Genomic DNA, 118,759 nt, shown 5'->3' on the forward strand with positions numbered 1-118,759 from the left:
AGGGCCAAGGCCAAGCTGTTTGACATGCAGTGGGTCAGTGCTCTAGCCCTGACCCAACCGCCATACCTTCTCAAAAAGTAAACTTGAATGCTACTTCTTAGTGAGACATCAAGACTACTTGGTTGCCAATCTGGGTTTAGATGCCAGCTGTTTGAAGAGAGCCAGCTACCTGGCACCTGGAGACCATGGATACTGTGGAAAGTTGTAGCGCCTCCTGTTTGGGAGTGTAAGGCACTGGTCCTACGGTAAACTGAGTTTAGGTGCAGCCCCTCCTCCCAGGAGGAGGGGGAAACCCCAGTTCCAGCTAGCTCCTTTCCTAGGCAACCTAGAGTGAGATCCCAGGATCACTTTTGAATAATTCTGCTCATTGCCACACAGAAGATTAAGAAAAATACTGCACACAGTGTTCAGTATGCTCTGTAATTAAAGTGCTCAGTAAATATTAACTATTGTAATTAGTCCTATTTGACTATTGTTCCTTTTATATAACTCCCTTAGGAACCTCATATGGGAAGAGTATCAGAAGTAATTGACAAGGATGGACTTAGCCTTTTCTGAATCTGTTAGCAAAAAGGAAAAAAATCTAAAAGGAACTCAACCCTCACACTCAACTCTCTATGTGTAAGTTGGACTTAAACTACACATTAAACCAGATGGACTTAACATTTACAGAACCTTTCATCCGAGAGCAGCAGAACACACATTCTTCTCAAACACACATGAATATTCTCAAGGATAGATCATAAGAATTAATATTGTTAAAATATCTATACTACCCAAGGTAATCTACAGATTCAATGCAATCCCTATCAAAATTCTAATGGTATTTTTCACAGAAATAGAACAAATAATCCTAACACTTGTGTGGAATCACAAAAGAACCTAAATATCCAAAGCAATCTTGGAAGAAGAAACTTCCAAGAAGCAGCACACTTCCTGATTTCAAACTATATTACAAAGCCATAATAATCAAAACTGTATGGTACTGGAATAAAAACAGACACATAGATCAATGGAACAAAACAGAGAGCGTAGACATAAACTCATACATATACGGGTAATTAATTTACAATAAAGGAGCCAAAAACATACAATGGCAAAAGGACAGTCTCTTCAATAAATGGTGCTGGGAAAACTGGATAGCCACCTGCAAAAGAATGAAACTAGACCTCTATCTTACACCTCTCACAATAATTAACTGAAAAAGGATTAAAGACTCAAATGTTATGACCTGACCATAAAACTCTTAGAAGAAAACAAAGGGGGAAATAAATGATTTTTGGGGTATGACCCCAAAAGCACAGTAAAAAAAAAATCAACAAAATGAAAAGACAACCTATGAAATATGAGAAAATACTTGCAAAACACATATCTGCTAAGAGGTTAACATCTGAAGTATATAAGGAACTCATACACTCAACAGCAAAAAAAAAAAATCCAATTTATAAATGGGCTGAGGACCTGAATAGACATTTTTCCAAAGAATATATACAAATGGCCAACATGTACATGAAAAGATGCTCAACATCACTAGTCATCAGGGAAATGCAAATTAAAACCACAATGAAATATCACCTCATACCTGTTAGAAGGGCTATTATCAAAAATACAACAAATAACAAGTGTTGGTGACAATATATAGAAAAGGAAACCCTGTGCATTGCTAGTAAGAATGTAAACTGGTATAAACCATTATGAAAAAAAGTATGGACATTCCTCAAAAAATTAAAAATAGAAGTACCATATGATCCAGCAATCCCACTTCTGGGTATATATCCAAAGGAATGAAAACAGAATCTCAAAGAAATATCTGCACCCCCATTTTCATTGCAGTATTATTCATAATAGCCATAATATGGAAACAACCTAAGTGCCAATCAGCAGATGAGTAGATAAAGAAGATGTGGTATATATGATGTGATATATATATATATATGTGGTATATATGATGTTTCATATATATATATATATATACATATAGAATGGAATATTACTCAGCCATGAGAAAGAAGGACATCTTGCCATTTGTGACAACATGGATGGACCTTGAGTGAAATATGCCAGAGAAAAACAAGTACTGTATGATATCACTTATATGTGGAATTAAAAAGAAAAAAACAAGGTAGAAAAATGGTTGACAGGGGCTGGGATTGGAGAAATAGGGAGAGGTTTATAAAAGGTTACAAGGGGAATTCCCTGGCAGTCCACTGGTTATGACTCTGCATTCTCACTGCCATGGACCCAGGTTCCATCCCTGGTTGGGGAACTAAGATCCCACAAGCCATAAGGTCTGAGGATCTAATGTAAAACATGGTGACTGTAGTTGATAACACTGTATTTTATAATTGAAACTTGTTGAGAGTGAAACTTAAATGTTCTCACCTCTCCCCCAAAAAAAGAATAAATATGTGAGGTGATGGTATATTAGTTAACTAGATGGGCAGGGGAGAGGGTGATATCCTTTCACAATGCATACACATATCAAATCACCACAGTGTACACTTTAAATATCCTACAATTTTATATCTCAATAAAAAACTGAAATTTACAAAAGAAAGGCAAAGCAGGGTAAGGGGAAACAATGATGGAAAGTGCTATTTAGAAAGGATGGTCAGGAAGGTCTCTCTGAGTAGGTGATATGTGAGCAGAGACCTGAATGAAGTAAGGGAGTCAGTCTTGTGAAAATTATGGGGAAGAGAATTCCCAGGAAATCGCAAAGGGTATGTTTGACGTGTTCGCCTAACAGCAAGAAAGTCAGTGTGGAGCAAGTGGCAGAATTGTAGGAGATTCTTTCTATGGGAACAGCAGGGGAAAAAGCTAATCATGAGGGGCATTATATTTCACATACTATAATTCTTATTCTGAAAGTGATCATTCAGAATGTAGGATGTTCTATAAAACAAATTGCCTGGACTCTTTAAACAATCAATGCCATGAAAGAAAAAGGTGAGTGATATGTTCTGGTTCCACAATATACAACAGAAATATCATGTAAGCAACAAATTCAAGTCACATATGTATTTTAAGTTTTCCTGTAGTCACATTTTTAAAACTTAAAATGAACAGCTGAAATTAATTTTAATCATTTGTATTTAATTCATATATCTAAAATATTGTCATTCCAACATGTGATCAATATAAAAACTGAGGTATCTTACATTTTTTCTGTACTAAATCAAAACTGGTGTGCATTTTAACTGAAAGCACATCTCAATCACCCTAACCACATTCAGCTCAGTAGCTACATGTGACTAGAGGCTACCGTATTAGAAAGCATAGTTCTAAATTAAAGTAAACTAAAGAAACATAACTATTACAATGTGTGTACCTTAACTGGATTCTGACTGATGGGGGAAAAAAACAGCTATAAAAGACTTTCAAGGATAATGGGGAAATTTGAATGTGGGCTGGATGTTAGATGTATTATTGAATCAATAATTTTCTTGGGTATGAGAATGGTATTGTGACTGTGAAAAAGAATGCCATTATTCTCAGGAAAGCATGCTGAAGTATTTAGGGATAAGTATCATGATATCTTCAACGTATTTTCAAATGGTTCAGAGAGAGACGAAGTAAATATGGCAAAATGTTTTATAAAAGTGGGAAGTGAGTGATGGGAGGCCACTGGAGAATTTTAAGTGACATCACCTGATTTGCATTTTCAAATAATCTGGTTGGCTGCTCTGCAGAGTCCGTCTGGCATCTATCCTGCAGGGAGACCAGTGGCATGACCTAAATGGAGATGGTGAGAAATGTATCCAGGATATATTTTAAATATAGCATTGACAGGACTTGCTGACGTTCTTGAGATTAAAAAAAGGAAGAAGCGTTTCAGGCAAGAGAGTGGTATAAACACAGGTATTTATTTTTCCCATTCCATGATTTGCCTTGAAATGCCCCCAATGAATAGAGAAATAGCATGTGTGTGGTTTATGTAAACATATTGTTGACATAGAGTTGATAGCAGAGCATCACTGAGTTTAACAGGATTGGAGTGAAGGTCAGGAGAAGATACTGGCAATTAAGACCCCTTGCCTAAAGAATAGAACATGATACTCAGCCAGAACTTAGAATAAGGGAACCTAAAGGAGTCAGCAAAGGCAAGAGGAAAGGAACAGTTGGAGACACTGAAAGGCAACCCAGAAAAAAGCATAGCATGGAAACCAAGAATTCATTCCATTCAAAAGTTATCTATCGTGCCCCCCACTGCCACATTTACCAGGCAAGGTTCTAGTGGCCTAGAATATCTCAATAAACAAGGGCCCAAGTTCCTTGTCCTCATGGAGTTTATATTCAAGCAGAGGGACAAGATAATACACATAATAAATAAACATTATAAATAAAATATATATTAGAAGTTATTAAGAGGTACGGAAAAAAGTAGGGTAAGGTAAGAGCAATTGAGAATACCAGGAGGCAGGATACAATGTTAAATAGGGTTAAGTTTCCCCAAAAAAGTAAGGGCTCCTTGGTGTCAAAGTAAGGGCAGGGAGGTAGATGTGGATGTGGCTGAGAAAAGAACATTGGACTTAATTTTTCACTTTCACACTCAGGGAGTTTCTCTTCAGTATGTGTTCTTCTTTTATGCCCATTGACTCTGAAAGCTTTCTCTTACTTTTCACATTTATATGGTTTCTCTCCTATGTGGACTCTTTTGTGTACGTTAAGTGCTGAGTTCTGATGAAAGGTCTTCCCACACTCATTACATCCAAAAGGTTTCTCCTCAGTATGAACTCTTCTGTGGTGCCTAAGGCCCAAGCTATAACTGAAGGCCTTTCCACAGTCTTGACACTCATAAGGCTTCTCCCCATTGTGGATTCTTTTGTGTTCAGTAAGATCTGACGTCCCACAAAAGGTCTTCCCACACTGGTTACAACCACTCGGTTTCTCCCCATTGTTAATTATTTTATGTTTGATAAGGTCAGATCTGCAACCGAAAGCCTTCCCACACTTGGCACACTGATAGGGTTTTTCTCCAGTGCAGATTCTTTTGTGTTTAGTAAGGTCTGAAGTCCCACTGAAGGCCTTCCACATTCTGCACACTCATAGGGCTTCTCTCCAGTGTGGATCCTCTGACGCAGTGCCTAAACTGGAAGGGCTTGCCACAGTCATTCATAAGGCTTCTCCCCGTTGTGGATTTTCTGGTGCATGGTAAGGCAGCTCCTGGTCTTAAAGGTTTTCCCACAGTCACTGCACTCATAGGATTTCCCCTCATTGTGAATCCCTTTATGCTGAGAACAGGCTGACCTGCTACTAAAGGTCTTCCAACATTCTTTACATTCAAAGTGTTTCTCCCCATTATGGATTCAGCAGCATTCAGTTAGGGTCGATCTCTTCCTAAAGGATTTCCCACAGTCCCCACATTCATAGGGTTTTCCTCCAGTGTGAATTCTCTTGTGTTTACTAAGAGCTGAGCTCCCACTGAAGGCTTTGTGACACTGGTTGCACATACACAGTTTCTCCCCACTGTGGTTTCTTTTGTGTAGGGTTAGGGCAGAGCTCCGGCTGAAGGCCTTCTCCCATACTTTCACATCTGTAAGGTTTCTCCCCAGTGTGGATTCTTTTATGTAGAGTGAGGGCTGAAATCACCCTGAAAGCTTTTCCACATTCATCACATTCACAAGGCATCTCTTTGGTATGTTATTTCCTCATGGAGAAAATGACTGCCGATAGATGTTTTTACAACCTGTGCTATATTCAAAGAAACAGTGCCCATTCAAAATTCTCTCATACCTGGTATACTCCAAGCTTATGTGCAAGCCTTCCTCTAAATCCTTATCTTTTGTTCTGAAATGAGGATTTTCTTAGCTTTGTCTTTTACCTTCCTAGAATTTCTATTCTTATCTTTCAATGCTTCTGTGGATTTTCCACACTGATTCTTCTATTTGTCAAGATGACCCAATGTGACTGCTCATTTTCAAAACATAGTTTTTCAGTTGATTCCCTACCTCCAGTCTTGGTCTTAACACTGGACACTAAAGAGAGAGAGAGGGAGAAAAGAAGAAAGGAAGGAAGGGAGGGAGGGAGAAAAAAGAAGAAAATGTCACTTGTTTATTGCACTCATGTGGGGGGAAAAAAATGGATGGTAATTATATGGAAGAAGAAAAATGGGCTATGGTGAGACATTTTCTAAGCCTAAACATTGTTTAAACATTATGGGCAAGACACAAGACAAAATTAAGAAATACTGGGATAGTGCTATCCAAGAAAGACAAAGGAAAAGGAAAAGGAAAATGAGTTGAAGTAGAAAATAAAAGGAAATAAAATATGTGGTAAAATAAAATGGAAAATCTAAGCACGTAAAGATATGGATTTATAACTTCAGAGTGCCCTCCAAACTGAACAAAATGGAACTAAAAGATAGGTTATATCTGCAGTGATCCCACCAAAGAGGCTCAAGAACGAGATGCAACTCAAAGAATCTGTTTAGCCCTGGCCTAATGTCACACACCTCACTTTGAATACATTCTCTTCTGACTGCTAGATTATTTTCAGTATTTTCTTTCAAAATATAACTCTAAACTCCTCTTCTATATATATATATCACTAAACACCCCTCCTGTAGAAAACCTCCCCTGATTAACTTTGATCCAACCCTTGTCAAACAAGGACTGAGTTGTCTTTGAGTTCTCTTAAAAATTACTGTTCACTGTGTACTAATATGTGAGTTGTTACATATGCTATTTTGTTAAATCTTAGCTAATCAGGTCACATATTTATTTTGTCTCCCTAACAAGAATGCAAAGGCTCTTCTGGCATAGATTCTACCTATTCTAGGAATAATCTCTTCACCAAAATCCAAAAGAAAGTTTACAGTAAGTCCCCTACATACAAACCTTCAAGTTGCGAACTTTCAAAGATGCAAACATGCCCAGAGAAAGAACAAAGAGAGTCAAGAGGAAGAAGAAGTAACTGAAAAACCGAAGAGATTCATGAAGCAGGAAATGGCAAGGGGATTTTCTTTATTTGAGAAGGCACTGTTAGTTTTGAGGCACAGGACCCGAACGTAGAACGGTACATGAAGGTTGCAGCAGCCGTTCAGAATGCAATCCAGTGCTACTGTGTCATCTATGATGAGAAAAAAGGAGCTACTACCCAGACATCACTGGATCGTTTTTTCTCAAGAGAGTAGATAGAACTGAATCCAGCAAGGAACCAGAACCTGTGCCATCAACATCAGGCATTAGTGAAATCGCAGCTTGCCCTCCATCTCCTATTGCTGATGATCCTTCAGCTCTACCATCTCCCACCTCCTCTCCCTCCTCCAGTCAGTAACTCTTCTTGCCTGTTCACTAGATGGCAGCCCCTGTATGCCAGCTGTTGGACTGTACTACTGTACTTTTCAAGGTACTATACCGTAATATTAAAAATGTTTTCTTTATTTTTTGTTTGTTTTTTATGTATTATTTGTGTGAAAAGTATTATAAACATATTACAGTACAGTACTATGTAGCCGATTGTGTTAGTTGGGTACCTAGGCTAGCTTTGTTGAACTTAAGAACAAATTGGACTTATGAACGCACTCTCAGAATAGAACTCGTTCGTATGTAGAGGACTTACTGTATCCTCAATATAAACACAGTATAGTTGAACAACAAGGGGGTTAGGGATGCTGACCCTTTGCCCAGTCAAAATCCGCATGTAGGGACTTCCCTGGTGGTCCAGTGGTTAAGACTCCGAGCTCTCAATGCAGGGGGCACAGGTTCGATACCTGGTTGGGGAACTAAGATCCCACATGCTGCACGGCGTGGCCAAAACAAACAAACAAACAAACAAAAACTACAATGAGGTACCACCTCACACCAGTCAGAATGGCCATCATTAAACAGTCTACAAATAACTAATGCTGGAGAGGCTGTGGAGAAAAGGGAATCTTCCTACACTGTTGGTGGAAAGCAGTATGGAGCTTCCTGAGAAAACTAAAAAAAAAACTGAATTACCATGTGATCCAACAATTCCACTCCTGGGCATATATCTGGACAAAACTATAATCAAAAAGATACCTGCATCCCATGTTCATAGCAGCACTATTCACAATAGCCAAGACATGGAAACAACCTAAATGGCCATCAACAGATGAATGGCTAAAGAAGATGTGGTACATATAAACATAAACAGCGGAAAACTACTCAGCCATAAAAAAAAAAAAAAAACTCCACACGTAACTTTACAGTCCGCCCTCCATATTTGCAGTTCTACATCCTCCCGCAGATCATGTACTATGTACCAATTGAAAAAAATCTGCATGTAAGTGGAACCACACATTTCAAACCTGTGTTGTTCAATGGTCAAGTGTATATTATTGCAATGATGCTATCTATAGACTGTAGACAAGCAGCGACACCTAAAATAAGAGACTGGTATACACATGGGTTTTTTCAGTGATCATACAACAGATATTTATTAAACATGAATCATATGTCACTGTGTTCTAGGGATAACTACAGTCCCTCGCTTCAAAAAGCTCACAGTCTAGCACAATGCTTCTCAAACCCTTTTCTCTTCTGTACCCTATACATTTACTCAAACATAAAGCCAAATATTTTATTCCCATTTTACCTCTGACCCTACTCTCACAACACCCTGTACCTGCTTCTATCACGGTATTCATCACACTGGAATGTTATCACAGATGTCCTAGTCTGTTTCCCCAACCAGACTGAAGTACCTTGAGGGCAGGAGCCAAACGGCCTTCAACTTTATATCTCTACTGCCCAGAATAATTATCTGGCACTTAAAATATATTCAACAAATGTTGTATGAATGAATGCATGAATTAAATGAATGAATAAATAAATGAATGAATTGTTCAGCATCTGCTCCAGATGTACAAGGGGCTGACAAGGAAAGCTGGCCTTATAATACTGAGGGCTGGCCTCTCCTCCCATAGATATATGAGGTATAATACAGACCAATGTTCACTTAGGTCTATTTTTTTTAATATTCATATGTATAACAACTAAAAATCAGTTGTTGGTACCATCATTTCAAAGATATGCTCTGGAACTCACCTCATAAGCAGGATGACTGCTAGCTCCCCACCTCTCTTTTGCAGGACCCAAGAAAAAGGAATGACGTTTTCAGGCTGGATGACTATGGGCCAATGTTGAATAACTGGTGAATCGAAAGTTGATGCCAAAATCTTCTCACATGCCAAGCTCTGCCCTTCCTGGGCACTGGATGGAACCTAGATGTAGGAATGTCATCAAAGGGAAAAGAAAAAGGGATTATTTACATGTTAAAATTAAAATCCTAGGAAAGATATGAAAGAAAAATCTCTCTGGACTACAGAGAAAAGGAAAATCCAATTCTCATTCCATTTTAGAAAAAGACAGAGGATACGCACAGTCTTTCCTACAAAAGCATGCAACTTTAAAGGCTATCAATACAGTCAATAACAAAGAGGTTAAGGAAGAAACTCAATTGAGGCACTTAGCCACTATTTTCTTTAGCCCTTAAGAAAACCACATCATTCATTGTTTCTCTTCCCTGGCCAGTAGAAACACTGCCTCCTCTTACCCATTCTTCTCCATCCAGATCTCGCTCTTCATCTCCCATCACTACTATGACCTTCTCTCTGCTAGGTGAATCATGTACCCACATCCTGTTCCGTCTCTCTCCAGGTAGGACTTCCAGGGCCTGCTGCCCAGGACAGGTCTCCTCAAGGGGGCCAAATCCCTGTGAACACTCATCAGAAGTAACTGCCTTCTCCCAGTGACTGACATTTTGAGCCAAGGGGCAGGAGGTGCTCTGCATATTTTTGTCCATTGGCAGTATGGCTTTAGATACCAGTGAAGTTCAGTGGCTCCACTCTGCATTTTAGGTTACTGGCCTGAAAGAAAAGGGCAGGAAAAAAAGAGAGAGGGAGGGAGGGAAAGTCATGAATGGGAGTAGTATCGCATCAACAAAAATCACAAAAGAACCAAGCAGCCGGACGGGGAAAGAAACTGGCAAAGAGGAAGGAAGTTAAAGCTCTGATGAGAGTTTCAGAATTCGTGATGAAAGACTAAGAGCACCATATCGTTTGGGTTTCCTCTCCTCACCTTACCACCTATGCGACTGTGGGTAAGCTTTTAGTATATCTAGGCGTCAAGTTGCCTATCTAAAAATTGGGGTAGTGACAGTACCTACCTCATTGGGTTGAGAATTAAACGAATGAATATCAATATGTATACTACACTTAGGACAAGGCCTGACCCAGAATAAGCGCTATATTCACCAGTTTGCCAAATAAAAAAACTTTAATTGTAATATTAAAGGATGGCCTGAAGAAGGAGGAGAAGGAGAGAAAAACAGTCTAGAAGAGGTAAAGATAAAATATGCTTCAGCAGGCGGGCCCGCCTACATCCCAACCCATCCCATCCCACCTCCGACCGCAGGCCCCGCCCCTCCCCAGAAGGCCAGCGAGGGGCTCCCGCCAGAACCCCAGCGAGGGGCTCCCGCCAGAACCCCGGACAGGGCCTCACAGACCTGCCCCGCGACCTCACCTTCTCCGCCGACCTTGCGGGTCCTGCCTTCCACGCGGTGGGGCCGAAGGAGCGCAAAGGCCTCCTCAGGTGAGGTCCCAAAAACCCCACCCGCACCTCAGAGACGAGGGGCTGAACTCCGAAGTGCAGACAGAACCTTTCCATTCCACGGTCTCCATGGTAACGCGCGGCTCGCCCTTCTAGGACCCCCGGAGGACTCTTCTCTTTGGTCCAGCACTACAAACCCTGAGAAGCTGGACGGTTCCGGTCCCTGCTTGCTGGTTTGGACCTGTTGCCACATGGAGAACACATGAGCTTGAATATGAAATTGATCTTCAGCGTGTGAAGAGGGAAAACAACGAAAGAAAATGGAAGCACGAGTTAATCAGAATTACGTGAACGTAAGCTCCACCACGCAGAGACCTTTAACTGTTTTGTTCATTCCTGTATCCCAAGCTCTTATAACAGTTGCTGAAGAAATTCTTGTTAAATGAATGAATTGAAACGATTCTGAAAAAATATTGCTGCAAAGCATCATTGACTAATATCAGTATTTGCCTCTGATCAGTAGCTTTATTTAAAAGAGAACTATGTGTCACATACATTTAAATATCTTATAATTTGGGGATTATGAAAACCCACAAGCATGCGTTAGAAGTAATGTATGCTGTATTTTCCAAAATATTATATTTCTAAAGTATTATATTTTTCTGTAATATATTTTCAGTATATTTCAGTATAACGATTAGCAGTAGAAACTTGAAGAGAAGTAATTAAGTAATTAAGTTAATTACTTTAATTAAGTTAAGCACAAAAGATATATTTAAAAATTTGAGGAAGTGGCAAATACTTTTTAGATTATTCTTTCTTACACTAGAATATGAACTGGCTAGCATAAAATTATGGGACATAATCTTTTTAGAAGGGGAAACTCCAAGAAAATTATTTCAAAAAGACAGCCAATATAAACAAAATGAAATCCATAAACTCAAAGACAAAAAACAAATACTTGCTAAAGTTCTGAGTTGAACTGAAAAAATAATCAGAATAATGAACAAGACTGTTGGAAGGAAAATGAAAAATACCTGTGACAGATAAGATGAATGAGCTAAGGATAAGAGCTAAGGACTTTTCATTAAGGATATATCTCAAAACCATGAAGTTGAGTATGTACAAAGTACATAATAACCTCTATGAAGCATTCTTGCCAAAAATATTGAACCTAAATCAAATCAAGCCTTTCAAACTTAAATATGTACAGAGTGAAACTATTTGTATAAAATTAGGGAAACGTAAATTATACTATAAAATGTTTATGGCTACCCACATACGTACTAAAAATATATAAACATGCATCGGAATAATAACATCAGTATCAAGATAGTAGTTAACCTGAGAAGGAAGAGGAGAGGAATTGGAGAGGAGTAGACAAGGGGATATAATTATATCTGTAATATTTATATCTTAAGATAGATGTTAAGTGTTTCTTATATTATTGTTTTGTATGCCTGAAATGTTCGCTATTTTTTTTTTAAAAAGCCCCTGGAAATGAATTTGGTAATTTCAACAGACAGCAGAGGGGCCATAGAATTACTTAACACCAATCAGGCTTCTGTTTCTCCATCAAGGATCATGACCTTCAAATTGGGAATGGTAGGACAAACATTAATATGAGGAAATTAAATTTCAGGTCATACAAGGAGATAGTAAAAGAGTAACTACTTGCCTTAAATGAGTGCAAGTCTTTGTACCCAGATAAAATTGCTTGAAGGATCCTGAATTTCAGGCAGATTAGCCACAGGGCCCCTGGAGGCTATTTTTAAGGAGTGAGACTCATGCCTAAGACTGGCAAATATCCAAATTTTCAAAAACTAAAAAAAGATGAACTGTGGAATTAGGCTGAAAAGCTTGACATGGATCCCTGGCAAAATTCCAGCATTAATTATTTTAGGAGATTATTTAGGAGATTTTATGAGATTGGGGTTAACCAAGAATAATGTAAATAAATTATATCTCAATTGGCCTAGATTATTAAAGTCATATACTAAGGATCTGCTGTGGAAGTAAAGTATCTTCATATCAGCAAAGGTTATAGCAAAGTCTCTCATAAATATACCCTGTGAGTATATGTGTACTGGACGTTAGTACTGTTAAGTAGATTGATATCAGGAAGAAAGACTGTACCTACTCAGCCTGAAGAGTGGGTGACCATGCATAGCATCTTTCCTGCAGCCTCTTGCTCAGTGCCTTTGTGCGGTATTCACTGAACTCAGTTTCAGAATTAGGGACTTAGGGATCAGTCTAATCAAAACCCAATTTCCTTTAGAGGAGAAGGATACATTTGTATTAAATTGGAGGATTGAAGGAATTTTTTTAATATAATGATCATTATTTAGCAATTATTATGAGCCAGGCACTTTCATATACCATATATTGTATTTTCACTCTCACAATGAGCTGAGATTAAAGGATTTATTGTTACTGTTTTACAGATGCAGCAATTGAGATGCAAAGGAGTTAAATGACTTGACCAAAATATCAAGCTAGTGAGTGGCAGAGCCAGGAATCAGGTCTTCAGAACATAAGATTGATGAACTTTCCATAATAGCATTTTATAACTAATGTGCCAAGTACTTTCTAACCTCTTTTGTTTTTGAATAAATAAAAGCCCTGATCGGGCTGGAGAGACTGCTTTTTATCAAAATAGCCCAAGTATGAGATCCAAGACTCTGGAGTCATTAGTTTCTCTTCTAATTTTATCCTCCTTTGTAGTTTTAGACAAAATTTTAATCTCTTGGGCCTCAGGTTTCTCAAGTGTGAAATGAATGAATTGTACTTGGTCATCACTGCGGTATCTTTCAGACTTGCAATTCTGTTATTCTAATGATGAAATTTGATGCCAGGTGATGTGTTAAATGATTTCTGTATATTGTCTCATTTAATCCTCATAATGACTCCGAAAATTAGGTATTTACCCTGGACCTATTTTACAGTTGGGGAAACTGGGGCATGATGTATACCTTGCTTTGGTTCTCATGCACACAGATACCAAGTGGTTTAGCCTGGATTCAATCCCATAATTAATTTTATTTCATTTTGATAAGCTTTAAAAGAAGTTATGACCGTTCACAAAGCTATGCAATCACTCTTCCCTCTGAAAGGAACCAAGACTCCTTGGAGAAATGGCTGATTCCAGGTCTGGAGCAGGAAATATACAAAATGAGCCTGAAATATCTTGTACTGCCAGAAGGCAAAAAAAACATCAAAGACTCTTAGAGTTAGATGAAAAGGACACAGGAAACAAAATAAAGGGACTCCCACTGGCCAAAGATGGAATCATTTGAACATCAAGAGGAAAAAGAAAAAAAAAATGCAATTGATTAAGATTCCTTGAATGTTTTTAAAAATTCCATGAGTTAATGATGCTCAAAAAGAGAAAACAACAAAAAATATTAGTTACCAATTGCTGCATAACAAATTACCCCCAAATTTAGAATCAAATATTGAATATTTACTCTCTCACACAGTCTCTACAGGTCAGGAATCTGAGAGCAGTTTAGGGGTTGGTTCTAGTTCTGTCTTAAGGTTGCAGCCAAGATGTTGACCCAGGATGCAGTCAACTGAAGGCTTGACAGGGAGCTGACAGATCCACTTCTAGACTCACTCATATGGCTGTTGGCAGGAGGCTTTAGTTCCTCACCACCTGGGTCTCTCTTTTCAGTCTGGCAGCTGGCTTCCCCTAGAGCGAGTGATCTGAGAGAAAGGGAAAAAAAGAGAGACCAAGATAGAAGCCACAGTTTCTTTTTCTTTTTTTAAAATTGGGGTACAGCTGCTTTACAATGTTGTGTTAATTTCTGCTGTACAGCAAAGCGAATCAGCTGTGTATATACATATATCCCCTCTTTTTTGGATTTCCTTCCCATTTAGGTCACCACAGAGCATTGAGTAGAGTTCCCTGTCCTGTACAGTAGGTTGTCATTAGTTATCTATTTTATACATAGTGTCAATAGTGTAGATATGTCAATCCCAATCTCCCAATTCATCCCACCCCTCCCTTCCCCCCTTGATGTCCATATGTCTGTGTCTCTATTTCTGCTTTGCACATAGGTTCATCTGTACCATTTTTCTAGATACCACATATATGCATTAATATACAATATCTGTTTTTCTGACTTACTTCACTCTGTATGACAGTCTCTAGGTCCATCCATGTCTCTGCAAATGGCACAATTTCGTTCTTTTTTATGGCTGAGTAATATTCCATTGTATATATGTACCACATCTTCTTTATCCATTCTTCTGTTGATGGACATTTCGGTTGCTTCCATGTCCTGGCTATTGTAAACAGTGCTGCAATGAACACTGGGGTGCCACAGTTTCTTTTATTACCTAATATTAGAAGTAACATAACATCATTTCTGCCATACTCAGTTAGTCACACAAACCAACACTGGTAAAATGTAGGAAGGAGCTACACAAGAGTGTGAATACTCTAAGGCAGTGCTCATTGATGGCCATTTTGAAGAATGGCTAACGTATCAGTGGCCGTGGCACCTAGGGCACAACTTTTTACCCTGAAAATTAGCAATTAAATAGAAAAGTAAACATTTATTCTGTCTTTCCTGTTTGAACTGACATTTCAGGATAACCAAATAACCCTGAATTGATAGGTTAATGAGATAAAATTCTTGTTTGAAAAGGAATTCCAACTCATAAATGTGAAAAAAATATTGAATTAGAAAATCCCAGTTCTGCAATAAAATGGTTGATTCAGGCAAAGATCATCAGTGGATGAAACCATCCGATGAAAGGTTGATGAGGAGCTTTACATGGAGGGATCCAACTAGCAAGTGCTGATTCATTGATCAATCTTAGTATCACAAAGAGTGAAATAATCAGACATTATATGCCTCCTGATATAAAGCAAAAAGAAGTACGTAGCACCACGTAAGAATGCTTACCCATAAAGGTAAACCAAACTCTAAACCTTTAGAGCTAACATCTAGTTAACAAATACAAGTCTAGAGAAACAAATTAAATGAGGATGCAAACAGACAAAGCCAGCATGTGGAACATTCAGGACAAATGACCCAATTTACTCAATGCGGGGAAAAGTGAAAGATGGAGGAACTATTCTAGATCTAAATTAAAAGAGGATTAAGAGAAATAACCAAATAAAGTATGTAGACTTTAGATCTTGATTCAAAAAACCAGCGTATTTTATATATTTGGGAGATTTTAATATGGACTCAGTATTAGATGGTACCCAGGAATTATTTTAATTTTGTTAGGTGGGGTAATGACATTGTGGTTCTGTTTTAAGAGATGCATTCTGAAGAACATGAAATAACACGTTTGGAGTCTGCGAAGGCTTTCTAGGGAAATTCCTCGACCAGCGAGTTGAGGTTTCCTAGAAAGTCACCGGAAATGATTATTGAAGGACTAGGAAGTGGAGCTGGAATAGATTTCTCTACTTTCTCATTTTTAGAGGAGAATGTCGGCAGGGTCTTCAGCCAGCGTGGGACGGGACTTTAGCCGAGGGGCTCCCAAGCTGCCATTGGGGTCTCCGAACCCGCCGAGGGGCGGCTGGGTGGATCCTGGCACCACCACCTGGTTCACTTAAATACACCCCCTCCCTGGGGCCCGGGACGGCTGGCGGGGGACGGGGCGGGGCTTTGTAGCCTGGTCCGCCGGGAGCTGGGGTCCGCCGCGGGTTCCTGCCCCACACGGGAGTTTTCCTCCTGCATTCCTAACTCCCTCCCGTTCTTCTTGCTCTCAGCAGCCTCTTACCCTTTTTTTTTTTTTCCGTTTATTTTCCTCCCCAGCATCCATTCGTACATTCATTCATTAAGCCAATTTGTAGCTGAGCGCCTACTGGTGCAGGCACTGTTTTAGAAGTTGGGAATACAGCAGTGAGCAAAATAGACAAAAATCCCTGCCCTCAAAAGCCTGGGAGCCTACATTTTAGTGAAGGGGAAATCTACAATAAACAATAGAAAGAATATAAGTAACTTATGCACCATGTTGGAAAGTGATAAAGTGCTATATAGGAAGGTAAGTCATGTCAGGATTGGAAGGAGGGGGTAGGCTGTAATTTTAAATAGGGGACCTAGAGTAGGTTTCCTTGGGAGGATTACGTACAAGCAAACAGTTGAAGGAAGCAAAATTATTCATCGTGAGGGTAGCTTGAGGTGGAGGGGACAGCCAGTACAAAGGCCCTAAAATGGAAATGTGCCTGAAAAGGAAGAGAAAGGTCTGTGTGACTGAAGAGGGTTGAATGATGGGGAGAATAGTAGGAGAGGTAATAGCACACCCTGTAGTCTTGTATGCCATTGTAAGGACTTCAGCTTTTATTTTGAATGAACAAGAGAGATGTAATGGGCACATTCTTTAGGACCTTTTATGCTACTCTTTATTTTGAGTAAGATGGACCCATTGAGGGGTTTTAAGCAGAGAGATGAAATAATCCAACTTAAGTTTTAAGTGGCCTACTCTGTTGTATTGAGAAGAGGCAGGCGGAAGTCAAGGATAGAAGCAGGAGACCAGCTGGACGGCTAACGTAATTCTGTAGGGCAATGCAGACAATGGTGGCTTGGGACAAGATAGTGGCAGTGGAGGTTGTATTCTGGATATATTATCATTTTCAGTTTGTCTTCCCCTGCTCCCTCATGTCCCATAGATACCTCAGATTCTCAGTGACTCCTTCTTTTTGCTTTGGTCACATTCCTCTCTTTTCTCCTCCCTTCATCGAATATGCAGGAAAACAAGGTATGGGATCACCACTAGCTTAGTACTGCTGATGAACCCCAAATCCAGGGCAGTATTTGACACATCAAGCCAAAAAGCAGCTGCCCTGTGGGTCAGGAGAGGCCCTTTGGCTGGCACCACCAAGGCTTAAATCCCTGAAAGGAGGCTGGTATCCACTGGAGCCACTTCAAAACTGGCTGTCCAGGCAAAGCCATGATTGACTTTGGGAGCTGGATCCAACCAGCAGAGAAGAAACCGGGACAGTGTTAGAAGACTGGAAAAGAAAGCTGGGTAAAAAGATGCAGCAGGTAAAAAGAGGAGTGTCTGCAGTGTATCACAAGGAGGATGAAGTAAGTCCAAGAAAGGAGGAAAGCAGTGGGAGTGTGGTGGGCCTGGATTGACCTTGTGGAAGTTTTCTCCTTCAAAATACTTTTTTTCCTGGATGGCCTGGTGATCATTTTACGTTATAGAACAATTGGATGCCATTTCTGTTTTTCATAAGGTATATCAGGGACTGAGTCCCTGATTTTCTCACCCCTCTTGGTAGTTCTGGGAGTTGATTTCCATGAACAGAACTTCATAGTTGGTTGCAGCTTCCCAGACATTTTCCATCCCTCCATAACCTCTCCAAATGTATTCTTTTCCTTGCAATAGGTGGTGGTATCAGATGAGACTCCAGGACCATCAAACCAGCTTTGTATCCGTGATACCAAGCTCCTGCAGGAAAGAGGTAATGCACACAGGGTATTGTGGCAGCAGTTATGGCAGCTGAAAATGGCGCAGGGACACAGACTAGGTGGGAGATGCTTCCTGGGGCCTGGAAATATGCTCATTATTGAGTATTTATAGGAAATCTGTTATTTCTATACTAGGCTTGGCTCGGTATTGAGAGGAACTAAATTATTAGGTTTCTGCCCTCATCTTAAACCAAATTTGGAAAAAATAAAGATTCATAAAAAAAGATTCTTCAAAGCAATTTATGAAAGATATTGAATGTATTCATTCACTTATTATATGTACAACTTTATGTATGATAAGTAGCTTACATATGTGTACATGAATATTTGCACATATAAAACTTGTGGTATAATACAGTAACTCCTCCCAACCACAATTTTACCAACATGTAAAATTTGAGTGTAGGTAATTTTATTTCTGTACATGTGTTAACCCTGAGATTTTTAAATTATAGTATAGGTATACCTGAGAAATAGAAGATAAAGCCATGGCAAAAGAAAGAGCAAAGGTATTGTCATGAAGCTTTGAGAAGAATAAAGGAAGATGGGGAAATGTGGGGCTGGGCTTTAAAAATGCTCTTTGGTGGCGTATATGAAGAGAAAAGTGGGTAAGATTTGTATAGAAGTGGCTGATGGTATTTAACAATTCTGGAGTCATAAAATCAGACCCTGAAAGGCACAGACTTTTAGAGGACTAGGCCCCTCGGCACCCCAAAACTAGGCTTTTAGTATATATTACCTACAAAGAAAAAAAACGTAAAATGAATTTCTAAGCATATTATTGGAACTTCCAGAAGAGAAATCTTGAAATTTCCACTGTGTAAGTAATCATAAATGAAAATTAATAATATAGAACATATTTATCACAAATTTAGGAGAGGTAGAAAATAATGAATATTGCTTAACTTGGTTGTTCATTTTATTTCATTTTATTAAATATATATAATTTTATGGTTCACATCTGACCTGAGTATCCAAATCCTCTTTTTCTCAAAAGATCTTGAATTCTCTTCCTATAGGTGATTTTCAGGGCCATAAAGTTTACAGTTACTTAACATAAAATGTAAATGAGTTAATCTCACCCTGGATAATATCTATACACTGCTTTAACAAATAGTTTTGTTATGGGCTGAATGTTTGTGTCCCCTCAAAATTCGTATGTTGAAGCCCTAACCCACACCCCGCGGTGTGATGATATTTAGAGGTGAGGCCTTTGGGAAGTAATCATGTTTAGATGATGTCATAAGGGTGGGGCTCCAGTGATGAGATTAGTGTCCTTAGAAAAGGAAGAGACTGGAGCTTTCACTCTCTCCCACATGTGAACTCCCGCCAGGGAATTCCCCCAAGTTCATTTTTAACTTGAGGGCAGAAACTGACCTTTCAAATTCTGAGGCTAAAAAATAAAGTTTAAGAATCACTACAAAAAAAAAAAAAAAGAATCACTACAGTGGGGGAAATTCCCTGGCGGTCCAGTGGTTAGGACCATTGCTGCTGTGGCCAGGATTTGCTTGGGGAACTAAGATCCCACAAGCCTCCGCGAGGCTAGGAAAAAAAAAATCACTGCAGTGGTTACCAGCGGCTTGGGAGAGGGAAAAATAAGGCGTTGTTGTTTAATGGGTATAGAGTTTCAGTTTTGCAAGATGAAAAAGTTCTGGAGATCTATTATGCAACATTGCGAATATTTTTTAACACTATTGAATGGTACACTTAAAAATGGTTAAAATGGTAAATTTCATATCATATGTTTTTTACCACAATTAAAAACAGTTTTTAATGTAATGAGCACTTAGGGGAAAAAAAGCCATGACAAGGTAACAAAACTTTCCTAATTTATGAAGAAGATATGGTAAAAATCCAACTGGGACGTATATGGAGAGTTTGGGTTAAATAGGGTATGCTTTGTCAAAAATTTAAGACTTGTACATTTTACTGTATGTAAATTTTACTTCAAAAGCAAGAATGTAAACAAATATTGAACTCTAGTTAATAATATGTATCATAAAGTGTTAGGGGTGAAGTATGCTGATGTCTTCAACTTACTTTGAAATGCAACAAAATATAAAATGAATTTATGGACAGAGACAGGGATAGTTAGATGGACAGATACGTGATAAAGCAAATATTGCAAAATGTTAATTGTAGAATGTAAGTGGTGAATATATGGATGTTTCCTATACAGTTCTTTCAACTTTTCTGTATATTTGAAAATGTTCATTATAAAATGTTGATTGAAAAAAAACCCAATTTGGAGGTTTAAGTTTATTGATGTTATAAGGAAAAGAACTGTTATGGAACATTTCAGAGCAAAACATGTATCTGCTGTGAGCTCTGTGCCTTCCAGGTGGTTTGGGAACTTTTTGAGACAAAGAGTTATAAAGTAACAGGCTTTCAGAGGAGATAGTTGGAAAACTGTATGGAACCCACAATGATTGAACACAGGCCTGTTCTTGATCAAAAGCTAAGGGTGGCCTAGACCAAAGAAAAGTCTTCTTGGCCTATTTCTGTGGAAAGAAGCCAGTTTACTCCTAAATTGAGGTTTTGGTAAAGTTGAAATGATAGTTTTAGGGTCCTGAGGCCAAGGGGTTATCCTAGAGACTTACCAGTAGATGACTTCAGACCAGAAAGGAATGGTCTTGGACTTGGGAATATGTTGATGACTATCAAGAAAGATAAACCACCATAAACACTGAAGCTACAGAAAGGCTGAGCTGGATTGCAAGGAATAAAACAGGGCCCCATTAATCAGTAATGTGAAACTCTACTTCTTGCCCAATCCATATGAATTATACCTAGTCATGTGTACACTCTGAGAAAGTTTCTTTTGCATTTTAAAAGCTGTGTGTGCTATACTATACTGGGAGAGCAGTTGGGGGGAAGCGGAATCACTTAATACTAGGGAATTAACAGGAAAGAGACTCAGAATCAAAGGGGGAAAGTGATTTTCTCTAAGAAGAACAAGGGAAAAATGTTTTCTAGTAAACTAACTTGAGTTTGACCAGCCATTAAGTTACCTAAAGAAAAAAGCTTTGGACCTATCCCTGGATATTTCTGATCCATACCTCTCCTTCATTCCTTTCCCTCCACCTCCACCCCAAGTCTTTTTGGGCAAGATGACTTCATCGTTCAAACACAGGAAGCCAGGTTATCGTATAAGCTGGGAGTCGGTGATCTGGGCCTTTTGGGGAGGGTGTAAGGTATTCTAGGATGAAGAGAGACCAGAGAAAAAGGTGTAGTAGGTGAGAGAGAAGAAGAACGCACTTACAGTTGGCTTGGCTGCTGGCCAGGGCCTGATACCCCAAACTGGAAACTGAGACTAGGGGAATGATGGAGAAGGAGGATACTGTAATGCAGTAGACTTAATCCCTAGGTTAGAGCTTCAGAAGCTTCTACATTTGGGGAGGAGAGGATGAAAGCGGAAGGTTTCAACACTGTGCTGAATTGACTCTTGGCTTATTTCTCTTCTCTCAGCTCTGCCATCTCCTCATTGTCCTGCCTTTGCCGAAGATGGACGCCAAGGAAACCTGCCAGGAGCAAAAATCACACTGATGAGCCAACTCCAAGTGAGCTAAGGCCCCTTCCTTCCCTCCTGGAAATATATCACTGCCTCCTAAATGTGGCCTTATTTTCACTGCCTTCCCTGGCTATGCACCTCCCAAGTCCAGGTGCTCCCTCTCATAAGGGATACTTTGTTGGGTGACAAACCATTTGTGGGTTGTTTCCTCTTTCGTTATTTTTTGCTACGGAAAGCTGATGCTACCTTTCACCTCATCCCCAAATATACACGAAACAGTAACAGCCTTTCGCTTCCGTAAACCTCCCTACAAATTCCTTTCTTCTGCCTCTGTTTCCTGAGGGAACTTTGGAGTTTTCTCCAGGACAGCAGGGACATATTGTTTCAGGAGGCAGTGACATTTGAGGATGTAGCTGTGAACTTCAGTAATGAGGAGTGGCAGTGTCTGACCCATGCTCAAAGGCACCTCTATAAAGACGTGATGTTGGAAAATTATGGGAACGTGGTATCACTTGGTAAGGACTTTCCCTGCACTTGGCTTAGTACTTTCTCCCTTCCTTTTTCTTTTAATTGCTTTATTTATTGATGTGTATGGGGTCTCATATTGAAAATCAGAGCTCTCATTCCATATCATCAATATCTTCCCCCAAATTAGTTTTGAGTTGCCCCTGTTAATAGCAAGATAATTTTCTGGCTAACCTAGTTGTTGTTTTCTGATTCTTTGCAATGAAACTCTCCCTGGGTAAAAAGGAGACACTTAACCTCTGTTCTCCCTGGATTCTTGCCTCTTCAAGCCTCTCATTTTCCATTAAATGCTCTGTATTCAGCTCCTAGTCATGAACTCCTTCCTAGCGGCTGAAAACAGATTAACCTCCCTCTACAGACTCCCATCCTCCTAAAGAGAACAGGGAAAATACAACCAACTGACTATTTCCCAGAATCTCCTTCTTTGCCCTTCTGAGTATTGACTTTTCTGAGAAATTTCCTAGACCTGTTCATTTACATGTTACCAGACCCCTGAATAAACCCTTTTCTCTACCCAAATGGACATTTCTTTCCTGTTTCCATATGCAAACAGAGGGGTCAAGGTAAGCGTTAGGACAGTTCTCTGTTGCTCTACACACTGTCTTCTTCCTTCTCAACAACCAGGATTTCCATTTCCTAAACCTCCTTTGATCTCCCATCTGGAGCAAGAGGCAGAGCTCTGTGCTCAGGATCGACAGGACAGGGAGTTCCTGAGCTGCTCCTACCCAGGTGAGTGCCAGAGAAGCTGTCAGTCCCCTTCTGTGTTCCATGTGACAAAATGGTTATAGAATGTTCTTAGTGGTGGGTCATCCATCCTGAAGGGCCCAGAAGGATATCTATTTAGGAAATCTTAAGGCAGAGGAAACAAACTGTTTGGATAATTATTCTGTCATTATCTAATTGGCTGTTTTCAACCTATCTAATACAGGCTTTTTGCAATTTAGTCCTCCAAAAAGGCTCAGACAATTCATCTCCTCTCTGTGTATCATTTACTCCAGTGCTCAGAGAGCATTGCCTTTCTGCCTCCAGTTGTTTTTTTTTTTTTTAGGGCCTTCCCCCATTTGGAGACCTGAGCCTTTGACCCTTGCCTTTTCTATTCTCTCTTACTGTGAAGTTAGTTAGTTTCTCTCATGGCTTCAGCTCTTAGCTCTGATGCAGATGCCTGCCACATTGATAATGCTAACCTTTACCTCTTTCCTGGGCAGCAGTCTCATGTTTCTAACTCCTGGTTTTTATTTGAATATCCCATTGTCATCTGGAAAGCAACCTATCTAAAGTCAAATTCATCTCTCCCTCCAAGGCTGTCTCTTCATTAAGCTCTCCCTATTTCTATATCTGGTTCTACCTCTTTCTTACTTTGTCTTTCCATTCCCTGAACCTCTTATCTAGTCAGTCATGAAATATTACCAGCTCTTCATTCAAACTATTTTCTGTATTTGTCATTCAAAACAAAACTTGTCCTTTGTTTATAGGCCAACTCCAGCTGCTGTATCCACAATGCCTACTCTTCCTTCCTCCCTTCTTTCCATCTAAAAAACATTTCTTGAGCAACTATCATATGCCAGGTACTATACAAGGTTCTGGAGATATGCAGTCAGGTAAGATATGGGCGAGCCCTGAGTTACGGGAGCTTATTTTCTAGTGGGGAAGGCAGGTAAGTAAATAAGTAATTATATAGTACAGTATGGTGGGAGTTCTTGGGATATGTAGATAGGGATATGTACCTGGTATATACAAACATAGAGGAGAAGCATCTAAATCTGACCTGGGGGACTAAAAGACTGCAGAAGGAATGACAACTGAATTAAGTTATATAGGATAAGTGAGGTCATTTAGTTGAAGGAAGGGCAGAGGGGAATAACAAGTAGGAAAGTACTGAGGAGTAAAAGAATGTGAACTGTGAATAGTTCAGTGTGACCAGAGCCAAGGACTTGGAGTAGCCAGTGGGGAAAGTACAGGAGCAGTAGTCAGGGACAAGATCATGATTGAATGAGTTTTTGATAAACTACAGACCTTTAACTTTATTCTTATAATAACAGCTAAGATTGATTAGGTACTTATTTTGGTGTTGGAAGTGCTTTGCATACATTGACTCATTTAATTATTGTGGATAGTCTAGATCCCATTTTATAGATAAAGCAACTGAGAGAGGTTACAACATCCTCCCAAATTTGCACAGGTATTAGGTGTCAGAACTAAGATTTGAACCCAGACAGTGAGCTGGGGCTCTTGACTGTACACTTTACTTCCTTTCTGTCTGGTTAACTATGGAGTGCCATTGAAGTGTTTAAAGCTAAAGAGTGATGTGATTAGATTTGATTTTTAGAAGGAATAATCTGGAAGCAGTGTAGAGGATGGATTAGAGGGGAGACAGACTAAAGGACGTTTGAGGGTTATTAAAGTTAGCTGGTGAGAATGCACTGGCAGTAGAAGTGAAGAAGACGGGATAGAGTTAAGAGATAATAAGAGATTGATTTGGACTCTGGTTACCAACTGTAAAAAGTAACTCCGGCTAGCTTAACCAAAAGAAAAATAATTTATTATTCAGGGTGTGTCATGGAACTTAAGGGCAGGTATACATGAGGCTCAAGAAGGGATTGGAATGCCATCAGGCCCCACTCTCCAGCTGTCTTCTCTGCTACTCTGTGGGTCTGCTTCATTCTCCTTTCTTGGCAGATGGATCTTCTCTGCTTCTCAGTCCCGATGGCAGAGCATTCCCTCCCCTACACGACATACCATCCCACCACCACTGGTTCTCAAATTTAAGTGCTAAAGCTCTAGCTATCTTCAGAGCCTGGCCTTATCTGCTTTCACATCATGATTCCAAAGTTCATGAAGAGAGAATCTGGCCTGGTTTGGGTCAGGTCTTGCCCAGATCTAATCTGCCCTACCCAGATGGGTGGAGTTACACCACAGAAATAGGGCTCTCCAGGGCCCACTCTCAGGAGCAAAGCAGACCGATCCCTAAAAAGGGGGCTGCACTGGCACTTCAGCACCCGCTTTGCAGCTCACTTCACAGGTAACATTTATACAATGTTAGTGAGTATATATGAGAAGTTGAGGATGATTTCCGGTTTCCTGTCTTAGGTGACTATGTGTATGAAGTTGTCATTCACTAAACTAGGAGATTCTAGAACATGAGTAGATTTGGAAGGATTTTTGTAAAGTTTACTCAGTCTTAACTATCTTAGTACTTTTCAGTAGTTCATCCTATTTTGACCTTTGCCATAACGTTAGCAATTTTTCAAGCATGGGAAAGTCAGTTACTCTTCCAACAGCTTAACCATTGCTTCACCTCTTCCAGCCCACTTATTTCCTTTCCTCTGAACATCTGACATTTTTATTTTCTTGTTTAAGTATCAGCTGCCAAGACACGGCCGGAGAATGAGAAGGCAAGTTCAGAACAGGAGGTTTTCGAAAATGGAGAAGTCTGCTGGGTGAAATTTAAAAGTCTCCTAAAAGTTGTTTCCCAGGATCCAGAAGTTGGAGAAGTTTGTGTACAAGATGTCAAATTAGAGAATCAATGGGAAATGCCTATGAGGAAGAAACTGAGAGAAGAGAAAGAACGCTGTGAGAAAGTGACCTTCAAGAAAGGAAAGAACCAGAAGGTACTTAGAAGAAACTCAAAATGTATTCCGTATAGAGTTCTTACAGAAAAGAAACTCCATGAATGTGCCAGGTGTGGCAAAAACTTCAGCTGGCATTCTGACCTAATTCTCCATGAGCGAATTCACTCTTGCGAGAAACCCTATGTGTGTAATGAGTGTGGGAAAGCATTCAAGACCAAAAATCAGCTTTCTATGCACCAGATAATCCACACAGGGGAGAAACCCTTTAACTGTAGCCAGTGTGGGAAGGCCTTCAACAGTAGATCAGCTCTTTGCCGACATAAAAAAACGCACAGTGGGGAGAAGCCTTACCAGTGCAGCAACTGTGGGAAGGCCTTCAAGACCAGGAACCGTCTCAGGATGCATCAAATCATCCACACTGGGGAGAAGCCTTATGAGTGCAGTGGCTGTGGGAAGGCCTTTCAGTTTAAGCATTCCCTTATCATCCATGGCAGAAGCCACACTGGGGAGAAACCCTATGAGTGTGAGGAGTGTGGGAAGGCCTTCAGCGGGAGTTCAGACCTCATCAAACACACAAGAATCCACACTGGGGAGCGACCTTATGAGTGCAGTGAGTGTGGGAGGGCCTTCAGCCGGAGCTCAGACCTAAGCAAACACACAAGAATCCACACTCAGGAGAAACACTGTGGGTGCCCTCAGTGTGGAAAAGCCTTCAGCAGCAAGGCAGAGCTCACCAAGCACAGAAGAATCCACACTGAAGAGAAGCCTTACAAGTGTAAGGAGTGTGGGAAAGCCTTTCGTCATAACTGTAAACGCAGGACTCATGAACGAGAACACACAGGGGAGAAGCCCTATCGATGTGGGGATTGTGGGAAAACTTTCCAGGATCGACACTGCCTTACCATCCATCAAAGAATCCACACTGGAGAGAAACCTTATAAATGTTCAGAGTGTGGTAGAGCTTTCAGTGGGAAATCAAACTTGACCAATCATCAAAGAATCCACACTGGAGAGAAGCCTTACAGATGTGAGGTGTGTGGAAAGGCCTTTCATCATAGTTCAGTCCTGAGGCAGCACAAAAGAATCCACACTGGTGAGAAGCCATTTACCTGCAGTGAATGTGGCACATCTTTCCGTCAGAGCTCAGCTCTGATTGGACACAAGCGAGTTCATACTGGGGAGAAACCTTATGAATGTGAGGAGTGTGGAAAAGCTTTCAGAGTGAGCTCAAATCTTACTGGACATAAGAAAAGAAAACATAGAGTGTGGGGAACCCACAAACTTGATGAGAATGGGAAGTCCCTCTCTCCAGTAACCAGTTCTCAGACCTTTTCATTCATCAATATTTTGACCACCAACACTTGAGGGTAGTGATTCTGGTGTTTACACTTTCTCATTTCTCCTTCTACTTCTTATACTGGTCCCTCTTGTCTCCTGTATTGGTTCTTCCTGGTTCCCTGACCCCCTAATTGTGAGACCCCACCAAGCCTTTGTCCTTGACCTTCCTATTCAGTGTCTCTTCAGTGAGCACATTCACTTCCAAGGCTTTGTCTATCAATAATAGTACTGTAATATTAGATACTAGCGCTTGACACATGCCAGGCACTATTCTTTACAATTTTTAATCATTTAATCCATACAACATCCCTATGGGATGAGGAAATTGAGGCATAAAAAGATGAAGAAACCTGATGTGGATCACTTAACTAGTAAATTCTGAACAAATGCCCACTGAATGCTTAGACTTACCTGAGCAATTTCCATAATCCTGCACCACATCTCTTGGATATGAAGCTATACCTCAGTTCAGCACAGAACATTTTTTTAATTGATAAACATTGATCATCTTTAGCAAGTTTTGCTTTAACTTAAAGCCTGAATGGTACTTCAGAATTGCTGAGCTTCAGTGGGAGAAGGATCAGAATTGCTTAAAGGATCAGAATTGCTGAGCTTCAGTGGGGGAAGGGAGGCAGGACAAGGGCAGATTTTAAAATTACAGATAAGTAGAAGTCAGGTATACACTGTTCAAGCAGCAGTGTACGTATGGAAAAAGCATGAAGCCTGACCCACTTTGTTATAAATACACTAAAAGTTCTTCAAGATGTTGATTTCTTTCTTTTTTTTTTTTTTTTTCATTGCCAGTGTGCTTTATTCAGTTTTTCTACTCAAATCATATTGTCCTTTGTGGAAGCTCAGTTTGACAGTTACACAGTTCTCTTATGTATGTTTCAACTTTGATTTCATATTTCTCTTTTTTTTTTTTTCACACACACTGTATTTTATCAAGATGTTGATTTCTTAAATATTTGCTATATCTGTTTGCATGACATATGAAATGCTGTTTCAAATAGATTAGTAAATTTATATCTATCTTTTCAAGTCTTTCAGTGTCTAACATCTATCCTTTCTCTTGCGAATGTTATAGGTCCTTACTGCAGACAGAATTAAATACCCACATGCAATAAGGCTGTTAAAATAGAAATTGAAAATCCTAGAAGAGGATGCAAATGTGTGTCAACTTAATTAACATAATGACCATAATTGAGAATTAAATTTAGTTCTAAGTTCCCTGACTGGTAAAGAGATGAGCAATGGGTTCCCCAGCATTTGTCAAAAGTGTTTTACAAACTAATGTTTTTTAAAAATAAGTTTGAGAAATGCTGGCTGGTTGGAGGTTTTTATTCCCTTAAAGACTTCTCAGTGTTTATACTATGCTAATATCCTTTCTGAAGCTTAAACAAAGGAACTGTAAGAAGCATTGCTTTCCCAAAGTGATGGACGAAAGAATTCTGTTTGGAGGAGCACCTTCATGGACTCTTGTTTCACAGAAAACATCTTGGGAAATGGTTACACATTATCTAATATGGACAAGGAGTCCAAGATACACAATTTTCTAGTAACAAATTCCAAAGGGGATTACATGGCTTATGATACAAAAGACAGATTAAACATTGTTTCTTAAGTTCAGTTTCTACAGGAAATTAGAGCATGTTCTTTATATGGCCATTTCTTATATAGTTTGTTGAAGAAAACCAAGATGAAAACATTTAGGATATAACTCTAAAATTGTTTCTGTGGAGGATGACACGCTGTATATGTGGCTTTTGGATGATATAACGTGACTTAAGGACAGAGTTTAGGCTATGTCTGGAGAATTGGCAGTGCTTTTCCAATCTCTTTTGACTGCAAGGACCCCTAATTTGATGATCAATAAATTTTACCAACACCCTCTCCCCCGTGCATACACACTCTACAAGTAGTTGTACTTTAATGCTTGATGGCAAAATGTTGTCATGTTCTCCTAGAAAATCTGAGGTTTTGTTAATTACAACAGCATGTATATGCTTTTGGAAAATGTATACACATGTTCAGGATGGTTTTTTTACCCACAGGCCATGAGGTTCATTTGGATTTTGGACTCAAAGTCCTTAGCCCATCATGAGAACCCTCCAGTGTATCCTTTCAAGTCACTTCTTCAGTCAGTCTTTTAACAGAATCTGGCAAGGTTTCAATTCCAGTTTAAATTCTGGACAGTCCTGGAGTGTTGATGTTTTGTGTTATTGATCAGAGTCATGTTCTTCAGACACCAGTTAACTGGAGGGGGTGGCAGGCCTGACATCCCACTGTGAAAGTTGAGAAGCCTCTGTACTGAGCCCAAATAGAACACTTTTAGACTTCATCCTCACCAGTCCATCTTCAGCATGACCATTGTCTCCCTAAAATATTCCTATGATCTTGACACCTGCTTTTTTTTTAAAGTTTTATTTATTTTTATTGAAGTATAGTTGATTTACAATATTTTGGTTGTTTTAGGTGTACAGCTGCTTTTAAAACTCCCAACTGACTCTCAGTCCTGCAGTAAGAAATCCCAAATTACTATCTTGAACTCCAGGAATCTTTTGATACTTCCTGGACACTTAAAATGAACATTATGAAAAAAAACACTGAAGGAGTTTCAGATATTTTACCTGTGGAAAAAGTCATTTAGAAGGGATCCTAAGGTGGAATAGACTCTGCTATACAGTTGTATGTTTGGTAGACAGGCATGATGTAGGAGGAATTCAAAGATCAGATGCATTGTTGAATAATCAAACATGTTAGTGTTTCTTGAAACCCTAAGATTCTTGTAGTTCTAATTGTGAAGTTACCAAAACAAGAGTTGTTGATTTAGTTATTTCTTAGAAAAATCACCAGATAAAACTCACTTTTTTAAACCTAATTAATTCTAAATGCGAAGACAGAAAAATTTCACCATGAACATTGATACCATGAGATTGTTTTCACTTTACCTGTACAGAAGAGGTAAAGAATGCCCATTTCACTCAGTTTTTAAAAGGGTGATAAAATACAGATTTCAGAATTAGAACCACAAATGTACAGAAATGTCTTTCTTAGCTCCTACCCATGGACTGTAGTTCTATGCCCTGGGATAATTGCAGAGTAAGATTAACCCATTGCTCACAAGGTAGTCCTTCAAAAATTTCAAGACAAAAGCTTCTCTTTCCACCAGGTAAAATATCTGAAATTTCTTCATTGCCTTTTCACAATGTTCATTTTAAATGTTCAGGAAATATAAGATTCCTGGAGTTCAATTTGGGGTTTCTTCCTATGGGATTGAGAGTTACTTGAGAGTTTTTAAAGCTGGTGTCAGGATCATAGCAATAGGAAGACAATGATCATATTGAAGATGGGTTGGTGAGAGTGGAGTCTAGACATCTTGGCCTTTGTTCCATTGGTCTGTTGTCTAGCCCTACACCAATGCAAAACTGCTTACTTACTATAGCTTTAAAGTATCTTGACATCTGGTAGGGTAAGTCCTACTGCTTTGTTATTATTTTTCAAGACTGACTTGGCTATTTTTGTCTAAGACTATACTTCTTCATGGGTTGGAAGACTCAGTGTTATAAAGATGTCAGTTCTCCCCAAAATTGATCTATACATTCATTGCAACCTAAGTAAAAATCCCAAGGGTGCATTTTTATGGTAATTGACAAATTGATTCTAAAATTTATGTTGAAATGCAATATAATTCTTGGCCAAGGCGGGAAGAATGGGGGAAAGGGATAGTTAGGGAGTTTGGGATTGACATGTACACACTGCTATATTTAAAATGGATAACCAACAAGGACCTACTATGTAGCACAGGGAACTCTGCTCAATATTATGTAACAACCTAAATGGAAAAATGTATAACTGAATCACTTTGCTGTACACCAGAAACCATCACAAGATTGTTCATCAACTATGCTCCAATATAAAATAAAAAGTTTAATTAAAAAAAATATATATATGTAATTCTTGGCCAAGAATAGCCAAGACTATAAAAGGTAAAATTTTGTCTTTTACAAGTAAGTTTTGGAAAATATTTGTATGCCCTCAGCTCAAGAAAAGATTTCTCAAACAAGACACCAAAAAAAGGTTAATTTTAAGGAAAGTAATTAATTTAATTTTCTGATAAATTCAACTAGATTAAAATGAAGAATTATTTTTTCAAAATCACCATAAGGAAAGTGAAAATACAATTTTTTCATGAAATGAAAAAAGATACTTGGAACAAATATACTTGGCAAATTATTATCTAAAATATTTTATGGGCTTCCCTGGTGGCGCAGTGGTTGAGAATCCGCCTGCCAATGCAGGGGACACGGGTTCGTGCCCCGGTCCGGGAGGATCCCACATGCCACGGAGCAACTAGGCCCGTGAGCCACAACTACTGAGCCTGCGCGTCTGGAGCCTGTGCTCCGCAACAAGAGAGGCCTCGATAGTGAGAGGCCCGCGCACCGCGATGAAGAGTGGCCCCCGCTCGCCGCAACTGGAGAAAGCCCTTGCACAGAAACGAAGACCCAACACAGCCAAAAATAAATAAATAAATTTATAAAATATTTTATGTTGAATCCCATGAATGGCCAAAGAGGTTGAATAGTGGCAATTTAACATGTTTCAATTTAATATAAACACTCCTATGAGTCAATAAGCAAAAGACAACCCAAAAATAGGCAAAAAGCATGAAGTATTTCACAGAAAACTGAAAAACAATGATGACCAAACACAGAAGTGTCCAATCTCAGTAATTAAGGAGTTTTGACCATAATGATATGCTGTGAGATACCTACTAGGTTGACAAATTCTCTTAAATCGGGAACTTCATTCAAAGTCCTCACGTAGAGGACTTTTTTTTCTTTTTTTTTTGGTAGAGACTCAACCATATTTGGGCAATAACTTATCTATTACATGAACCCCACTACGCTTTAAGTTCCATGAAGGCAAGGAGCTTGGAGCTGGCAGGAGGGAGAGAGGGAGATCGGGCGGAAACAATTTCCAAGCTAAGTCTTGGAGGATGAGAAAGACACGAGGATCTGCTCAGAGCAAAGAGAGCGCCCACCCCAAGTCTCAGAGGTGTTGGATGCAGCTGAACTCGAAAGCGCCCAGAGGGGCGAAGGCACCTAGCGCTGGTGCGATGTGTCCGGCAGTTGCGGGACGAGGCGCTGGCGCTTTCCAGAGCCTCTTCTCAGGTCTGAATAACTAGGGTTCCAAACACAAAGTGCGCTGCAGAGAGGCTGGAGGGAGAACAGTGATTATTTTGAACATAAATTATTCCTTCGGAGGCACTGGCAGGATATGTATTGAATTACAAGGGCTTTCCCAAGAATCTGACATCTATTCGTTTGTTTGTAATAAAGACTGTATGCATAAAAGCACTTTTTGGTCGTGTTACTTGATTGCTGCATCCGCAGGGCCTAGAATTGTGCCTAGAATATACTGGCCGCTCAAATAGACAGATTATTTGAGCGGTTATTTTCGGTTGAGCATTGTTCTAGGGCAGTTATCTATGGCCCCTGGGTAAGCAGAAGTCAAAAGAGGGGAAGATAGGGACCGACTTTGTAGTATGTTAGAACTGTCCACATTGGGCGTGAATAAAGGACGTCTAATACCAGGAAGTTTTAAGAAAGAAAAAGGTATTTGGCAGCGGTGGGATTCGAACCCACGCCCCCGAAGAGACTGGAGCCTTAATCCAGCGCCTTAGACCGCTCGGCCACGCTACCACTTCCGGCTCACTTTTCTTTCCACGTTTTCCCTTAGAGTGAAAGTCCTCCCCTTTCGACTCCCACACACGTTTCCCACCTGGGACTCTTTTCTGGCGTTCTTCCCACTAATACTACCCTAGAACTTCTGCCTGGTGTTCAGCCACCACCCATCCTGACCCCTGACACCCTGCTTCCCCACAGCTGGGAGTAGGGCGGGAGGAAACCAGGGCATCCGAGACTCCCGCCCCTTTGGGCCGCGGGGCCCGCGTGGGTTTCAGGTCCGCCGTGGATGGGGATGTCCAGCCCGAGCCGCGACACAGCTGAGTGAGTCCGGGAGTGGTTTGGCCTCCTCCCGAGGGGATTCTAGGAAAGAAAGGCAACCCGACGAAAGGAGCAGAGAGCGCAGTCCTCAGGGGGACCACGGTCTCTGCGGAAGTGCCCCCAGGACCAAAGGCGTTGGGCGGTTCATTTTGAAACGCCAAGATTCGAATCATTTAAAAATATAGTTGCGGTCGGGCCGCGAAGGTGGCAAGAAGAAGCCCCTGAAGTAGCCCAAGAAGCAAGCTAAGGAGGTGGACGAGGAAGATAAGGCATTCAAGCAGAAACAAGACGAGGAGCAGAAGAAACTCGAGGAGCTAAAAGCGAAGGCCGCGGGGAAAGGCCCCCTGGCCACGGGTGAAATTAAGAAGTCTGGCAGAAAGTAAGCTGTTCCTTGTGTCTGAGGCTATGATGATCCTTAATTCCATTCCTGTTTAAACATCTGGATTCCCTGCCATAACATCTGTTGCCACCTATAGCTAGAATGAAGCGTTGTCTTGGAACCTACTGTACAGTTAAGAATAAACTTTTGTAAAAAAAAAAAAATCATACAGTGGCTCATCTTGTCTTTAGTTCTTCTCAGCCATTTCTGCCTTAGCTATGAGACCTGCATAAACCCAGCCCAGAATCCTGCCAAAGTGTGTTCTTAAGTCTTTGTTCTATCCTGAATTGTTCCACCTGGAATTAAACCAACTCATTTGAAATGGCAAAATATATATACATAGTTGCTGTCACAATATAATGCAATACATTGATAAAGTTGCTGTCTGCATTCCTCTTCTTAGGGCAGACGGTGGGACGTGGGTCTCCCTGACCTAAAAGTTTTGGTTCAGACAAGAGTCTCATAAAACAAGAACACATTGTGCAGATTATGTCAAAAATAATATCTCGATAGAGAAAGTTAGCTAACGCTGGAGTTTCTGTTTGTTTTGGCATTCATCTCCAAGAAAGTCAATGCTGACAGTGTATTTATCCACTATTCCAATGAAAACTGGGCTTTCTTACAAATTCCTATACTAGAGTTGCTCATATGGAGTTTATTGCATAGTGCATGGGCGTTCATTTCCTGTGCCTACTGTAACAAATTAGCGCAAACTGTGTGACTTGAAACAACAGAAATGTATTCTCTCACAATTCTGGAGGCCAGAAGTCCAATCTGTATCACCTCCCAAATCAAGGTGTCCTCAGAGCCAACCTTCCTCTGGAGACTCTAGGGGAAAATCCGGTTCCTTGACTCTTTCAGCTTCAGGTGGCTGCTGGCATTCCTTGGTTTGTGGCCACATCTCTCTAATCTTCAAAGTAGGCATCTACAAATCTCTCTCTGCTTTGTCTTCAACAGCCTTCTCTTTCTAAGAAAATAAAAAGTAAAAAACTGATTTAGTAGTATCTCATTATCCGTAGCTGCAATACTTTAGCAATTACCAGTGTTATTTCCTAAGGAGATTACCTTAGGAAAATCACTAAGAAAAAGGATTCTCAAGAGAGTAGAAGCAACATAGTTACCCCTACGCTTGCTAAAGCCTCACTTTGCCCAGTTTCTCCATATATCCCAAGCTAGGAGCCTCTTTTTGCACCTGCTGTGTCATTCTGAGCCCTCTCCCTGGTCCTCTCTCTCAGTCCCTCACAACAGCAGTAGTCTCCTCCCCACTATGAGCACCATGCACTCCCACCAGTTCTGGATCTCTGAGGGCAAGATGGACAGACTTTGATGGAAACTGACCACTTTGTGACAACTTTAACCCTCAGAGACACAGAATGGTACCCTCCTGCTAGGCGCTAACTGGTTCAATGCTTCATCAGCGTCATCTTGATCCATCGAAGGCATCAATTCAGAGACCAATTTTCTCTTTCTAGTGCTCACATTCCTACGTGGTAAACTAAGAGGGGGGAAACAGAAAAATGAAGAAATAAATTGAGATAAAGTGACTATATCAAGGAGTGGGCATCAGGAGTCCACTCATTCGTTCAACAAGTATTGACCAAGTGCCTACTGGGTACCTGGGCACTAAGCTGTGCACTGGGTATTCAGCAGAAACACTTGACCATTGCTGTCCTCACCCTCAGAGCTACCAGGGAAGGCAAACATTCATCTAGTTATTACAACTCGGTGCTGTGAATGAAGGAGGGCTGGGTTCACACTTGGTTGAAGGAGCTGACTTAGTGTAGATCTGGAAAGGCCTGCTTGGAGGAATTTACGAATACGCGGAGGAATGCGGTGGGGCTGGGGGCTGGAGTGAGACAAGCCTGGCGAGAAGCGTAACAAGGAAAAGTTTGGGTGGAGGGGGGCCGGGATCGGGATTGCACCTGCAACCCCTTCCCCACCCCACAGGCCCGCTCCCGGAGAGAAGATACAGATTCCTGAAGGAGCCAGGGGTGAAAAGTGGAAGAAAGGAGAAAGAGGAGAAGGAGAATGAAAAGCAGAGGAGAGCTTCTCCCAAAGTCCCCACGGTCCAGTCCGGGGGATGGTGGGGAGGCCCCCGTCAGCTGCCGCTACCTGACCGTTTCCGGATCTATGAGTCTAACATTCCGAGAAATAATGAGCCCAACCGTGCTCCTCAGAAGGCAGTCCCTGCAAGGACTAAAGGCCTACGCCACACAGAACAAAGAATTTAAATGGTATACAAATATATCCCTCTTCCTGGTCCCTGGAGAGGCACTTTCTAGTACCCTCTATCCAACTGCCACCTCAGTGTGTACTCTCTAGGAAGCGGGGAGGACTGCCTCTCTCGCTGGTTCTAGTTCAGTCTTGGGGAACCCACAACTTCAAGCCGACAGTTGGGTACGAGTGAGATTCGGAACCACCCTCACAGGTTCCTGGAAATCGAACAGGGAACTCTGATGATCTTCTCTTTAGAGACTAAATTGATTGTAAAGCATTTAAAATTAGTTCCTCAGGACCGACCGACTTGAGAAAATTTCTGGGAAGCAACTATGCACCTTTCGGAGGTGGATTTGTCAGCAGTTGCCATCGGAACATATACAGAAGTGTAATTCTAGCTTCACTGGGTATGGCCAGAAAGCTTGACATTGAAAACTTATGCCATCCCATCAGTAGCAGAGATTTTCCAAATTTTAGCTCAGAATTCAAAGAGTTCGGATTTCAAAGTCCTGAATGATCCAGGAGCTTTCACAATTCCGCGCTTTGCTTCCCCTGATCCCTTGTCCTGGAATGCCGGTCTCCTTCTCATTCCCTCTCAGAAATCTTGCTCATTCTTCAAAGCCCACTTCAAATAAGTCAGTTCTCCACCCTGCCTCCGAATCTCTCTCCCTCTCTTTCTCTCTCTGTCTGTCTGTCTCTCTCTCTCTCTCACACACACACACACACACACACACCACCGTGATTTTCCACACTTTTTTTTCTTAGCAGATTACTCTTTCTGCCCATTGGAAAACTTGTTCACAATATCTGTCTCCTCCACTCATCCTAAGCACCACAAATGTAATAAAAATAATAATAACAATAAAATCACATGGATTAGGATAATAGTATGGCTGAGTACTTTTTGTGCATTACTCCCCATAGCAAATCTATGCAGTAGATTTTTTATTCCCTTTTTACAGATGGGAAAACTGGGGTTTAGGGATGTTAAGAGATAGGAGCGTGTCTTGCTCACTTTTCATCTTCCGTAGGGACTAGTGTAGTGCAAACCTACCTTGGCCCTTAAGATTGATTTACTGACCCCCAACTGTTGTCCTTTTTCTTATAGTCATTCAAGTTCTCCCTCCTTCCTCTTGTACTTATGTGGATTTTGGTTTTGTTATGTTTTTGCCATTTTCTCTCTGAGTTGACAAGTAATTAGGTAGCAGTCTCATGAGCACAGAACCTACTGTGCTAAAATACAGATTAGAGATTTTTCCCCCCCATGGAGAATAAGTAATAGCTCATAACAGAAGAATAAAAAAAGAAGTCACATCACTTTCAAAGAAGAGTCCTTTGTCTCTAATCCAATTAGGTTTATGTAGGAAAGTTTTAAAATTTAGAAAACCATTAAACACATTCAGGGGTTCTACCCAGACTCCTCCCTAAAAACAGACATATAAAAAAAAATGAAGCAAAGGATTCTTGCTGCATACAGAGGAGACAAAATATGACATCACTAAAAGAGGATGTTGTTCAGGAGTGATTGCCATCAGCCCTATGGGGTTGATTTCCTGTGAAACACTAAGCAGAAAGAAACAGAACAGCTTCAGTATATACAGAAATTTGACAAACTATACTACTTTTATACTTACGGCAAAACAAAATTTCTTAGACAAATTGATCTTACATAGGCGTCAAAGTGTATTAACTCAAGGAGAGTATTGGCAAGATGACAAAGGAGTGTCCCATCTCAAAGAGGTTTTGGAATTTGTGAATTTATATATGGGGGTTGGGGGAGAGCAGGGAATGTGCAATTAGTTAGAAAAAGAGTATTACTGCTTCATTTAACATGATCATAAAAACATCGTGTCCCCATTTGTTGGTAGAGTAAGATCAGGGTCACCATGATCTTTGTTTGGAAGCTTGTGGAGAGTTCATATGTGCATTGAACTTTTATAAGAAATGAGAAGGAAATAGTAAGCAATACTTCTGTGGCTGCTATTTAGACAAACTAAGTAACAAAGATTCGTGACCCAATACTGTCAGACAGGAGCCAATTAGCACAAAGGCATCAAACCTTGTCAAAAGTCAGAAGGATAACAGAATCTGCTTTCTCTCAAGTAGCTGTCAGTAAATTTCTCAGGTGCCCATTCAGAGATGCTGAATACATCGTTTGCCTGTTTCTTAGTTTTTTGACAGCAGTTTTCCTTTAATAATATGGCCTTCCCCTATTTCCTCTCTTAGGAAACCCCAGACAAATTGTAAATTCATAGCGGAAAACAGGTGGAGGCGCTGGGGAGATGAGGCAGTCCGGAGACCGCCTTGATCCAAGATTAAGTTACCGTGTCAGTATTTCTAGGCCGATCCCCCTTCTCCCAGCTGGATCAGTGAAACTAGAAAACCCGCCGGAGAGAGTGCATTTCACAATTCCAGCCGCTCTCGGGAATTCAGAAACTCGCCGACAACCAGCCAAGGCAAACTTCCAGGAAATAACTTCGCGATTTCTTCCCTTTCACCTTCATTCGTAACTCTCTTTACAAAGTGTTATGCTAATCTCAACCAGCTCCTAAAGCTAATCAGTTGCCTCCAAAATTTCCTGCTCACTGAACCATCCAACTGAATAAATTGAAATTTTGAAGCATTCAGGATAGTGGCGAGCTTTTTGGTCAATGTCAGGTAGCATGCTCATCAACAAAACTTTGTAAATAACTGAAATTTACATCATTTGTCATTTTGCGGCTGGAATATCAAAAACGTTGCAGAGTTTCTAGGCAGAAAATGCCTCATATGAAAATTAAAAGTTAACTTGTATACTTGTATACATTTCAACTTTTAGTATACACTTCAACTTCTAGTCTTATTTACAGCTTTCCCCCTTGGTTTCGCGATAGCCGAGGAGGTGAAATAAAAGGGCATTTCCCTGACCGGGAATCGAACCCGGGCCGCGGCGGTGAGAGCGCCGAATCCTAACCACTAGACCACCAGGGAAGACGACAGACTACTCTCAAAATAAACCTACAGAGGTAATGCTCCATACGTACGAATGCGGCACTCCTTTTCTGACTATTCAATGAGGCAATGCAAGATCACATTCATTTTATACATGAACCTCCTGTTCCGCACCAACCAATAAAATCTGGACAAGGGGAAGATGTGGCAAGGCCCAAGAAGGAGTAACCGGGGCCACGTAGCTGCATAGAGTCTCCTTCCCTGCTCCAGACATGTGGATTTACTCAGGAATAAATTGTAGATTTAACTAAGTCGTTACGGCAGTTCTTATGACATTAATTTGTAACTGTCTTCTTATCTTTCTCCTCATAAATTGGTGAGTCATTCGAAGATGAAAACCGTTTTTAAATTTATCTTTGCTTTCCTCAAAGTGTTTATGGTTATGTTTATCAAATTTTTTATGTTTAGTGAATAAAAAGACAGAGGATAAGTCATAAGACATTATTTGAAAACGCCGTGGGCGGAGCCGAAATAGCTCAGTTGGGAGAGCGTTAGACTGAAGATCTAAAGGTCCCTGGTTCGATCCCGGGTTTCGGCATGTCTCTTTTCGGAGCTACATTAAAATACTGAGAGAACAGACTGCAAACAAGAATATACCGAAACACGAGGCAACTTTTTTCTCAAATTCATATAGGAAGACACAAAGGGTTGTGCAATAAAACGATTCTTCCAGTCAGAGTAGCCTAGGGATGGGCTTCTACATCTCACAAAATAAAAGAGGTAGATCCAAACGTGCAGAAGGAAAACCACTTTCCCTTCTTTGTAATATTTAGTGTGTATCTTCTTTCTTGGTTCGGGCTCTGTTCCACTTATGCTATGTTCCTCTTTCTTCAAACCTATCCCTTCTTCATTCCCATGGAATTATTCCAACAACCGTAAGCCAAAGTCAAGAGACCCCAAAGTACTCCTCTTTCTCCTGTTCATTTCTACTTCATGATCTCCCTTTCCCCCTAATCTTATTCTCTGCCAGCTTGTAATGCAAAGGAGACAGGTCATCCAGATAGATATGGAAAGGAGAACTTTAATATGAGGAATACCAACTGCATTTTATTCTCGACGTCATGTTCCTTCAATAAATATTTATTAGGTGGACTCCTATGCAACTCTGAAGAGAAAGAGAGAGGCAAGGCAGGAGAACTGAAGGAAAGGTTCCTGGAAAATGAAGTCATCTGAGTTGAATTGAAGAGGTGGCTCCTGGCTGGAAGGGCGGTGGCGGGGCGGCGTGCGGGGTGCCTGGTAAACTGAGCCTGAGCCTTGAAGGAGAGAAGAGAGTCATGATATTCTTGTAGCTCCTTTTTCCCCTACCTCCTAATTTGGTAGTTCTTCACATATCGCAACCTCTCCCTTTCTACTCAGAGGAAAATTTCCCCTCATTTCCGAGGCTAATAGATATGCCATCTGAGCTTTTGACCCTTCTCCCAATTCCATTCTGCCCTCGTGTCTTTGATCTCTCTCCCTCTTACCTGCCTCTCTTCAAACTACAGAATGCCTGCATGTCCATCTTCAGACAACAAAAAAGAGAACACATGCCCTCCTGTCTGGCCCTCGTGCTTCTTCCCCAGAATCTTTCCTTCCAACCACCACCAAACTTGTTACAGGAACAGTATTTGCCTCCACTTCCTTGCCTCATCAGTTGCTTGTCAGCTGAGGTCTGCCTTCCAAACCCAGGAAACCATTACTATCAACTTCCCAAGTTTCTAATGCTTTGTCTCTTTTTTTGGCCCTAAACTTAATTCTGTGCAGGACACAAACTATTGACAACTCGTCCTTCATGAATCAATCTTCCTTGGACCTTTTCTTCTCTGTACTCTCCAGCTGTTCTGTTTCCATCTTCCCTCTCCCCTAAGAGTCTAAGGACTCTTTAGAAATGGCTGCGTCTCAGTGTCCTGACCTCTGTCTTTTTTTAATTCAATTTTAAACTTATACATAATTGTAGATTCACCTGCAATTATAAGAAATAATATAGAAAGATCTCATGTACGCTTTACTGAGTTGCCCCCAATGGTGACATCTTGCAAAACTATAATGAAATATCAGGAGCAGGGTACTGATATTGATAAAGTCAAGATACAGAACATTTCCATCACGACTAGGATCCTCATGTTGCCCTTTTATAGCCACATCCACTTTCCTCCTGCCCCCCCCCCCAACATCTGGCCACCACTAACCTGTTGTCCATTTCTATAATTTTGTAATTTCAACAATGTTATATAAATGGAAACATATAGTATGTAACCTATTGGGATTGGCTTTTTGCACTCACTGTAATTCTTTGGAAATTCATCCAGGTTGTTGAGTGCTTCAATAGTTCATTCCTTTTTATTACTGAATACTATTCTGTGGTATGAATATGCCACAGTTTGAACATTCCCCATTAAAGGACATTTGGGTTGTTTCCAGCTTTTTACTATTATGAATAAATCTGCTATAAATATTTGAGGATAGGTTTTTGTGTAAACATCAGTCTTCATTTCTCTGGGATAAATGTCCAGGAGTGCAACTTCTGGGTGGCATGGTACTTGCATGTTTAGTTTTTAAAGAAACTGCCAAAGTGTTTCCCAGAGTGGCTGCACCATTTTACATTCCCACCAGCAATGTATATAGCCTCATCAACACTTGGCATTGTTACTAGTTTTAGTTTAGCCATTCTGATAGGTATGCAGTGACATCTCATTGTGGGTGTAATTTGCATTTCCTCAGTGGCTAATGATGTTGAAAACCTTTTCATGTGCTTATTTGCCATCCATATATCTGCTTTGGTGAAATGTCTCTTTAGGTCTTTTGTCCACTCCAGGAAGAACAATTGTGTACAGGTTTTTGAGTGAGAAGTTCCTGAAAAAACTTGGAAGTTCAGACCTGTGGCAAATCTGTCTTGGATTATACAATTGTCATGCAATGCAATATAATGCAGCAGTATTTACAAAATGCAGTGCAGCCTTACTGTTTTGGGAAAGGCTGATTGCAGGGTGGAGAAATCCCCAGGATAATAAGTCACTAAGAAGAGCTTCTTCCAGTGTGGACTGACTACACCACCCTTCCCCTGTGTGCAAAACCTAAAGATAAAGTATACAGTAGTGTTTAAAAAAAAAAAGACAGGCCCCAAATGGAGTTATTTCTGCTAAGCCTCATTGTCACCAAACCTAGATCTAACTACGACCTCTGCCCCCTAGAAATGTAATCTAAAACCATTCAATCAGGAATCACCTGATCAGCACTACTAGTTAGGTTATCCGCCTGATAGACTCCTGCCATCCCCTAAAGGAAAGTAACCTAGCAATAGCCAACCAGCTTTTTTGCCTAGTATAACTTCCTTGTTCCTGCTCCCTTCTGCCTACTAAAGTCTTTCATTTTGTACAGCTCCTCGGAGCTCCTTCCTACCTGCTAGATTGGATGCTGCTCGATTGGAATCGATTTTTGCTCAAGTAAAATCTTAAAAATTTTAATATGCCTCAGTTTATCTTTTAACAGTAGTATGTACGCCGCCCCGTGTACTCCGTGAAGTTAGGTGGTCTGCTGTGTGCAAAAATAATGCTGGGGAAAAACGATTCTTTAAAAAGAGAATCCAGGGAAGATTAAACAAAAGAGACCGGGTCTCGTCGGATGTCCGGGCAGAACTGCAGGCACTGCTCGCAGGCGCGGTCCCACCGCCGCCCAGCACGGGGAGTTTGACCTGCTCCGTGTCCGGCCTGGGCCGGGTCCCCCCGCCTTAGACAACCTGGTACCCCCGAGCTCCCCCGGGAGCCCCATGTTGGTGCCAGGCCCGGTGCGGACGCCCGCTCTACACAGCGCGGTAGTCCCGAACCCCCGGTCACCCACGATCCGCCGACCTCAGCCTCCCGGGAAGCTGGGATTACAGGCGCGCGCCACCGTGCCCGGCGCGGGGAGATGCGGCGCCGCGGGCCTGGAGGCTGCGGCCGGCGGCCCTGCCGTGCTGCGCGGCGCGACCCGCGCGGCGACTCCCCTGTGCCCAGCCCACTACCCACTCTAGATTGCTAGAAGGGGCTGATAGAACCGAGCTCAGGAGACGCAGAAAGCCCTGGCAGAGATGTGAATAAGCTCGGTTTATCGTGTTGTCCTCGGAATCTTTGCAAAAAGGTCTGTTAAACAAATGGCCGTAAATTTAATAAAGGAAAGGGTGAAGGACTGTATTGAGGGTTGTGTTCTTCGCAAACTTCAATGCGCACACAAAATCACGGCGGGGGAGGGGGTGTCTCGCTAAAATGCAGGTTCCAATGCTGTAAATCTGGGGTGAGGTCTGAGAGTCTGCATTTCTAAGAAACTCCCAGGTTAAGCCAATCAGCGGTCCGTGCTGCAAGTGACAAGGCTGTTGACGCTTTGGAACCAGATGTCTACACATTTTCATTTATTTTAACAGTGGCAGCGTTATGATATTAGAACATTAAAGAGAAAAATAAAAAGATACCCACAGTTCTTCCTTCCCAACTGATTATGGGCATTTCCCTTCTTCCTTTTTAGTTCCCGCCCTCATGCATACATAATTTTGTGCATGGTTGAAACCAGGACATTTGTACAATGTCATGTTGGGTGCATTTTCGTTTTGTGGTAAGTAATAAATATATGCAGAGAATTGTTCAATTGCTACTCTGTTAGCCAACATTTACTGAGACCCTTCTTTGTGCCATCTATACTAGGTCCATCTGGGGAACCGGAGAGTACAAACTGCACTCTTCTGAGGAGCTTATGGCCTGATATTTTAAAAATACAGACAAGTAAATCAGTGAGAATTAAGACACACTCGTATTCTTCCATAGATGTAAGGGCAGGATGTTGTGTAGAGAAAATCATCAGTACGGGCACCTAACCTAAGATGGGGATGGTTTACTGAAGGAGATGATAGCTGAAATGTGTCTTAAAGATGAGCTATAATTAGGCAGGTAAGAAAGATGTGATTGATCGTTGTGATTTATAATAAATATTAATTGGTCTTCCTCACACTTCTGGCACACAGTTCCTAAAACCCTTAGACTTTCCTAATTGATGAGAGCCCTAAAGGTGCCTTTTGTAATGTTAATGAGGAGACTTTGGGAAAGCCCCAGAGGTCTCCTAAGGATGGGCACAGGTTGCCAGGGGATCTAACCATGTGATTGGAGGGTTGAAATTTTCAGTCCCACCTCCTACCTCCTGGGAGGGGAGAGGAGCTGGAGATTAAGTTAAATTACCGATGGCCTACGTTTAATGAATTGTGCCTATACAATGAAGCCTCCATAAAAACCAAAAAGGACAGGGTTTGAAGAGTTTCTGGGCTGATGAACACTTGGAGATGTGGCGACAGTGACCAGCTCAGAGAAGGCATGGAAATTCCATCCCCCCTTTACCCATACCTTGCTCTTTGCATCTCTTCCATCTAGCTGTTCCTGAGTGATAGACTCTTACAATAAACCAGTAATCTAGTACATAAAATGTTTCTCTGAGTTCTGAGCTGCTCTAGCAAATTAATTGAACCCAAGGAGGGGAGTCTGTGAAAATTCCCATCTCTAGTCACTCAATCAGATGCACAGCTGACAACCTGGACTCATGTTTGGCAACTGTGGGCAGTCTTGTGGAGCTGAGCCCTTAAGTGGTAAAATCTGATGCTACCTCTGGGTAGGTAGTGTCAGAACTGAGTTGAACTGTAGGACACCCAGCTAGTGTAAAGAATTGCTTGGTGGTGTGGGGGAAATCCCATATGTTGGAATTGTGTCAGTCTTATAGGGCATGGGAAGATTCTCTCCATGAAGCATCAACAGGTGCAAAGCTGAAAAGGTGTGAAAATCCCTAGTTCCTAGTTCCATTAGACCTGAGCAGAGCATCAACGGTGCATGGGCCAAGAGGAATAAGATTAAGATAAAGCTGCAAATGAAAAAAGAGTTACCTTGTGTGGTAGCTAGTCTCCCAAAACTGACCCCAGCATAGCAGGTCTCTCAGTAATCACACCTTTGTGTAGCACATTCCCACAGTGAATCTTGGCTGACCAAGCAGAACTTCATTGAAGTGACACTTTGCCAGTTCCAGGCCTGCCTGAGTCATAAGAACCCTGGCAGCTTCTGACTGGGCTTCTTGGAATGCTCAATCTGGGAAGCTCCCTCTCAGAACCCAGTCACTATACTGTGAGAAGTCCAAGCCACATGGGAAGGTCACAGCTAGGTACTCTGGACAACAGCCTCAACAGAGCTCCTAGCAGGTCACAAACACTAACTGCCACCACCAGTCACGTGAGCAAGCCATCTTGGAGAGCTCAGCCCAATCAAGTCCTCAGAGGTCTGGAGTTCTTGCTGACACCACACGGAGCAAAATTGCCCAGGTGAGCCCAGGGAACCCACAGAATCAAGAGAGATAACAAAATAGTTTTCTATTGCTATCGTAGCAACCTTAGTGGCTTTAAAAAACACAAATTTATTATCTTAGAATTTTTCAGGTCAGAAGTGACGGGTATGGTCTCACCATGCTGAAAGCAAGGTATTCGCAGCCTGCATGCCTTTCTGGAGGCTCTAGGGGAGAATCTGTTTCCCGCTTCACACTGTTTATAGAGTTTGTTTCTTTCTAGTTGTATGACTGAACTCTCTGTTTTCTGCTGGCTTGAGCTAATGGCCACTCCTGGCTTCTAAAGACCGCTACATTCCTTGGTTCTTCAAAGCCATGAATGGTGGGTCAAGTCCTCAAATCACATCCCTTTCCCTACTCTTCTGCTTCTCTGCCACTTTTAAGGACTCTTGTGATTAGGATCATCTCCCCATCTCATGGTCCTCAATCTTAATCACATCTGTGAAGTCCCTTTTACCATGTAAGGTAACAGTCACAGTTTCCAGGGATTAGAGAATCTTTTGGAATGTCCATTATTCTGCGTACCACAAGCCACTGTGTTTTGGAATTCTCTGTTACATATTAGTAGATAATGAGAACACATTGCGAGCTGTATCTTCAATGACTTTGACTTTACCTCAAAGGCTTTGGAAAGACAAAGAAGTGCCCTTCTGAACAGAAAGGACAGTGTAACTGGTATTTTTTGCAAGCTTGTCCTGACTGTACTGCAGAAGTGGGGCCTCAGCTAGCACACAGAATGCCTTTGTGCAAATTATGTAATAACGACTCATATTGGTGGATGAATAACAGAAAGGCAACCCTCGGGGCTGATAAAGTACAAAAAAAGGAAAATGCCACCTCTATCCAAGGGCTCATGGCTTGGCTCTCAGAACTCAGGTCAGACTTCAGCTCCTATTTACCTTCTCCACAAGTGTCTTTTATAGGGCGCCTGTGTATGACAGCCCTGTGCAGACAAACAATGGGAGACAAGCAAGGTTAGAAGCCCAGAAACCAGACTGGAGGCCACTGCAGTAGCAGAGGAAAGACACGGAGGGAGGATGAGGAGAAAGAAAAAGTAAAACAGTGGTAGTAATCTGGTATGGAATAAAGGAGACAGATTCAGGAAGTACCAAGGAGGTAGAATTCACAGGGCTTGGAAGCTGGTAGAATGTGAGTAAAAGAGAGGAAGGGATTAAAAAGGATGCAAATGTGATGATGCTATTCACCTGCTGTTGGAGGAGAAGCAGGTCTTCGCCAAGGTGATACTTTTCTTACGGAGAAGTGGGATTTGAAAACCAGGGAGAAAACAATGAGAATGACAGGCCTTGAGTCTGGTGCCTTAACACAGTTGTTCATGTAGATGAAGAAATGCTATTGCATGCTAAAATATTTTGAAGCCCTCAAGGTCAGCAAGACTGGATGGAGTTGGATGAAACGAAGGCTGCAGAGCTGATGAGGATATTTTAATGAGAATCTTCTCATATTTGAAGAGAATTGACTCAGAATTTAGAGATCTCAGAAACTGAGGAGGATGGGGATAGGAGAATGGGGAGAAAAACAAGAGAAAATGTATCCCCTTCCTCCTCACGTCTTTACTTCCCTCTTTCCACAGCTTAGATTTCATAATTAATTGTCAGCATTACTAGCTTGTATAACCTTCATCTCCTGTGACCCACTCCCCACCCTTGGTCAAATCAAACACACCACCACTTTCTCCAAACCTGAATCTGAATAGCTGAATGGGTAGAGCATACCCCCAACTGTGCTCATCCATTTAACCCACTCTAAACCAAACCTTTATCCCCTCTAACTCCACTGAAACTCCCTTGTCGAGTCTCAGCAACCTCCATCTTGCAAAATCCAATGGTCAATTCTCAGTCTTCAATTTGCTCAGCTTCTCAATAACACTTGGCCCAGCTGATACTCCCTCTTTATGGAAACACATTCACTTGATTTCTGGAACACCACTCTCTCTTGGTTTTTTTGTTTGTCTGTTTGTTTGGGGTTTTGTTTTTTTTTTCCACTTAAATGTAGTTCCTTCTTTATTTCCTCCTCCTCCCAGTCTCTAAATTTTGGAGTTCTCTAGGGTCCTGACCTGAGTCCTCATGTATTCCCTACATACACCCTCTCCCTACCTGAGCTCACCTGATCACCTGACTTTAAATACCATCTATACCCTGAGAAGTCCCAGACTTAAACTTTCAACCCCATCTCTCCATTGAGCAGATCAAAGTACATGACTGACATCTCCACTGAATGTCTAAAAGGCATCGCAAACTTAACATGTTCAAAGATCTCTTGATTTCCTACCCATCCCCCAAACCTGCTCCTTGCCCAGTTCTCATCTTGATAAAAAGCACAGCAGTAATTTAAACTTGTGAAATAAAACTTGGATTCCAAATAAGTTATACTTTCAGCAAATAAGTTAAGAAAGTCCTGTTTAACTTGACTACTTGGCTGTCCCTTTCTGGTATTATTATTATTGTTGTTGTTGTTGTTGTTGTCATTATTTTGTTCTGAAGCAGTCATATTTTCCCCCAAATAAATCATTTTTTTAGTGTATGAGTTTTTGTCCCAATCTACATAACATCAAACAATATTGGAGAAAGAGCATACACATTTCTGTTTTACCATAGTACTTTTCTCCATTCCCATCCTCAGAGTATTTCCAAATTAGATAAGGACATTCTTTTTACCCCACACTTTGAAAATAAAGATTTTACAGCAGACCAATATTTTAAAGTATTTTCTATGGCAGCAACAGTGATAGCCACCTTGTAGGCACATGCCTATAGAGGCTATCTCATTCCATTTCTGTGAAGTAAAAAATCTCAGTAAGTGCTTCTGCACATTTTGAAGAACATAAAAACTGACCATAAACCTCAATAAACCATGAAAGCCTCAATATCATGAGTAAGCAAACTACAATCTTTTAAAGCAATGTGTGTGTACAAGGAGTGCAGGACATTTAGCAGATAAGATCTTTTTATTTTCTTTGGTAAGGCTAAATGGAATTTGCCAAAATTTACATTTGCACTGTTGCCAAATGTGCAGATAGATGAGCACGGCCTAGTTCGTATTTGAACAAAATATCAACAATCTTCTGTTTTATGTATCTAGTGGTTTTATTAAATCTACATACAAATCAAGAAGATGATTTTTCGACACCATGTTTCAAATTAAAGTCGTAGGAGCTAGGGGAAACATTTTTTGGTTGCCTAACTTGACACATCATTTGAAGTCGTTATATTGTAGAGAACAAGGTCATCCGACAGAATGGGCTTCACAGTACAAGAGGCCAATACATGGTATCGAAATTTCCCTTTTTGTTTGCCCTCGGAATGCAACCTTTGAATCAGGAAATAGAGAATGCAAATTCTTTTCAAGTATTATACCCAACACTATTTTTGACTGAGCATTGGTGTCATTTAGAGACGAAGAAAACCCTCTGATTCGAAAGTTCTCCCCCGTCTTAACCCAGACTTTGGAGATTCAGTCGCCCCTTGTACTGTCACACCTCCTTCTTTACTATGCCCAAATCCAAATCCTTTTCTACATATTGTGCAGTACTCTGTTTTGGTAATTTACCTCCCTAATCCAGTTATATGTGTTCTTCCATCTGCCATTTAGACTTTTTCGGTGAGGTCTGGGTCATGCTGGCATTCACATGGTAGTCGTTCGTTCTCATTTTCATTATCTAGACTCAGGAAATATGGTCGAAATATCCACAATGTTAAAAATTAAGCTAACATTATTTCGATAAAAAGCACAACAGTTAATCTACAGGCAGAGCCAAACTGTTAACGCTCACAACTACAAAACACCTGTTTCGCATATGTAAGTTACAGCACTCAGAGGGATGCAACACTGGACTGCCCATTATTGGGAACCAAAAATTCCGGTTGCCCTCATCAGCGGCCAGGGGAAAAACAGAGATTGCAACTACAGAAGTCGAATAATATGTGCCGCCTCCATTTGGCAATAAAATCAGTGTTCCTCTCAGCCCTCCAGGGGCGGAGGGGTCAGCGGAGGTAAAGCTGTCATAGGGTTTTTTTTGGTACTTTGCCCAGCCGTCCGCAACCCATCTCTGAAACCTTGACTTTTCTCACCCCAGGAAGAGGTTTTCCAGGAGGTGGGGCTTTCCCGAGACATTCCCGGGGCAAACCAAGAGTCTGGGTTAACCAAGCTTTTCACCTGTTCCTGTTTCTGTAGCTACAGCTCTCTCATACCAGCAGATTCCCAAGAGTTTGCACCAAGGACACCTTATTCTTTAAAGCATCAAGTCCCATATGTCCAGGAACCCCCTTTGGACTTCTTCGGGACGGAGCAGTGGTCGGGGAAGATTGTAGTCTGTTGAGAAACTGATGGGACTTGGGGAGGTGTTTTCTTAAAATGAGGACAGACCGCTGTATGGGAGATTTGCCTGCGAAGGGGGATAAACGAAACAGAGCGACAACCTGAGACAGAGGCGCCGAGTCAAAGGAAGTGTTTTGCTATTTAAGATAGTAAACACTTTAACGTGTTTAAAGTACTGATGAGAAGAATCGGGTATGGAAGGTGAGAGGGAGAGTGAGAGAGGAATCGGGCCCTTTTCCTTTTCCATAGAGACCACAGGGATGGACGCCGGTGTAGGTTAAGTGCAGGTATCTGGGCAAGAAGTTCAGGAAATTCTCCTTCTGTTGTGAGAGGTGAGGGTCATCAGTTCAGAACGAGGGGAGCAAAGGCAGCGGCATCGACAACGACTTTCCTCATCTGATTCAGGTTGTAGAAGTTGTTGCACTTTTAAGATGTTACAGGAGAGCATTCCATTTTCAGACTTTAAAGTAAAGGGACTATAGAACAGGACCGAAGTTTAAGCAAAGTAAATTCCAGTGTTAAAGACATTTGATGAGGAAGGCCGACCGTCTGCCTCCTTAGCGCAGTAGGCAGCGCGTCAGTCTCATAATCTGAAGGTCCTGAGTTCGAACCTCAGAGGGGGCAGGTCTGTTTTTTTTGCCCTCGCCCTCCGTCAAACGGTTACCGCCTTCGTCTGGCAAAAGTCTACCTCTTGGAGACTGGGCCAGTTGTGTGCTAGTCAAAGAGCTAGAGCTTAAGGCTAAGCTTTCTTCCTCCTGATTGGTGGGTGCAAAAATATAGAAACATGTTGTTTATGTATAATGACTTGTTATCTTCATCTCCTTCCAGTGGACAACCTCTTGTCCAAGTTCTTCTGATTGCTATTTCTTCTTGGAACAGTATCCTATTGGTGCAATCTAATTTATTGGGGAAAAAAAATGAATGGACAGATATATGAAAATCTGACATTCAGTTTTCTCAGTAAGTCTTCTTGTTTCCTCTTCATATATACATGCCATCTCCTTGCCCTGGCCTCCCTATCTAATCTGGTCCTAACTGGTTTCTCATCTGTACTACACTGAATATTGTTCCACAAAAATGTATGCCCACCCAGAACCTCAGAATGCGACCTTATTTGGAAATAGAGTCTTTGCAGATGTAATTAGTTAAATTAACACGAGATCATACTGGATGGGAGTGGGGGTGGGGCTTAAATTCAGTGGCTAGTGTCCTAAGAAGTATGTCTGTTTTATCCACTCCTGTATTTCCAGTGCCTAGCACAGTATCTGACAAACAATAAACACTCGTCAAATAAGTCAATGAATTAATTAGCATATTAAATGTTACTTTGTTTTTGTTTTGGGGTTTATTTGCCATATTCCCTACCACTATATTACTCCAGGCGATCAACATCTCAAATTTGGATTTTTGCAGTAATCCCCACAGGAGTCACACTTACTGAAGTTCATCCTGCAGGCATACTTCTCTGGCCCAGTCCACGCTGGAAAAAGAGAGGGCAATACTTAGGTTGCTCCTGCTAAATATCTGGACCTGTATTTCAGGATAGTTCTTTCAACAGTTCATTCTGGTGCAGAATGAAAAAGGCATATACTAGGGAACATCTTAACAGTGTCTTCTAGACCCTCAGCCTCTGATTCCAGGAGCCTACATCTGCTACAGTTTAAGAGATGCAGTTAAGGATTGTAGAGAGGCCAAAGAGCTGGATTGTCTGGCTGTTCAGGCAGTTCCTTAGAGAATCTTGATTCTTGTTGGAGCCACTATTCTGAATCTGTTCCTCCTCTTTGTAGAATCAGAAACTATTTTTTAATTCACCCAGATTTTTTCAGGCTTACAGGACTGACTCGCAATAACCAAATGTCAGAGACATTCCAAGCCAGAGTATGAACATATTATAGCCATACTGATGGTTGATCAGCATATTCTTTCCCTTGTAAAATAAACTCTATAGTGGAAAGCAAAGAATATTAGAAGATTGCTCTGTGAACCTATAATCAGAGTAAGGAAGTAATAAAATATTAATGACTATGATATTAGGCAATGATGGTCTGGTGCATTCACCACCAAAAAGCCAAGCCAAGCCAAGCTGTGGGTTGGCTGCCCCTGGGAAGAGATGGAATTCTGATCATAGTATATTTCTAAATAAGGTTACATTATCATTGGTTAGGTATTCTTGTTACCTTTATGGAACTTTGATGTCCAGAAAAGCCTCCTCAGCCACTCATTTACCAACTCTTACTTCACTCTTAGGAAATTACTTGGTTCTGGTACAAAGCCATGTACTCTAAGGCTCTCCTTAAATGCTAGCTCCCTTCATCTTTCAGTAAAGGTCCCATCTATTCACCTCGGCGTTTGCCTGAGTCACTTACACATACCGTGTAAAGAGATGCATGCTTTGCAAGGGTAGAGTCACAACTGGATGGTAAAAGTCAAAAGCTACGCCCGCACAGGGACTTGAACCCTGGACCCTCAGATTAAAAGTCTGATGCTCTACCGACTGAGCTACCCGGGCCTCTTTCGTTATGCTCTGTTCCCTGTACATCCTAATGTGAAGAAAAGTACATGGTCAAAGTTCCAATTCTGTTAATGTTCCTTTTCTTTATTCCTAATTCCACTCTTGCCTCTTTGAATATGGCTCACAACTACTTCTGCCCCCAGGTCATAAGAAAAAGATAACGCTCATATTTGAGTAATATAAACAATTACTTCTAAAAGTTGTATGTTACTGGAGATGTAATCACCTGGACCGTCTTGTCCCTCATCTTCACAATTTGTGTTCCAGTCTCCCCCAAGACCTTAAGAATGCCTAGCACAAAAAGCTCTTAACAACTAGGTTTTGAGAACTTATTTTGAGCAAGGAGCTCTGCTTTGCCCCTGGTTTACAGCAGTGGGAAGCCCCCACCTCAGCCTTCATGGAGTTTATTTACCCTTTAGAAGGGAGAGTCAGCCTTTTAAACAATGAATTACACCATAAATGTTTAAACAGCCATTGTGATAAATGCTCTTAGGAAAAAGTACAGGTTACTGAGGTGTGTAGAGAAACAAACAAGTATAATCTCATGACCAGAGTTTCCAAATTAAATGAGATAATACAAGTAAACTTTTGGAATAGTGTCTGGGACATGCTAACAGTTCAATGAAAGTTAGGTGTTATCATCATTATTATTTTTATTATAAAATAGATGAATTAGAACATCATATTTAATTGGTTGGTTGTGCCACCTTAGACAAATTACTTAATCTCTCATCCACTTTCCTCCCTTAAATCCTGCAACAGAAATTTCTTCCTCAAAGGTTGGGTTTACCACAATGGTACATAGTACATTTCTAATTAGGTATTTAGTCATGCCACTATTCAAAATAGATTTGAGGTGGTCTACACAACTTCACTGTAATAAGATAAAATGGAAAATGTTAATAGACTTAAGTAGGGATAAAGGGAGCATAGAGGTAGAAAATTAAGATAAACGTATGCAAGCTATAGGTGTTCCCTACCCCATATCTCCAAGACAGTGGATTATAAAGGGAGGTGACCTCTTCCAGGGGGTAAGAGAAGACTTTTCCCAGGACATGATGTTTAAATTGAGAACCAACAGCTTCATAGTAATAGATTAGACAAAATCTAATGGCTCCAGCATTCTAGGAAGAGCAAAAAAGCAGAATACTTTCAGAGAACTTAAAGAAGGCCTGAGGTGCTTGAGTGCAGATATCTTGGGACAATACTGATGGAGGTGGGGGGCAAGGTAAACAGAAAGGCAGGGACAGACAGGCTCAGAGGTTATGGCTAGGAGTGCAGAGTACGGACTTCATCCTTGCAGCAATATAAAGTCACTGGGGATTTTAAGCAGAGAGGAACAACGTGGTCAGAGATGATTTCAAAAAGATTATGCTGGTTTCATGTAAAGAATGTGTCAGCGTGGGGCAAGAGGTGATAGGAAAACACAAATTAGGTTACTGTGTAGCCATGTAGACTTGGCCTACTGACTATGTGGCAGTGTTGGGGAATGGTGCAGAGACTGGGAACATTTGGAAAGAAGCAGAAGACTTGGGCCCAGACTCTTCCTGGGGACCTAGAGAGGAAGAGGTGTCAAAATAATTCATTTCTCTCAGTAGGGCATTGCCTTAATAAGCCCTTTACTTGGAAAGACAGCAATAAAGCAGAATAGGAAAGGGCACTTTGAATCTTTTGAGAATTCTTTGGAAAGCATGGAGTGTTTGCTCTGTTCTTGATCTGCCTTGTGGATACCTGAGGGTACTGCCGCCTGTTCTAATCAGCAGGCAAGCCGTGAGTGATCAGACAAAAAAGGAGAATCTTGGGAGGAAGTGACCTTCCCCACAATAGTCAACATGAGATAACTGGATATGTGCAGAGGGATTCCAAAAACTTGTTCAGCTGATTGCATTCAGATCTGATCTCCTGAGGTTGCTGTTAAAAATTCAGACTTGCAGTCTGCCAGGTCCCACTCAAACATAGTAAACTCCATGAGATCAGGAGCAATTTCTGTTGTGTACAGTGTGGTATCCCTAGCCCCTACGTATCAGTCAAGTTCTAGTTCAGAAACAACACCAGGTATTTCAACTGAGAACACTGTGGTAACCCAGAGATAATAACTATGGAAAGTAGTTACCACCTTCTAGGGCGGAGGGGAAAAAAGCGTAGGGGTTGGGCCTCTGAGGAAGAGCACAAAGAGAATGATGGTTGGAATCAACTACCATTGTTGGAGCAACCCTGACTGGAATAGCAAAATTCAGAAAACAGTTCCTTTTCTCTCCTCCTGCCTTCCCATCTCCTTCTGGTTCCTCTTATTGACAGAACCTAAGAGAAAGCCAACTGGCAACGTTTTAGATATGTAATTTGCAGATGGCCAGAGCCAACATCAGAGGAGAGGGTGAATTTGAAGCTGAGAGAGAATGGATTAATAGTAAGGGACACAGCTTTGAACAGTGCTTGGCACATAGTAGGTGCTCAACAAATATCTGTTCAATACCTCCCACTCAAAAAGCTGAGATGTTAAGACCTGGATATTAAATATCAATTTGCTTTTTTTAAAATTAATTTTTATTGGAGTATAGTTGCTTTAAAATGTTATGTTAGTTTCTGCTGTACAGCAAGGTGAATCAGCTATACGTATACATATATCCCCATATTTTTGGATTACCTTCCCATTTAGGTCACCACAGAGCACTGAGTAGAGTTCCCTGTGCTATACAGTGGGTTCTCATTAGTTACCTATTTTATACATAGTAGTGTATATATGCCAATCCCAAGCTCCCAGTTCATCCCACCCTCCCTTCCCCACTTGGTATCTATACATTTGTTCTCTGTGTCTTTATTTCTGCTTTGATTCTTGCTTGCTTTTATTTGAGTCAGGTGCTTATCCTGTCTCTCTAAATATCACTTCTTCTTTCTTCGTTTCCTGTTTCTCTTGTTACTCTTTCTTGTATTTTGCAGTTTGGATGACCTAGAGACCCAGTCAAGAACACTGGAAGCAGGAAAAGAAGTCCAGTGCAAAGAGACTGAGGGGGGGAAATGTTTTTTCTTTTTCATGTAGGATGGCGTTTGTGATCTGGTGGTAATTCCAGAAGAATGGCAAAAGATAATCAATAATTAATAGAAATGTTTTGCACATCATACTACACCTTCCACATCCCCAGTATAACCCTCCATCCCCTTCTCCCTCTCAACCAGTAAGTTTCTTGACCTTAATGTTTTTGTAACAAAGACAATTGCCAAGCATATCTGAAAGTCAGCCTAAAAATCTCCTAGCTCTATCTACAATCGGTATAAAGACTTTTGGAGTATTTAATCTTACTGAAAATTACTATTTTGTATCTGAACATTACATGGTTCTGTTAAACAAGAAACTTCCCGTTTAGTTTCATCAAAGCAATTTCCTCCGAATTTTTTTTTTTTTTTAAACACAAACGGAAGAAAAAGCTTTGCATTGCCCCCTCTGAGGTTCGAACTCAGGACCTTCAGATTATGAGACTGACGCGCTGCCTACTGCGCTAAGGAGGCAACTGCCTGTAGCGTTTGCACAACACATCTACCAACTTTATTAAAAGAATCATTTTAGAATTCTCTGAATCACAGTGCTTCAAAGGAAGGCGGAACCATGGTTTAATTCGCGTCTAAAATATTAGAAGTTTGGATGGCAAAGCCACACAGAACAAGGTAAGGGCCAGACTACCGGCCCAGCCCCGTTTCCCCTGCAAACTTTCCTGCGAAGACTTTAGGGGCGGTGAGGTCAACTGAGTGCGGACTTTGCAGTCTGTTCGGTATGACCGGGGACTGTGGAGATGGGCTACCTTCTGAAAGGCAAACAAGACTCAAATGACAAGGACCGCACTCTTTGCCTCCCTCGTGAGGTTCCATGGAGGAGCTTGGTCTCCTGAGATGGATGAAGGAGGGCGAGGAAGGGAGGCGGCCTCAAGATTCTTTCCTCATTTCTCCTTGGCAGCTCCCGGGCTCAAACCAAACGTCCAGACTTGCTCACTCCTGAAGTCCGGGGGCTTACTCCCTGAAATCCAAGTGGATCTGGAGCCCACAGCATCCACTGGAACTCTCAGTCTGCGTGACTCCTTTTTCCTATGCTGATGACAGACGGGGCAGGAGCCTCCTGCGCGCCACCTGCGCCGTCGCCGTTCACGGTGAACCTGGGAGCCATGAGAAAGCAAAGTGTCAGGGGTCAGGGGGTTCTCGGGTTGTGCTGGGAGTGGAGAGGGGAACGCTGGAGGAAGGGCCCGCGGAGACAGCTCAGAGTGGCGGGGGCAGGGGTGGGGTAGGGGGGAGAGAAAAAGGACCTGAAACGGGCGCAGTTTGGGTCAGATGACATGCATGTAAAATCGTAGCCCGCCGGAGGTAGCGTGGCCGAGCGGTCTAAGGCGCTGGATTAAGGCTCCAGTCTCTTCGGGGGCGTGGGTTCGAATCCCACCGCTGCCAACGTGCTTTTTGCACCTCACCCTTGTCTGAGTAGGTACTCTTTCATGTCCAATATACACAGTTCTCACAGGCTCCAAGTTCAGGTAGGTTCCTCTCCTACCGCTGCTGCTTTTCCCAGAGGCCAGAGATAACACCCATATGCACTGTCCCCCAAAACAGTGTTCATCACATGATAGGCCTTCAACTGATTATTTCAATTAACAAAATGTTAATGAGCATCCACTGTGCGTGGTACTTACTCCGTTATTGTAGTTTCATCACCCAATAGTATCGAACGTATAACAGACCTTCATTTAATTCATTCTTTTATGTAAAAAAAAAGGAAAAGAAATCAGCGCCTACTATGTGCTACCTACTAGGTACTTAGGCCCCGTAGATACAGCAGTTCTTACTTACTACCTTATTCAATAAGTGGTGGACCAGTGAGTAGGGGTCAGTCTCCCTGAATCCACTTGCAACTGGAGACAGGTCCTGCCCGGCCGCGGTTCTCAACATCCCCAAAGCCTTCTCATTTCACATTTTGAATCCTAATTATGCTGATCTGAGCTGTGGCCACTCTACGCAAGGCGCCTCGCCTAGCCACTCAACTGCCTGTCAGGTCACACGGTCTAGAGGCGCTTCCCCCCTCACTGCGAGCGTCTCTGCGTCTTCCGTTGGGCGCCCTCAGTCTCTGCTCCAAGCAATTCTCTCTGCCCTCAAAGTTTCTTATCCTCTACACCTCAGCAAGGTAGTTGCTCTCTGCTGGAAGCCTCCCTTGATCTCTCCCTCCAGAATTACAATTAGGCACTGAGGATCTGGAAGGGAACAAAGGAGAGGGTCCCTGCCCTGGTGCAGTGTAGAGAAGACAAGCATTAGACGCATAATGGCCCCAAGATGATACAATTTCTACGGTAAAGAATGCAACTGAACTATGAATGACATTGTAGATATATAGTTACCAAAATAAAGAACAGTACAACAGTACAATGTATGGAAGAACACACTTCAATGTTTCCAGTGATAACAGTGTCAGCGGATAGGGAAGGGGGAGATTATAAATTCTACTTTAGGCACTTTTGTTTGAGTTGTTAGGATGAGTAGATATCTATTTCATAAATCGAGTAAGTGAATTCCCGAGTCCACAAATGAATCGTTTAAAAAAATCCCCGTCTGATAAATACCACGAAAGAGAAATGGAACGTGCTGGGGAGCCTGTAGCAGGCCTCAGCTCAGCCGCCCCTTCTTTGGCAGGCCTTCCTCATTGCTACCTGTCCTTAATTGGGTATTCCTGTTGGTATGCATTGGCCATGCTCTGTTATCACTTGATCCATCACTTATTTTAGCATTTACCATAACTTTTGGAAATTTTTGTGTAATCATCTGCTTTTCCCCATACGTCATAAGCTTTGTCAGATATAGAACCATATTTCTCTCACTTCCCCACATCATGAAAACTAAATAGATATTTGTAGTAAGTATCAGTGAATAAATATATAAATACATGAAAGAATATCTTTCTAATTGTGAAATGAGCAAGGTACACAGAGCTGAGGATCCAGGAAGACCTTGAGGTCTTCAGTTTGAGGTAGGGTCATGTGTTCTGAAGCCCCATTTCTACGGGACACTCCAGCTAAACTTGGTTTTTGACTCTGATTACGCCACACTGACTTGCTCTTTCTGGATTCAGCTCTGCTACCAGGTTACAGCAAATCATTCTTGCGCAGATTGCGAGGGATCAGATTGCTTCTGGATCGTGGGTACCAGTCATCTCTTCCCCCAATCATCCCCCTCAGCAGTCTTTGTTTGCATTCACCTTGCAATATTTATGAACCAAACATGAGCGATTCCAAGGGAAAAGTGTAGTCTTCTGAACTCCAAACTCACAAATAAATAAACCAACCCACGGCCATCTGTACTATCTTCCAGCTCTATATTCCCTACCCTTTCCTGGGATATAAATGTGCTAAGACTGGAAAACACTCATTTATACCCCTTCTGCCTTGCCTATCCTCAGAGAGCAGTTTAAAGCTTATAATTGAATAGTGGGCTTTTGAGGTTCTGGTGTAATTTTAAAACCAATGGACATTTTTCTTTAAGAAATAAGCTTGTGGCTCATGGAATAAAAAGTGTGCCACCTATACTGGGGAAGAAAGACTTGGTCCATTATTCAGCTGTATCTGAGATAACTTAGACTGTCTTTTAAGGCTAGGAGACTCAAGAAGATAGAACGGAGAGTTTATGTGCGTGGAGGGAAGGAATAGACACTTAGGAGAACTCTATAGTGACCTGGCCAAAAGTCTTTGAATTTCACTGCTTCCCTCTCCACCTTCCACAAGATATATTCACTTCAACCCATATTTATTGAGTAGCTATTTGTTGACAGGCACCTTGCTTGGATGGAGTTACAACAAAAGGATGAAAGCCAGAAAATGATTCAGGGATTCCTAAGCAATTCAGCCTTGGGAGACTACCAGAGGCACATGAAGAATGACTGGCCAGTAATTAATATTTAGACTGACTAAAGTAGTAATTTATACCTGAGTATTTCTTCCAGTGATGCTACGTGTATGATCTCTTTATTATATGTTGTTCTTAACAGTTACTAGGTAAATAATCATGCTATGTTAGTAAAGTTAAAGTTTAGAGAAATAAATGACTATACACAGCACTATGACATCCTCTCTTGGCCATCCACACTCGAGGACACATTTGTGTGGCCATGTGAACACTGGAATGTCCATCTGGGAGCTAGGACCTGGAAAGGAACCCCTCACCCCCAAAAAAGCAACAATCATGCCCTTTAGACTTGTCAGATTTAGCCTATGGGGAGAAGGAAAAAGAAACATTCAAAAAAGTCCAGCGCTTGGCTACCTGGTTATTTATTCACTCGTTCGTTCATTCATGCATGCATTCATTCATTCAACCTTTCATCTAGGCGTTCATACAACTAGCCATTGATTAAGCTTCTACTATGTACCAGACCTTAGGGTGTCAAAGAGGAATGAGAACCGGTCCTGCACTTAAGGCATCTCGGAGAGGGAGGACAGATTTTAAAATGGCAAGCCCATGATTACAGCTAAGCAGGAAGCACCAAGAAACTCCAAGTTGCTCTGGAGGCGTCTGCAAGTATCCTAGAATGAATAAGCGAAGCTGTAGAAAAAAGATGTTAATGTTTTTCTCCCTTTTGAACAGCAAGATTAAAATCCAATTTGCCTTTGCGTGGGTCGGAAATGAAGGCAAAATCAAAACCTCCAGAGGTATCCATCTTCTTGGATCAGGATCCTGCCCTGACCCTGACATCAAGGGAAAGAAATCTGGGAAGCAGGCTAAGTGGAAACAATCAGTGAAAGTCCCCTCCCACCCACCTCCCATCCTTGCTTTTGGCTTCTCCATCGCCCTTCGGCTGAAAGAGCAGAGATTTTCCATCCCTCCAAAAAATGCCCCCGTAAATGAAAACAAACAAATCAATTAGGGAGAAGAGGCAGAGCTTTCGGTTAAAGTGGCACGTTTCATTTTAAATTGTTTTCTATACATCTCTCTCATAAAAAAATTTTTTTTAATTAAAAAGCACGAGGATAAAATAATTTTAAATGAAGTACAATCTATAAAAAATTTGAATCACTATGTTGTATACCTGAAGCGAATATAGTATTGTAAATCAACTATACCTCAATTGAAAAAAAAAAAAAAAAAAAAAAATAGAAAGCACAAGGAAAGAGATATCAGATGGACAGTGGAGAAGCCCTTGCACTAAGGAGGTTCCATGGTGTAATGGTTAGCACTCTGGACTCTGAATCCAGCGATCCGAGTTCAAATCTCGGTGGAACCTACCCTACTCTTTTCACATCCCAATTCTGTAACAGAGTGAACCACGCTGCTTTCAATTTCCTCACTTTTAGTTTTTGATGGGTTCGGGCAGTGAGAAAGGGCATGAGACTACGGTCCCAATGGCCCGTGAGCTCAGGACCAGCCTGTAATCACCGAGTCTGTGTACATGTCTTTCTGTTCCCACCAGACTCATTTTTCTCCCAGGACTCCCCAGGGTTAACGAGCGTTTAGTAAAAGCGCCCTTAATGAACAAACCAGAGTGCAGAGCAAAACGTGATCCGTGATAAGTAGCGACCAAAACGGAAAAGAAAGAGTCTTTCTTTTCTTAATTGAGGGTCCGTCGTTAGGGTTGTAACAGGGAAAGTAGAGAGAAGAATGAATGGAAACAAAAAATGGCTGAGAAAGTGGTTGCGATTAGGGCCGGAGGAAAAACAGTCTGTCAGAAGTGGGATTCGAACCCACGCCCCCATTCGGGGACCAGAAACCTCTCTGTGAAGGAAGCTTCTAGACTTACAGCTTGAGTCTGGCGCCTTAGACCACTCGGCCATCCTGACAGCCCGACACCCATTTCCCAAATGAGTAAAATCTGCAATTGTGCTGAAAGTGCACTCACCACGAGCTGTGAAATTCTTTTGCAGTCTAGGGCTTATGCGAAAAAATGGGAATGTAAATCCTTAAAAATTAACTTAACCTTCTTTCTCAGTAGAGCCAGCAACTTTGACTGAACTCGCGAGGCTTTCCTCTCAATCCGGGGTATAATTTGGCATTTCTCTCCTCTCCCTTCTTTCTGCCTTTCCCTGCAAACCCCGGGGCACCGAGGCTCAAGGATCCTAACAACCCGGAACCGACCCCCGACTGGACAAGAGAGAACTCCCTTTATTCATTCCCAGAAAGGACACAGAGCGCGGCCTCTGTTCCCGAGGAGGTGCCTGGCAAACCAACAGAATTGGCGGGAGCTCAGCGGGGAAGAAGTGAGCGAGCCAGTGTAGACCTGGGGAGAAAACCGGCGAGTTAGTATAGACCAGAAAGAGGCATGGTGAGTGGGGTTTAGGGGCCTAGAGCATGAAGACTGGATGTGGATGTGAGTTGCAGAAAGTAGTAACCAAAAAGAAAAAAAAGTTGATGAAATGGAATTCATCAAAACTAAAAACTTCTGTTCATCAAAAAATGCCGTTAAAGCTCTTTCTTCACGACTCCGTCTTCGCGGTAGCGGCAGTGGTGCCCACGGTTCAGTGGGCGACGTGTAGTTCTGTGTCTCCGCCCAAGAGCTACACACCCTCGAGGTGACGGGCCAGGAGACGGTCGCCCAAATCAAGGCTCATGTAGCTTCCCTGGAGGGCATCGCTCAAGTCGTGCTCCTGGCAGGATCATCCTCAGCCTAGAGGGTGAGGCTACCGCGGGTCAGTGTGGGGTGGAGGCTCTGAGCACTCTGGAGGTAGCCAGCCACGTGCTTAGAGGTGAAGTCCATGGTTCCCTGGCCGGTGCTGGGAAAGTAAGAGGTCAGACTCCCAAGGTGGCCAAACAGGAGAAAAAGAAGATGGGCCGGGCCAAGAGGTGTATGCAGTACAACTAGGGCTTTGTAAATATTGAGCTCACCTTTGGCATGAAGAAGGGCCCCAATACCAACCCTCAAGTCCTTTGTAATCCTGGCTTTCTCTAGTGAAGTCACTTAGCCCGATCAAACAACTACAACAACAACAACAAACACCATTAAAAACGTGTACGGGAAAGGCCCTGTGAGAACAGAGAGAAGGTGGCTGTCTGCACGTCAAGGAGAGAGGCTTCAGGAGAAACCACCCCGGCTGACACCTTGACCTTGGACTTCCAGTCTCTAGAAAATATACTGAAAAAATTAATTTGTGTTGTTTGAGCCACACAGCCTGGTGTTTTGTTATGGCAGCCAGAGCAGACTAATACAAACGTCTTCCATGGTGGCTGAGGACTCTTAAGAGTCCAAGGCAGAAGATGTCAGTCCTCTTATAGGCCAGGCCCAGCATCAGTGTAGAATCATTCTGCCATACTCTCTTGGTCAGAGCATTCTAGGCAAGTCCAGATTCAAGGCAAGAATAGGTTGCACCTCTCAATGATGCATGTCACGTGCATATGGAGAGGAAAGAAACTGATGGTGACCATCCTGGAAGTAGCTACCATCCCTGCCCCCACCTAGCCCCAGTGGCCTGTAAACTTCATAAGGGCAGGAAGCAGAGGGTATTTACCAGGCACCCTCCGCTCATATCAAAGTGCTGGTATTCAGCGAAATCCCCCAAACCCTTGTTGTTTGAAAGAATGGGTCAGATTAGCTTTTCCCCCCACTGTTTCCAAAGATTTTATCCTCAGGAAATGGAAGACAGTTCAATGTCGGTAAGCTAATTGCCAATTCAAACAGAAATAATATTCAGGGAATTCCCTGGCAGTCCAGTGGTTAGGACTGGTGCTTTCACTGCTGGTGCCCATTTTGATTCCTGGTCTTGGAATTAAGATCCTGCAAGTCGCACGGTGCAGCCAAGAAAAAAAAATTTTAACGACTAAAGATAATCACATTTTTCAGCAACAGCATTACCTGAGTATGCCTTGAATTCTTCTATCCTGTATCATGTCTTAGATTGTTCTTTAATCTAGGACTCTTTACACTGGTCACTAAAGTAATAACCTACACCAGGGAATGTTGTTATGAGAATTAAATGAACTCAGCAATACTGGTATCTGATTAAAATAAAAAAGTTGTCTAGCAGAGACCTGGGTCAGATAGAGAGGCCACTTACTGTAGTGGTTAGAGCTTAGACTCTGGAGCCAGTCTACCTGGATTCTAGTCTTGGCTCTGTCATTCACTGACTCTGTGACCTTAGACAATTTAGTTAACAATTTCCCCAGCCATAAAATAGAGATCATGATACTAGCACTACCTTGTAGAATCTAGAAGGATTTTGTGCTTTAATGAATAGAGCCCAGTATATACTAGCTTCTAAATAGGTACTTATTAAATGAAACACCCATCTCTCCTTCTCCATCAACCTGAAAGAATAAGAGGAAGAATAGGTGCAAATCAATTATTCTTAAAAGTTTCCTGATTTTTTCCCCCTCCTCTTTATTCTCAGTCCTCCTTTAGATCCATAGTAGTCCATTCTGAGAGTTTGCCCTATGAGTTCTGGTTCAGTGGGGTTGCTGGGAGATGATCAGAAAACTACAAAGCCACACCTGTTCAGAAGGAGCTCTCTTCCCAAAGTGCAAGCAAATTCCTCTCCTTTATCAGACGTCTTACTCTCTCTCTCTGCTTCCTGCTCACTTCATGACTGCACACCTCTTAATTTCTCTGTTTTAAGATGACTCTCTCCTCCTTGCCTGTTTCAGCTTCATTCTCGATAGAAATAGCTGAGAATGGCAATGAGTATCCTGATTCTTTTCCCGCTTACCTGCCCATTCCTGCGTTTCTATTAGCTCTTACCCCACTAATGTCCTCTTGTGTCATTATTGCAATAGCCCCCAAATCGGTCCTCCTGGTTGGTATTGCCTTTACTATGGCTTGCACCATCAATATGCCACTCCTATGCTCACAAAGCTTCAATGGAACCTCCCTCCTATAAGGGTTCAGGACGCAGAGTCTGTCCTCCACAAGCAATTTTATCCCCATTGCTTTGTTTTCATGAATTTATCTAGCCAAATTTATCAGTACTGCCTGTCCAAATTTTCTTCCACATAGTCACTCCTAAACTTATTCCAAAACAGATTCTCTCACAGCTTGTCAATATCCTCCCAATAGTTTAATTATTAATGTTCTTATAGGTGCCACAAAGGATTTGAGGTAGTTGAAAAGAGTATTAACCATACAATAAAGTATTAGAGTTTTAAACTTTGAAAGAAAAAAAATGTCAGAGAGCATATGCCTTGAGTTCTTTGCTTGTAACCCTTTGTAGTCTCTTGCCTAGCTCTCTATAACTACCCCTCCTTTTTTGTAACTTTTAAATTATCTGTACTGTATTTTCTGCTAACAAAATAATATGTGCTTTTAGTAAAAATAAAATATGTATTGCAGAAATGTATAATCTAAAAAGTAGGGAATTCCCTGGTGGTCCATTGGTTAGGACTCCCTAATATTCCACAAGCCGCATGGCACAGCCAAAAAAAAAAAACCTAGACAGTAAAAAAGTCACTCATAATCTATCCTCTCCTCCCAGTCTTTCTAGCACACCACACACTTATTAGTTTTGTTTATATTCCTCTGGTATTGTTTCAGTATTTACATTAGTATATTATAATTTTACAAAAAAATTAATTTATTCTACATAATGTACCGCAACTTGTTTTAACATGACAACATAAGTTGGATATCTTTTCACATCAGTATACACATTTGTTAAAAGGACAAATAATGACAATAACATTGTAGCATGTACCATACTTTTTAAATTAATTTTTTTGACAATTTTTTTCTTTGCTGTTTTCTTTATAACAACTTTGCATCTCACTCCTTGTTTTTCTCACATAGTCTCAACTAGACCAAAACCTAGATTTGAATAGTAAATATATTTTAAAATAGCAAGATAAATGCTGTCTTAGAATGGAAAATTTCAGAGGATGTGGAATGAACAGACCACTATCTCAAAATGAGATACCTCATGCTTTTTTACTGTTAAAAGAAATTTCAGACCTTATTTATAAATGAGCCAATATTCTTCAAAATCAAAAAGTAAATTTCTGAAACAAAAGTCATTCTTCTGATCAAGCAAAACCATTTTAAAAGTTTAAAATTTAAAACAGAATATCCATTTCTCTGTGCAGAAAGAAGTGATTTAAATACTTGAGAATTCATTTGTGTCCTTAGTTTTTAATTTAGTTTGTTTTGCATCATTAAGGCATGCACACGGTATAAACTTCAAAAGGTGGAAAAGATCCACCCACTTTTCACCCCAAAGCAGAAAGGCCTCCATATTACTGGGCGTCCTTTGATCACTTCTCTCCAGGGTTCTTTAATTGTGGATGTAGTGATACCCTCCATTTTGCTTTCTGCATCCCCCTCCCCAGCCATCCATCATCTCCAAGTCAATGAGAGAGCAAAAACAGCAAGACGCTGAAAAGGAAGGGAATATGGTGTTTCCTACTTTGTCTCCTTTCACAAGCCACCATGAAATGCTCTTCCAAGCTGGGATAAAATGAATGACGAAGAGCAGGCTTTTACTTATACTAATGATGAAATAAAATTCATATTTTATGGCAAGACAAGAAAAACTTAAACATAAAACTTTTCTCTGCCTGTTTGGGCCTCCTCCCTCCCCTTTAGTGTATATAGTGCATCTGCATTAACCAGACCTCCTCAGGAGATGACATTCCTTCTTAATCTTGTAAAGGCTCAAGATGACCCTCTACTCGCTTTGTACATGCAGATCTGGATTATGTAAACTGTCAGTATGTCATTTGATGTATAACCCTTTGTCTCAAAAATGTATATAACTGTACTTTGACCTCTAACCGGTGGTCCTCAGAGCTTTCTGAGAGACTCTGGGGTTATAATCTTCAGGTTGGCTCAAATAAAATTTTCTATTTCTTTCTTAGATTGACTATTAATTTTTTGTCAACACTAAGTTTGAGACAGTTCTCATATTTTTATGAAGGTTTTATCATCCTGTGTTCTTGGTATTTGTGTAGTCAGGAATTTGGCATCATCTAAAGAGACGTCTGGCCTTTGTCTTCTTCTGGGAGGTAACCTCTAAACACTAGGAATTTCCCTAGTGATAGGAGTATTATTCCTGGTGGTCCCCTCAGAACACAACTGAGAGTTTAGCTCATGAGATGACTCAGCATGGGGCATACACATACTTCTCAGGTCTGTTTCATAGGGACTTCTGGCTTTTGACTGAGGGAAGATGTTGGAAAATGAAGGAGAGAGGGAAAGGATGAGGGCCAAGGAGGGTTTGGCCCTGGCCATGTTTCACATGATGTCTAGGACAGCATCGTTCCCTCTCACCATATTTGAATCAAAGTGCTGGGCTAGGAGAAACATAGCCCTGACCAAGTGGGACTATTTTTAAGTTACGCTCGTAAATGAAAAGCTATTGTGGAGTAGAAGAATCTTCTGAATAGGACAGCTTTCAAAGACACAGTGATGATTTGCCTTGATTTATCTGGGATACTTCCTATTTCCACCTGCTGTTTTTGTATAATTATTAAGAGCAGCCACTGTCTATCTCAAAGGTGTTCAAGTTTGGACAATGAATTAAATGGCCACCATTTTTAAAAAGAGGGTTCAGTTATTTGGGACAAGTGACATTTTGTCCTTTCTCCATCCTGTCTGGATTATGAAACTCCAGCAGCCATCTTGGACTATGACATGATATTGAGGGTTAGGTACCATGCCCAAGAATGATGGAGCAGAAAAACAGAAAGTGACTAAACCACTAAGGATGACGAATCTGCCATACTAGCCCTGAATTGCCTTCTTCTGGTCTTCTTTTACATGAGGGAGATAAAAACCCTTTCTTGGGCTTTCCTATCATATGCAGGAGAACCTAACTGTAAAGGATATAGGGCCCAAGTGACTAAACAGTCAGAATAGGGGAAGGTGAGGTAGCAGATCTTGTGGATGTTTCACTAGCATCCAGTCTAGTCCACTGCATAGTACCCAGGAGGTCTGCAGAGTTTTGACTTCAAGGATGGGTCTTGGCTGGCATTGACCTGTTGAGTATCATCTTAGCCCCTTTGCCACATTAACTGGTTCAGGGATGGGTAGTAAAAGCCAAATGTAAGCCAAGCAGCACATAGTGTTCCTTTGTCACTGGTGATTAGTCCCTTAAGTGTAAAACACAGGGCTTTGTTTGACTGGAAAAAGACAAGACATGGAAGTTGTGATGTGCAGACAATTTTTAAAACTTTTTATTCTGAGATTATTGTAGATTCACATATAGTTGTAAGAATAATAGAAACCCAGTATACTCTTCACCTAATCTCCTCCAATGTTACTATCTTACATAAGCATAGTACACTATCACAATCAGGAAATTGACATTGATATCATCCACCAACCTTATTCAGATTTCACTTGTTTTTATATGCACTTGTGTGTGTGTGTGTGTGTGTATTTAGTTCTATGAAGTTTCATCATGTGTAGATATCACATGTGATTAACACCACAGTTAAGATACAGAACTGTTCCATCACAAGGATCCCTTTTATAGTCACAGACACCTCCTTTCCCCCTTCTCAATAAACCATACACCACTACTCTGTTCTCTATATCTATCATTTTGTCACTTCAAGAATGCTATGAATGGAATCATACAGAATATAACATTTCGAGACAGACCTTCTTGACTCAGTATAATTCCCTTGAGATCCATCCAAGTTGTGTATTTCAATTGTTCATTCCTTTTCATTGCTGAAAAGTATTCCATGATATGGATGTGCCACAATTTGTTTAACCACTCATTACTGAAGACTGTTTCCAAGTTTGGCTATTATGAATAATGCTTTATGCAAACTTTTGGTGTGAACGTTAAGTTTTCACTTCTCTGGGATAAATGCCCAATGACATATAGATTTGAGACTCAAAACTGCAGCAGCCATTTGGCTACCTCATCAGAGAAACCTCCTCTGACCACCCAATATAAAATAATGCCCCAATCACTCTCCATCCTCCATATCCTGATTAATTTTTCTTCATGGATCTTTCATACTACATATTTATTTCTTGGCTTGTCTATTGTCCATATTTCTCCCTAGAAAGCAAATCCATGAGCCCAGGAACTTTGTTTTGTTCCCTGCTGTATCCTGGAGCCTAAAAGAGAGCCATGGTACACCCTCAACAAACACTTAAATGAATGAATGAATGGATGGATGAATGAATGAATGAATAAATCTCAGACATCTTTCCATATTAGTATATATAGATCTAACTCATTCTTTTTGGTCCCTGCATAATATTCCATTGTATGCCTGAATAGTATTTTCATTAACTTGTCCCCTATTGAAGCATATTTATATTGGTTCCAGCATTTTACAAATGCAAGCAATGCTATAATGACAATCCTTATACAATCAATCATCTTTTTTTTTTATAAATTTATTTATGTATTTTTGGCTGCGTTGGGTCTTTGTTGCTGCACACAGGCTTTCTCTAGTTGCAGCAAATGGGGGCTACTCTTCCTTGCGGTGCGCAGGCTTCTCATTGCAGTGACTTCTCTTGTTGTGGAGCACGGGCTCTAGGCACGCGGGCTTCAGTAGCTGTGGCATGTGGGCTCAGTAGTTGTGGCTCGCGGGCTCTAGAGCACAGGCTCAGTAGTTGTGGCGCACGGGCTTAGTTGCTCTGCGGCATGTGGGATCTTCCCGGACCAGGGCTGGAACCCATGTCCCCTGCGTTGGCAGGCAGATTCTTAACCACTGTGCCACCAGGGAAGTCCAATCAATCATCTTTGTACAGATGGGAGAGAAGAGGAGTAGATGGTTCAAAGAGTATGTGCATTAAAATTGTTTTTTTTAAGCTATTACTAAGTTGCTCTCAACAATGTTCTCCAAATTTACCCTCTCATGGTATACTGGAATGCCTATTTCCTCATGTTCTCACCAATACTGAGTATTGTTGAGCTTTTTAGTCTTTACTCATTTCATAAATTAAAAGCAACATCACATTAATTTATTAATCGTGAGTTAAACTTCTTTCCACATGTTTATTAACAACTTGTTCTTTTCCCCTGTGAAATGAGGCAGGACCTGTGGGGCCCTCCCTGGTACAAACCCTTCCTGTGTCCATAGACTTCATTCAGCCTCCTTGAGCTTCCCTGAGTTCTAAAGAGCAGATTCAAAAAGTTGCTAATCAGGGAAGGGAGGGAATGAAGAAGGAAAAGAAGAGCAGTCACGAAACAATAGTGCACCCTTGGAGCAGGGTCCTGGTTCCTCCTCAAGGAATATACATGACAACATCTTTGAGTTCTTCTGCCAGAACTAAGGTCCTCACCCAGGTGGAGGATGGTAACTTCAAGCTGAACACAAGATTTCTGGAGCACTGCCTGCCCTGTTACCTCGCCACCAACCAATCAGAAGAAAGTCACACACACTGCAGGCCTCACCCCAAATTTTGCCTATTAAAAACTTCTCCTCCAAAACCATTGGGGAGTTTAGGGGTTTTGAGCACGAGCCACCCGTTCTCCTTGCTTGGTCCTGCAATATAAACCTTTCTCTGCTCCAAACTCTGACATTTTGGTTTGTTTAAACTCACTGTTTGTCGGGCACAGGAACTTGGGTTTGAGAACAAGATTTGGGTTTACTTCTCGGTTCCCAGTCTATTCTATTGATCTATCAGCTTATTCTTACTTTAATTATTGTAGCCTTGTGTTTTTCCTATTTTTTATTTTTATATTTCCAGACTAACTTTAGCATCACTTGGTAAAGACAGATAAAAGAGGAGAGAGTGGAAGCAGAAATATCTTAGGCCTTATCAGGTTCTCCTCAGTTTGGTGCCTGGAAGAAGAATGGTCCAAGAAGAAAGGGGTCAACAGTGTCAAATGCCTCAGGAACATTAAGATAAAGGCTGAAGAGTATCCTCTGGAGTTAGCCAATACTAACAGAAATTACTGGCACCCTGAGGGCAGATAGGTTGTGTTGATAGGGAATTTATTTTTAAATAGGTGGGAATTTATTTTAAAATAAAATACTTTATTAATAAAAATTGTATTTATTAGTTAGGTTTAGTTTCCATTGCATATGCAGACAATCCAAATAAGTGGCTTAAACAGGACAGTTGCTTTAGTCTCTCTTACATATATAATTAGATGCAGGCACTCTGCAGTGAATAAGGACCCAGGCGTCTTTACCTTTTACTATATCATCTTAGTGCAGGCTTCCATCCTCAAGATTGTCTCATGGTCCAGGACAGCTGGGCAACCTCCCACCATCATGTGCACATTCCAGGCTGGAAGAATTAGGAAGGGGGAATGTTAAAAGGGTATACTTTCCAGCTGAGTAGTCTTCCTTTAAGAAGCTTTCTCAGAATGACCACCCAAAACCTTCCACATAGATATCACTAGCCACCCACAATCTCAGGGCCATGTTGAAGTGTGAAAGAAGCGCTAGGTGAGTTAGTGTTCCTGAGCACATCCATAACCAGCTGGACAAGATTTCATACAGCAGAGCTGCCTTCATGAATATACCACAGTATTGGCAGTAAAGGCACCTGGGAAGTATCTTTCAGCTGGGCATATTGCTACCTGGAATAAAACTTTAAGGAAGGAGTGGAGATTGGCTATAAAGTAGTCAATGACAGTTCCTACCATGTTGTGTTAAGGTTGAAAAGCACTTATTAAAACAAATAGCTGTACCAGAAGTCCCAAACTGGAGGTGAGGAGGTCAATTTCATCTTGCAGAGATGATTTTTACAATTTTTAGTTAGTTTCCAACACTTGAAAGTCAATCAATTTCACATAAATCTCTAGATTTCTGCCTTCTCTTGAAAATCAAAAATTTGGCAATATGCTGGGCTCACATTCTCCATGAGAAGTAGCTGCCTCATCTGTCCTCCAGTTATTCGCTGTCCCCATCTTTCTCTATTGTGACCCTGGACTGGCCTGCTCATTTAAATTACCTTCTTGTCTCCAGTAGGCATTTGTGTTTGCACCCTTTACAAATGAATAACTGTGATAAAGATAAGAAGTATGCATAAAATGTGACAGTAGAATCATTAAGTTAATTGATTATTAGTCTAATAATTCAACAAGTGTTGAAGTCCTTTCATATGATTAAATCTATGTGCAAGGCGTAATGGAGATCATAGAAGGTCTGGAGAGAAGTCTGTCCTCATGGAGTTACTAAAGTATCTGATCTCAGTTTATTTATGTATACTTTATACTTGACATATAAAGTATGCTGGACTATGTGAGAGCACACATCACTTCCTATTCTAAAAGTGTGCCCTGAATTAGAACCTTGACAGACATGTAAGAGTTATTGAAGTGTTATGTAAATAGGTTAGAGAAAAAGACTAGAAACAGGGAAACTGGTGGAATTGGTCACATTCAACCAGTTACTAACTCATTTAAAACACATTTGCAAACTGACATTGTTGAAATCATTTAGGTCAAGGTATAGTACTGGAAATTAAATTAACACAGGCAAGCCTGCCCAAATTCAATTAAATCTAGAGGAAGGACAATACTGAGAAAATAGCAAAGGAAATTAGGAAACACCAAGGTAGGGATGAGGGAACAACGCAAAATTTTTTTAAGTTTACTGGATAATGAAAAGAGCCTGTGTCACCCACAGGATTACCAATCTCCCTATACTTCAGGAAGGAGCAAGCATGTTTAGGTTCTATTCAACACAGCTCTATGCAGTGGGTACTTTATTATTTTAATGGATAAACATACTTAGGGTTTAAAAAATAAAAGTTGTAAGGAAGTCTCCCTCCTTGTTGGGGTATAATTATTCCCATTTCACCAGAGAGGAAACTGAAGCTCAGAATGGTAAACCACTTTGCTTAGGCACAATAGGAAGCAGCAGAACTGGGCTTGTCTGTTTCTGTCACAGAAATGTTGCCGCCTGATAATTAAGTCTTTCTTTTTCGAAACAGAATTGCGAGCGCCTGTAAATAGGGTTTGTTTGATAAAGCTCCTCACAGGCTGGGTGGGGCTCAGTCTGCAACCCTCATCCCTCCGGCCTCCCGGGGAGGCCAGATATCTCTTCTTACCACACCAACACAAAGCTAGTTTTCTCTCGCCTTTGCTGAGGCCTGGGCACCAGACAGGAAACCCAACAAAAGACCAGGGATCCAGCCCCAGGGCCGCGGAAGCTCGGCGGCGGGCCCGGAGCGTGCAGGCAGGGGATACCCTGTCCCCTCCGCACCCCGCGGACACCGCCTGCTTCTGTGACCGGTATCCAAGGCTCCCGCGCCCGCGCGTTCCGCCCCAGGGCGGGCGGCGAGGCCTCCCCGGCCCTCTGCGGAGGAAATCATCCAGGCCTGAGTCCAGGAAATCTTGCCGTGCGCAGGAGGCCTTGGCCAAGCCCCGCCCCCGAGCCGCCCCTTCCGCTCGCGCCGGGGTGAGGTCTGCTGGGCTGCCGGGATCCGCTCGGACGCGGCCACGTTGTCCTGCGCTTTCTGAGCTCCTGGCTCTGCGAGTCCAACCGGGGGCGCCCGATCAGCTGCCCCCTCGCATAGCCGCTGGGCTAGGTGGGGTCGCAATATCCCCACGTTCCCTCAGCCGGGCGCAGCGGCGCCGGGTTCCAGCGCGCGGGCGCGTCTGGGATCAGGGCCGGGGAGGAGCCGCCCTCCGTCAGCCGGGCTCGCCTCCCGGCGCCGCCCAGAAGCAGCGAACGGGAGGGAGCGCGGTACAGCTGGGCTCCGCGCAGGGCTGGGCGCCGGGGCCCATGCCCGTGCGCTCCCGCGGGCCCGCGCCATGGCCTCCGGGAGCGTGGCCGAGTGCTTACAGCAGGAGACCACCTGCCCCGTGTGCCTGCAGTACTTTGTCGAGCCCATGATGCTCGACTGCGGCCACAACATCTGTTGCGCCTGCCTCGCCCGCTGCTGGGGCGCGGCGGAGACCAATGTGTCGTGCCCCCAGTGCCGGGAGACCTTCCCGCAGCGGCACATGCGGCCCAACCGGCACCTGGCCAACGTGACCCAGCTGGTGAAGCAGTTGCGCACCGAGCGGCCGTCGGGGCCCGGAGGCGAGATGGGCGTGTGCGAGAAACACCGCGAGCCCCTGAAGCTGTACTGCGAGGAGGACCAGATGCCCATCTGCGTGGTGTGCGACCGCTCCCGCGAGCACCGCGGCCACAGCGTGCTGCCGCTCGAGGAGGCGGTGGAGGGCTTCAAGGTGAGGGCCGGGCGTGCGGGGCGGGGAGGGGCCGGAGCGCGAGTCGGACAAAGGGAGGAGAGAGCCAAAGGGGCTTCCTTTTTTCCGCCTAGAAAATGGCTGAGCCGGACGTGTGGTTCACAGCCGTCATTTCCTCTCTGTCCGCTCCAGAGCCTCGGCACTCAGATTTGGGAGGAAAACCTGTAGCTGGTGAGGAAGCCAGAAGTCTCCCCACCCCCACTCTCATTTCCTTATGTGCCTCTATGTTTACCCGCTCACGGGCACATTATACATAAAGACGGCCCATGGAGACCCCTCTTGACGGTATAAAAGATATGCGTAAAACCACGTCCACAACGACAAGCTTCAGAGACGCTCGCACTCCTGTCGGCTGCTAGATGATCTGAAACAAAACACAGTCGGACGTTAACTGGCTGTATACACATCAAGCAGAGGCCCATCACCTCTCCATTCCCCAGCACTTCCCTGTGCTCCGTCCTCTTCTAGAAGCTCACGGAAAAGAACGAGCTCCTTACTACCTAAGTCATTTAACCACCGTGAGACTCATAGGAGATAACACAGTTATGAAGATTGAGTGAAATAAAATGATGTGTGGATCCCTTTGTGAACTCTTGAACCAACAGACTGGCACAGCTAAACAATAACGTGGAAACAAAGTATTAAATATAAAACAGTTGTAAGGCAACATTCAAGGAGTGCATGATCTGTGTGTTTGAGGACTGCAGGAATATGTACACAATTATGTACATGTTTAAATGTGAGTACATTCATGCAAAATTATTCACTTAACATTTATGGTGCTTTCAAAAATATTCTTTTACTCACACTGGTGATAACCCTCTAGTAGGTTGAGAAGGTGGTGTTTGCCCATGTCACACCAGAGGAAAATAAGAGAAGTAAACTCATTTTCTCAGTACGCGTCTGTGAAAGAGCGACAACTTAAAGCCTCCTAGTCCATTCACCTTTCCACTAAGCCATGCAGTATCCTTCCAAGGGCAGGTAGGTGACCCACCATTTAAGATACAAACTACCAAAGGAGAGGTCTGGTGACCCCTGTGCCCTGGTGATGGCAGTGTGGTCCAAGGATAGGCTCTAACCAAAAACTTGGCATCAGGAATGTGGGTTGCACGTGTGATAAGCAGAATAGCCATATTGATGCTATAGTCTGCCTAATCTTGAACTGCCCACCTGTTTTTGCTTTTCTTAGGAGCAAATCCAGAACCAGCTGGACCACCTAAAAAGAGTGAAAGACTTAAAGAAGAGGCGTCGGGCACAGGGGGAACAGGCACGAGCTGAGCTCTTGGTAAGGTTCTTTGGAATTCACAGGTAATATCAGTTCTGCCGGTCACTCTCTTTTTTTTGTAAGGCTGTTAAACTCCCCTTAACCTTGTGCAGTCAGGTCGCCCAGAACTTCTAGGTGTGGGTGGAACAACCTTATATGGCAGTTGGGAATTCACCTGGAGAACCAAGGGATTCCCACATTTTGGGGGAAAGGATGGAATAGCTGAGTTTAGAACCCCTAGAGAGCTGACCTATCAAAAGTGTCATCTGCTAGCTTTGTGCAGATCAAGGTTGATCCCTGACAAAGCTAATGCAGGTGAAATTCTTGGGCACAGTTAGCCTCCTTTTGTACCATTCTGCAGACAGTTGCTGACAGTGGCTTTCTGTAAGCCCGACTGTTGCTTCTTGCTGGAATGTTCCTTTTCTTGACAGTTCAGTTCTGAACTTTTCAGTTTGTTCCCTTCCCCTAGTCTCCCAAAGCCTTAGCAAGTGACTCATGTGCTAATTTGTGATAGGGATATTTGGGGGGGTTTGTTCTGGAAAAAAAAGTAGAGACTTTTATAATATATACTTATATGTCTACCATCTAAGTGTTTAAGCATCTTTTGAACAATAAATAAAATATTACAAATTCCCATCCATTAGAGGTATTTGCATCTGAAAAGCAAACTCTTATTAGACTAGTAGTGCCTAGCACCATCTTGTGAGAAATTCTGTCGGTCCTGGCCAGGGTGTAGTAAAGAACTTTTGGACTGGGAACTTATTCCCGTGATGCCGTAAGATCCCACCACTTGTTCTGCTCACAAAATCCACTGAGACCTCAGCTCCCTTTGCTTGAAAATGGGTCTGATGGAAGGAGAATCTTCTAGTGAACCTGAGTGGACTTAAATCATTTAAGCACACCACTGTGTCCTCTGTGGGGGGATTGTCAAAGGGGGGAAACAGCCCTTCTTTGAGAATCAGGGCACCTGGACATACTTCTGGGCTCTGTCAGTAGCCAATTGAATAGACGGAGAGAGTAATACAACCTCTCTAGGCCTCAGTTTCCTCATCTGTGAAATAGGTAGATTGGACTAGACTTTTGGTTCTTCAGCGAGGTGAGTACTGCCCTCTCCTCCTCTCCAGTGGTGTGTGGGTGTTTGGTTGGAGTGATTGGGGAGGGTTGGGCAAGGATGCTAAATGTCCTGCAATGCAAAGAACAGTCCCATGCAGGCAGAATTGTCCCCCCACCAGGGTGCCAATGGCATTCTCTTTGCAAAGCACTGAATTAGTTGAGCTTTAAGGACTCTTTCATTTCTAAGATTATATTGTATTGTTTATGCATTGAAAGACTTGTCCCGCTCAGGAGAAGTATAAGCTCATGAAAAGGATTTATAAACAAGGTGCGTGTGCATCACTGTTGCACAGTAAATAGTATACCTGAATGAAATGATGAGGTCTTGGGGTGGATAGCCGGGGAAGAAATAGGAAGGGCTCTAGAAGTAGCCTTTCCTCTCTTCACTGCCCTTCCCTGTCATCCACACAGAGCCTGACCCAGATGGAGAGGGAGAAGATCGTTTGGGAGTTTGAGCAGCTGTATCATTCCTTGAAGGAGCATGAGTATCGCCTCCTGGCCCGTCTCGAGGAGCTAGACTTGGCCATCTACAACAGTATCAATGGTGCCATCACTCAGTTCTCTTGCAACATCTCCCACCTCAGCAACCTGATCGCCCAGCTGGAAGAGAAGCAGCAGCAGCCCACCAGGGAGCTCCTGCAGGTAAGGCTTAGCGCGCCCTGCCAAGACAGCTCCTGCTAAAAGGTCTCCCTTCTCTCTTTGCCAAGCAGTATCCAGGACCCCCTACTGCCTTGCCAACTCTGTGGGAGTAGCAGGGGCTTGCCAAGCTCTCTTTTGGGCACGTTGGAGGGGAAATGTACAATAGAGGACCTGGTTGACACAGCTTGCGTCAGTCAGTTGCACTGTCTCATGGAAAGGGCAAAAGGGAGGCCTAATGCCCAGGCCTGTCCTGCACTGATAAATAGTCTGATCACAGGCTCTCAACCTCTCTGGGCCTCAGTGACCTCATCTACTCATTATGTAATGAGGGGTTTGGCCCACATGCCATTTAAAGACCTTCCTCACTCCAGTTATCCTGTAATTTTAACATGTATGTGTGCATTACCACAGCCACAAAACAAAGAAACGCTTGAGCGGGAGTGGTCAGCCCAAGCAGTCTTGTGATTTAGTCTTGGTAGTGCAGGTGATAAAACTGCAATACACCCAACCCAGGAAGACCACTGGAAACGAGCTGATGCCTGACTGTCATTTGTTCATTCAATGCATATGAATTGTCTATTCTGGGTCAGGCACTAGTCTAGGCACCTGAATTAAGTGGTGAATAAGCTCTCCTGAAATTTAAATTCTAATGTTGAGATCATATGATAAAGAAGTGAGCAAACAAGTATCATTGGTGTTGATAAATGCCATTAAAAAGGGGCTGATAGGATAGGGTTAGGGTCAGCAAATTATGGCCCACCACCTGTTTTTGTATGTCCTGCAAGCTAAGTATGCTTTTTACAGTTTTGAATGGTTGGGAAAAAATCAGAAGGATGTTATTTCATGATATGTGAAATTATATAAAATTTGAATTTCATTATCCATACTTTTTATTGGAACATAGCCACGCCCATTCATTTACGTATTGTCTGTTGCAGCAGAGTTGAAAAGTTGTGACAGAGACTGTATGGCCTTTTCCTTAGAAGAAGTTCACTGACTCCTGGCTTTAGATTAAAACGAGAAGTCTTAATCTTGAGCCTTAACTAACACCAATATTTAATTGCCAGGGAGGGAAGGAAGAGCTTGCAAAGGGAACAATTGACCAGAGAATGTGGCCAGGGAGGAAGAATGTTTCAGGAAGGAGGGAGTGGACAACAGAATCTAATGCAGTTGAGGTGAAATAATATAAGGGCTGAGATCCATTTGGTTTAAAAACATGGGCATCATTGATAATCTTGATAATAATCATTATCATCTCAATGATTTTCATCTCAGATAATCATTGATAATCTACCACAGTGGATTAATTTGGTCAGGAGCCGCATGAGGGAGAGTTGTGGTGACAGAGGGTGAATGGAAACTGGAAGAGTAAATGACTATTTCAAGAAGTAAGACTGTGAAGGAGATATTTAAAAAAATACTTGGAGATGAGGTAGGATTGTGGGGCTTTATGGGGAGGGGATGCTTAAAGAAACTAGCTAAACATATTTTAAAAGAAAATGTGGAAAGGAGCACCTATGTTGTAAGGATTCAGGTGAAGAAAATTACTGAAGCTATAAGGATGAACTAATCACTAATGTGCTGTTTCTGAGAAGGCAGAAGGGAAAGATAACTAAAGCATATGTGTGGGACTTAGTTTTGGAAGATCCTCTGTTGTATGGGAAGAAAGGACCGTGGGGGCAGGTAGATGCAGGCAGGTTGTGCACTTTGGTAGCTAAAACCCGTTGGCTTTTTTTAAAAAATAAATTTATTTAATTAATTAATTTATTTATTTTGGCTGCGTTGTGTCTTCATTGCTGCGCCTGGGCTTTCTCTAGTTGCAGCGAGCGGGGGCTACTCTTCGTTGCGGTGCGCGGGCTTCTCGTTGTGGTGACTTCTCTTTGTTGCAGAGCACGGGCTCTAGGTACACGGCTTCAGTAGCTGTGGCTCGCGGGCTGTAGACCGCAGGCTCAGTAGTTGTGGCGCACGGGCTTAGTTGCAGTTGCTCCGCGGCATGTGGGATCTTCCCGGACCAGGGCTTGAACCTGAGTCCCCGCCGTTGGAAGGCAGATTAACCACTGCGCCACCAGGGAAGTCCCCTGTTGGCTCTTATTCTCTTTTGAAGTTAGAAAGCAGGACCATCTGCTCCCATTGAGCAGGCGTTAGAGAAAATATGAGCTTTGAAGAATGTGGAAAAGTTCTGAAATTATTGTTTCAGAGTATGGGAAAGCCATCTGGTTTGTGAGATGTATTAGAATTACTTGGTCAGTGAACGTCAGTTTATACTGGGACTTGTCTGCCCAGTTGTGTGACCTTTTTCTTGTCCCTGCTTTTTCTGACTGTGACTGCTCTGGTGCCAGGCATACGGAGAGCAGGTAGTTGGGCTCATCCAGGATTAGGGCTTTGCAAGATTTGAGGTTTTTGTTTTGTTGTTTTTTGGTTTTTTGTTTTCTGATTGTGATAAAATATACATAACCTAAATTCACCATTTTAATCATTTCAAAGTGTACAACTTAGTACATTTAGTAAACTCAGTGTTGTGCAACCATCACAGCTATGTAATTCCAGAACACTTTCATTACCTCGAAAGGAGACCTCGTACCCATTAAACAGTCACTCTTCATTCCTTTCTACCCAGTGGCAATCACTAATTTGCTATGTATCTTTATGGGTTTGCCCATTTTTTTAAGGTAGAAGGTATTTGTGAGAATATTTTTGAACACATGGACCGTGAAATCAAAACTGGATGATAGGGACTTCCCTGGTGGTGCAGTGGTTAAGAATCCGCCTGCAGGGCACACGGGTTCGAGCCCTGGTCCGGGAAGATCCCACATGCCACGGAGCAACTGCAACTAAACCCGTGTGCCACAACTGCTGAGCCTGTGCTCTAGAGCCCGTGAGCCACAACTACTGAGCCCGCATGCCACAACTGCTGAAGCCTGTGCGCCCAGAGCCTGTGCTCCGCAACAATGAGAAGCCTGCGCACCGCAACAAAGAGTAGACGCCACTTGCCAAAACTAGAGAAAGCCCACGTGCAGCAACGAAAACCCAACACAGCCAAAAATAAATAAATAAATTTATTTATTTAAAAAACAAAACTGGATGATAAGGAAAAGTAGAGAAAAAAGAGGGGTTGTGGACTCTATGGGGAAGAGGGGTCATGGTAGTAGTCATTTGAAAAGTAAGCTGAATCTTACTTAATGGGGGAAAATTAGAGCATTCCCACTGAGGTCAGGAAGAGGGCAAGATGTTCACTATTGTCTACCTATATTTAACATTGTACGTATGTACACACACATACACACGGGAATATTAGGCAACTGTAAAAAAAGAAAAAGGAATATACCTATGAACTGATACAGAGTGGTTTCTATAATATATTGGTAAGTGAAAAAAATCAAAGTGCAAAATATAGAGTGTGCTACTTTTTGTGTAAGAAAGATGAGATAATTGGAAAATACATGTATCTGTTTATTTTTGCAAAGGAAAGACTGGAAGGATAAATCAGAAAATAATGGGAATGGGGAGAATGTGATGAGAGGAGATACGAGAAAGAGTGACAGACACTCTCTGGCCAAATTTCGGATATTTTGAGCACCAATATAAATAAGAACAGTGATGGATTATAACCCATTGAATAAAGTACGAATTGATGGGTCCATACTAATAATAAATAAGGGAAAATTCTTCCTTCCAGTAGAATGTTGACTAAGTAATGTAGAAGGAATTTTTTAAATTTATTTATTTATTTTTGGCTGTGTTGGGTCTTCGTTGTTGCACGTGGGCTCTCTCTAGTTGCTGCGAGCAGGGGCTACTCTTTGTTGCGGTGAGCGGGCTTCTAATTGCAGTGGCTTGTTACGGCACATGGGCTCTAGGCGCGTGGGCTTCGGTAGTTGTGGCAGTAGTTGTGGCGCACGGGCTTAGTTGCTCCGTGGCATGTGGGATCTTGTCAGACCAGGGATCGAACGGTGACCCCTGCATTGGGAAGCGGATTCTTAACCACTGCACCACCAGGGAAGCGTTAGAAGGAATTTTGCAGGTAGAAAATGATCATTTCGCAACTATCATATTAAAAGTTAATTTAGACAATAATTATCGACAGATGCTAAATCTAAGGGGAGGGGGAGTTCGATAGGGACTGGCATATTAACATAATTTCAAAGTATCACTTTTAGATTACTTGTTAATTACAAAAGGAAAAATAGTAGCTATAAAATATCACCAATAAGGGACAAGTGAATATCATGTTTATTTAGAAGCAAACAGCGTACACTAGTCGAAGATGGTACAGCTTGAGGACTTGCTTGGTGGCGCAGAGGTTAAGAATCCGCCTGGCAATGCAGGGGACTACGCGTTTGAGCCCTGGTCTGGGAAGATCCCACATGCCGCGGAGCAACTAAGCCCGTGCGCCACAACTACTGAGCCCGCTCGCCTAGAGCCCGTGCTCCGCAACAGGAGAAGCCACCGCAATGAGAAGCCCGCGCACCACAACAAAGAGTAGCCTCCACTCGCTGCAACTAAAGAAAGCCTGCGCGCAGCAAAGACCCAACACAGCCAAAAATAAATAATAAATAAATAAATGAAGTAAAAAAAAAAAAAAGATAGTGCACTTTAGTTTAATCATGACGGCAATATCTGGGAAACCCAAATGGAGAGATACTCTACAAAATAATTAGCTAGTGTTAAGGCAATGTGTCAACAAAAGGCAAGAGCCACTCCAGATTATAGACACATGTCATCATAAAAATGCAATGAACGATCCTGGATTACCTGAGTGGGGAGGGGAGTAGCTGTAAAGAATATTAATAAGACAGTTAAATTAGGTTATGGACTGTCGATTATACAAATGTATCAATATTCAGCTTCCTGAGTTTGATAACTGTACTATAGTTATAAAAGAAAATGTACTTGCTCTTAGGAGGTGCAGAATCATAAAGGGGTACAGGGATATAATATAAACAATGACCTCTCAAATGATTCTAAAGATAAATATGTCTGGGAAAAAGAGTATACAGGAGCTCTTTGTATTAGCAGCTTTTCTGTGTATTTGAAATGATTTCACAGTAATAAGTCAAAGAAATCAAGCTAGATAGGCAGGCAGTTGTGGTCCAAGCGTGGGATGCTTGAGTCAGTAAATTTGAAATCTTGAGATCCTTGACCAGTGTGCAGGAGGAGAGGTCAGGAAGTGCTAGGATAGCAAATAGTGTGCATCCCAGTTTCCTCTGCCCGGTTTTTAGCTCCTGGACTGTGCGTTGTACTCCTTGTCTCCCTGGTTTCTCCCAAGAGAGCCACCCCATAGTTGGGTTTTCAGCAAACATCTGTGAGAGAAAATGGAAGTTAGGAATGATTTCTCATGCTTATCCTTTTCCTTTCTCTTATAGGACATCGGAGACACGTTGAACAGGTACAGTTTTCTCTCTCCCCCGTGCTAAATCAAGCCTGAAAAGATTTTCCCTCATACTTAGAAATTCTGGAAGGAGCCCAGAGCCTGAGGACATCTTACCAAATTGACACATGTCCTGCCTGTCCCTGAACCAAGTCACTAGTGTGCAAATAACTAGATGAAGTGCAGCTCTTCTCAGTAAAACTCAGGAATTATTGACAAATTATGAGGGTAAGGGGTGGAGTAGGGGGTCCATTTGGGAGGGTGCTGGCGGTTTATGAGGACACTTCTATGGAGAGGGTAGAGACTTACAGGGACTTGGGCAAAGTGCAAGGGTATTTTATAGTTTTTGTTTCCTAAACATTTCAGAATCCTTTCCTTTTTGTTATCTCTTTCTCTCTGTGTCTCTGTTTCTGACTCTCTCTTTTTTCTGTAATGGGGAAAATATGGTCTAAGAAAAGTGAGACCAGCTCAGAGTTATATAATGAGTTATGAGTTACCTGGATTCTGGCTCTTGTTCTCATTATTTCTGTACTGTATCATCAGATGGAAAGTGAGGAAGAGCTACCTGGGAGTTGGGACATGACCGAGCAGGAGAAGCCCAGAATGTGCAAGAAGCCAAGATTAAATTATGTTTTCAGGGTTGGATGGCAAGGACAAATGGGATAGCCCTTGGGGGCATAATGTTTGGTGCCTACTGGGGCGGAGCCTGACTTTGAGGGAACTGAACTTTGAAGCTAATTAAAACCCTGAAGGGTGAAAACCCTCCAGAGGAAATGCAGCTTAATTATGCGGGAGCATTGGAGGAGATACGGGGGCGGGTGGGGGGGGGCGGGTGGGGGTGGCACATAGATGGGGTAGGATGGCTGGGAGGGCTATGTGGACAGAACTGTTGATAGAACTGAGCTTTTTGAGAGCTGCTGAGATGGGATGGTGATGAGCTGGAACTTGTACTAGTCCCTGCCAAATGACCCCAACAAATACTCCCTTCACTTTTACTGCTACTTTTACTTTTTGGTACCAGTCTAGCTCTGAACTAACAGGGAGATAGATCCTTTAGATTCTAGCATTTGGGGACGTTAAGGTTTGGGTTTGGCTCTCTGAGTTAGGAAACCCAAAATTTCATTGGCTTAAGGCTTAAACATAATTTTAAAATTTTGTCACCATTAAAAAATGTGCAAGTAGGTAGCCCAGGGCTGGTTTGGTGGCTCCAGTGATCATCAGACTCTGAGGTTTCTTTCCATCTACCCTTCTGCCATCTGTAAGATACAGTCCTCATTCTTACAGTCCAAGATAGTTCCTAGAATGCTAACCAGTAGGAAGAAGATAAGTCACATCACATACCTTTTTATTTTATTTTATTATTTTAATTTTTTATATAACCAGAAACCTTTTTTAAAAAAAAATAAATTTATTTATTTATTTTTGGCTGCATTGGGTCTTTGTTGCTGCGCGCGGGCTTTCTCTAGTTACGGCGAGCAGGGGCTACTCTTCGTTGAGGTGCACGGGCTTCTCATTGCGGTGGCTTCTCTTGTTGTGGAGCACGGGCTCTAGGCACGCGGGCTTCAGTAGTTGTGGCTCGCGGGCTCTAGAGCGCAGGCTCAGTAGTTGTGGCGCATGGGCTTAGTTGCTCCATGGCATGTGGGATCTTCCCGGACCAGGACTCGAACCCGTGTTCCCTAGCATTGGCAGGCGGATTCTTAACTGCTGAGCCGCCAGGGAAGCCCCACATTCCTTTTTAAGCAGACTTCTCAAATTACCACAAGATACTTCTTACCTCTCATTGGCCAGAACTCAGTCACAAGGTCAAATTTAGACCAGTCAGGCATGAACCCAGTAAAATTTGGAAGATGGGAGAAGGCATATTGGGTGGGCAACTAGCAGCCAGTCTTTGCCATAGACCCCTTGAGGCGGGTGGTGGGTAACTGGGTATTGTCCAGAGAGTACCTGTCTGTCTGAAGATGTCATTCTCGCCATATTTGGGAACCTGAGGATTATGGGTCATTGCCCACCACAAATATCAAGGACTTTATCATGGAATCTAGTGCTTTCTGGCAAGGTCAGGCTTATATTCAGTTTAATTCAGTAAATCTTTGAGGACATGCCATGTGAAAAGCCAGGAGCTAGTACTGTGGGGGAATAAGAAGGTGAATAAGATGTCTCTCCTATTCTGGTCCAGAGGATCATAGTCTAGAAGGAGAATAGGAAAAAGGCTAGAGTGGCTGCTTTTAAAGACTGTCCACCTGTGTTGGCCAGTTTAGCCCAGGTTTGTCCTGGACCCTGAAAGGTGTGGAGGTGTGGAGGTGTGGAGTTGGGGGAGGGATTCACTTGTTTTTTTGTTGTTTTTTTTTTTAAACTTAGGGCTGAAAGAATCAGGATCCCTGAACCCTGGATCACACCTCCAGATCTGCAAGAGAAAATCCACATTTTTGCCCAGAAGTGTCTGTTCTTGACTGAGAGTCTAAAGCAGTTCACAGGTAATGCGAGAAGAGGGATCCATGAGGGTTTATGCTCTCAATAACTATATTGCCTGAGAGGATGTATTTTCCAGCCAGATAATGGGATGCAAGCTAAACATCTTCTTTTCTCCCCTTAGAAAAAATGCAGTCAGATATGGAGAAAATCCAAGGTAAATTTATCTACTTAATGGGCTTTTGACATTGAAGTTTCCTGGGAAGATGAGCATCTGCACTAAAGTGTGGGAAAATGGGAATGCGCAATACCCACTGGCCGGCCTCCCCTGATATTTTACATCTTCCTTTTTGCTTTGTTAATTTTTTCAATTAATAGCCTCTTGTTTCAATTTGAAGCCTTTTAACTATATGCACTCATTTCTTAATCTACATTAACGGAGGAGAAAAATATGCAACCCAATAATTAATCCAGAATTAGTTTGGTTATTTAAAATTATTTTTAATTGAGAAAGAGAATCAACAGAAACTATCCTAGCTACATTTCATTTGAGCTAGTATTTGTAGTTATAATTTATAGAGTTTCTGCTGCGTGTGGGCACTGGTGCTGACCAGGACAGGAGGAATCAAGCAGCACTGATTGAGGCAGCACCTCGAGGGAAATGGTTAGGAACAGGGATTCAGGAGTCCGGCTGCCTGGGTCCTGGGCCCAGCTCTGCCACTTGGTAAGGATTCTACACTATAATTTCCTCATCTGTAAAATGAGGAGGATAGTAGCTCTTACCTCACAAGGTTGTAAGGATTAAGTTAAATTAGTTACCATTTCTAAAGCCTTTTAGAATGGAGCCTGACATGTAATGAACCCTACATTTATGTTTATTAAATAAAATGTTCAAGGTATTTAAGGGATGCTCTTCCTAATACAAAATTTTCTGCTCATGATCACATATGAGCATATAGCACATATGGCTGTATACTAAATGCTAAAATTCTAGGCAGCCTGGTAGAATCTGAAATCCTTATATGTAAGTAATCCCTTTTCTCATTTAGTACAAATTACAAATCCCCATAATTCTGATAATTTCCTGTATTTGCTAAAACTTTATTTGCATTGTATCTTTTCAGATACATACTTTTTTCACATCTAGCAATGTAGACTTAGGGAATGCTCACAAGCAAAACAGGGAGAAACTCCACTTAATACCAGAAGCTCAGGCATGACGTTCCTTGATGTGACTCTCATTTATTTTTCCTACTCTTCTCCTGCCACTTCAAAGGCTCACTGAGAACGTATCTGTGAAAATGCTTTTTCAACTGTAAATGCATTTTACTGCAAATGGTCTTGTTTGCTCCAGCTTGGTAGTGGATGTCACTTGAACCACTCATCCCCTAGAACAGGTTGCTTATGAAAGCCAAGAGTTATGTATGATGCGGACTTAGAACCTCCATCTCCCCCTGCAGAGCCAGCTGGCCCACTGGAGGGTGGAATCCTTAATCTTGGCTCAGTTTGGCCCCATATGCTACCAATCTCGGGCGTGTGGTTATCCTTCTGCCCAAAGTTTCCAATCCCTCTTCCCTTTGAGCTCTAGGCTGGAAGATGGAGTCATACACTGTATGAAGAAATCAGTGCATGACTGACAACAGGGGTTCTGGGGTGTCTAATGGAAACCATTGCTTTATGATGACTCTAACCAAAGCTCCGTCTCTTAGGTATTTCCTGGAAATATTCAGATGACTTCTGTAACTTCTTTTCTCTTTTGTTTTTTAGAATTGAGAGAGGCCCAGTTATACTCAGGTGGGTGATAGGAGACAAAACCATTTGGAAAAAGGAGTAAAAATCCTTATCAACGTAACTACTATTGTGAATGATTTTGGAAAGTGCCTAAATTAGGATCCTTTAGGTTACATGTATGAAAAATGATAATAATCACAAAAATACATCAGTTGTTTCTATGTGTTTATAATATCTTTGCCTCCTAAAATGCCTCAGAGCTGAAACCATGGACCTTTGAATAGGAGGAAATCAAACTCAGATGCTATGAAGGATTATAGAGGTGAAACTACAGTTTCCAAAAAGTAGAGCACTGCCACTGCTGGTACACTGGTATGCTGCTCTACCCACTTAGCCTTGGGCATTGTGTGGTTTACAAAAGGCAGTCATCCTTCCAAAACTACTGAGCTCACCTCTTATTCTGAGTGCTAGGGACAGTCTAAGAGGAATCTGCTGTCATCCCTTCTCTGTGCCTCAGAGCAAGTGTTGAAACTCTCCCTCTCCTTGACCATCACCTTCACCTCAGGTTCAGAGACACTGGGAAAATCTATGACCCCATAGGTACTCAGAACTGAGGTTTGTACTTTCCACAGTCACAGGACCGCCTTCTGTTTCATGAGATTCTCCTCATGAACAGAGGGACTCTACATACAACGGGTCTTCTTTCATTGATATCCCCTGGCTGTAATCCATATTTAATTCTTTCAACAAGTATTAATTGAATACTTTGCTTATGTCTTACATTTCCTAATGTTGCGCAGGATACTGTAGAGGGAACAAAAGAGCATAAGACACTGACCTATCCTTGGAGTTAAATGTCTGGTTGGAGGTATGAGGTATACCCATGACATGAGGGAAAAAATGGACAACTGTTGTGAACAGATATTTGAACCAAAAACCAAGCCTCTGGGGTTCTTGGTCACCTCCACCAGTTGCCTGTCATCAGCCTTTTGTGGGAATCAGTCAACCTAGCTGAGCTTTGGTTCAGAGAGAGAATGTTTGGGAATCTTCCTCCTGAACCAGGTATGAAGAGCAAATGAGAGAATATATGCCAGTGATTTAAAAACAGGAAACCACCACATGATTGTAAGATGCATGTGGGACTAGTGTCTTTATCCGACGTTATGTGAACATTCACATGTTTCACAGCAGATCTGTTGATATTTGGTTGTAGAGTGCTATACCACACCCTGTCTTATCTAAATTCTGTATTCTGTGAAACTTCTGGTCCCCAAGACTTAGATTAAGGGATTGGACATACATGTAAGAAAACCTCAAATTCAGCTTAATAATGGATATTGTGGTTTAAGATGTGAAAAAGCAAATGGAGGTAAAAATTTCAGTACTTTCAATATATCCTAGCTAAAAGAAGTAACTGGCTAATCCAAGCAGTAATTTTTGGAATGTCAATTTCAGGATGTAATTGAGTGTAAGATGAATGTACCTTTGTTGGAGGGCTCTTACTCTCTTCTTAGGGGGTAGGAGAAAAGCTGTGTGTTCAGAGTGGGCTTTCCTGGCGCTCGGCTGACCTTTCTCTGCCCTTCTGTTCCTCTGCAGTGGATGTGACTCTGGATCCAGACACGGCCTACCCCAGCCTGATCCTCTCTGATAACCTGCGGCAAGTGCGGTACAGTTACCTCCAGCAGGACCTGCCTGACAACCCTGAGCGGTTCAATCTGTTTCCCTGTGTCTTGGGCTCTCCATGCTTCATTGCTGGGAGACATTATTGGGAGGTAGAGGTGGGAGATAAAGCCAAGTGGACCATAGGTGTCTGTGAAGACTCAGTGTGCAGAAAAGGCGGAGTAACCTCGGCCCCCCAGAATGGATTCTGGGCAGTGTCCTTGTGGTATGGGAAAGAGTACTGGGCTCTTACCTCCCCAATGACTGCCCTCCCCCTGCGGACCCCTCTCCAACGGGTGGGGATTTTCTTGGACTATGATGCTGGCGAGGTCTCCTTCTACAACGTGACAGAGAGGTGTCACACCTTTACTTTCTCTCATGCTACCTTCTGTGGGCCTGTCCGGCCCTACTTCAGTCTGAGTTACTCGGGGGGGAAGAGCGCAGCTCCTCTGATCATCTGCCCCATGAGTGGGATCGATGGGTTTTCTGGCCATGTTGGGAATCATGGTCATTCCATGGAGACCTCCCCTTGAGGAGGTGAACTCAGGCCAAAAGGGCCATTGACCATACTCCTACCCCAGGCATAAGGCATCCTGTTGCCTTGACACTTCCTGCCCATCACAGCTGGATGTCCTTACCACTTTCCGAGCCCTGCAGTGCAAGACAGGATGTCCATGTTCTCTGCCATCCCCTCCCTTCCCACGAAAATTGTGAGATGTAATGAGAAGTATTAAGATTGCCCAGAAATAAAAACCACATGTCCACCTCCAGTGTTCCACACTTCTTGGTCTTACACCTTACTGGAGGGGATAAAGAATATGGATAATCTTGGGTTCAGAGAGCCATTCAAGATGTTTAACACCTTGGCTCAGCCCCACATAGTGATCATGGGTATTTGCTGTGATTTCTGAACTAGGACTTCTTTCTAAGAACCTAGAGCTGGACTAGAAAGTCCTGTCAGCATGGCTCCCTTTGTCCCAGTTTTTCCTCCTGGGAATAGTACCTCTACCCCTGATTCCCAATTGGCCATAGTTTTATTAACTCCATTAAAGAGGTCTATATGTGTTTTGATTAGTTACTGTTATTTTACAATAATGGTGGGAAATGGTCCCACCTCTGTTATGAGATAATGTTCTAATCAATGTGCTCTTTTCTGTCTTTTTGAGGGCTTTGTCAGCTCCCTTCATTCTAATGAAAAGCGTATCCTGGTGCTGGATGCACGTCATCCAGGATAATTTTCTGCCCAGCACCATCCATTGTTCCTACATCCCTTCCCACTCACATTTGTGGACTGATGGTCAGTCATACACTATCCCTGGAAGGATTCCGGGGCAGTATGCCAGGGATTCATTGACTTTTGTCTCCTTTTCTCCCATCTCCTTTGAGGGATGGGGGGATTTACCTTTCTAATATGTGTACCATCAAGGGGCACTTCCATCCCCATGGCCATTGGATCACGAGGTGTTCTGAGGTCAGAAGACCCAGGCAGATCACTTTGAGAAAGCTCCCACAGTGGCTCTTAGTCCTGCTTCTCTTTGGGTACATGCGTCTCTGTTTGAAAATAAAGTGAGTATGGATGTTGTTTACACTGTTGTTGTCTTCTGGGTCTTGGTAGGACTGGGTTCATATGGGTCCAGAATCCCATTCTGGCCAATATTTTACTTCCAACTGGATGATAAAAACAGTACCATGTTACTACTTTCTAATGGTGCTGGGGAAGTAGTGTTGGACATCCACAGCCTACAGCTTTGTTAATCCTGTCACTTCACTGGGAAAGTGTTCTTTCAAGTCCTTTTTTATAACAGTGGGGTAATGCAGCAATGCTTGGTGTAGATCAGAGAGCCCAGAACTTGCTTCCCAACTCAGAAGCAGCAGCCTAAGCCCTTGGGGGCATGGAGGTCACCACGTGCTAAGGAGGAAAGATAGGCTGAGAGAACAGCTCCTTTCCAGGGTATTTGGATCTTTCCTGCTTCTGGACATGGCCTCAGAAGACAAGATTTTGTGGTCTTACTTAGTCCTGTACCCAGCATTGTGGTTCATGGCTGAAGATCATGAATTGGTGGTATGTCCTAATTCATTCATTTATTCATCAGGTTTTAAGAGAAATAACCAGGAGGTAAAGAGAGGGGCTTCCATGAGGCTAGGTTAGCTTTTGCTGAATGCTCTCAATAGATATAAATACATATGATAACATATATTATGTATGTATATAAAATACGACACAGATACAGAGCAGTGCTTAGCACATAATATGAAGTGCTTTATGCACCAGGGCTTATTTAATGCCCATAACAACCCTGCAAAATGGGTACTATTGCCTTTATTTTACACAAGGAAACTGAAGCACAGGGAGGGTAGTAATTTATCCAAGGTGCACAGCTAGGAAGCAGCAGGGCCAGAATTCATACTGAGGTGGAACACATGACCATATCCATCGCATCCTACCTCACAATATCTATGGATTATGCTTTTCCACATGGGAAGGCAGAGCAGAGACTGAGGGCTTGGAGTGCCAGTCTGTTGTCCTGGGACTTTAACAATAACTCTGTCTACTCTAGACTCAGGACCTGTGACTGGAAAAGTAGGTGAAGAGACCCAGTCAGAATTGCATTCCAGTTTCACTTAATGTAGTACATTGGGGCAGGGAGGAAAAATGGAGCCCACGAAGAGGGCACTTTGCTTGTACCAGTCCAAGAAAATGTGCCCCTAGGATAGACTCCCTGGTCCTTGCTGCTGGACTGACGGAGCTGTCTCCAGGCTAACTTAAAGGGTCTCACATTGGGTCTGCTTTATCTCCAGTAGACCCAGTGCTTTAGGAGCAACATCTTGAATTTTTATGAACAGCAGCACCTGGAGCAGTGATAAGCAGCCTTGTTGGATTCAGCAAAGCTACTTCCAGTCTGAACTGGGATCTACTACAATAGTGAATCTTAACAATGCTGAGTGGAAAAAGAAGTCTTAAAAAACTATACCTTACGATACCCTTTTTATAATATGGATAAAAGGACTGTGGTTACCAATGGGGTGTGTGGGAGGATAGGATAGAGGAGGATGTGTGTGGACGTGTTTCGTACTGTTTATCATCTGATTCTTTTAGGTGGTGGGTTTTGAGTTATTAAAAACAATCTTTTTTTAACCTGCCATTTTGAATGAAGTTAAATGAACCTTGTAAATGATTCTAAATTTACTCATCTGCAGAAAGGTAAGCACTTGAATTCGTTGAGTCACAATATGGACCTCTTTAGGCAAACATGAGCCCAGTAGCATTCTTTGGCTCCTCTCTGGTTCTTTCCTCAGAAAATTTGAAGTTGTTAATTACACATTAGGCCTTCAACACCTCATTCTTTTGTTCTTTTGCGGCCCCGGGAAAACTGTGTTTGTCTTCAGCTGCCCTAGTTTTTTCTCATACTGACCCAGCAGGTACAGAAGAGCATCTTCCCCAGGAGCAGACAAGGCCTAGAAGGGACAGGTTCAGAGAATGAAAGGGAACTGGGCATGGCCCCTGCCATCCAGGATATGCAGTTGAGAAGATGAGAGAATACACATGACAATGAAAGGCAACGCTTAAAAGCACTAAGAAATTAAGAGCAAAGCTAGCATATAGTAAATAGATCCATTTGTTAATACCTTCATTTATGTGTGATCCTGACCGAAGTATGGATGGAAATCACACATCTCTCAGCAAAATAAAAAACAAAACTTGAAAGCTTAGTGTACCAATGGTGGGTGGATTGCTTCTTCACAAATGCAAGACAATGATTCTTTGATTCAAATAAACAATTAACCAGTGCTAATTGTGCCCCGGCTGAACTTGACTATTGAGAATACAAGAGAACATGACCCTGTCCTTGGAAAAGTTAATAAAGTCAATTAAGAGGAGAAAAAATAACATGAAAAATTGGAGATCGACAAAAGACCATTTGCGGATAAGTAAAACATTGTGTGCTTTAGGAGACCTCATTGTGGACCACGGTAGTCAGAAGAAGCTGAACACTTAGGTCTACATTTCTTCTTCAGTGCGCTTTTTTTTTGAGGCTGAGAGGCTGGTACCTAGTAACTTTGTCCTGCAATAACTTTTGACTTGATCATGTAATTAAATCACTACACTCCTGAACCTCCTTTAACCCAGTAATTTCTTTTTTTTTTTTTTTGACAATCCATTTGTTTAATTTTTTTAAACATCTTTATTGGAGTATAACTGCTTTACAATGGTGTGTTAGCTTCTGCTGTATAACAAAGTGAATCAGCTATATGTATACATATATCCGCATATCCCCTCCCTCTTGCGTCTCTCTCCCACCCTGCCTATCCCACCCCTCTAGGTCACAAAGCACCGAGCTGATCTCCCTGTGCTATGTGGCTGCTTCCCACTAGCTATCTATTTTACATTTGGTAGTGTATATATGTCCATGCCACCCTCTCACTTCGTCCCAGCTTACCCTTTCCCCTCCCCATGTCCTCAAGTCCATTCTCTACGTCTGCGTCTTTATTCCTGTCCTGCCCCTAGGTTCTTCAGAACCTTTTTTTTTTTTTTCAGATTCCATATATATGTGTTAGCGTATGGTATTTGTTTTTCTGACTCACTTCACGCTGTATGACAGACTCTAGGTCCATCCACCTCACTACAAATAACTCAATTTCGTTTCTTTTTATGGCTGAGTAATATTCCATTTTATGGCTGAGTAATTTCTATGTGAGGTCTTTGGGAAGAATAATGAGAACGCTCAATCAAACCAGTGTAGATCATTCTAGGGGAACTGACTTTGCTAAGGTATTAATAAAGTAGCTTAGATTTCATATTGTGCAAACAATACATGAAAATGACAGTATTGCCCCAGGTACATTTCCACATAAAACAGTCAAGAGATTCATTTCAAGGTTGGAAATTAAAGGCCGTTTTTTGGGACTTCCCTGGTTGCGCAGTGGTTAAGAATCCGTCTGCTAATACAGCAATACACGGGTTCGAGTCCCAGTTTGGGAAGATCCCACATGCCCACCACAAGTACTGAGCCTGCACTCTAGATAGAGCCCATGAGCTACAATTATTCAGCCTGCATGCTGCGACTACTGAAGCCGGAGTGCTTAGAGCCCGTGCTCCGCAACAAGAAGAAACACCGCAATAAGAAGTCTGCGCACCGCCAAGAAAAGTAGTCCCCCGCACGCAGCAACAACCCAGTGCAGCCAAAAATAAATAAATAAACTTCACCTACCAAAATTTAAAAAATAATTTTTATAAACTGGATAAACTTTGATCTAGTGATTCCACTAATAGAAATAATTATGGATATTTGAAAATATTTATGCAAGGATGTTCTTTAGAGTATGTCTCATCAAAATGAAAAAAAAAATCCTATGTTCAACAATATCCATTCGATATGGGATAATTGCAGTACTTTGCAATTTAAAAAATTACAAATTTTTAAGAAGTTACAGTCGCCTCGTCGGGAATCACTTCTGGGACAATTATAGCTTATGAAAGAAAATAGAGCAAATCCCAAATCTTGAGGGGAGGGAAATTAGGAAACTATTTTCCCCTATAGTTCTCACTCTCCATTTTCTCTATCAAAAATAGCATATGAAACCAAGGGAGTCTAGAAATCTCAGGTTCTACCGAAATTAAAACTATTTCTCTTTATGCAGAAAACAGAACTAACCTTTGCCATACATAAAGAAAAAGGAAAACCTTTGTGTATCAATAAATACAAAAGGTAACCTATCGGGACAAAATCTACTTAAAATTCCCAAATCTATGTTTCTACTGTCTGAACTTCACAGCCCAAACACAGCAGTTGAAACAAGTGAGTCAAATATACTTGTTGAGTTCCTACCATGTATGCCAGGCACGGTCCTGGGCAGGCACTGGGCCTACAAAGGTTATTTTCGCAGTTTCCCTGACCCCTAAGGACTCTCAATCCAGTTGGAGGAATGATTTCTTATTTTTTAGTCTCAGGATTTCATTAAAATATGTGACCTTCCAGACTCAGAGCTCAGATTACTTTGCACAAAGCTGAGACAGCTGGAAAAGTCTGAGTCAGGAGATGTGGCACGTCCCTCATTTTCCCCCCGCTATCCCCCTTAAAAATCGCCATTTTATCCACGACCTGGCAATGGACGCCATGGAGACTTTCACTCCGGAATATCTGTGAGTGACCAGGAAGGTCAGGAAGCAAGCGTGTCGCTCCCAGAGTTTCTCTGGACCTGGGACAGGTCAATCCCTTGGGGCAGAAACTGGCCTTGTCAAGTCTACACCGGCGGGAGCTGTCGCGCCCTACAAGGATTTTCCCGGGCTGTTCCTCGGCTGTCACTTTCGGAGCCCAAAACAAACACTTCTCGAGTGGCAAGGCAGATCTGGGGACGAAAAGGAACCTAATAGAGAAGATAAAATGGTTCATGCCATAGAATCGGGGTCTTTTGCTACGTTTTTGGTGATGTTCCTCACTGTCTTCAAAAGAAAGAAAGCCTAGGGCGAGGCTAACTACGCTCAAGATTTTGGTAAAGATTAGAGGCTGGAAAACCCACCAAGCGACCTGAGCTAAATGACGTTCTTTTTTCCCTTCCCTCCCGAAATATGAGCGGTCTTCCTTTTCAGGCCACAGGTGGCCTTTTATTCTCGGACCGTTACCCGGCGACCCGGACGTAAACCCCTCTCTGGAGTATACGTCACAGAGACGCTGCTCTTTGTGTCTATTTCAAGAGAAAATCTCGCTTTTCTTGCAGGGTGTCAGGATGGCCGAGTGGTCTAAGGCGCCAGACTCAAGCAAAGCTTCCCGAAGTTGGGGATTCTGGTCTCCGTATGGAGGCGTGGGTTCGAATCCCACTTCTGACACACAGTTTTTTCCCTTCCCCTAATTTCCAAAACAAAAGTATTGATAAGCGCAATATGCATAAGCAATTTATCAACTCACTGTGTTAAAAACTGACTTTTAAAAATTTCTCACAGGGACTGTTAACACCAAAAATATTGAAAGCTGAAGCATCGCGATATTTTTTGGAAGCCACGATATTTTGGAGCGAAAACGCTTAATAAAGACAGGAGAGTACTGCAAGTGTTGGATTTTCTGAGGCATCGCGAGATAATCTAGAAACAGCGAGTTTTGGGAACCCAGATAGTTCCGTTCGCTTTGGTGCTGGAGGAGAAAGGGGGCGATGGTCCGGTACCCTGCCTGCTTATCTATCCGGCTCATCCACTTTGTTGCAGACCCAGGCCCTGCCCTGAATACTTCCTGTAGCACTTTCCTACCAACCCCACTCCCCTCTGGCTCATGGCAGTGCTGTCTGCAAAGAAATCTTATATAGATCCTCCGGTCTCTTCTCCATTTTCAAAAGTCATGTACTAGTTCTCAAACATTTCCTTTGTAAATTATGCACATTCACACTCACGTTGGCATCTGGTAATTATTTTGTTTCCACAGTCAAAACTGAGTGCCGTTGTAACTCCTGAATTAAATGTGGAAGTTATACTTTCCTCCTCCAAATCTAACCACCATCAGTATTTTACTATATTTCTTACACTCCTGTTTTCTCTGCATTCGTGTATATATATTCATAAATATTTTGTTCGTTTTTACAGAAATGCAGTCATACGAAACATACCATTCTCTTACACACTATTTCGCTTAATAGATCTTGAGCTCTTTCCATGTGAACACTTAATCTTTTTCCTTACAAAGGAAATGTTGCAAATCATTCCACAGGATAGGTAGATCCTATTTCATTTATCTACTTTTTTTTTCTGAACATTCACTGTATTTATAATTACCATTCTTTCAACAAATATTTAATGAGTGCTTATTATGTACCAGGGGATGCAACCCTGGTGCTGTGGCAGTAGAATAGAATAGGGTAGGATAGGATAGAATTAAATTTAAATATAATTTTAAAAACAGTAAAATAAGTTTATACTCTGTGTTGCTTATATTCCAGTCAAATGACTGATTCTGCCTCAGGAACACGACATTCCAAGATTCCCTTATCTCTCAGGAGAAGACTATACACATCCCGGATCTTGAGACAAAGTATTTAATGCCAGCTATTGAAGATTCATATATACTGACCCTGTATTTCGCTGTCATTATGACCACTCATGACTACTCATTTGATCTTTGCTTTTTATCCTAATAGTCAAAATGCAAGACTAGGCAGGTGAAAAGAAAACCTGGTTTATTTGACAATTAAATTCTCCAGAGACATTCATCAGAGACAGATCCAATTGTTTGATTTGAGAGGTCACATTCTGAGCTCAGATGGCTGGAACCAAATGGTTTCAAGTACTACCAAACATGCTCAGCTCCCTGCAGTTCTTAAATTAACTGTGGTTAACTGAAATATGAAATGAAATATAAAAGCTTACGGAGGGGAAATCGATTCTCACAAGACTTCTATTATTTTTATTAAACACATAACTGTACAGGGCATATTATATCATATACATGTATATCCACTGCCTAATAAAATCATTTTCAGAGGAGCAGACAAGTGTATCTATGAATACTCTGGAAGAATGTGTATTTTCTTTGGAGAACTGGGTGAATTGAAAAAAGTCAGGAAGATAGTTGAAGTGAAGAGATAGCAGCTGTTTCTCTTGGAGAGTTCTAGAAGAAAAAAAGAAGCAAGGATGCTATCATAAATGACTTTTCATATGACTGTGATATTGGATTTTTAAAAGGTTAATTTTAGTTTAAAAAAACCCACACAATTACAGAATTTTAACAAAACTACTTTTTAAGAGGAAATTTCCCGTTTCACTTGCAAGCGCCTCTTGGAATTATTGAGAAGATACTCCACCACTTCATTCATCCTCTTCTTTGCCCTCCCCATGGGAAGAGAAAGCTGAGTAAGAGTCAATAAGGGTTTTTACCTTCTTTGACCCACATTTCTCTTTTGGGTGGCATTAATGTTCAGCTGTCCTTTTGTGGTCTCCCTTAGCCCTTTGCTTTGGTGGTTTCTAGGGGTACCTGTGTCTTCACGAGCTGCCGGGTGAGTGTGTCTACTGGGTTCCAGGTGTAGTTCCAGTGTGTCTACTGGGTTCCAGGTGGGTTCCAAACCATGTTTTTCAATCTACATTTACCCCCCACAAAGTTGATATTTTATTTCTGCCACTAGTGAATATGCCTCAATTGTTTCCGAATTGTTAAATGATACTTTTTTAAAAAAGGTAAAATTATGACTTTCACACTAATAAAAACATATATATGTCAAAGACTACTTAATTCATGAAAAATGTAACAAGCAGTAAGATGTTACAACTGGTTCAAAAGAAAATTCAAAGTACCACATATTTATAGACAGTCTGTAATGTTGGAATAAATTTACAAATGGATTTTTTTAACCTGTCAATTTCAGGGCAATGATCAATTGCATTCCACTAAACACAGTTCACCTGCATTTCTGTGGATGAAAATCATTTGCACTATTATCAGTTTTCTACAACTTAGAGTTGTAAGACACCTCAAATCTATGAAAGTTGTTCTTATGGACTGAATATGTTCCCTCCTCCCTCCCCCCAATTCGTTTGTTGAAACCCTACCCGCTAATGTGATGGCATTTGGACATGGGGTCTTTGGAAAGTAATGAGGATCAGATGAGGTCTACCCTCATGAAAGGGATTAGTGTCCTGAGAGAGCTTACTTCCTCACTCTGCTCTAAGAAGACAGCCTTCTACAACCAGGAAGAGGTTCCTCACTGGAACCCTGACCTCTCGGACCACCCTGATCTCAGACTTTCTACCTTCTAGAACAGTAAGAAAGAAATTTCTGTTATTTAAGCCATCCAGTTTATGATATTTTGTTATAGCAGCCCAATCTGACTAAGACAGTTGCCCTAGACAAAATATTGAGTATAGTTGCCTGTGCTATACAGTAGGTCCTTGTTGGTTATATATTTTATATATGGTAGAACATGCAAGTGCTTTATATGTACGTTTTTCAGGTATTTTTATTTTCATTAACATCAGGGTAGTGATGACAAGAGAGAAAAGGAAAAATAGGAGAGGGGAAAATGACTAAAATTTCTATCTAATTCAATCACTTATGGTTTGAAGTATTAGCCTTTGAACTTTGACCCTTGACCTATTAGTCTCTTCTGTGAAAGCTTCCTCTTTCTTACTTCCTTTCCTCCTTTTCTCATTTTCTCTCCTCCCCTTTTCCTGGTCACCTCTGTATAACTGACCTCCCCCACACCTTGAGTCTTTTATCTTTAGCTGAAGATGGTAGTTAAGCCTGAATTCTAAGCCACCTCTTAGAGTTACTCATTTTCCCTTGGGTATCTCCCATGTATATATACACTTGTTAATAAACTTCTGTTTGTTTTTCTCTTGTTTATCTGACTTTCATTACAGGGGACCCAGTCAAGAACTTAGAAGAATAGAGGGAAAATTATTTTTTCCTCCACTACAAATTTTAAAATTCTACAAGCCTTTTCTGGGAGAGTCTCAACCATTGTTTCATCCATAAAAGAAGTAGGAAAGCAAAGCTAGACTGGGACCTGGTTACAGATTGTGCTGAAGAGGAAAGCAATGAACATTTGTTACAGGTTTTAGAGCCCAAGTTAATCTAGAGAGGTTGTAGGATATGAGTTAAATACAATCAAGTGATGACTTTTCAAAAGCGTCAAACTGTTGAATTCTCCTATAGTAGAAGTTGAGGAAGAAACACAGTGACTGAGTAGAACTGTGAATACTTGTGGCAAAAGGCCAAGTTTGTTTCAAGTTCTTTGGAGCTATGTTCCAAAGAACATATCATGAGACCATCTACTTCATGCTTTAATTCCAGGATTAAATGAGACAATGTGTGCAAAGTGCATAACTCTTTCTAGCACAAAGAAAGGGGTCTGTAAATGCTATGTGTAGTGTTGGCACAGAGGCAAACAGCCAGTTAACTCTGGTGGTGTTGGGGAGTAAGTTTGAAAGTTTTAGCTGCTTCTCTGCTTTCGATGCAGGAAACTGAAGCTGGAGGAACCACTGAGAAGGCGAGACAGCCAACGTCCTAGAGAGGACCGGGAAGTAACCTTGGTTTTTGTAGGCTAGGCTCGCTCTAGGAGTGGCCTCTTTAGGATCAGTTAATTTTTACCATCCCCATCTGGAGCTGCGGGGAGGAGGTCGGATTCACTGGCCGGAAGGGTGGGGTGAGTCAGGGGTGAGGTGGTTCCCGGCTGTGTGGACAGCTTGGAACTGCAGTTGGGGCCCACTTTTCTGCTCTGGCGCTCTCGGACGTTTCAAACTTGGGACTTCTTTGTGGTCCTCCGCGTAGGTCAGACTCGGGTCCAGGGACCACCTGCTTTAAGGCTGGGCTGCACACTTTCTGCAGATCCTCAGCCCCTCTTCCCCTTCTCAGAGGTGGGTGGGTGGGACTGAAAGTGCCAAGCTTCTAATCTCTTGGTCTTTCTGGTGACCAGCCTTATTCTGAGGCTATCTAAGGGCACCACCCTAAGTTACCTCATTAGGATAAGAGCAAGGAAAAGGATAAGCTAAGGATGTGACTGACAAACCACACTCCTATCACTATGAAATCCCAAGAGTTTGAGTAGCTTTGTGCCAGGAACCAGGGACAAAGACCACATATATTTATTATACCACACTCACTTAACATTAGCAAATCCATCAGGGCATGCACAGGCATGAGTTGGCTGGAGCTTGGTTTAGCAGAGATAAAAGTTTTCAGTCATACTCCTTCAGGAAAGAGTCTCAGCCAGTGACCAGTTCCAAGGTCCAGCCTGACTCTTAGGCAAGAATGAAGAATATTTCATTTGAGCCTGTAGATACTTGAAAACTTTGAAACTCAGAAGGTAGGTGAAATATTGGAAGTGTTCATTCACTCTGAGACTTCCCTTGTAAAAATAGTGTTTTGTAATATTCATGATTCCCTGCTTTCTGTCTCAGGAAAAGATGCTCATTATATCCAGAAAGGTTTATAAAACACATGATTGTGTACTAGCTAAAAATTGATTGGAGGGTAATAGGGAATGAGTACCTGACCTGTTTGGCTTTTAAAGTGTGAGTAAATAATGCAGAATCATGCTCGCTTCAACAGCACATACACTAAAGTTGGAAATGATACAGAGATTAGCGTGGCCCTTGCTCAAGGATGACACGCAAATTTGTGAAGCGTTGCATAATTTTAAAAGAAATTAAAAATGAAAATATCAGTAAATGAGAGTTTGACTAAGCTATCCTCAGAATGATAAATTTCATCCTAGCCACTGAGTTCATATGATGCACCTAACCAATACTATCCAGTGTAAAGCATGTCTAAGATTTAAAAGGTGAAGTTAAAATTCAACTAAATTGTGCATAGCTCCAGCTCAAATTAAAAAAGATACTTTAAAAAAATGTGGAATACCCAGCATAGAAATTAGGTTCAGAAGGGGACCAAACTATAACCACTACAACACAGGCCTAATATCTCCACTGATGAGTAGATATACAGTTGTCCCCTGCTATCCATGGAGGATTGGTTCCAGGACCCCAGTGGATACCAAAATCGATTGACACTCAAGTTCCTTATATAAAATGGCATAATTATTTGCTTATAACATATACACATTCTCTTGTATACTTTAAATCATCTCTAGATTACTCATAATACCTAATAGAGAGTAAATGCTATGTAAATAGTTGCTGGTGCATGGCAAATTCAAGTTTTGCTGTTTGGAACTTTCTGGAATTTTTTTCTGAATATTTTTGATATGGAGTTGGTTTAATCCATGGTTGCAGAACCTGCAGATATGGAGGTCTGACTGTAAATGAGATGAGTGTGGTCCACCATCAGAGTGTTCCTAGGAAAGCAATAGTACAAGTCGCCAAATCTGATTTCTCTTTGAAATTTAGTAGAGAATTCAGTTAACTCATCAGCTCTAGTATTCAATTTCTTATAAATTTGTTGTAGAACAGTAGCACTTTATTGAAATGACACATTGAAAATTCCTATTTTAACCCCATTTCATCCATTTTTATTACAGATATCTCCCTTTCATGGAACATGAGGTGAGAAAGAGACTGTACTTCACCACTTAAAATATCATGCCTGTACTTCTCTGGTGGCGCAGTAGTTAAGAATCCTCCTGCCAACGCAGGGGACACAGGTTTGAGCTCTGGTCTGAGAAGATCCCGCATGCCATGGAGCAACTAAGGCATGTAGATCTGGACTATGTATCTTTGGTGAACTTTATGTAACTTGTCATTGTGTCATTTTGATGAATGATCCTTTGTCTTGAAAATGTATATAACTGTATCACAGACCTCTAACAAGCAGAACAGTCCTCAGAGTTTTCTGAAAAACTGTCTCCCAGGTTATAATCCTTATGTTGGCCTGAATAAAATTCTCTTTTTCTTCTTTAGATGGACTGTTGATTAATTTTTCATCTACATTTGTATAAGTGGAATCATACAGTATTTGTCTTTTTGTGACTGGCTGATTTCAGTTAGCATAATGTCCTCAAGGTCTATCCATGTAGTAGCATGTGACAGAATTTCCTTACCTTTTAAGACAATAATATTCCATGGTATATACCATATTTTGTTTATCCATTTATCCTTCTAAGGCTGTTTGGGTTTAATTCCACCTCTTGGCTATTGCGAATAATGCTGCTATGAACATGGGTGCAAATATCTCTTTGAGACTCTGCTTTCGATTCTTTTGGATATAATACCCAGAAGTGGAGTTGCTTGCCGGATCATACCATAGTTCTATTTTTAAATTATTTGAGGAACCTCCCTGCAGTTCAGATCCATTTATGGCATTTGCACTCTTGCTAAAACTAAACCTATCATGGCTACGTAGAAGTTGCTCCAGAGGACAGTTCAATTGGAACAAAAGCCTTTGGTGGCTTCTGCCTTTAGGCTTCTCTCTGAGATTGCTCTTTGGGAAGTAGAGGCCATTATATTTATGGTAGCTAATGAAAATCTGGAGAACACCTATTTCAAACCATTCAGAGCCACAGTAGTAGAGAATCCTAGTAGACACCTTGTTTCCAGAAATTTAACTTACCATTACCCCATTTAATTGATTTTTTTAGTGACACCTTCCCTCCACCCCACCACGAAAAAAGTTCAGTATTTTAACTTTGAAAAGACCAAGTGCCTTCATATTCTCAGCGCGTTAGCACTATTATTCCTTATGCCAGGAATAATAAAACTCTGTTTAAAGGAGCCCCCATCCCTTATTTTTGATCTCAGCCCTTGGCTTATTTCTTTGATAGGACGTGAAACAAATTTTAGTTATTTTGTTTCTGTTTACTTGATTTCATTTGTTGGGTCCGGTAGAAAGTAAGCTCCTTGAGGACACGTGGTATTTCCTCCTTGTTCATTTGTACAGTACTCGTCACACACCAGGCCTCCAATATCTAAATGTTACATAAGAGTTTATTTATTGAACTCACATCATCAACAAGAAGGGAAAGGAAGCAAATCAGATTTTAAATATCTTCCAAGCTTTATCCAACCCGGCAGTGAATGAGACCAGCGAAGGAAAAAAAGAAAGACGACCACGAAGGGACTCGAACCCTCAATCTTCTGATCCGGAATCAGACGCCTTATCCATTAGGCCACGCGGCCAGCTGATAAAAAACCTTTTTCACGTAGCGTACAAAAGGTATGTAAACAGGAGGGGGAAGGGGCTTTTCTACCGCGGATTCTGAAGATCTAGCTAAACAAGACTTCTCAAAAATTCACCAACAGTTAAACTATTTCCAACACTGTCTAAAAGTTGTAAAAACTAATACATAAATGTCAGGAACTGTTAGACGGTTCATCGTTGTGGACCTGTTGAAGTCTTTTGATTAATGACTTCGAGAGGTGGGGTAGAGAGGAAGACTTTGAGTCGAGAGCTGATGTTGCATCCCTTATGGAAAACAGCAAAGAGGAAGGAGTGAGCACAGATGGTGCATTCGGAGGGTGGGAGTCTGAAGGGACTAATGGAGGTGCTGGAGGAAGGGCAGAGATAGCCTGGAAGCTTCATAGAAGGTTCTCCTGTAAGTTCAAGGTTAGCTTAAGCCTAGAAAAGAATAGTTTATTCAGTATATATATATATATATATATACACACACACACACACACACACACACATATACGCTTGTAGGTTTAAAAAGAACGGAGTGAATGGACGCTGTCAAGGAACTTGACATGGTGATTTCCATGCTTGACTTGGATACTTCCCAAATTTGACTTGTTTTTGACAAGAAGATGTCCACTGGTTCCTTTATGGGTTAAGCCACAGAGCAATAGGGTTTTTTGAAAGAACCATGCTCATCAAAAGTGTGGGTGGAATAGGAAAGATGTGAAACGTCCAACCCTAGAAGTAAAGCAGTAACACTCATGTATCCATTTACTCAATGGTTTTGGTTTCTCGAAAATGGCCAGCTATTTGAAACAAAACCAAATCAAAGAGAAATTTCTCCCCTCCTTTATCTTACACTCTTTCACAAAAAGACTTTTCCCCACCAACGTCTCCCATCCTTCCCACTGTTTTCTCCTACAGTATCTTCTCTTGGGGTTAACACAAAACTCAAATTATCGCCTAACCTGTCAATCAAGATTTTTGGAGTGCCTACTGTAGACTTTGACATCTAGCTCAGGGCTGGAATCTAGGGACATTGATGAGGGAGAGACTACTGGGGGTGGGGTGGAGGGTGTCCCAGAATGAGCACGAGATTTGGAGTAATAACAAGTGCGCTTCCCTGTCTTTCCAACATAAGATTATATAAACTGTTGCAGAGCAAAAAAAGTGACAAATATTTGCACTGCTGTAAAAGTAACTTTAGGATTAAAAACCTTAGAATTTACATTTCAGAGAGGAAAAAAAGAAATGAGGGAAGATGTAAAGCTCAACAAACTACAGACCTGCCGTTTTCAGTTCTATTATGGACCATATTGCAGAAATGAAACCATTTGGGCACATAATTTTAAGAAAAGAACATTCTAGAGTTAGTGATTTTATTAATAATCCTTTGGCCAAGAGTGAAAATACAGACTGAAGGAATCTTAATACCCTCTACTAAACAAATTTAGAAAATTGAAGGCGGACTAGGGATACTAGCTGGGAATGAGTTTTGCATAGCAATTAAGTTGCGCTCTTTGGAAACTGGTGGTTACATTCCAGAGGAGAAAACAAACTTTTGAAGTCTAAACTCTTTAGTGGATTCTCTTGGATTTTCATCTTAGCAGCCATACCATTTGCAAATAAAAATTGGTCTCCCCTAACCCGGTTTTGTACTTTTTATTTCTTTTGCCTCTTCTTTGCCTCTTGTTCAAGTCTTTAATCCATTTTTTAATATTAAAAAAATGGAAGTATAGTTGATTTACAATTTAATCTATTTGAGTTAATTTCTGTGTATGGTGTAAAATAGTGCTCCAGTTTCATTCTTTTGCATGTGGCTGTCCAGTTTTCCCAACACCATTTATTGAAGAGACTATCCTTTCCCCCTTATATATTCTTGGCTCCTTTGTGTGGGTTTACTTCTGGGCTTTCTAGTCTGTTCCACTGATCTAGGTGTCTTTTTTTTAATACCATACTGTTTTGGTTACCATAGCTTTGTAATATAGTTTGAAGGCAGGAAATGGATGCATCTAGCTTTGTTCTTCTTTCTCAAGATTGCTTTGGCTATTCACAATCTTTTGTGGTTCCATAAAAATTTTAGGATTGTTTGTTCTTTTTCTGTGAAAAGCACCATTGGAATTTTGATAGGGATTGCTTTGGGTAGTATGGACATTTTAACAATATTCATTCTTCCAAACCGTAAGCATGGCATATCTTTCCATTTATTTGTGTCTTCTTCAATTTCTTTCATCAGGGTCTTATAGCTTTCAGTGTACAGGTCTTTCACCTCCTAGGTTAAATTTATTCTGAGGTATTTTCTTGATTGTTTTTTTAAAGAGTGAGTAAAAGTGAAGGTCCAAAAATAATAATATAACTTCAAATATTTTGCTTTAACTGAAACATCACCAATCTTTTGAAAAGAGAGAGGAGAAATTCCTTATAAGTTTCTTTCATTAGACACACTTAAAATGTGTCTGGTACAGATTCCAGTTTCTATTCATTTCAAGGGAGTGAGAACTTCAAGATATTTTGAATCTCAGTGGAGAATCCTCTTAGATTTTTATATTTCCTCCCTTCTTTGTTCATGGTGATATTGCATTTTATTAATAATTGCTGCCTTTTTATGCAATCTTTGCAGCTTTAAAAATTAAGGTTAAGCTACTAATGGGGTTCAGGACATGCTACTTCAAAATGTGGTACCTTGGTATATTGAATATTTAAGCTGAAGGAGTTTGAGAAAACAGGTTATAAAACTCTCAGGTGGAGGTGCCTTCCCTATACCTGGAGGGAAAGAGCATCCTTACCTCACATCCCCTTCAGATAGAACAGCGATTTCTCTGCTCTTTCTCTGTAATTCTGATCTTTCACCTGTTTGTTCCATTTAATCTAAAATCTCTTTCCCTTTCAAGAGCAGTTACATTTTTATTCTTCCAAATACATGTCTTTTATGTCATTTCTATGGTTCCTTGGAAGGGCAAGAGATAGTACCTAACTGCCAATCTCCTTCCCCTCGCCCATGCCTTCCCTGCTCTCTTTTACTTTTTCTCCATCCTTCTTATCCCCCAGTTTTAATTTCTTCAAAAATTGAAGACATTTTAAGGGGTTATTGTAATAGTTCTTTGGCTGATGAATTCACAAGCAACAATTGTTGGGTGGAGTATCGGTTGTGAAAGCATGTGCTGGCATGGGACGTTGACATGGTGGGGGTGTCCTATTTTCAGCACTCTGGAAGATTTATTTTCCCAGCATGGGCTGGCAGCATGGAGCGGTTGATTTTTTACCCAAAATGATTCTAAGCAGGGAAATCATTTTAATTTTATCACTTTAAGCTCTGTCCAGCAGCTCTACATAAGGATCATCACTAGAGATTACTTGAGGGTGGAAGATATGACTTCTGTTTCTGTAAGCTGCGTACCCCTTGTTTCATGGTGGAGGTGTTTCCATGCATTCCACCACATCTACAGTTACTTCCTCCACTGAAGTCTTGAATTCCTCAAAGTCATCCATGAGGGTTGCATCAACTTCTTCCAAACTCCTGTTAATGTTGATCTTCTGACCTCCTCCTATGAACCATGAATTTTCTTAATGGCATTTAGACTGGTGAATCCTTTCCAGAAGATTTTCAATTTACTTTGCCCAGATCCATCAGAGAAATCACTATCTATGGAGTGGAATCTTAAACCAGTCAATCTGGAATTACCTAGTCAGCACTAGTGAGATAATCTGCCTGATAGACCCCTGCCATCCTCCAAAGGAAGGTGACCTTGCCACAAACAATCCACTCTTTGCTAGTAACATCCTTGTCCTGCCCCCTCCTGTCTGTAAAAGTCTTTCACTTTGTACAGCACTTTGGAGCTTCTTTCTATCTGCTAGATGGGATGCTGCCTGATTCATTAATTTTTGAACAAAGCCAATAAGATCTTTTAAATTTATGCAGTTGAATTTTGATTTTTAACAGTGTCTAAATTCAGAAATTTTGTTTTTTTCTGAAAACCTTGTAAAGCATAAGCATTTTTCTACAGTCTGTCTTCTCACCCTCTGCCTGGGAATCCCAATCAAACATAAAAACGAGCAAGCAAGCAAAGTCAGTGTTTCCCACTGATGTCCCAGCAACCCAGGTCTAAGCAGACAGCATCCTTCTTTAACACTCAACACTGTTCCCTGACAACCACATAGATTGGTTTCCCTGCTGCACTTTAGAAAGACACCTATATTCGGTTACATAACTTCCAACTGTAGGGGATGAAAAATAACTTTTCCTCTACCTTCTAAGGTCTCAGCTGAGCCCCTGTAACAAAAGACAGATTAAGGAAAGAGCAGACATGTTTATTAACGTGTATATCTCATATACACATGGGAGACACCCAGGGAAATGAACAACTCTCAAAGAAGTAGCTTAGAATACATGCTTAACTATGATCTTCAGCCAAAAACAAAGAAAGAAGTACGTGAGGAGTTGACCTAGAAAAGCACGGTAAAAGAGGGTACGGTTTGTTATGCAGATTTAAGTCAGGGCCTTCTCCACTGATGAGATTCTCTTATGATTTAGATTCTACAGAGGTTGTGAATTTTGGTCCCAGGAACCATCAGCAAAATCTGAAGACCTGTTAGAACTGCAAATTCTCGGGCCCTACCCCAGACCCACTGAATCAAATTCTGGGGATGATGTCCTCAATTTATATTTCAACGAGCCCTCCAGATGATTCTGATGCACCTAAAGTCTGTGAATGACTGGACTAGTAGGACCAATGCCTTCTGCTCTCTCACCTTAGAGCAAGGGGCCTTTTTTCTCTCCTACCTAGAGAAAGCGCAGGAGCGATAGGGATCTGGGACACTTCTACTGTTCTGCTCATCCAAATCCCCAGCGTCTTGAGGAACCCCCTCTGCTGCACTCTTCCTCCCACCTTTCTGCCTCCTGCTCCTCACTTCCCTTCTTGTCTTTCTCCTCCTTCTGTGTTAACTTTCCCAGGATCCTAGTTCATTCCAGTTTCTGTCCCTAGATTTTCAGGCCCAGTTGTTCCCAAACTGATCTGATTCAACTGAGGGATAATTATTATTTTTTAACATTTATTTTGTTGAAGTATAGTTGATTTACAATGTTGTGTTAATTTCTCCTGTACAGCAAAGTGATTCAGTTATACATAGATATACATTCTTTTTTCATATTCTTTTACATTATGGTTTATTACAGAATATTGAATGTAGTTCTCTGTGCTATACAGTAGGACCTTGTTGTTTATCCATTCTATATATAATAGTCTGCATCTGCAAATCCCAAACTCCCAGTCCTTCCCTCCCCCCCTCCCACAAGTCTGTGAGTCTGTTTCTGTTTCACAGATAAGTTCATTTGTGTCATACTTTAGATTCGACATATAAGTGATATCATATGATATTGTCTTTCTCTTTCTGACTTACCTCACTTAGTATGATAACCTCTAGGTCCATCCATGTAGCTGCAAATGGCATTATTTCATGTCTTTTTTTATGGCTGAGTAGTATTCCATTGTATATATGTACCACATCTTTATCCATTCCTTTGTCGATGGACATTTAGATGGCTCCCATGTCTTGGCTATTGTAAATAGTGCTGCAATGAACATAGGGGTGCATGTATCTTTTCCAATTACAGTTTTGTCCGGATATATGCCTAGGAGTGGGATTGCTGGATCATATAGCAACTCTTATTTTTAGTTTTTTGAGGAACAAACGTTCTGTTTTCCATAGTGGCTGCACCAATTTACATTCCCACCAACAGTGTAGGAGGTTCCCTTTTCCAATTGAGGGACATTTAAATAACATAAGTTTCCCGAGCAGAGCCGGAGATTCTGAGCGCACTCAGCGTCTAGGGAGTGGGGACGGAAGTCCGTAGTTTTATTAAGGTCCTCCAGGTGATGTTCCATCTTTAGGGACCGCAGAGGTGTTGTATAAAAAACACTTATATATCCCTTTAACCTCTGGGTCTGAGGGTCGCCTGTGGCCCATGCTTTGTATACCCCATTTCCCCTTGTCTATCCGACACCCCCCGCCCCACGTGCAAATCCCCTGGGTCTCGACAGGGTCTGATCCGCCGGGATGGCCAGGTCCGGAGCTGGGGAGGAGGCGAAAGGGAGATCGTGATTTCAGGTCTCCAAGAGTCCCACAGGGGTGAGAGAGAATCAGAAGAAAACTTAGGAAAAGGATTTAGGATTTGCCCCAAATACTCATTTCTGGGTTGACCCTCGTACCCAAAGCCAGAGAACGGCGGGAAGCGCCTAATGGTTGAACCTCGGAGAGTAAGGGGTCTAACGACTGCAGGCGCACGGACAAGCCTACTCCTTAAAACGCCTTCCTTCTGCGTGCTTTTCACTCCGTGGAGGATTCGGCCCGAAAGGGGGCGCTATAAGGCTGCTCGGTTTGTTTCGCTCCTCTTCCCGGTGCGCGCTTCTCGGTGGTGCTCGCGATCCGAGGCTCAGAACCCGGGAGACGCAGGCGCCATGCGGTTTCCCGACTCCGAGGCTGGACGCGGGAACGTACCGGAGTCGGGGGCTGCGACCGACGCGGGCCTGTCTACAATGCCCCTTCAGTCTTCTCTCCTACCTGGACCTGAATCCCCATGACACCGTTTAGACTTTCTTCTTTTTATCCTCCTGCATTGTACTCAGTTTTCTGGCAACCTTTTTAAGCAGAGGTCTTATCCCAGACCTTTCCCTGGGGGCGGCCAGTCAGGACTGCTCCCTTCTCCACCGGCAGGTGGCCGTCGAGGTGGCGTCCGAGAGGGTGACCGGTAGTGGGAGAGCTCAGGACCAGACGGGACATTCGGTAAAATGTTTAGTTTGCCTTCTCACAGCCTAGCTACAAGACAGTATCCAGTATAGAAAATTAAAAGATTGAATTTGATGAAGTAAAATTTCGTCGAAAATGTAGTAACGGGTCATAGGAATATTTCTGAGCTCCTTCCAGAAGGAGGGGGTGTAGCTCAGTGGTAGAGCGCGTGCTTAGCATGCACGAGGCCCCGGGTTCAATCCCCGGCACCTCCAGGGCTTTTCTCTTTCTTTAAAATTATTTTTAGTTCTGAATCATTCCCGGACACATTCTCGTTTGCTGAGAATGTCCGCCGTCTGGCCTCTTTTCTGATTCTTTTGTTCCCTTCAGGTCTTTTAAGTCACAGAAAAAACAAGGAAAACAAACCGACTCTATTTTGTTTTTAATATGGGCACATTTTTGCTCTAGGGCCGTGGCACCACCCTGGGTAGCTGAGTCAACTAGCGAAAGACACGATTAAAGAGGCTGGGGGAGCACCAAACCGCTCTGGACTCCAGAAACCGAAAAACAAGCGAGGTACCAAATTAACAAGCACAATTACATAGTTACGTTTCGCAGTATCATCTAAGGGCAAGAAACACAGAAAGGAGAAAAAACAAGAACAAATGTGAAGTCCATCTGAACTATTGAAAATGTGAAGGAAATTTTCTTTAGATTCCTTCGTTTTCTGAGCTGTTCCTGGGTCAAGGAATAGATCCTGGGAGAGGAAAGCTTTCCTATGGGTTTCCCTACCACTCTCTTCCCATTACAGCCTCCCTTTCTTCTTTTCTCCATCTCTCCGTTTTTATACATTATATGCATTTCTTTGACTTATTGTTCCTGACTTTTTTTTTTCATTGTTCCTGACTTTAGAGTAACTTTTAAAGTATAATGTAAGCTTTAGATCTAGATAGAAGTTCTTTATTGCGTTAAATAAGTTCTCCCCTTTTTACCTGACTTGAAGTAGCATGTGATTGGCTAATTGTAAAAGATGAGTTAAGGAGGGGAAGCAATCAGAAAATAAAGATACACACTCCTACCCCATATTCTTACCACTCCTGTCTCCATCCCACATTTTGAAGGGCCTCACGCATACACGTGTGAACATCTCACACACACTTCCAAGATTCATACATACCCTTGGCAAAGAGCCATTCCAGGGCCACCTCCTAGGCCTAGGACCATGCACATTAATGTCGTGGTCTGCCCCCAGGAGGATAGATTCAGAAGGAGGCCTGTGCAGGGCCTGGAAGAAGGGAGGATCAGAGCTGTTTGAGCAGAGAATTCTAGGAACCCTGGTATCATTAGGGAGATACTTGGCCAGGAGAGGCCCCAGGGCATAAGCACTTTTTGCCCAGGCTAAACCTGCCACTGAGTGTTTGCTCCAGAGTTTAAGGGTATATTTGTGTTTAACAATACCTGAGGGACTTCCCTGGCTGTCCAGTGACCCAGGCTCCGTGCCTCCACTGCCAGGGGCACGGGTTCGATCCCTGGTCGGAGAACTAAGACCCCGCATGCTGCAAGACCTGGACAAAATAAACAAAAACAATACCTGAAACAGTCCTTTCCCAATGTAGTTCTAAGATTAACCTTTCATGCTGTCTTTTCCAAAATTCTCAGTTTCCTGACCCATGTATGTGTGGGTCTGGTAGTATCTCTTGCAACTTGTACCTGCTGGGCTGTATACTTGACAATACTTGCAAAATTGGAGTGTAATGTAGGGGAGGAAAACATTTTCCTCGACCCTTTTAGGGTCCCTGACTAGGTCTGAAAATTGAAACAATAAAGACAGATTAACAGGAGAAAAGCATGCAAATTTATTTAGTATAAGTTTTATTATGACATGGGAACCCTCATAAGAAAATGAAGACCCAAAGAAGTAGTTAAGCCTGTGTATTTTATGCTAGGTTTGAGGCATAGTCATGGAGGAATATGATAGTTGATGAAATAAAATTCATATTTTATGATAAGACAAGAAAAATTTAAACATGAATTTTTTCTCTGCCCTTTTGGGTGTCCTCTCTCCCCTTTAGTGTGTATCGTGCATCTGCATTAACCAGACCTCCTTAGGAGATAACATTCCTCCTTAAACTTGTAAGGGGTCAGGATGACCCACTACTTGCTTTGTACATGCAGATCTGGATTGTGTAAACTGTCACTATGTCATTTGACGTATTTATCAATGACATATTGTCTCTAAAACTTATACAACTGTACTTTGACCTCTAATGGGTAGAACAGTACTCAGAGCTTTCTTTTTTTTAATTTTATACATTTATTTATTTTATTTATTTATTATTTTTGGCTGCGTTGGGTCTTCGTTGCCGCGTGCGGGCTTTCTCAAGTTGCAGAGAGCGGGGGCTACTCTTCCTTGTGGTGCGCGGGCTTCTCATTGTGGTGGCTTCTCTTGTTGTGGAGCACAGGCTCTAGGTGCACAGGCTTCAGTAGTTGCGGCATGCGGGCTCAGTAGTTGTGGCTTGCGGGCTCTAGAGCGAAGGCTCAGCAGTTGTGGTGCAGGGGCTTAATTGCTCCGTGGCATGTGGGATCTTACTGGACTAGGGCTCAAACCTGTGTCCCCTGCATTGGCAGGCGGATTCTTAACCACTGTGCCACCAGGGAAGTCCCTCCTCAGAGCTTTCTGAAAGACTGTCTCTCAGGTTATAATCCTCAGGTTGGCTCAAATAATATTTTCCATTTCTTTCTTAGATCATCTATAGATTAATTTTTCATCGACATAGGTTAAGGACATTGTGGTAAATGGGGGAAATTTAGCAAGGCTTGTCTTTTAGGGATCTTCTTTCTTCTTGGCATCCCTTTGTCTTTGGAGATAAGGGTGTTTCTTTCCTGCATACGGAGAGTACCTGTCACAGGTCACCTTTTATGACCTGTTTCAGGAAAGAAAGGTAATGGAGGGAAGTCAGAGTGAACTTTCTGCTTCTGCTGTTTTCTCAAATTCCTTCAGCTTAAAATATTCAATATGCTAAAGTGTCATATTTAGGGGTTGTATGTCCGGAACCCTGTCAGTAACAAGATAGAATCTGTCAAAGGAAGAATTGATCTAAACTTTATAGATTTCTCTAACAATGTTATATGTTAAAAGTTTATGGGAATTTTGTGGCATAGATCATATTATCTTAGTGTTACCTGAAAACTGAGTTCACCTCTTGGTGAGTGTTGAGCCAAAAGACACAACCAAGCCAAAGAGCGGGAGAAGGAAGGATTTACTACTTGCAGTAAGTAGGGAGAACACTGGGGATATTTCTCAGAGCTGTGTCTCCCTGAACGGCAAAGTTTTAAGCTAAGGGTACATGCATATTCACGAAGGGGCTCGAGCAGAGGAGAATTCAGCATAGAATTGGGGCAAAGGTTGACAGAGTCCAGGCTCTAGTTGATTGAAGTCGCAAGGGTCAGCAAAGGTCAGCATTATCGTTCCTTAGGTTCCAGTTAGTCTGGTGGTTGAGCGCTCGAGAAGGTTTGGGTCTGCACAACAGTTCAAGAATGTGCTTCAGGCTAATCTTTACCTTTGAAACAAAACTGGGAGTCTTTACAACTGATATATTGCCTCTGATATGGTTATTTCCCTGTTCTAATAATAGCTGTTTGTTCTTATATTCTTTTGTTCCCCTTAAAATCATTAACTACTGAGACTTCTTCTTCTGCAAGGGCAAGCACTGTGGCCAGGCTTAGGTCACAAAATGGCTTAGGCCTAAAATGACTTCTCTTATGTCAAGAAAGCCATGCCTGGTTCTCTTTCTCCGTGGACCCCCTACCGAATCTGACTATGTTAGGGCTGTTAAATTAATTGAACAAGGAGGCCAATAGACTGAGGTGGCTCTAATGTCCACATAAGCAAACTAAAACTAAGGCTGTAAATGCTTCAAGGTTACAAAATAAAAACAATAAGGACAACCAGTCACAAACAGCCAACTAGGCTTTGAGCTATAGCCAATCAAATAATTTTCTTTCTCTGCTTCTGCACCTTCTTTATATAAGTCTTTCCCCTAGCTCTTGTCAGAAGGTATGTTAAAGAAAGCTCTTCTGAAAACTTGAAAATGTTGATTAAAAAAAAAACATGAATTTATACTACTTTCTCAAAGTTTTGAGAATGATAAGAACAATGAAATGTATGTCTTAATGGGAGAATCTTAAGAATCTCACCTCTAACGTGAGTTTCTCTGTCAATTAAGAGTGCTAAAGGTATTTCCCAAGTAGAGAAATAAACTCTGTAAACTGTAGAAGATACTATATATTGGTAACAGAGCTGTTGCCCTAGTCACACTTCAAGTGCTCAATAGCCACATGTGGCTAATAGCTACCATTTGGACAGCACAGATACAACATTTCCATTGTTGTAAAAAGTTCTGTTGGACAACACTAAGTTAAAATATTAGTCTTTTGGAAGAGAAAGCTTCACTCCAACCAAAAATTATACAATTTTACTTTTGAAGATATTATTGAAACATATTAAAGTTTTAAAAAATTTGGACAACTGAATGAAATCTATTTGTAAATACCCAGATGGTCTTTGAGATAAAGGATTGAAGCCTTGCCATAACTTTAGTTCTTTTCTTTTTTGGAAAGGGAGGTATGATAAATACAGATAGAAAAGATTCAGCTACCCAGAGAGCTTCTTGGGTAAAGTTTTCCTAACCATAACTTTGGAAAGTTTGGAGGAATTTGTCCTCACCATTATAAGTGCTTTTATGTATTGGTAATTTAAGCATCAAAGTTCTGGAGAATGACTTAGGCGCCACCAGATGGTCATCTTGGGAACACCAAAATCCTTTGCTATGTATGAGAGTTTTGAGATGGCCAATATCTTTCTGTAATGGTAGATTGTTGTTTTTGAATATGTCCTTCTGGATTCTTAAAATCATTTTGAGAAGCTGTTTTTACAATACATTTTTATTTAGCTTCAAAGTTCTACCTTTAGAATAGTATTCACTACTCATAATTGAGCTATTTTTCAGATGCTATTTTTCTCTAATAAATCATTAACATTTTCCAATTTTTAATTGAGGTTCCCAAGGCAGATAAAAATCTCTGTGTTTCCATATTATAGCATTCCAAAATCACAAAAACCCGAAGTCATATGTGCTCTCAGTATAGATGATAACTCTTAAATCTTTAGCAAAGATGCTCACATTAGAACTATTAGTCCAGTCATCTGAGTAGATGTTGGCAAAGGGGTAGCTTCCTTTACAGTGTTAAGAAGTTGCAGTGTCTCCAGCACAAAGTATACCTTGAAATTTTAAAGATATGAACCATTGACAATGAGTTGTCTGGGGGAATATCAATCAGCACATGGAAGTCAGGATATACTCCCCCTTTCTCTATCTGACAAAAGGTTCAAAGGAGGATCATTAATATAGTCATATCAATAGATAATTCTGGTCACCTCAGTCTTCTTCATCAGCTTTTAAATACACTCATATCTGACCTCACCAGACCTCTTGCCTCTGAAGAGCTTGGCAGTCAGCACAGTAAACAGCCTCTTCCAGCCTGCATCTTAATAGGATTCTGTTTTAGAATTTCCACTTTTGAATATCCTTGCTCATATGATCCATGTCTTTTCATAGCCTACAAAAACTGGTGAATCAGAGGAAGCTTTTTTCTCTGCTTGGGTATTTCTCCTGTCGTTTCCTCTGGACTATGTTTAAACACTAAGCTTTCCTTAGGGAGAACCACCATGTACACCATCCTTGCCATGAAGGAGAATGAGGTGCTGCCTGCAGCACAGAGGGACAACTGCTGAGACTAACAAATGTGCCAACGTGAGAAGAACCATCAGTTCTAAGTGAATATGACTGCTTGGTCTCAGGGACAGTGAAATGAGAGGGACCTAGTGTATTAAAGCAGTTCCCCACTTACTTTAAATCATGCTTCAGGTCAAAAGCCTAAAGAGGACCAACTGGGATTGAAATCAGAATCTTCTATCAGTCTTTTAACCAGAAAATAAAAAGGCAACCAAACTCTTGTCATCTATGAATACATTTTTCTTCCATTTTTTGATTGAAAACAGCTGTATAGAACCAAATACAGTATATGGAATCAATGGCTTTTCTCTCCTCAACCAAATTATTTTACCTTCTACTCTCATTCCTGATTTTCAGTACAGGTCCAGAGACATGGAGGCTCAGACTCAGAGGAAAAAGACCCTTGAATTTCGGGCTCCCATATTATCAAACTCTCTTATCTGTTCCATGCCATTATTTTGTTTCTGATAACTTCAGAGTCCCCTGAAGCCAACAGATTCAATGTAAAGTGGAATGAAAGAGGCTTATTTTTTTTAAAATTTATTTTATTTTTGGCTGTGTTGGGTCCTTGTTGCTGCGCGCGGGCTTTCTCTAGTTGCAGCGAGCGGGGGCTGCTCTTCATTGTCTTCATTGCAGTAAGTGGGCTTCTCATTGCAATGGCTTCTCTTGTTGCGGAGCATGGGCTCTAAGTGCACGGGCTCAGTAGTTGTGGCGCACGGGCTTAGTTGCTCTGCGGCATGTGGGATCTTCCCGAACTAGGGCTCGAACCCATGTGCCCTGCATTGGCAGGCGGATTCTTAACCACTGCGCCACCAGGGAAGCCCCCTACTTTGTTATTGATGACACAAATAATCTTTTTATATGGTGTAACCATTAACTTAGAGTTATAATTTTTATGCTTTTGTTTTTTAAATTCTATGCCAGATTTAAAAGTGACTTGTACACCTACATCATAAATTTTACAGGATTCTATATTTATCTATATGTTTACCTTTACCAGGGAGTTGTATATTTTCATTCAGTTTTGTATTCTGTTTATCACCTTGCTCCAACTTGAAGGATTCCCTTCAGCATTTCAGCTGGGGGCAGGGACAGTGGCATACTTCTTTATGACTGGCACTCCTGTTATAGTACCTGGATGCTGGGCAAGGAGCAATAGCCTCAGGTCTTCTTGGCATCTCTCTCCTGGCCTGGAACCTCTGTCTCATGCTGGGCATAAAGGGGCCCCAGTATTTTCAGGCCTCCAATAAAATAGAACCTCTTTTCCATGAGTGGGGACTCGGTGAAAGACAGGAGCCCTCACCTCTTGGCTGCACTTGTCCAGAACTTAACCTCTGCAAGAAGGACCTGAGGGCAGGATTAGAAATGGAGGGAAGATATTATAGTTCTCCAAGTGGAAACCGGGTGAGGGGTAGGGGGCATGGAGCCCTGTTTTCTTGGCTGTATAGTTTGGAGTACAGGTTCCATCAGGCTGGCCTGGGGAGAGAGTAGGTTGTGACTCATATGCCACAGATCCTCATTGTTATAACTGAATTTTAATATATTTTCTTTCTTTTTTGTTTCTGAATTTTAGAATTTTATTTATTTTTTTTATACAGCAGGTTCTTATTAGTTATCCATTTTATACATATCAGTGTATACATGTCAATCCCAATCTCCCAATTCATCCCACCACCACCACCCCCCTGCCACTTTCGCCCCTTGGTGTCCATAAGTTTGTTCTCTACATCTGTGTCTCTATTTCTGCCCTGCAAACCGGTTCATCTGTACCATTTTTCTAGATTCCACATATATGCGTTAATATACGATATTTGTTTTTCTCTTTCTGACTTACTTCACTCTGTAGGACAGTCTCTAGATACGTCCACATCTCTACAAATGACCCAATTTCGTTCCTTTTTATGGCTGAGCAATATTTCATTGTCTACATGTACCACATCTTCTTTGTCCATTCGTCTGTTGATGGGCATTTAGGTTGCTTCCATGACCTGGCTATTGTAAATAGTGCTGCAATGAACATTGGGGTGCATATGTCTTTTTGAATTATGGTTTTCTCTGGGTATATGCCCACTAGTGGGATTGCTGGGTCATACGGTAATTCTATTTTTAGTTTTTTTTTTTAACATCTTTATTGGAGTATAATTGCTTTACAATGGTGTGTTAGTTTCTGCTTTATAACAAAGTGAATCAGTTATACATATGTCCCCATATCTCTTCCCTCTTGCGTCTCCCTCCCTCCCACTCTCCCTATCCCACCCCTCTAGGTGGTCACAAAGCACCGAGCTGATCTCCATGTGCTATGCGGCTGCTTCCCACTAGCTATTTATTTTACGTTTGGTAGTGTATATATGTCCATGCCACTCTCACTTTGTCCCAGCTTACCCTTCCCCCTCCCCATATCCTCAAGTCCATTCTCTAGTAGGTCTGTGTCTTTATTCCCGTCTTGCCCCTAGGTTCTTCATGACCTTTTTTTTTCTCCAGCATTTGTTGTTTGTAGATTTTCTGATGATGCCCATTCTAACTGGTGTGAGGTGATACCTCATTGTAGTTTTGCTTTGCATTTCTCTAATAATTAGTGATGTTAAGCAGCTTTTCATGTGCTTCTTGGCCATCTGCATGTCTTCTTTGGAAAAATGTCTATTTAGGTCTTCTGCCCATTTTTTGACTGGGTTGTTTGTTTTTTTAATATTGAGCTGCATGAGCTGTTTATGCATTTTGGAGATTAATCCTTTGTCTGTTGATTCATTTGCAAATATTTTCTCCCATTCTGAGGGCTGTCTTTTCGTCTTGTTTGTAGTTTCCTTTGCTGTACAGCAGCTTTTAAGTTTCATTAGGTCCCATTTGTTTATTTTTGCTTTTATTTCCATTACTGTAGGAGGTGGATCAAAAAAGATCTCGCTGTGATTTATGTCAGAGTGTTCTTCCTATGTTTTCCTCTAAGAGTTTTATAGTGTCCAGTCTTACATTTAGGTCTTTAATCCATTTTGAGTTTATTTTTGTGGATGGTGTTAGGGAGTATTCTAATTTCATTCTTTTACATGTAGCTGTCCAGTTTTCCCAGCACCACTTATTGAAGAGACTGTCTTTTCTCCATTGTATATCCTTGCCTCCTTTGTCATAGATTAGTTGACCATAGGTGCGTGGGTTTATCTCTGGGCTTTCTATCCTGTTCCATTGATCTATATTTCTGTTTTTGTGCCAGTACCATATTGTCTTGATTACTGTAGCTTTGTAGTATAGTCTGAAGTCAGGGAGTCTGATTCCTCCAGCTCCGTTTTTTTCCCTCAAGACTGCTTTGGCTATTCGGGGTCTTTTGTGTCTCCATACAAATTTTAAGATTTTTTGTTCTAGTTCTGTAAAAAATGCCATTGCTAATTTGATAGGGATTGTGTTGAATCTGTAGGTTGCTTTGGGTAGTACAGTGATTTTCACAATATTGATTCTTCCAATCCAAGAACATGGTATATCTCTCCATCTGTTTGTGTCGTCTTTGATTTCTTTCATCAGTGTCTTATAGTTTTCTGAGTACAGGTCTTTTACCTCTTTAGGTAGGTTTATTCCTAGGTATTCTATTCTTTTTGTTGCAGTGGTGAATGGGATTGTTTCCTTAATTTCTCTTTCTGGTCTTTCATTGTTAGTGTACAGGAATGCAAGGGATTTCTGTGCATTAATTTTGTATCCTGCAACTTAACCAAATTCATTGATTAGCTCTAGTAGTTTCCTGGTGGCATCTTTAGGATTCTCTATGTATAGTATCATGTCATCTGCAAACAGTGACAGTTTTACTTCTTCTTTTCCAATTTGTATTCATTTTATTTCTTTTTCTTCTCTGATTGCCGTGGCTAGGACTTCCAAAACTATGCTGAATCATAGTGGCGAGAGTGGACATCCTTGTCTTGTTCCTGATCTTAGAGGAAATGCTTTCAGTTTTTCACCATTGAGAATGATGTTTGCTGTGGGTTTGTCATATATGGCCTTTATTATGTTGAGGTAGGTTCCCTCTATGCCCACTTTCTGGAGGGTATTTATCATAGATGGGTGTTGAATTTTGTCAAAAGCTTTTTCTGCATCTATTGAGATGATCATATGGTTTTTATTCTTCAATCTGTTAATATGGTGTATCCCATTGATTGATTTGCATATATTGAAGAATCCTTGCATCCCTGGGATAAATCCCACTTGATCATGGTGAATGATCCTTTTAATGTGCTGTTGGATCCTGTTTGCTAGTATTTTGTTGAGGATTTTTGCATCTACATTCATCAGTGATATTGGTCTGTAATTTTCTTTTTTTGTAGTACCTCTGTCTGGTTTTGGTATCAGGGTGATGGTGGCCTCATAGAATGAGTTTGGGAGTGTTTCTTCCTCTGCAATTTTTTGGAAGAGTTTGAGAAGGATAGGTGTTAGCTCTTCTCTAAATGTTTGATAGAATTCACCTGTGAAGCCATCTGGTCCTGGACTTTTGTTTGTTGGAAGATTCTTAATCACAGTTTCAATTTCAGTGCTTGTGATTGGTCTGTTTATATTTTCTATTTCTTTCTGCTTCAGTCTTGTAAGTTTGTATCTTTCTAAGAATTTGGCCATTTCTTCCATGTTGTCCTTTTTATTGGCATAGAGTTGCTTGTAGTAGTCTCTTATGATGCTTTGTATTTCTGCGGTGTCTGTTGTAACTTCTCCTTTTTCATTTCTAATTTTATTGATTTGAGTCCTCTTCCTCTTTTTCTTGATGAGTCTGACTAAAGGTTTATCAATTTTGTTTATCTTCTCAAAGAACCAGTTTTAGTTTTATTGACCTTTGCTATTGTTTTCTTTGTT

At 41.7% G+C, this 118,759-nt stretch overlaps 2 protein-coding genes, 1 long non-coding RNA gene, 13 other non-coding genes and 1 pseudogene across 16 annotated transcripts; 10 read left to right on the forward strand and 7 right to left on the reverse strand.

Moving 5' to 3' along the window:
- Positions 1 to 17,408: 17,408 nt before the first annotated feature.
- ZNF311 (zinc finger protein 311) lies at positions 17,409 to 27,603 on the forward strand. Its single transcript, XM_068557026.1, has 6 exons — positions 17,409 to 17,563; positions 17,868 to 17,943; positions 21,419 to 21,510; positions 21,850 to 21,976; positions 22,611 to 22,715; positions 25,344 to 27,603. The coding sequence occupies exons 1-6, from the start codon at positions 17,513 to 17,515 to the stop codon at positions 26,918 to 26,920; spliced, it is 2,028 nt and encodes a 675-aa protein (XP_068413127.1). The 5' UTR covers positions 17,409 to 17,512; the 3' UTR covers positions 26,921 to 27,603.
- Positions 27,604 to 32,516: 4,913 nt separating this feature from the next.
- On the reverse strand, positions 32,517 to 32,598 carry TRNAL-AAG (transfer RNA leucine (anticodon AAG)). Its single transcript has one exon. It is a non-coding gene; the product is annotated as a tRNA-Leu (tRNA).
- Positions 32,599 to 38,395: 5,797 nt separating this feature from the next.
- TRNAE-CUC (transfer RNA glutamic acid (anticodon CUC)) lies at positions 38,396 to 38,467 on the reverse strand. Its single transcript has one exon. It is a non-coding gene; the product is annotated as a tRNA-Glu (tRNA).
- A 486-nt stretch (positions 38,468 to 38,953) lies between these two features.
- Positions 38,954 to 39,026, forward strand: TRNAF-GAA (transfer RNA phenylalanine (anticodon GAA)). Its single transcript has one exon. It is a non-coding gene; the product is annotated as a tRNA-Phe (tRNA).
- Positions 39,027 to 49,695: 10,669 nt separating this feature from the next.
- On the forward strand, positions 49,696 to 49,768 carry TRNAM-CAU (transfer RNA methionine (anticodon CAU)). Its single transcript has one exon. It is a non-coding gene; the product is annotated as a tRNA-Met (tRNA).
- Positions 49,769 to 51,580: 1,812 nt separating this feature from the next.
- TRNAK-UUU (transfer RNA lysine (anticodon UUU)) lies at positions 51,581 to 51,653 on the reverse strand. Its single transcript has one exon. It is a non-coding gene; the product is annotated as a tRNA-Lys (tRNA).
- Positions 51,654 to 55,087: 3,434 nt separating this feature from the next.
- TRNAM-CAU (transfer RNA methionine (anticodon CAU)) lies at positions 55,088 to 55,160 on the reverse strand. The gene has a single exon. It is a non-coding gene; the product is annotated as a tRNA-Met (tRNA).
- An 842-nt stretch (positions 55,161 to 56,002) lies between these two features.
- TRNAL-AAG (transfer RNA leucine (anticodon AAG)) lies at positions 56,003 to 56,084 on the forward strand. Its single transcript has one exon. It is a non-coding gene; the product is annotated as a tRNA-Leu (tRNA).
- Positions 56,085 to 59,820: 3,736 nt separating this feature from the next.
- TRNAQ-CUG (transfer RNA glutamine (anticodon CUG)) lies at positions 59,821 to 59,892 on the forward strand. Its single transcript has one exon. It is a non-coding gene; the product is annotated as a tRNA-Gln (tRNA).
- Positions 59,893 to 60,328: 436 nt separating this feature from the next.
- TRNAL-CAA (transfer RNA leucine (anticodon CAA)) lies at positions 60,329 to 60,445 on the reverse strand. The gene is made up of 2 exons: positions 60,408 to 60,445; positions 60,329 to 60,374 (listed from the first exon to the last, which is right to left on the reverse strand). It is a non-coding gene; the product is annotated as a tRNA-Leu (tRNA).
- A 573-nt stretch (positions 60,446 to 61,018) lies between these two features.
- Positions 61,019 to 61,551, forward strand: LOC137774099 (ubiquitin-like FUBI-ribosomal protein eS30 fusion protein; annotated as a pseudogene).
- A 5,226-nt stretch (positions 61,552 to 66,777) lies between these two features.
- LOC137772920 (uncharacterized) lies at positions 66,778 to 72,157 on the reverse strand. The gene is made up of 3 exons (XR_011075600.1): positions 71,557 to 72,157; positions 69,689 to 69,786; positions 66,778 to 68,288 (listed from the first exon to the last, which is right to left on the reverse strand). It is a non-coding gene; the product is annotated as an uncharacterized lncRNA (long non-coding RNA).
- TRIM27 (tripartite motif containing 27) lies at positions 71,975 to 88,466 on the forward strand. Its single transcript, XM_068557052.1, has 8 exons — positions 71,975 to 72,682; positions 73,890 to 73,985; positions 75,489 to 75,719; positions 81,077 to 81,099; positions 83,440 to 83,555; positions 83,675 to 83,707; positions 85,258 to 85,284; positions 86,818 to 88,466. Exons 1-8 carry the CDS (start codon positions 72,263 to 72,265, stop codon positions 87,411 to 87,413), a joined length of 1,542 nt encoding a protein of 513 aa, XP_068413153.1. The 5' UTR covers positions 71,975 to 72,262; the 3' UTR covers positions 87,414 to 88,466.
- Positions 88,467 to 93,600: 5,134 nt separating this feature from the next.
- TRNAL-CAA (transfer RNA leucine (anticodon CAA)) lies at positions 93,601 to 93,706 on the forward strand. Its single transcript has 2 exons — positions 93,601 to 93,638; positions 93,661 to 93,706. It is a non-coding gene; the product is annotated as a tRNA-Leu (tRNA).
- A 5,184-nt stretch (positions 93,707 to 98,890) lies between these two features.
- LOC137774290 (U6 spliceosomal RNA) lies at positions 98,891 to 98,995 on the forward strand. Its single transcript, XR_011075819.1, has one exon. It is a non-coding gene; the product is annotated as a U6 spliceosomal RNA (small nuclear RNA).
- A 2,360-nt stretch (positions 98,996 to 101,355) lies between these two features.
- On the reverse strand, positions 101,356 to 101,428 carry TRNAR-CCG (transfer RNA arginine (anticodon CCG)). The gene has a single exon. It is a non-coding gene; the product is annotated as a tRNA-Arg (tRNA).
- A 6,924-nt stretch (positions 101,429 to 108,352) lies between these two features.
- TRNAA-AGC (transfer RNA alanine (anticodon AGC)) lies at positions 108,353 to 108,424 on the forward strand. Its single transcript has one exon. It is a non-coding gene; the product is annotated as a tRNA-Ala (tRNA).
- The last annotated feature ends 10,335 nt before the right edge of the window (positions 108,425 to 118,759 follow it).

The sequence above is a fragment of the Eschrichtius robustus genome, chromosome 12 (assembly GCF_028021215.1).
Source record: "Eschrichtius robustus isolate mEscRob2 chromosome 12, mEscRob2.pri, whole genome shotgun sequence".
Taxonomy (NCBI): Eukaryota; Metazoa; Chordata; class Mammalia; order Artiodactyla; family Eschrichtiidae; genus Eschrichtius; species Eschrichtius robustus.

Bases quoted from the DNA above. Each gene is read 5' to 3' on its own strand.
- ZNF311 (XM_068557026.1), top strand. From the start codon at position 17,513: ATGCAGCAGGTAAAAAGAGGAGTGTCTGCAGTGTATCACAAGGAGGAT. The intron at 17,564-17,867 runs GTAAGTCCAAGA...TCCTTGCAATAG, and splicing joins TGTATCACAAGGAGGATGAA to GTGGTGGTATCAGATGAGAC. The intron at 17,944-21,418 runs GTAATGCACACA...CTCTTCTCTCAG, and splicing joins CAAGCTCCTGCAGGAAAGAG to CTCTGCCATCTCCTCATTGT.
- TRIM27 (XM_068557052.1), top strand. From the start codon at position 72,263: ATGGCCTCCGGGAGCGTGGCCGAGTGCTTACAGCAGGAGACCACCTGC. The intron at 83,708-85,257 runs GTAAATTTATCT...TTTGTTTTTTAG, and splicing joins AGATATGGAGAAAATCCAAG to AATTGAGAGAGGCCCAGTTA. The intron at 85,285-86,817 runs GTGGGTGATAGG...GTTCCTCTGCAG, and splicing joins AGAGGCCCAGTTATACTCAG to TGGATGTGACTCTGGATCCA.